The sequence below is a fragment of the Sorex fumeus genome, unplaced genomic scaffold, assembly GCF_029834395.1.
Source record: "Sorex fumeus unplaced genomic scaffold, SorFum_2.1 ptg000083l, whole genome shotgun sequence".
Taxonomy (NCBI): domain Eukaryota; kingdom Metazoa; phylum Chordata; class Mammalia; order Eulipotyphla; family Soricidae; genus Sorex; species Sorex fumeus.
Window position 1 is genome coordinate 7,855,386 of NW_026606140.1, and position 144,179 is coordinate 7,999,564.

Genomic DNA, 144,179 nt, shown 5'->3' on the forward strand with positions numbered 1-144,179 from the left:
CTTCTAACAGCTGGAAAAGGAACGATGGGCAATCCCTGACCTGGCACCACCAACCGCCGGTTCGTGGAGCCAGCAGGAAACAACTCCCATTCAGCTGTTGGGCACATCCTCCCCGATCTCCTCAACCAGGGCTGCAGCAAGCTTTTGTGCCCTCACCACGCACTGCCCCATGGTACTGGGGCAGACCATGACCTCATATCCCGCATTACAAAGCATCCTCTCACCTTGTTTGGCGTCATGTCTCCAGAGATCTTGACACATAAGTGCAGCCCCAAGAACACTTTGTAAGTTAAATTTATTAAGGGCATGGAGTCAGCCAGATAAATTCCTGACTTTAATTAAAAGATAAATTACCTAACCAAGAACTCCTCCAGGAATGTGACAGTTGAGCCATGTTCCTGCAATTGTTGCCAATTACTGTCCACATGTCTGTCTCAAGGGGCAGTGTCAGGTGAAAAACAGCTCTCTACAAATCTGTGGGAGCACATCCACTGGGATCAGAAGACCCTCAATTCTATGTGGTGGGCCTCATCCAGGGTATTTCACTGAGGAATCACACCACAACCAAAGCTCTACAATGGTTTCAAAAAAAAAGGTGCACTATACTATGTTATAGGGTCCACCAAGAATAGTGGTACTATGCACTGCTGGGGGCCAGTGGGGATTCATTTCCTCCTGCGGTTTCTGGTCACCAGTGGCTCTGTGAAGACAGATCTCTATAGCTTCGGTGCTGCTCAGTAGGAATAGTTTCCCTTCCCCAGAGTTCGCCAAGTGATGCTTTAGCTTGTGAGGAACCACTTCATGGAGTTTCAGTTCCACATCCCTCTCTTATTTCCTACTTCAGGGAGCAGACAATTGAGTTTCCACAAGCTGTTGCCACAATTCAAACAGATAGGCATTTGTTTTGGTTTCTCGTCTGTTTGACCCTATCTACTGCTGAGTGCTCTGGGGGCAAGAACAGGACACGAGGGGTTCTCTGCCCATTGCACTTGTCAAGATGGTCCTGTGGCCATTTCTCCTAGAATCATAGATTGTCCCTGCTTCATACCCTGCGCAACCACTGGCTGATTTCTGAATATTAATCTGCTTTTTATCTCCCTTCTCAGAAGAGCCCATGACCAGGGATGTGGAGTGTCCGTCAGCAGTGATCATCTGTGCCTAAATTTAATTAAATTTAGTAATATAGTATAAACAATTATTTCAAACTATTTTTAAATACATAATCAACATAAAATGTTAATGAGTTGTTTTATATTTATTTATTCATGCTAAATTTATCAAAATCTAGGATCTTGAACAATTTTAGCACATCATAACTTACTGTGTTCCGCCATTTCAGTGACTACATGTATGTGGCTTATGGTTAATATCTTGGATGGTGCAAATCAATCCCTGATGTCCCATATGGCCCTGAGTCTGCCAGCAGTGATCCCTGAGTGCAGGGGAAGGAGCATATCCTGAATATGGCGGGATGGTGCCCCTAAACTTGATCATTTGATCGCTTGATATCCCGTTACTCATCGATTTGCTTGAGCGGGCACCAGTAACATCTCCATTCATCCCTGTGGCGTGCTAGTGTAGCCCAAAGGCATCTGCTCGTTCTAGGAACACGTAGAACCTCAAACCAATCAATCGCTCAGGGTCTTGACGAAGAAGTCTGACCATCTCATAGGTGGGTGACCACGCGATCTTTTGACATCCATGGAATCCAGTCAGTAATGACTCTAGTCCAGCAGTTGTCCTTAATCTCATTACGTGTCCAGCCCATCTGATCTTCGATGCCTTGGCAAATGAGGCAGTGTCCCTGATTCTTGAGCTTTGACAGAGGTTGGAACTCTGGATTCTTTCTCTCATTTGAATGAAGCGTGATACTCCAAGCATAACTCTTTCGATTCCTCTTTGAGAGACCCGAATAGCGTTATCCTCTTTGCATAGGGCCCAGGATATGGTCCCCAAAACCAAAATGTCATGTATGCTTTTTATTTACCAACAAGTCTTCATTCTGCTTCTGGTTAGCAAAATCTTCACCTGGAAAACTAACATAAGATTGCTAATGGCTATGATTTTCTGACACTCCCATGTTTTCAGTTATTGAAATATTGAACTTTTCTGAATTCCAAGAAGAGATTTATTTTTAGAGGAATATTTACTTAAACTAAATGAGGTTTTCTTTTACTTGTTTGTTTTTGCAGATCTCTGCTCCATTTATTCTAAGGGCGAACATTGCCTATTTTTTTCACAGTAGCAATTTTTATTTATTTACTTATTGAATCACTGTGGGAAAAGTTACAAAGCTTTCAGGTTTAAGCCTCGGTCATGCAATTATCAAACACATTTCCCTTCACCAATACTTTTTTGTCACCACCAAGAACCCCAATAACCCCCCCTCCCAACCCTCCCAATGCCTGTGGGGCAGATGAATTCTAGTTATCTTCTTTGATTAGATTCATTATTTCGACAAAAGATTCACCATTGTTATTTAGAGTTTACACCCCCAAATCAGACGTGCTGAAAAGGCATTGTGAAATAATTTCTTTCCTACAGCTGGTTATAAGAATCAAATGATGTCGCGGCCACGCAATTTTTGATTTCTGGTATTTTACTTATTAAGCCTGGAAGTATTTCTGCTGAGAGTCAGATAATTATGAGATTGGTTTCTGTGCTCTGGAGCCATGGCCATGCCAGAGAGCCGCTCCTGGGGGGCAACTCCTGACCTCGATAGGGCGTGAAGGACGAGCCGGGAACACCCCCACTTCCCATTAGGTTTAAGTCCCCCCATCATTACCGGCTCATACCTGGCTTTCCACAAAGCTCCAAAGCAGCTGCCATCTCACAGTAGCAATTTTAGAGGGAAGACTTTTTTTGTGTGTGTGTGCTAACTCCTGTCATACAAAACCCATGAACTACTTAAATTATTAAGTAAAATAACTTTTTGGTGGATTTTTTTCAACTTCTAAGTATCAGAAGCATTTCAGTCTGAAAAAGGGGATTGATGGATAGGAGCTAGTAGAGGGGTTAGGGACATGCAAATATTAGTCTCTTGTATGACCCTGGCAAACCCTTGCAATTGAGCATCACAGCGTGTGTCTCTTGAGGTCCCTAGCAATGGGCCTTGATGGTCCATGAATGCTCCTTGGAAGCCCAAATCAAATGAAGTTATATTTAAAAGGGTAAAATGTCCCCATCAATGAAGAGCACTTCTTACCAGAAGAGCACAGCATATTCTTCCAATTTAAACCACACTTCAGTAGATTCTAAAGCAACTGTACTCTGGACACGAGTCTCACAAACTGTATTTAGTTACTGTGGTGAGTCTCACCAAGTCTCTGGATATTTAGTCAGCCCTACGTTGCTTTCACTGTCTTCCATGTCTGATCACCAGGGAAGGCTGGGAAACAGCTCAGTTGGTTTCCTTTCTAGCAAAGAACCTTGGTGGACACAGTTAATGAGAGTTACTCCCAGGACGTTCCTAGCAGAAGAGTATCTTAAAGAAAGATCTAAAAGAAATGATTACTCGGGCATAAATGGTCAAGAGTACTTAGAGAAGCTAATATTTAATCTCATGTCACATAATTTTTAATTGTTTTCTATTTTTGTACTGTGGTGTGCTTGAATTTATTGTTATAAGAAGGTTTGTACTGCATTTGATATACTGCAGCTTCAGTTCATTACTACGTTGGGCTAATGAATACCATGGGCAAAGGGAACCACTGAACTCAAAATAAATATTCATCTGACACAGAAATGCTAAACAAAATGTGTCCCAGAAGCATGAATTTTCCACTTACTCTTTCTCCTTTCTCTCTCTCTCTTTCTCTCTCTCTCTCTCTCTTTCTTCTATACTTCTATCTCTGTCTTTCTCTCTCTCCATTCTGCTCTCACTCTCCTCTCCTATGGGCTAGTAGTGGTCCTGATGAAGTGGTCTTTACTCTGGTTTTTATTTGCACTCCTGATCTAAGAGAGAAAGCTTTCAGCTTTCATCATTGAGTCTGATGTTAGCTGTGAGATTTTCACGAATGTCCTTTACCTGTTGAGAAAGTTCCTTTCTATTCATAGTTGATTGAAGTGATTTTATTTTTGAAATAATAAAACTGCACTGGATTTTGACAACTGTCTTGTTTGTCAATTAAGATAATCACTTGCCTTTTTTTCTTCTATAAAAGTGTCATATTATGTTGATTTCTTTATGTTAAATCATCTCTAGATTGCTGAGATAAATTCCACTTGATCAGGAATCTTAATCTAATTTGGTTTGCTTGCATGCATTTAATGTGTGTAGGGTTGTGGGCGGGGAGAGGCTTGTATTGAAATACATAAAGGTGTTGGCCTCAGCTAACTCTCTAATCATGTCTTCATTTGGCTTTGGTATTGGGGTAATTTTGATTGGCTGGAGCGATAGTATAGCAGTAGGGCGTTTGCCTTACAACATGGCCGACCCGTGACTTGTTATTGTAGTATCTTTTAAAAAAAGAAACATCACATGCCTAATTCTCCACAATTCTAATAAAGAATGCATTTTTCAGGTTATCTATAAGCTTCAAAATAAAAAAAATGTATCTGGCTATCAAAAATAAATAAATAAAATTCTAGTGTTGTGCAGACAGTAATTTCTTCAATTATTTCTGATTTTGTCTTTTTTTCTTACTTGAAAATCTACTTAAAGCTTTTAAAAATTTAAAAACTATTTTTCGGGCATCAACTTTTGATTTTGTCGTCTGTAAACTTAATTTTTCCCTCCATTTAAAAGCATCTACTTTAGTTTTCTTCCTTCAGAATTAGTTACAATACGTATTTTTAAATGAAAACTTTTACTATGAACCTTTATTTTTGTGGTTTTAAAACCCAGTTATACTTACACATCGTTTGAGAATCCTTTTCCTCATAATTCTTTCAGTTTTACTTGACATATAACACTATATATTAGTTTAAGGTATATGATTTAATGTATTTACTTCAAATGATTGCCACTATAAATTTGGTTTCCCTCTATTACCTCACTTAATCACAGTTAGTTTTCGTGTGGTAAGAAATTTTAAGATTTAGTATCTTAGCAACTTACAACTACATAATAAAGTATGAAGCTAATAAGATGACACTGACCAGTATTTCCTCTCAGAGAATTAGTACAAGTTTCTTAAGAGTTGGGTGGATGCTATTAGAGTGATCAAGATTTCCTTGGTTTATAATCTGGATGCTTTTCAGAAATGTGTTCCTGTGCTAGGTCCTTAAGTGAGTCTCTGTGAATCCTTTTAGGGTAGATTATTTTTTTCCCGTAATTCTTAGAATTCCCTGAAAGTTTTTTTCTACCAGTCTTCAAAGCCGGACTAGAGTTCATCGTCACTGTGTACCAGAAAGAATAGGGTATCCAGTATGTGGCACCATTCCTCTGGGTCCCCTCAAAATGTTGCACATCTTCAGAATTCTTCCAAACTATGACTCCTGACTCTCTTGGGGTGTTTCTCAGCTGTTGGTATCATCCTTTGCAAGAATGTTCTCTGACTTTCCTGCCCTATCAGCACAGTAGGACATTATGAGTAATTATGATTACTAATTGTGTTTAGTTGTCCCTTATTTTAATAGAACTTCTATTTCTAAATTATTTCACAGGTAGCTGTAGATTTGTTGTGTCTGAGAGGGTAATTTTGGGTTCCTTTTACCATCCTGAGCAATTTTTAAATTGTTGACTTCTTTCTTTAAGAGATATTTGTGATGCTAGATTTCTGTCTGAGACTGCTTTGATAAATTCTTGTCCTTTTATCATAACTTTGTATCTGAATTTTATTGTACGAAGCATCCTATATTTTTCCTTAAGTTTAATAATGTTTATATATGTTAAATTTGTCATGTAATTCCATGGAGGTTTTTGTTTCATGAAAATCTTAATTTGTGTCCTTATTGTATATCTTTTACCTATATCCCCTCCTTCTTGAACATATGGAACAAAATTATGATTACTAAGCTCATGTGGTGTAGTATTTGGGTTACTATATAGTATGCTATAGATTATACAATATCATTAGCTATAGTATTTGGGTTGTTACAGATCAGTTTTTAATTCTTCTCATTATGCATGTATGTTACCACTTATTCTCATTTCTTAAATTTTTAATTGGATACTGTAAATATTACCTAATTGGGCACTGGTTATTTTTGTGTTTTTATAAAAGTGGTTCAACGTCCTTTTGTGAAGCAGTTTGATTCTTTCTAGTGCTGGTTTTAGGATTTGTTAGACAAGACCATTGCAGTATTAAGTCTGGGTTACTTATTTCCACTATTAGATATAATTTTAAGTAGTCTACCACGTGTCCCATAAATTATTAGACTCTTCAAGCTGTCTGGTAGAAACATGTACTATTTCCATTTTTGTGCAAGTTTGGGGCACAATTCCCACCAGACTATTTAGATATATCCTTCATTCTTGAGATTGTTCAATACTCAGATGAGTACTGCTGTGGTGTAGGGTGTGTGTGTGTGTTTGTGTGTGTATGTATGTGTGTGTAAATGTTTAGTTTCTCTCTGTTTTGCTCCCTCTTTTTTATTACCATGACTGACATTCCTAGCTGCTTGTATTTCAGATAGGCAGCCTTCACCTGGAAACTGTAGCCATTTCTACCTGGATTCTCCTTCTTCTCTTGTAAACTGAACAGTTTTTACAAGTCAGTAAGTTGGCATAACTGTAGAAAGAAATCTTTGTTTCATATTTCTCATGATCAATATCTTTATATTCCTGCTGACCACTCATTGTCTTAAAAACATCATCAGTTTTTATGTTTTATGTAAAGGGATAGTACGAGCCTGTTATTCCCTCTCTGTTTGTATTAAAAGAATTTAACATATAGCAACTTCTCATAGATATTCACAATGCTCTCTTATTCCATGATCTCAGTAACTTGTTTCAGGTGATTAAGGATGTCAAGATGACCTATGACCATATACTATAATCAAACTTTTCTTTTTTATATTTCAGTACTAAGTGAACGAATCTTCAGTGTGAATAACATCTATCACCTGAAAGAAGATTAGTCATACAAAATTTCTTTATATCTAAGCTTATTTTTGGTGTGTGGGGGCACACGATATTGTGTGCTCAGGATTTAGTCCTGGCACTATGCTCAGAGATCACTCATGTCTGGCATTTAAGAGACAATATAGGATACCAGGATCTTATAAGAGTTGAATGCAGGCAAGGTAAGTGCCTTACCTGTTACACTATCTCTTTGATTTGTTTATGCATATTCTTATCTTTCCAACACCATTTTTCTTTCACCTCCATTCAATTTTTACTTAGTGATGACAGAAATGATTGTGAAAAATACTTTTGCAAACGTTATTTAGACTAGATGCACACCCATAAATAAATAGTAAAAAATATTTTAGTACAAAAATACTTTGATACTATATTCCTAACATACAATAGGTGACAACTATTGAATGTTCATAAGCTGGAGTCTTTTCTAAGCCCTCTATGAATTTTAAAAAATTGAATGCTTAATCATTGTTTTTAGTAAAGATATTATACAGAGTGGTTAAGAAGCTTAACTAAAGCCAGAAAGGCTCCATTATCCAACACTGCTTCATGGTATTTTCAGAGAAAATATGTGTGGGGGTTGAGAAGAAAGATAAGTAAAAAAATCCTTAGTATAATAAGATTTATTCTCATATTACTTATTGTACAGAGCAAGGCTAATGTTGAATATAAACTCAAGCCTTTCATTATTTTGCAGATGGACTTATCTGTCAAGAATTACAACAGTTTTCCTTGACTTGTCATTCTAACATCCCTGCCCTGGAGTTCTTCCCTCCAGCTTGACTTCCTTTTATGTCCTTCATTCATTATCCACTAGCATAAACCTGAAACTTACAAGTTTTCTTTGTGTTCTCTACCTCACTCACCTCTCTGAAAAAAAAATTCTTTCCTATTTACAACTTTTGGCCTCTGGAGTTTTTTCCCTACCCTAAAGTGAGTTCTTTAGTTCTATAAAACCCACCTCCCGGAAGAGAACAGTGTGGAGTCTCCTGCCCTCGCGCCTGGTTATCCTCGCCGGGGCCCCTTGGAGGGGGGCAGGTTGACTTTCCTCCCTGCCCCGAACAGAGCTCCAGCAGCTAAAGACCTCCAGAACCAGTCACCACCATACTGAGACCACTCCACATGCATGAAGGTACCAGCAGAGGAACATAGGCATGCCGGTCCCGGGCCTGAGATCTTCAAGCCTGCTCGGATCGGGGCTGAGCATCCTCCACCCAGATCCTCCATCTTCCAGTAGGCAGGGGTCACACCCACCAGCTGACCCCCAGTGTCGTGTAATCCCATCAACGGCCAAGACCCAGAGACTATAAAACCCAGTTCCTGGAAGCAGACATCTTATTATCTCATTCTTACTTTGGACAACCTGGCAGATTACTGAATGTTACCTGCCCACACGGCAGAGTCTGGCAAACTCCTCGTGGCGTACCCAATATGCCAAATACCAGTAACAATGATGGGTCTCATTCTCCTAACCCTGAAAGAGCCTTGAATATGGCACTTTTTAAAATATCAGGGCTAGGATGAAGGAGACATTACTGGGGCCTGCTCGAGGGACTCGACGAACAACAGGGTGATTGTCAACTTGAGTTTTTATAGATTGCTACAATAAACCTCTTTCTCATTATCTTCCATCTCACTTTCCCAACCATGTTTATATTAACTCTGACATGACCACGGTTTTTCTAGATAAAAATATTTACACTATTCATCTTATAAATCTTCCCACTAATAACTTTGAGAAGCTTCGCAACATTTCCATACAAAGCCCAAATATTTTATTATACTCCTGAATTTTGTGCTTCAGTTCCACCGTATTCTTCATGACCCCAAATAAATCCTTCTCGAGGTACAGAGTCTTTGTTCCTCCTATATGCTGGGCTTTCTCATCTCTCACTTCCTTCATACTGCTTGTTCTACTTTGAAATTGCCTTCTCTCCTTGTCTCATCTTTACTCTCTCTATGGCTCTCTCTATGCCCTATGCTTAGCTCTACCTCACTTTCGATTTTTGTCTTCAATACTTTATGGAAAGTGAAAGGAGTTTTTTTTTCTCTTTTTCTTTTCTTCTTTTTTTCTTTGTCCTTTTCAAAGACTTAAGTACTTGCAGAATTGCAGAATTTCATGATGCCTCTTCTAACTCTAGACTGAGTTGGAGACCTCCTCTTCAACTTCCATTGGTCCTACCTATACTTGATTATTTCATTTAGCATGCTACAGTGATGTTATGGAAGAAGGTAAATGACCATCATCAGTCTCTAGAATAATGCCTATTTAATAAATAAATATCTTCCTATGAGTAAATAAGTGAAAGTTGATAAACTTCCCAAATTTTCTCCCTCAGAGAAAAAGAAAGGGTAGAAATGTGAATTTCTACTTAAACGAAAACCGGGTGAGCACTTTCTAGTAGGAAAATCTGGGCCTTATGAAGTAAAATAGTAAAATAAAAATTTAGTGAAAGCCTAAATATATATTTAAATAATAAATATTTAATGATAAATATTTAAAATAACATTTAATGTTACATATGCATATTATAATATTATAGAGTGAAAAGTCAGGAACTTACAAGGGAAAAGTGTTAAATATCATGAAATTCTGAAATGACTCTGACTGAACAGTAATTATAGATGAGAAGTGATCTGGGACCATTTGTATGAACATAAACTAAGTGTTATAACATTTTTCTTAATTTTAGATTTGGTTTTCTTAATTTATTTGGTTTTGGGGTCTTAACTGGTGGTGCTGTTGGGTATGGAGCGCAAGAAGAAGGACTGCATTTTTATAGCCCCTCCTCCATACCCCGACATTTTGGCTTTCTCAGGATTTTCCTCCCTTCCCCCTCCCCGCCATCTGCAAAAAAAGGACATCTGGGCTGAAAATTCTGTCTTGGTTCTCAGAATCCTGCTTCATCCCCCCCATGGCTGATAGCTAGGCCCTGGTTCCTAGAAACCTCCCAGATGGGAGCAAGGGAGGAGGGAACAATTGCCAGAATGGCCGGGAAATTATCAGGATAAGATGATCTGTTTGTAAAGTCTCATTGTGTTGTTTGAAACTAGGCTGAATCTTGTACTTTTGCTTGTATCTCACTCTGAAACTGTAAGTGTGGACTCTGACGCACACACTGACTATAAAATTTTCAGCTTCTCCCTTGCTCAGGGTCTTGCTTTGGTCTGCGTGCCTAAGAGCTTGACCCCAGCTAGCTGGCTTGAATGAACTCCGCCCGTGTTTTGTATTACTGGCTGGACTCTTTGTGTGGTTCGGAGAGGGGAGATTATCAGTCTTGGACCCTAACATAGGGGGCTCGAGGGCTCATCAGGGATCGATTATCCCTCCCTTTCTGGGACCCACGAACCAGTCACCAGAATCATTTGGGAGGACTAGCTCCTTTTCTGGTTTGGGAGGACTAGTTCCTCTTCTGTGACCATGGTGAGAGAGTTTGGCCGCTCCCTTCTGGCCTCATTTGGGAGGACTAGCTCCTCTTCTGGTGCCTAAGGGTGGTTTGGATTCTGGAATTAATCCTCGGGACTCCATTACTGACATTGGTGAGACACGTCCCAGACAGGCCTTGGCAGTCTCAGTGGATGCCCTTTGGCCTGATATCAAGTAAGGAAGAGTAGGAAGTGTTTGTGTGAATGCTGGATAAGTGAAAGAAAAGATTCGTCAGAATGAAAGTGTGTATGCCTCTCCTCCGAAATTGTTTGTGGGCTGCCTTGATCACAGTCTTGATAAACTTTGTCTCTTCACCACTAATAACCTTGACTTTCAGGAACATGGGACAAACACAAATGATTCCAGCCAGTTGAGACCCCTCCTCCACACCCCCACCCCCCAAACAATATAGGAACTTTATCTAAGTTTTGCTGGTTTTGGAAAACCAGAGTTTTGCCGGTTTCGAAAAATCGGACTGTGCCAGATCTTTCTTGCGTAGAAAACTGGCCTGGCAGGACGCTAGTCAGGGGGACTAGTGGAAGGGCCTGATCTGGAAGACTGGCAGAGGAACTAGGCAGATGCGATGGAAGGTCGGTAATGTGGAAGATGTCCACACTACTCCTGAAATATCCCGCAAGAGTGGATGCTGTTTGGTAAGGAAAATTTCCGGGTACCTGAATCTGAGGTGGACATTGTTTAGTCTTTTACGGCCGTTGTATGTTTGATGTCTGAATGTTATGTTCTTGTTCTGTCATTTGTCCTGTCTCTAGTGAGTCTTTATGTCTTTGGCCCCCTAATTCACTATCCGGTCATGGGTCAGAATTAGTTGACCCCACTTTCTCTTGTGACTAACCATTCAGTGATTTCAGGTCCAGGGGCAGCAACCTCTCGGTAGAGGTGAAGAGAGTAAACTGATCTCTCTGTTCTGCAGAATGGCCAGTCCTCAATGTTAGCTGGCTAACAGAAGGTGCTTTTGAGTTTTCTTTCCAGGACCAGGAGGACACCGGGACCAGACCTCTACTTACATCCTGGTCTGGTATGAACTGCTTGAGAGATTTCCGCCTGGTTAAAAACAAGAGTGTATTGAAACAGTAGCACTGCACTGCAGCTCTTTCCTCCCATTGTTCACAGATTTGCTCGAATGGGCCCAATTGAGACTTCTTGTTACTGTTTTTGGCATATCAAATATGTCACCGGTAGCTTATCAGGCTTTGCCGAGAGGGCAAGATACTCTTGGTAACTTGCCAGGCTCTTCGAGAGAGGCGGAGGAATCGAACTCAGGTCAGCCCAGTCGGCCACGTGCAAGGCAAACGCCTTACCCGTTGTGCTATCGCTTCAGATTGAAACAATGCAAAGATAAAATTAGGCTACATCAAAACAAAGTTTTCTCATGCTTTCATAAATGTTGACAGTCCAACTGTTTTCTAATACTGCTACTTGAAAGTTTAGTGACTACCAATAACCTCTTTCTACGTCTGAAAGCATGTTTAAATTGAGAAATTGTTAAAGTATCTGGTGTAAAAATCTTATGATCTAGGATAATTAAGAACTTTAAAATTAATCCAAAAAAGTTTTTCTTATATCTTATGAAATTGATTGAGGATTTTCTTTATGCTGGTAAGTTGATTTATATTTGTATTTGCACCGGATTGTTAGATGTGAGTTGAAATTAATGTGGTACATGAAAACTAATTTAAAGAGAAATGAGTTAAATGTGAGTTTCTAAAGTTTTGAAATTGGTTGCAAAATTCTTACCCTATCAGCGTTTTAATAATAATTATCTGGTTCTTACTCTGGAGAACCTGGTATTCATTCAGGACTGTGCATGTGCATGGGGTGATATATTGAGAGTGTGGTTTCTGGTTGGCGGAAGGAAAGGAACTATGAAAAGCACCGCGACTGCTGACTGCCAAAGGGAAGTCAAAGAGGGCTGGTTCAAGTTGTGGTTCCACCAGTCTCCATGGCTTGCCACATGCTGTCAGCACTCCTGCTCCTCCTCCTGCTCATTATAGGACCCTGTGTCTTGAATAGGCTGGTGGCATTTGTGAGAGACCGGGTTAATACTGTCCAGCTCCTGGTGCTGAGACAACAATATGAGCAGCTTCACAGGTTAAACCTGAGGATGATTCTCAGTTTTAACAAGAAAAGGGAGAAATGGTGGGTACGGAACAGGAGAAGACAGACTCCATTTTTATAGCCCCTGCTCCATACCCCTACATTTTGCCTTTCTCAGGATTTTGCTCCCGCCCCCTTCCTGGCCATATGCAAAAAAAGAATGAAAAACTCAGTCTTGGTTCTCAGAATCCTGCTTCTTCCCCCTGCTTGATAACTCGGCCATGATTCTCAGAATCCTGCTTCAATCATCACCCCCCCTCCACCCCCACCCCGGGCTGATAGTTCAGCCCTGGTTCCCAGAAAGAGCCCAGATGGGAGCAGGGGAAGAGGGAACCACCACCACAATGGCCTGGTTATCGGGATAAGATGACTTGTCTGGAACGGCTCATTGTGCTGTTTGAAATGAGGCTGAATCTTGTGTTTCACTTATATCTCACTTTGAAACTGTAAGCGTGGACTATGACGCACAAACTGACTATAAAAATTGTAGCTTCTCCCTTGCTCAGGGTCTTGCTTTGGCCTGTGTGCCTAAGAGCCTGACCCCAGCTAGCTTGCTTGAATAAACCCCACTTGTGTTTTGCATTACTGGTTGGACTCTTTGTGTGGTTCAGAGAGGGGAGATTATCAATCTCGGACCCTAGCAGTTCTAAGGCCTTACTCCTGGCTCTGTGCTAAGGGTTCACTCCTGGCCAGCTCAGGGGACCACATGTGGTGCCAGGGATCAAAGCTGTGTGAGCTGCATTCAAGGAAAACACACTACCTGTTGGAGTACTTCTCTGCTCATTATTTTCTTGGTGTTAAATCATTTTTTAATATTTGGAATTGTAGTTTGGCTCGGGGATGAAGAGAGCAGCTTGGCACGCCTTCAAGAGTGTCGAAGAAATAGCTAAGAGGACGAAGACCCTCTGGCTCCGGGCACATCTCTTCCATTCCACTCTTCTTCCTGCATCAACATACACCTCAGAGACCTGGGCCATACGAAAACAGGATGAGAACTCTATTCGGGTCTCCCAAAGAGGAATGGAAAGAGCTATGCTTGAAGTATCAAGTTTTATTCAAATGAGAGAAAGAATCTGGAGTTCCGACCTCCTTCGACAGTCAAGAATCAGGGACGCTGTCTCGTTTGCTAAGGCTTCGAAAATTAAATGGGCTGGACACATAATGAGATTTGAAGGCAACTGCTGGACTAGAGCCGTTAGTGACTGGATTCCATGGGACGTCCAAAGACCACGTGGCCGACCACCTACAAGAGGGTCAGACTTCTTCGTCAAGACCCTGAACGATCGGTTTGAGGCTCTTCATGGTCCTAGAAGGAACAGACGCCATTGGGCTACACTAGCACACAACAGGGACGAATGGAGACGTTACTGGCACCCGCTTGAGCAAATCAATGATTAATGGGAAGTCAAGTGATCAAGTAATTTCTGTCAAACATCACATGGATGCAGCGATTTAAATGACATTTTGGATGCACTGTGATCCTCCAAGAAATAATTTGCATAAACATGATAGGAAAATCATTGATAGGGTAACATATTGAAGTAAGTTGTGGGCACTGAGTCTGGAGAGAGAGTATAGTTGTTAAAGTACTTGCTTTGCATATTCTGGCCATGAGATGGTCCCTGAGAACAGAAGCAATAGTAAGGCATGGGCACCTCAAGGTGTGGCCGCAAAACAATAACAATAGCAACAAAAAGTTATATGCTACCTAACCTGTGATCAACTATTTGAAATCTATTTAAAGGAATAAAAATGAAGAAACACAGGAGAATGACTTACAGCGCTTCTTCTTTCAGTCCTACTGATAGAAGTGCCTTCCATCAGAGGCTGTTCCTGCAGGTTCAGAAGGATTACTAGTTCTTTCATCTCTGCTCTGACTGCAAACACAGTATGTAATTGCACCATTCTCAAACCTCTTTCACACTCTTGAAAAATAATGTCCGCTAGAGAGATTGTACAAGGTAAGGCACTTGCCTCACATGCTGCTGACCTGGGTTTGAGCTCCAAAAATGAATAGTTCTTCTGAGCACCACCAGGCATGATCCTTGAGTACAGAGCAGGATTAATATTGAGCACTGCTGAATATGCCTGCCACCCAACAAAAGATAAAGTTTTTGGTGCCCAACCAGCTCACGAAGGTGAGGAAGCAGAAGCAGGACCCCACTTTCAACTAAGTGGGCGAGTCTGAGTGGTCTGGAAAGGGCCAAACCGACACTCTGGGGCCAGCAAGCTCCGGCAGTACAAGAAACAGTCCTCCCCTTCTCACATACCTCAGACCTAGCTAACCTTTAGATGTAAACATCCTCCCCTGTTTATCACAGACCCTGGTCTGGCGAAGTCCCGCCCTACAGGATCCCAGTCCTTGACATCCGCCGGAAATTGTAACTGACCATGTTTTCCTTCCTGTTTCTGGCCATGTTTTCCTTCCTGTTTCTGACCATGTTTTTCTTCCTGGAGATTGTAACTGTTTGCCTGGTAAACAGGGCAAAACAATGTATACTTCGATGCATACTCACCCTGTACCCTCCGATTTCTTGTTTTGATTCTTTCTGCTCCGTGGAATTTCATGGAAGGGTTTACAATAGGAGAAGAAATAGAAAGAGGATGTGAAGGCTGTGAAGGCTTCTGTGGGCCACTGAGCCTGCCAGGACCTTGGCCCTCCCTGCTTCTACGTTCCTCTGTGCCTCTGACTGCCAGACTGTCTCATTGCACGTTGGTACAACGAAAAGTAAGACACCCTTGCAATTGACCAGCATTAACTATTGTTGACGTCACATCTTTTGAATTCTCAGTTTTCAGAAAACATAACAAGAAAAATGAAAAATATCTAAGATTTTTTGGTTACATAACTGATTACACCCACATCATTTGCCACCCCTTTAGGCTGTTCCTTGCATTTTTCTCCAGAGCTTTTCTTTCCTTCCAATTTTCAATGTTTATACTATTAGGATACTTCATTTGACAAGGCATCAAAAATCAGATGGGCTGGACACGTAGAGAGGTTTACAGACAACCACTGGACTAGAGCCATTACTGACTAGATTCCACGGGACGTCAAAATATTGCGTGGACGCCCAACTACAAGATGGTCAGACTTCTTCATCAAGTCCCTGGATGATCGGTTTGAGGCTCTGCATGTTCCTAGAACGAACATATACCACTGGGCTATGCTAGCACGCAACAGGGATGAATGGAGACGTTACTGGCACCCGCTCGAGTAAATCAATGAATAAGGGGGGATCAAGTGATCAAGTGATATTCTTAGGGTAGTCTTTGGGGGCTCTCACTTTCTTCCACACACTTTGCTTTATCTTCTCTGCTCCTATGACCTTAATATGAGGAAGGATTAATTTGAAAATTCAGTATCTTCTGCTTATATATTCTGACTGTATGTATACCCAGTAGCCTCTGACATACCGGGGGCATGCAAAACCCATCAGGGGTGTTATTACAGAAATAGAGCACCATACGTGTCTGATTTTGTTTCTTTCCTTATCTAAAAAATGAGAAAGATACTGCACTTACAAATGTTTACTGTAAGAATCCTCAAAGTGTTCTCAGTTTCTTTCTACTCATGTTTCTGGATCACATAAAATGTTGTCTGTTTGTTTTCAACCATCCAAAATATAAATAACAACGTTCTAAGTTGTTAGGTATATCTTGTAGAGATTTTCATACATAGACACATTCCTTAGCCATTGAACTTCCTGTATCTTTCATCATGAGTTCCAGTAAAATGAGGAAACACAAATCTTAAGTCCAGTGATCCTTTATAATTGATTAAATTGGAAATGATCAAAGATCCATTTGCAAACATCATGGATTTGTAATTATAGGACACAATTTTTTGTTCTTCTAGATGGTGTGGGAAGGGAGGCTTGGGCAACATTTAGCAGTGCTCAGAGCTCACTTCTAGCTCTGTGCTCAGGGGTCACTGCTGGTGGTGCTCTGGGACATGTGTGTTGCTGGAGATCAAACTTGGGTCAGCCACATACAAGACAAGCATCTTAACCCCTAAATCTCCGGCCCCTAAAGAGAAAGTGTTTTTAATTTGAAGATAAAATTTCCAGTATTTGGCTATATAAGAGATATATATTTAAAAAACGAATCATAATTACCACCAAGTTTAAGATATTTTAAAATAGTGAGAAAAGACTTTTTTGAAACAACTCTAGGAAATGAGAACTATGAAAACTGATATTGAGAACTAGTTCCATAATTAATAGTATTTTATGGCCAAATGACCGTGATCATGTAAACATTTCCAGACTTCCATACTTACAAGAACCCTTTCAATTTGAATGTCTCACCACACGAACCAGCAGCAGCATTCCAGCTCTCCTCCTCCTAAAATGGTGCCTCTCCTCACTATCTCCCAGTCTCTGTCTCTTTACTTCAGTCACCACCTTCTGTTTTCACAGTCAGAATTAATTTTGATTCGGCTGTGTTTATGACTTAGGTAACTCTCTCTTCTGGGGCCAGAGTGATAGCACATCAGATAGGGCACTCACCCAACCCGGGTTTAATCCGTGGCATCCCCTGTGGTCCTCCAAGCACTGCCAGGAATGAATCCTGAGCACAGAGCCAGAAGGTGTTATGTCCTGGGAAGGGAATTTCGCTCGCACATTGACCAGACCAGATGCCAATGCAAGGCCCCTTGATTGCTAGCTCGAGCTAGGGTCCAAGTCTCATACAACGCAGTGGAGACTTGATAAGGACCCCAACTCCGAATTCTAAGCCATTGATATAGGATTGGGTTACATAGCAGCAGTTTTTGTAGGAACTGGCGATGTGGTTCCAATTTGGATCCCTGTCCAGTTCCGTGACTCCACTCCCTAGGCCCTCTCCACTTGGCTGGGGCCCACTGCCCATGGCCCCTACTCTGATAGGCTTTTGCCACAGGGCGGTTTATCTGCCCAGGGTGGTATTTTTTGGGGCAGTGGGACTCTGTGATGGGGGAAAAGCGAGACTTAGGCCTGATGAGTTTTGGTCTTAAAGTGGAGTCTGTCATGGCTCCACTTCGGCCTCACAAAGGAAGTCCTTCTGAGCACTCCCTGGTGTGACCCCTACCCAACAACTAAAAGACTCTCCTGAATAATTTGCTAGGAAAACTAATTTTTTTAGAATTATTAAAAATTATAATCTGTGTATACTTTGTAGTTGACACTGAAAATGAGTATATTTAGTTAGTACAGCCAATATATCTTTCCATGAAAAATCATTAGGACATTGAAATAAATGGAACTCTTAGATGCAGATTTTGAATCACCAGATTCCACCATATTCGACCAAGATTTCAAAATTTGCCAGAACATTAACCAATACCATTTCTCACTAAAGATTGATGTTTAATATTTGGAAAAAGTCATACCATTTTGATTTAATATTTCAAAAACTAAAGTATTTTGGTAGTCTAATCTGATTGCCATCTGCTTAAGTGCTCCCATTTTGGGGGAAGCTGGGGAGGCTGTGCCTGGCTATTTCCCTGCAGACCATCTTCACCCTCTAAGACCCATATGGGGACAAGCCCCAGGGACAGCTGGCCACCGTGGGGGACACTCACAGCAGCATGCGTGGGTAAAGCTGGAAGAAGGGGAGCTGTGGGGTGCATGAGGGAGACAAAGGCAGAGGCCAGGTGTCCTCGGGATTCATTTCCAGTGGCTCCCATCTCAACATTCGCTCTCTCCCCTTGCTTTGGGAGCCCCTGGGGTTCAGTGTCCTTGGCTCACCATGACTGATTAGAAACCCTTTGTCTCCTGTGGTTGGTGGGAGCAAGCAGAGAAACTCTGTCCCTGGGTCCGCCGAGCTGGAGTCCAAGGTCTCAGAGAGTTCCGCTTATCTTGTTCTGTGGGTCTTCAGTCGTGCGTGAGTCTCGGCCGGAGCTGCCACGCGGGTCCGGAAAGCGTCCTGGAGTGTGGCGACGGCTGGGTAGTGGAGGTAGTGTCACTAAAATTTTCTCACTAAAATTGTTTAATATGTGGAGGAAGTCCTACCATTTTGATTTAATGTTTCAAAAACTATTTTGGTAGTCTAATCTGATTGCCATCTGCTTAAGTACTTCCATTTTGAGGGAAGCTGGGGAGGCTGTGCCTAGCTACGTCCCTGTAGACCATCTTCACCCTCTAAGACCCATATGGGGACACGCCCCAGGGACAGCTGGCCACTGTGTGGGACACTCACAGCAGCGTGCGTAGGTGAAGCTGGAAGAAGGGGAGCTGTGGGGTGCATGAGGGAGACAAAGGCAGAGGCCAGGTGTCCTCGGGATTCATTTCCAGTGGCTCCCATCCCAACCTTCGCTCTCTCCCCTTGCATTGGGAGCCCCTGGGGTGCAGTGTCCCTGGCTCACCATGACTCCCCAACACTGCTGCTCTAGACTGTGGATCTAAAGACAGTCCTGGGGAAGGGGTCACTTCTCAGGGTGCGTTTCCAGGGCGACACACAGTGTCCCATGGAGAAGGGGCCTTTGTGCTCCCCCTCCAAGCCCAGACGTTGAGGCGCAACCCGTGTCCACCTCTGCCCCCGTCTTCACAGGCTGCTTCCGGGAGCGTCTGCGCCCGATTTTCTCTTCCGCACAGGCTCCAGGACACGGCAGGGGTGGGCTGGGACAGGGGGCTCTATGCTGCCCTGAAGGCTGCGGTGACCCACCCTTTTCAGGGGGAGGGTGGCACCCGATTTGTTTCCCAGGAGCTCCGGGGGACTGCGGGGGGGGGGACAGTTCCCCACCCCCCGCCCACCCCACACACAATGGTTCACCAGGACTGCGCAGTCATGAGTTACTATTTTTTTGAACATTTATTTTTTTTTATTTTATCTTTAATTTTGATAAGTGAGACTCCAGGAGGAGTTTCACGCGCTCTCCTGCGAACCCGAGCAGCAAAAGAGCCGCTGCAGCCTGCTCCGGAAGCTGTCATGCAGGGGTGGCTGTGCTGCACTGGAGAGGGTAGAGGGACACCTTGGGCTCCGTCCCCGCCTGTGTCCAGCCCGAAATGGCCACCACCTTCTCCTCCTGTGTCCACGAGGCCCGTCCCGGCCACCGTGGATTGTTGGAGCACTAGCCTGCCTCTCGGCCCCCTCGAGGCGCTGGTCCTGGGAGAAGGCCCGGCTCACAGCGGGGGAGGCTGGCAGCTGCACCCCCGGGAGTCTCGGGGGGGTGTTCCCAGATGGAAGGAGGGAACGGACGGGCAGTCTTGGCCCTGAGGAGGGCTCCGGCCTGCGGGAGGCTGGGCAGGGCAGACGGAGAGAAAGAACAGGACCGGCATATATAGGGCCGGGGCCGGGGGCCTGGCCGATGGCGTTGCTGGTGAACAGCCAGTGTCCGCACGGACTACAAGTGCAGCCCTGTCGTGTTCTGGGTTTGGCGACTCCTCGCCATGGAGAGAGGGCAGAGCCTCGGGGAGCTGCTGCCACCCCCAAAGGACCCCTATCTGAAGAGTTGCTGGGCGTCTGACCCCCCACATGCCTGCCCCCCAGAGAAGCAGCACCCTGACTCGGGTTGGGGCGTGGAGGCCACGATCTGCACGGCTGTCTGGGCCCCACGGGTACAAGGACACGCCGTGGGGCCTGGCAGGACACAGGGTCCCCTGGGTGCTCTGGGCCGGGCTCTGCCTCACACCGCTGACTCTTAGGCCGACTTGGGTAAACTGAGCCAGCAGCAGAGACCCCTCAGGCGTCAGAGGGTGGCCTAAGCGGCTGTTTCCCAGAAGGAACCTGGAGCCAGGGTGGATCAGTCCGTACAGAGATGCCCTCTGTGTCCGAGGGGCGGGTAGAGAGGTGGATCTACTGAAGTACAGCCGATCGGTGCCTAAGGCAGCGGGGGCCATGAAGAGGCAGGGATGCTCTGCAGCTCATCCCCAGCGTGCAGAAAACGGGGGGACGTGGTACAGAGTCATACGCTGGCGGCGGGGGTCCTGTGACTGGAGCCATTGTCTGCAGAGGACACAGGGCACAAGGTTGGAGCCAGGAGGAGAGAGTAGAGGCCCCTGCTGACATGGGTGGGAGACCCCCAGCACCCCCACAGCCTGAGCCCCTCCCCCTCCTCAGGTCCATGAGGTCACAGTAGCCTCTGCCCTCTCCCAGGGCCTCCTCCCCGCCCATTTCGAGGCTCACTGCACTGTCCCCATGGGAGCACTCGGTCCTGAGGTGTCTGGGGAGGCGGGGGATAGTCACCTGGTCACCTCAGGGCTCACCCGCGGTGAAGAAGGGCTCCTGCCAGGGAGGAGGGGCCGTCAGGGGTCATGCACAGCTTCCCAGCCAGTCCTGTCCGAGCCCCAAGACCTGCCCAGCCCGTGCCCGAGGCTCCCTGAGGCACCTTCTTCCGGGGAAAGGCTGGACACACCAGCTCCGGGAACCCAGAGCCCAGAGTCCCTCAGGGACCTGCCGTCCACTCTCCTGGGAACCTTGGTCTGTCCTGTGTCCCCCGCCCACCTGGAGGGCAGTTCCACTGCTTCCCACCCTGGTGTGGTTCACTGGGACCCCCAAGGCCTCAGGCTCTGCCTGTCTCCCTCCGGACTCTCCTCCAGTGCCCTCAGGGGGCCGCTGTCCACAGGGACATCTTCAGTTTGTGGCCTGGCTCGGATGGCCAAGACAGGGAGTGTCCCCTGGCAGAGCCCGGGCGGGAAAGCCAGCCCCCTCACCTCGGTGCGTGCGGAGCCTCTCCTCCTCCAGGCAGCCTTCCAGTGCTGAGAAGAAAGGGGCAGTGAGGGCCTGGGCCTCTCTGAAGCTTAAGGAGCCTCCTCAGGCTTGGGCTCCTGCAGGAAACTGCAGGCTGGGCTCTCGCCTGAATCAGTTCCAGGGACGCTGACCCCATTCTCAGTCCCTGTCAGGCCAGCACCCTGGTGCCAGCAGCACCCTGACTAGTCTATGAGCTGTACTGCCTCACAGAGGCCCTGGGCCCCCTCTGTGGTTCTCTCAGGTCACCACTGTCCTGTTGGCCCCCATGGAGGCCCCTGTGTGAGTGACCCCTGCCCCGTAGGGTCACTGACCGCAGGTCAGGGTTGAAGCGTGTACTCTCCCGGGAGCTGGGATCCCACAGGGACAGCCATTTCTCCCACAGTGCTGGAGGGGGTCTCCCTCACACACTCTGGCCCTGAGGTAAACTGGGTCCCCCGGAACACCTCGCCCTGTCCCTCACGTCTGTGAGAGAGAGGACTGATGCTCTCTCCTGGCCACACGCCCCGTCTGCTTCTTACAAACACACCTGCCCTCAGTCCCCCAGGACGTCTCCAGACTCTACCTGGTGCTGTTCCTTGACCACAAACGGGAAACAAATGTCTTGAGCAAAAGCCAAAAGAGGATTATTAAAACACTTGAAAAGTAGGGGTCCTCAAGGCAGAGAACCAGCCATTCGCGTGGATGTTGAGGGATTATGGGAGAATAAGACTGAGACTCCATCTTCTTGAGATCAGAGAACTAATTGCTTGCCTGTGGCAACTGAGCCAGAGAGCAGCAGGCCAGTTTATATACACTCTGCTGACATCACGGAAGCCTGAGTAGTCACAGAGGGTCCCGGGCGGGGGAGGGGACCCCAGGCATGGCTGCCACCGGCCCTGCCTCACCCAGGTCTGGGTGGTCTCTCCGCCCGCCTGGGCCTCCAGTTTCTCTGCCCTCACTGTGCGGCCCTTCCCAGCCCCGAGCCCTGCCCCCTGGGCCTGAACTTGTTCTCTCAGGGACCCAGAAACCCCGTGTCTGTGCTTTCCATCTGTTTGCCTCACGAAACTCTGACCTGGCCACTTTCCTATAGGCAGCGTCCTTGTTTCATGTCCTCTTTCCTGCAGACCCTCCCAGCAAAGTTCCTGTGTGATTCTGGACCTTGAGCTCCCGGCGCTCTCCCACAGTGTTGGGTCTCGAAATCTTCCACATCAGGTTGGGCATGGCTCAGCCTTTACCACCTCTCCTCAGTGATGCTGGGTCCATTGCCATCTCTGACACCCACTGCACTCAAGGACCGATAAAATAAATGGAATCCATCCAACCTCAGGCCATGGGGAGGGGCGTTGATGCCTCATTCTCTGTTGATGCTGAAGGTCATTTCCACCATGATTCGGCGTTATTGTGATCCTTTGACAAGCCAGAAAGTCGTTTTCATTGCAGATGTAAACAATCCCCATTTTTATGTTTCTTTGCGGCTGCTTTTTGGTGTCAGCCAGCTATGCTCAGGGCTTCCTCCTGCTCTGCATTCAGAAATCAGCTTTGTTTACAAGAAATTTTGAACCATTTTATTTATTAATGTATTTTTTATTTAACCACTGTGAGATAGTTCCAAAGTTGTTCATGCTTGATTTTCAGCCCTACAATTTTCCCATACCTGTGACCACCAGTGTACATTTACTAACACCAATATTTCCAGTTTCCCTCCACTACCCCCCAAAAAGTCTTCCTTTATGAAAGTAATTTCTCCCCCCTTCTCTCTCTCTGTCTTTCTCTGTTTCTGTGTCTGTCTCTGTATTTCTCTCTGTCTCCTCGCTCTTCTCTCTTTACTTTTTGGACATTATGGTTTGAAATACAGATATCTCTCTCTCCCCATATATATCCACACACACATATAGATAGATCATGTAATTGATGGTCAGTATGAGGATATTCACATCTATTCCATTGGTCTGTGGGTCTCTCTTGATTCCAATACCATGCTCTTTTAATTACTACCTCTTTCTAGTAGTTTAAATGTGGGGAAGGTGATGTCTCCCATCTTGTAATCCCCAAGCATGCTTTAGGTATCTGTGGATGTTTATTTTCCATATAAGTTTCAGGAGTGTTTAATCTATTTATTTGAAAAAATCATGGGTGTCATTACAGGGTGTTGGATAACATTGGATTGTCCTTTCTCCCTGGCCACAGGGAATTTAGGTTTAGTGAGTCATAATCATCACAGTTCTCCTGAGGCACTCCCATCCTCTTTGTTTATCTATATCCTCTTGCTTTCCTACTTTGTAGAAACTGGCAGGCTACCGAATGTAACTTGCCCACATGGCAGAGTCTGGCAAACTCCCTGTGGCGTACCCAATATGCCAAATACCAGTAACAATGATGGGTCTCATTCTTCTAACTCTGAAAGAGCCTTGAATATGGCACTTTTTTAAAAATCTCAGGGATAGGACTAAGGAGACGTTACTCGGGCCTGCTCAAGGCAATCGACGAATAACAGGATGGTTGTGATCGTGATCATGAACGTCTTTCTTTGTGCTCTGCTTCCCCAAATGGTCAATCACCTGTATCCCCTAATCAGACTCTGTTAACTTGTAAGGCCCGATCCTTCTAAGGACACTGGACTTGTGTTGGTAAGTGAAACATTACCTTTCTCTTTTCTTTATGTCCTTTTCATAGTGACTTCAGAGCAATGTCCTTTTTGTACAGACACAGGAAGACAGTTAATGCTATGCTTTTGTAACTTGAGAGTTAACTGACTCCAAATATTTGCTCCTGTTTTCTTTACTTAAGCCTTAGTTGCCCTTCGTTCCTAGCACCCTAAAAGGAAGGTCCCAGTGAGAGTCTGGACAGACCCAGGGCAGAGTGTGAGCTCCCCTGGCATAAAAATGGGCTGGGAAAAGCGCCATTAATACTTAACTGTAAGTTGAGCATGGTCATGGGCAAATTCTGTCATGATTCAAAGAGTAACAACTAGATTAGGAGCCTGCTAGGGTTAGAAAACACTAATCTGGCCTGAGCACTGTAGTCTGAGATCTATAGCAATATGTCCCCAGGAGAGCCACCCTATAAGCTTAATATATCTGTTACTGTGTCCATACAAAATGAGTAACATTATTAAGGAGAAGAATGAAGATGAATGTTTAAATGGTTATTGGACTAAGGGAAGGAGAAACACACGCCTAGATGGTATTTTGCCCTTAGGCGGGTTGTCTTGCTGAATGAGAATTTTTCCTAGAAGAAATTTCCCTTGAGGGAAGGACTTTACATCCCTTGATTGTATGACCACACCTATGTGTAATTGTTACCCCAACCACTCATGATTGGGGATACAATGAAGACTTTAATAGTGGTCATGAATGAAAAAGAATAAGAGAGAATACACAAGAGGAATGAAGGAGAATCAGAAGAAGGAAGATGGAGGAGAACAGAAGGGGGATGAGAGGTAGAATCGGGGAGAATAGGGGGAAAGAGAATCAGGAGAGAATGAAGATGAGATTGGAATAAACTGCAACTGATACCAACCTGCCTGGCCCTCCTTTCCTCCTTCATCCATCCATTACCTTCGGATCTCCTGGGTGCGGGAAGTGGTGCAGGTGGAGAAAGCGAGCCATGGTGTGTTTTTTTTAATTTTTTAGTTTTTTAAATTTTTATTATTGAGACACCATGAGGTACAGTTGTAGACCTACAAATTTTTGTGCTTGGGTTTCAATTATATAATGATCAAATACCCATCCCTCCACCAGTGCCCATTTCCCACCACCACGGATCCCAGTATCCCTCCCACCCCCCATTTCCCCAACCCACCCTGCCTCTGTGGCAGGGCATTCCTTTTGTTCTCTCTATCCTATTGGGTGTTGTGGTTTGCAAAAGAGGCAATGAGTGGCAATCATGTTTGGTCTATAGACTACTTTAAGCATAGGGAGTGCAGTGATTCTGTATAATGCTTTGGGGGGTATTGCATTTTGGCAGTATTAATCTTCCCAGTCCATGAGCAGGGACTGTGTCTCCATTTCCTCATGTGCTTTTATTTTTTCAAGTAGTGTTTTGTAGTTTTTTTGTATAGGTCCTGCAGCTCTTTAGTTAAGCTGATTTAGAGTTACTTGATCTTCTAAGGCAGAGTTGTGTGCAGGATTGTTTTTTTAATATTGCTTTCTTCTCTTCATTGTTTGTCTATATGAAAGTCATGGACTTTTGAGTATTGATTTTGCAAAATGGCACTTTATTATACAAATGCATTGTTTCTAAGAGCTTTTTTGGTAGATAATTAGGATTTTCTAAGTATACTATCATATCATCTGCAAATAGTGATAACTTGACTTCTTCCTTTCCTATATAGATCTCTTGATATCTTTTTCTTGCCTAACTACTATGGCAAGCATTTCCCGTACTGTATTGAATAAGAATGGTGAGAGGAAGGCACCTTGTCTTGTGCCTGATCTTAGAAGGAAGAGATTAGGGTTTTAATTTTTCCCCACGAATCACAAATCACGACCATCTTTTTATTTGTCGATTGCCTCGAGCAGGCCGCAGTAACGTCTCCTTCATCCTAGCCCTGAGATTATATTCAACGCTCTTTAGGAGAATGAGACCCATCATTGTTACTGGTATTTGGCATATTGGGTACACCACGGGGAGTTTGCCAGACTCTGCCGTGTGGGCAGGCTACATTCGGTAGCCTGCCAGTTTGTCCAAAGTAGGAATGAGATAATAAGATGTCATAATAAGATGTCGTGCGGCCGCGGCAGCTGCGCGGTTCTGGGAGCTGGTTTTTATAGTCTCTGAGACTTGGCCGTTGATGGGATTACAAGGTGCCAGGGGGCCAGTTGGTGGGTGTGACCCCTGCCTACTGGAATTCGGAGGATCTGGGTGGAGGATGCTCAGCTCCGATCCGAGTAGGCTTGGAGATCTCAGCCCCGGGTCCCGCTTGCCTTTGTTCCTCTGCCGGTACCTTCAGGTGTGCGGAGAGTGGTCTCAGCATGGTGGTGGCTGGTCCTGGAGGTCTTCCGCAGCTGAAGCCCTGGTCGGGGAGGGGAGGAAAGCTCAACCCGCTCCCCTCCAAGGGGCCCCAGCGAGCACAGTCAGGCGTGGGGGCAGGAGACTGCACTGTTCTCTTCCGAGAGCTGGTTTTTATAGTCTCTGGATCTTTATTCCCCATTGAGATTAATTATTGCTTTGGGTTTTTCTATATTGAGGAATGTTCCTTCTAGTCTCATTTTGTTGAGAGTTTTGGTCATGAATGGATGCTCTATCTTGTCGAATTCTTTCTCTGAATCTATCGATATGGTTTTGGGGGCATTTTTATTTTTGGTTTTTTGCATGTGGCTAACCAGTTTTCCCAGCATCTCTGAATCTATTGATACAGTTTTGGGAGGGGAGGTTTTTGTTTGTTTGTTTTTTTGCATGTGTCTAACCAGATTTCCCAGCAGCTTTTGTTGGAACAGGCTCTCCTTATTCCATTTAATATACCTAGCCTGTGTTATAAATTAACTGCACTTACATTTGAGGGTTTACCTCTGAGCTCTTAATTCTTTTCAGGTGTTCTGGTTGTTCTAGTACCATGTGCTTTTGATCACTACAGTTTTGGGAAAAGAAAAGTTTGAGAGCAATGACTCTCATCATTTTCTCAGCAATGCATTGGCTATTTTTTTTCTTTTTGGGTCACACCCTGCGATACACAGGGGTTACTCCTGGCTTTGCACTCAGGAATCACTCCCGGCGGTGCTCAGGGGACCACATGGGATGCTGGGAATCGAACCCAGGTTGGCCACGTTGCAAGGCAAACACCCTACCCGCTGTGCCTCTAGCCCTACTTTGGCTTCTTTGATAGCTCTTTCCTTCTCCATTTCTGTTTATTTTTTGGGAGAGTGGTGTCTGTTGCACACAGGGCTGTACACATGATTTGTTTCTAGATCTTTGATAAGGGATTCCCCCTGACAGTTCTGGGAGGAGGTAAAAGTTATAAGCAGTGCAGAGGATTGACTAGCTACTGACCCATGTGCCTGCCAGGCCAGTGCCTTAACCCCTACACTGTCTTTCTGACCTCTGGTAGTTTTTTGGTTTTATAAGAAATTTAAAAATATTTTGTGTATGTCCAGAAAGATTGTCATAGGTAGTTAATTTGCTCTTGCATTGCATCTGTAGGATGGTCATCTTAATGATGTTGATCGTTCCAAGGTATGAACAAGGAATATGTTACCATTTCCACGTTGTGCTCAATTTCTTTTAGAACTGAACTTAAAGTTTTATCAAATATTTCTTTGAGTTCCTTTGTTTAACTGGTTCTGAGATACTTGGGTTTTTTTAAGACACAATCATAAAGGTAGTTAAAATTTTTATCTACATCATTACCTATTTACATAGGAAGCAACTGTTTTAAGTTATTGTTGTTGTTGTTTTGTTTACACAGACTGTGTAACCTGGTATTATGCTGTATAGACTTATAGTTTCTTGGGATTTTTTATCCTTAGGCTTTTATATGTACAATATCATGTCATATGTCCACTGCAGCACTGTCCTCGCGTTGTTCATTGTTATGCTCAAGCAGGCACCAGTAGCGTCTCCATTTTGAGACTTGTTGTTACTGATTTTGGCATATTGAATATGCCACAGAGAGCTTTCCAGGCTCTGGCACGCGGGCAGGATACTCTCGGTAGCTTGCTGGGCTCTCTGAGAAGGACACAGGACTCTAACCTGAGTCAGCCGCATGCAAGGCAAATACCCTCCCCACTGTGCTATCACTCCAGCAAGTCATATGTTAATAGTAAATTTTGATTTTTTTTACTAATTTACATTCCTTTAATTTCCCTTTGTACTTTATTTTCTTTTAATTACCAGAATTTTAAAAAATTTATTTTTGTAAAATTGTTCATAATAATTGATCACATTCAATATTTCAACACCAATCCCACCATCATTACACCTTCCCCTCGCCGTATTTCAAATTATTCCACTTAGATCCCCAAAGCCTGCCTCCAAAGCAGCCCTAAATAAATTATTTTGTATTGCTTGTTATGAATGATCTGCTAAAGATGATCCAAAAAATTTCCTTAGAGGAAAGTGTCTCAAGATTTTTCTGTCACCCTGGAGCCATTAAGCAAGGCTTGTTTGGAGTATGAGATGCTGTGTGGCTGCATTTACTCCAGCAATTCTAAAATTTTAAAATAGGGTGCTATAGCTAGAATTAAAGCTTTAACTGGATGGTGACTATGGGGTCTGGTGAGATCTCTGTGACCTGTTGCTCTCTTCCTCTTCCTAGGTTTGTTTGTGAGTCTCTGCATCATGGCCATTAATGAGCTTTTCTGGTGCCAGAGGCAGTTTGCAAGTGGACTGCCAAACTACCTGAAGCTCAGGGAGAGGGGGGAAGGTCACCCATTCCTAACTCCATGTGAGCCTGGAGATTTCAATCACAACTCCAGCATACCTGGGTTTTTCAGCAGATTCACTCATGGGTGAGGCTGTCTGAGCCTGTGGAGATCGTCAGTGCGCATGGCAGCAGATGAGTTCTGACGGTTTTCAGCTGCCAGAGCTTGCTGGAACAGGTGGAGGTACTCATCCGCCCTCCTCCAGGTCTCCCCAGATGAGAGAGTCTGACTCAGGGTCCAATGACATCTTTACTGCTTGTTGCTCTCTTCTGATTCTGAGGTTTATTTTTTAGACTCTGGATCATGGCTGTGAAATACCAGCTGTTTTATATGTGTTAGAGATTACAATGACCTTTTTGGAAAACAGGACAATGGACATGTCACTTATCTAAGAGAATTCCTTTAATCCATTGGTTTTATTTTTTTAAATTTAACAAGTTTTCACCATGAGATAGTTGCAAACTTGCATGACTGCATTTCATTCAAACAATGCTTGAGCACCCATCCCTCCACCAGTGCACATTATCCACCACCATTGTTCCCAGTGTCCCACTTCCCACCCCCACCTTACCCCACTCCATTCCTCTGTGGCAAGTGCAAGTTCTACAAGTTCTTCTTACTCTCTCTCTAATTTTGGGCATTGTGATTTGTGATACAGATATCCCTTTCCACTTTAGTAGCTGTGGTTAGGACTTCCAGCACTTTATAGATACGTACTGGTGAAAGTTTGTCTTGTTTCTCAGCAGTCTTCAACAGAATGACCTCACTGACAAAAAAAAATCAAAAGAAGAAATAGACAAATGGGACTATGTCAAACTTACAAAGCTTCTGAGGTCTAGAAATAAGGTCTACAAAAAGTAAGTCCAATGAATTGGAGAAATGTTTGCACATCATACATTAAAAGCATGGTACATGAGAACTATAAAGCATCCTCAATCAGTGCTCAACAACTACAAGCAAACTTATCAAACAATGGGGAAAGGAGCACCTTCTCACAGAAGACATAAATTGGACAAAATGCATTTAAAATCATGTTCCTTGCTACTGATTATCAAGGAAATGCAAAGCAAAATGAGATATTATTTCCACACCAATGTAAATAAAGTATATATGAAAGATTGGAAACCATATTCACCATTGTGGACGTGGTGAAAAGGGAATTCTCATTCCCTGTGGGTGGGACTGTTGCTTGTATCAACTTCTTTTTAAAATGGTTTAGAGCTTCTCAAAACATTAGGAAGAGAACTTCCATGTAGCCCAAAGGATTTCATTGGATAGCTCTGCTGTAACTCTAAGATATGCTCCTTTGTATGTAATTTCCTTCTTTGATCTTGCTGCTTTTAGTATTGTATCTCTATCTGTGGTTTTCCTCATTCTAATTAGGCTATGTCTTAGAGTCTTTTTATTAGGGTTTCTTTCAGCTGGCATCCTTTGGGCTTGTCGGATCTAGGTGCCTGCATTCTCAGCTTTGGGAACTTTTCTTTTTCTGTCTTTTTTTTAAAAAAAATTTTAATGTATTACTGTGAGGTACAGTTAAACTTACAAACTTTCACACTTATGTTTCAGTCATACATTGATCGAGTACTCATCCCACCACCAGTACCCATTCTCCTCCACCAGTGTTCCAAGCATTCCTCCCAACACCCCCTCCCCATCCCCATCTCCCCTCTGTGACAGGCGCATTCCCTTTTACTCTCTCCTTGAGGGTGTTGTGTTTGCAATGCAGATATTAAGTGGCCATCATGTTGGCTCTATGGTCTACTTTCAGCACACATTTTCCATCCCTAGCGGGCCCTCCAAGCACCCTTTACTTGATGGTCCCTTCTCTATCTGAACTGCCTTTTCCCCCAGCATGTGAGGACTGCTTCCAAGCTGTAGAACAATCCTCCTGGTCCTTATCTCTACTATCCTTGGGTGTTAGTCTGCCATTCTGTAATTTTATATTTCACAAATGAGTGCAGTCTTTCTAGGTCTGTCCCTCTCTTTCTGACTCATTTCACTTAACATGAGACTCTCCATATTGATCCACTTACATGCAAATTTCATGACTTCATCTTTTCTAACAGCTGTGTAGTATTACTTGTGAAGGTGTGCCCCAGTTTCTTTAACCAGTCATCTGTTCTCGGGCACTCGGTTTTTTTCTTGATCTTCTTGATCTTGGCTATTGTAAACAGTGCTGCAAAGTACTTACGATTGCAGATGCCATTTCAACTATACTTTTTCTGCATCTCTGGGATATACTCCCAGAAGTGGGTCAAATGGAAGCTCAGTTTCTAATATTTTGAGAAATGGGTCAAATGGGAGCTCAGTTTCTAATATTTTGAGAAATGTCCATACTGTTTCCCAAAAGGGCTGAACCAGTCAGCATTCCCACCATCAGTGAAGGAAAGTCTATTTCTCCCCATGTCCACGCCAACCCCGGTTGCTTTTGATCTTTTGGATGTGGGCCATTCTCTGCAGTGTGAGCTTATATCTCATTGATGTTTTGATCTGCATTTCCCTTGTGATTAGTGTTGAAGAGCATTTTTTTCATGTGCCTTTTGGCCATTCGGATTTCTTCTTTGAGAAAGTGTCTGTTCATTTCATTGCCCCATTTTCTGATGGGATTGGATGATTTCTTCTTGTAGAATTCAACAAGTGCCTTGTATATTCTTGATATCAAACCCATATCAGATGGATATTTGGTGAATATCCTTTCCCATTCTTTAGATTGACTTTGTATTCTTTTTTTTTCTTTTGTGAGACATCATGAGGTACAGTTGTAGACGTACAAATTTTTGTGCTTGGGTTTCAATTATACAATGATCAAATACCCATCCCTCCACCAATACCCATTTACCAACACCACGGATCCCAGTATGTCTCCAACCCCCCATCACTCATCCCACCCTGACTCTGTGACAGATTCCCTTTTGTTCTCTCTCTCTTATTGGGTGTTGTGGTTTGCAAAAGAGGCAATGGGTGACAATCAGGTTTGGTCTATAGTCTACTTCCAGCATGCTTCTCCCATCCTGGGAGGATCCTCCCAACACCTTTATTTGGTGTTCCCTTCTCTATCTGAGCTCCCTTTTCCCCTAGCATGTGTGGTTGGCCTCCAAGCCATCGGGTAAAATTCCTGGTACTAATCTCGGCCATTCATGGGTGTTAGTCTCCTATTTTGTTACTTATGTTCCCCAGATGAATGCAATCTTTCTATGTCTATCCCTCTCTTTCTGAGTCATTTTGCTTAACATAATACTTTCCATGTAGTACCACTTGTATGTAAATTTCATGACTTTGTCTTTTCTAACAGCTACATAGTACTCCATTGTGTATATGTACCAAAGTTTCTTTAACAAGTCATCTGTTCTCGGGCACTCAGGATTTTTCCAGATTCTGGCTATTGAAAAGAGTGCTGCAATGAACAAACAAGTGCAGATGTGACATCGACTATACTTCTTTATACTCTGGGATATATTCTCAGGAGTGGTATGGCTGGGTCAAACGGGAGCTCAATTTCTAATTTTTTGAGAATCATCCATACTGTTTTCCAAAAGGGCTGAACCAGTAAGCATTCCCACCAACAGCGAAGGAGGGTCCCTTTCTCGCCACATCTGCGCCAGCACCGGTTGCTTTTGTTCTTGTGGATATGGGCCAGTCTCTGTGGTGTGGAATGATATCTCATTGTGGTTTTGATCTGCATCTCCCTGAGGATTAATGATGTGGAGCATTTTCTCATGTGTCTTTTAGCCATTCGAATTTCTTCTTTGAGAACATTTCTATTCATTTCATCTCCCCATTATTTGATGGGGTTGGATGTTTTCTTTTTTGTGGAGTTCAACCAGTACTTTGTATATCCTTGATATCAACCCCTTGTCAGATGGGTATTGGGCGAATATCCTTTCCCATTCTGTAGACTGTCTTTGTATTTTGGTCACTGTTTCTTTTGAGGTGCAGAAGCTTCTTCGTTTAAGATAGTTCCATTTGTTTATCTCTGTTTTCACTTGCTTGGCCAGCGGCGTGACATCTTTGAAGATACCATTAGCTTCTATGTCATGGAGGGTTTTGCCAACTTTGTCTACAATGTACCTTGTGGATTCCAGTCTTATGTTGAGGTCTCTAATACACATTGATCTTATTTTTGTACATGGAGTTAAGCAGAGATCTGAGCCCACTTTTTTGCATGTAGCCATCCAGTTTGGCCAGCACAATTTGTTAAAGAGGCTTTCCCTGCTCCACTTCACTTTTCTTGCCCCCTTATCGAAGATTAGACGCTCGTATGCTTGGAGGGAGATGAGGTTGACTTTGTATTCTTATCACTGTTTTTTTTTTTTGAGGTCCAGAAGCTTCTTAGTTTAAAATCGTTCCATTTGTTTATCGCTGTTTCCTTTTGCTTGGTCAGTGTCATCTTTGAAAATACCTCTAGCTTCAATGTTGTGGGAGGTTTTGCCAAGCTTGTCTTCAGTGTATCTTATGGATTTTGGTCGATGTTGAGGACTTTAATTACTTTTGCTCTGACTTTTGTCACTGGTGTTAAGGAGAGGTCTGAGCCCATTTTTTTCTATGTAGCTGTCCATTTTTTCCAACACCATTTGTGAAACGCTTTTCTTACTCCACTTCACATTTATTGCTCCCTTATTAGTTTCGATGATAATATATTTGAGTGTGTCTTTACGGATATTCAACCTTGTTACCTCGGTCTGTGGCTCTGTCTTTGTTTCAGGACCATGCTGTTTTAATTATTACCACTTTGTAGTAGAGTTTGAGGTTGGTTGGGGAAGGTGATGCCTGCCATCTTACTTTTCCCAAGAATTGCTTTAGCTATTTGTGGGGGTTTGTTGTTCCATATGAATCTCAGGAGTGTTTGATTCATTTCATTGAGAAATTCATGGGTATTCTTATAGGGATCACATTGAATATATATAATGCTTTGGGGAGTATTGCCATTTTGACAATATTAATTCTCTCAGTCCATGAGCAGGGGATATCTTTCCATTTCCTCATGTCCTCTTTTATTTTGTGATGTAACGTTTTGTAGTTTTCTGTGTACAGGTTCTTTACCACCTTACTTAAGCTGATTCCGAGGTACTTGATTTTGTGAGGCATGATTGTGAATGAGATTGATTTTTTCATGTCACTTTCTTCTCTCTCATTATTTGCATATAGGAAATCTGTGGATTTTGCGTATTTATTTTATAGCCTCCACTTTACTATACAAGTCTATTGTTTCTAGGAGTTTCTTGGTAGAGGCTGTAGGGTTCTCTAATTATAGTATCATATCATCTATGAATAGTGAGAGCCTGATTGCTTCCTTTACTATCAGGATGCCCTTAATGTCTTTTTCTTGCCTACGGGCTATTGCAAGTAATTCCAGTACTATATTGAACAGAAATGATGAGAGTGGGCATCCTTGTTTTGTCCCTGATCTTAGAAGGAAGGCGCTTAGTTTTTCCCCATTGAGGATAATGCTTGCCATAGGCTTGTGGTAGATGGCTTTGACTACACAGAGGGTCAACCTGGATCAGCCATGTGCAGGGAAAATGCCCTATCTACTCTACTATCTGTCTGGTCCCTAAAACATATTTTTATAATAAAAAATCGGGCCAGAGCAATAGTATAGAGCGCTGAGTACTTTCGTTGCACACAACCAACCCAGATTGTATCTTTGGCATCCCATATGATCCCCTGAGTACCACGCAGAGTGGTTCCTGAAAGCAGAGCCAGTAGTGAACCCTGAGCATCACCAACCGTGACCATAAAACATAACAAAACAAAAAAATACATTTAAACATACTGCAGGAAAAAATATTTTGAAAACTTTTTAATAAAAGCAAAAACTGCAACATGTAAGGGAAGAAAAGTAGTTTGGAAACATTAATGGATGCAAAAACTACAATATGTGATCATTTATTTAAATCAGCTAAGTAGTATGTACTATTAAAGATTTAAGACCTAATTTCTGTGTCTGAAATAATGTCTACTAGTTTTTTTTCCAACTGTGTAGTGCTACTATCACTCATGATGAAGATTGGGATTGTCCTATGAAATAAATAAAAACAGTTATTATTATTAAATTTTTTAAAATTACATAATAAAAGAATTACAACAAATGAAGCTGCTTGTTCCTGTGTCTCAATGGGAACAAATTGCTGGGCTCTTACAGGACCTGTGAGTCAGATGCCCAGACCATCCTAGCCACTGCCGTCAAGGGCATTCTGGCCTTGGCAGAAGGTCTTGCAGCCTCAGCTCTCGCTGTAGGAGTGCTTATCCTAGCTGAGCCCCTGCAGGAGGTCAGCTTCTTCTGGAACTCAGTCCCTTTCCTTCTCAATGGGCCTTTTTGCAACCTCCATCCTCCCATTTTTCCTGTTTTTCTCAGAGGTGAGTTTCCTGTACACTAATAGCCATCAGCCCACAGCAAGCTGCTATCTGTCCAGCACCACACATGTTCCTTGGTTCAGGGTCTTTGCTGGAAAAGAAACACAGGGCAGGAAAATATGACTCAGTTTGTAATTTCAAGAAACATCATCTTCCTTCTTTGTTCTCTCCTTGGGTCTCTCGATCTGTTCAGAGGCACCTGACTTCCCTCTCTGAATGGCAGAGCCCTTGTAAGGGAGCACTCTCTAGACTGTTGTGGGAAGGGGAGGGGAGGGGAGGGAAGGGGAAAAGAGCAATTGGTGTTGGCATAAGGAGACTGGTTCTGTTAGTAATGCTAATAGGGCAGAACTGGGATCCTTGGAGACTATTGTACAGAGGGCAGGAGGGCTGAGGTGAGTGAAGAAAGGAGAACGCATTCTCACCAGTACCAGTCTTGGCAGTCAATTCCTTCTGCACATTGTGGCACTATGACATCTCCTGTGACTCTTGTTGTCTTCCCAAGATCATAGGATCTGATCTAATGCTCTAAGCAAAGCAGCAGCATTTGGTCAGAGCTTTGGCGGCTCTGCTGAGAACGGGATGAGACTGAGTGTGAAAAGCAAGTGGTACTGGGAATGGGAGGAGCAGTCTGTAGAATTAAGACATGCTGCCTGGGCTGTATCGTCAGGCTTCTAGTGAGTGCTTGTTTCTGTAGAGACCATCTCATGCTGGGAGAGACTGAACTGCAGGAAAATTTGAGATGTTGAGGGTCCCAGAACTTCATGACACCAATGTCAGTTTAGAAATGAGGTGCAGGGTGACAGACAACACAAAAGACTGCTGAATCCCAGAATGTCACACAGAGGTATTATCTCTTTCATTATCCTCCGTTATTGATTCTCCACAAAGGCAAAGGTAGAGGTTTTCAAGGCCTTGAATGCAGCCGTGAATCAAAGGTACTTGTTTGTGCTCACTCAAAGGGTTCTCCATTGCCACCATAGTGGCCCATAGCGCCCCCTGAGGAACCTCTTGAGAATTAGGCTTATCCGCTTCCAATATATCCCATAATAACCAATAGAAGGTTTGAGACATTTTACAAATGTGTGCACACTCAATATAAGAGCTCTGGGAAGAATGTGCTAAAACAAGGACCACGCTTATCTGACACCAAGAGTTTTAACAGCAAGAAGGGAGCAGTGGGTAGTGGTAGGGCCCAGAACTACCCCATCTGTGACCTGGGGCGCCTCTGTTAGAGCATATGGCAGTTGGGTACCTTTCTTAACTGAACACAAGCACTTCTATTAAGTTCCTAATAGGACTACGGAAGCTCGGTTCTCACTCTAGGTCGGATATCTCATGTCTTCTCAAGTTCAGAGGCTATCTTCATGTTCTCTCTCAAAAGGAACCACCAAAGAAAGTAAAGAGATAGAGCACACAGCACACGGCCCAGTAGGTGCTCTTTGAATTCTCAGTTATTAAATCTCAGAACTGTGAAACGTGAGTTAAAACAAGAAAGGTATGAAAATTAAAGTTGGAAAGGTTATATGACCTATTCTAGATTAGAGTAAGGGTAAAGTCAATGCCAGTTTAAACCAAGCTATGTGTTTCAGCATCAGAAAGGGGTCTCTTAGAGTATATTTTCAAGGACTCTGGTAATCTAGTCCAATAGCAAGATATTTATTAAAACCATACATAACTTAGTAAAAAAAATCCAATCTCAGAAAATAAATATTGTCTTAAAATAACTGAAAAAAACCCAGATGAGAGACAAATTAATCTTAAAGTGTATTTGGGAAAGACCCAAGAAAACCTTTCCTTTGTAAAAATAACGAGGGCAGTGTATTATAAAATATTTACTGCTCTTCTCTTTTAAAACAAATATAATTGCATAGAACGTGAGATATAGAAAAAGTATTAAAATAAAGTAAAGACCCCTCCCGTTGATCATCGATTTGCTCGAGCGGGCCCAGTAACATCTCCATTGAGACTTTGTTGTTACTGTGTTTGGCATATAGAATACATCACGGGGAGCTTGCCAGGCTCTTCCGTGCGGGCAAGATACTCTCGGTAGCTTGCCGGGCTCTCCGAGAGGGGCGGAGGAATCAAACTCGGGTAGGCCATGTTGGCTGCGTGCAAGGCAAATGCCCTACCACTGTGCTATCGCTCCAATTAAAATAAAGATCACAAATTTATGATCTAGACCTAAGTAATAGATACCTCTTCAATGCATTTGTTTATCCTTAAATGTTAATATTTGCTATCACTTAAAATTGTCATATAAGTTTCAGCTTTAGGACTCTGAGTAAAGTAGAGGCCCTCCCGTTGATCATCGATTTGCTCGAGCGGGCCCAGGGGTAGGGCGTTCGCCTTACAAGCGGCCAACATGGCCGACCCAAGTTCGATTCCTCCGCCCCTCTCGGAGAGCCTGGCAAGCTACCAAGAGTATTGGATATGCCAGACACAGTAACAACAAAGTCTCCAATGGAGACGTTACTGGGCCCGCTCGAGCAAATCGACGATTTACGGGAGGGCCTTTACCTTATGATAAGTTTAAGTTTTGAGCTTTATATATAATTAAATGAACATATGATTTATATTCATAGCATATTTAATTGTCTGGCACATTTACGTTATTTCATTTTTTAAGAAAATTTTTTTCACTGATATTTTTAATTTTCTTGGGGGCCACACACGATGTTGCTCAGAGCTTACTTCTGGTGGCTGTCCATCAGGAATCACTTGTGTCGGGATCAGGACACAGTATGTGGTGCCAAGGATCACACCCAGGTTAATCCCATGCCAGGAAAATGCCCTACCCACTGTACTTTCACTCCAGTCCTCATCCTTCCTTGAGTTTTCTTAAAGTAGCACAAAGTTATCATAACATATTTTGGTTGTCAATTTCACTGCTTTGCGTTAGAAATAATATCCCTCTTTCAACTGTGATGTTGAAAAATTATATTCAAACTTTTTAATAAGTCTAGCCATGAGTTATCAATTTATTACTCTTTAAAATATATTTAATCACCATAATTTATAATTCTGTTAATAATAAATTTTTAGGCATACAATGTTTTCTCATCATTTTTTCAATTTTCAGCTTTCTATTTAATACAGTTGTTTTTTTTTTCTTTTTGGGTCACACCTGGCGATGCACAGGGGTTACTCCTGGATCTGCACTCAGGAATTACTACTGACGGTGCTCAGGCGATCATATGAGATGCTGGGAATCGAACCTGGGTCGGCCGCGTGCAAGGCAAATGCCCTACCCGCTATGCTATCTCTCTAACCCCTTGTTTGGTATTCTAACATCTGTTGTTTTATTCCCAAAGTTACTTTAATATGTAAGAATAAACAGTGCCAACAAAGATTTTTAGGTACTTTAAGTATTAGCATCATTATTTAAAATCTGTCTTAGAGTCAGAGTGTCAGTACAGTGGTTAAGGTACTTTTCCTGCAGTGCTTGATCTCAGTTTTTATTCCTGATACTACATATCTCCCCCTTTCTCATCAAGAATCAATCAAAATGTTGTTCCCGGAGCATGCCAGGACAGCTCTGAAGGGCTGCGGAACATGACCTGGGTGGACATGAGAACGCAGGCCTGCCGGATCACATCCTTGGACCCTGGCACAGAAGCACTGGCTCAGCTCCTCAGATCACCCATGGATCACCAAGGCCTCCTGAGCACCACTGGGGAGGCATCCCTGGCCCCACAAAAAGAAAGGATGAAAAGTGTCTAGTGACAACAACATTTTGCATTTGGAATACAGAAGTGATCTTAAGAGAGAGGGAAGAATGAAGAAGGTCACTAGAGGGGTCATGGGCAAGTGTGGAAGCCTTGGGCATTCTGGGGGGTGGTACGGGTCAGTGATTTTCTACACTGTTCTAATCCTGTCACCTCAGATGCAATTTTAAAAATCAACAAATTTGTTCATGATCACTATCCTCATGCAGCCCTCTGCTGAGCTGACGCTGGTGCCTGACAAATCATAGTAGGATTCTCCTTTCTCACCCTTTTCATCCTCCACAAACTCCAACCCACACACATGATGATTTATAGTAATAAGTAATGGAAAGCTATAAAACACAAAATACTCTTATTACAAATTCTGTGTAAATACTTGGTTTTCCTATGATATTATTTGAAACAAGTTTACTCATGTTCAACATGTTGTCTTAGTTAATTTATAACAGTAATCTAAATATGAATACATGCCTATTTATTATTTGATTCAGTAAGGAATTTGTTTATCAATCAGTAAATGTAGTTTCAGTAGGAATATTAATAGATACTTTACTTACATTAAGTTCAATGAAGGCAAAGCAATGAAAATGTCAGAACTTTACCATCATTAGTCACAAGAGCCATAACTGCTGAAACAGGCAATTATTTCGAAACACTGAAATAATGTTTTTTTAAGTTGTTCTTTGTCGTGTGTGTCAGTCTCTGTGGTGTGAGGTGATATCTCATTGTACTGATATGATTTGCCTGGTGATAAAACAATACTGACATTCTTCAATAAACTAGAAATTGAGCTTCTGTTTGACCCAGCAATTTCACATCTTGCACTATAGCCCAAAGTCCAAAAGCCCGATGGAGAAAATACATTTGGACACCATTGTTCGTTGAAGCATCATTCACAATAGCCAAAATCTGGAAACAATACAAGTGTCCAAGAACAGATGACTGGAAAAAGAAACTGGTACATACACTCATATTGTCCTTGAGAGAAGATGAAATCATGCAAAGATGGAAGGAGAGAAACTGACACAGAATGATTTCTCTCATATCACTGTCACTGTCCTCCTGTTGTTCATCGATTTTCTCAAGCAGGCCCAGTAATGTCTCCAGTGTGAGGCTTTTGTTGTTATTGTGTTTGGCAAATTGAATACGTCATGGGTAGGTTGCTAGGCTTTGCCGTGCGGGCAAGATACTCTCGGCGGCTGGAGAGATAACACAGCGGGTAGGGTGTTTGCCTTGCACGTGGCCGACCCGGGTTCGATTCCCAGAATCACATATAGTCCCCTGAGCACCGCCAGGAGTAACTCCTGAGTGCAGAGCCAGGAGTAATCCCTGTGCATCACCGGGTGTGAGCCCCCCAAAAAAAGGAAAAAAAAAGAAAGAATCCCAGGTGTTTTTTCTCTCATATGAGGGACATAAACAAAGGTTGTGGGGGAAAAAACATCCAAAGGCAATAGAAAGGAAGAATCTGAGGAACTAGTCTCTGGCAGAAAGCTTGCCAAGGGGCAGGGAGGATGGGTGGGAAACAGTACAGTACAGAGAAGACGGGGAAGGGTAGTGTCATCAAGAGAAAGGGTTTCTGGAAGGTGGTCATGACTTACGCATTAAAACCTACTGGCAGCAGTATTGTAAATAACAGTGTCAACAAAGTAGTAAAAAGGGCCCATCACAGAGGCAGCCTGATGTAGTTTCATTTGTTTACATTTGAATTCATACAAACTTTATTACTGATTTTTCTGTATCCTTGAATAATGCCACCTGAATTTAGATGAAAATTGCATTAAATCTATATAATAACCTAGGTAGCATGATCATCTTAACAATATTGATTCCTTCAATCCATGAGCATGAAGTATTTTCCATTTCCTAAGGTCTTCCTTTATCTCTTTGGCTGGAGTGATAGCACAGCGGTAGGGCGTTCGCCTTACAAGCAGCCAACATGGCCGACCCGCGTTCGATTCCTCCGCCCCTCTTGGAGAGCCCGGCAAGCTACCGAGAGTATTTGATATGCCAGACACAGTAACAACAAAGTCTCCAATGGAGACATTACTGGGCCCACTCGAGCAAATCATGTTAATAAGTTTGTGATAATTTTATATAATACCAAAAGGAGTGAGTTGTTGGCTTTTGCCAGCACACTACGGTCATGAGTCATATGTCACTTGTCCTTACACCCTCCATATTACACCCTCCAGTGCTTTTCTTATTTAAAAATATTGGCCACCAATGAATATAGTAAGGAAATATCATGGCCACCAATGAATATAGTAAAGAAATATCAAGGTAGGAACAAAATGCTCCAACTACCTTGAAAATCAGTGCCTAGATTTCAGATGGTTACTGTTTTGGTTTACTGTATGTCTTTGAATCTCTGAGCCAGGAGGCAGATGTGATAATCATCATCTCCTCTGACTGATTCTAGGCAAGCAGATTCTCTAATTTAGAGATTCATAGAACTCTTTTCCCAGTACAGACCCATCAATCTTGCAATTCTCAATAGATGAGAGTAGAAATAGATTTTTTCAGTCTGAGATTTTAATATTGTGAGTTCCATTATTCTTAGAGCCTTCATTTTGTATTCATTAAAAAATAATAGCTGTTTTTGTATTGTTGTTCAGATGACATTTAAAATTGGATCTTAGAATCTATAATATTTTATCTAAAGAAGAAAAAGGAAATTAACAACAACAACAACAAAAAAGCTGTATTAAGTTCTGGCGTGTTTCTATCATTAAGGTGATGAACTTAAAGTGAATTCTAAACTGCTTATTTTCTTTATCTAACTTCATGAATAAGACTGTTGAATTTAAGATAGATGTTTGTATATTCTCATTAAGAAATTTGTAAATGTTCAAGAAGGTATGCCATTTAAAAATGCACTAATTTGGCAACTAATTTTCAGTGATTATGTATGAGTGATGATACAGATGCTAAAAGAAGCACAAGATGTAAAGAATAAAGTAAAAACGTTCTATAACTGTTTCATTTTTTCTGAATTTCTCATGTATTTAGATGTCTAGAAAGTACAGAAATAAAGCAGATGCTAAAACAACAAAACTGCAATAGAAAAAATATGAACACTATTGACTTTATGGAGAAGGAGGAAGATCATTGTATATATTTAATTTTATTATTTTTACCTTTGGCTACACCAAAGCAGTTCTCAGGGTTTACTCCTGACTTTGTGCTGTGTTTAGAGTGCTTCGACACCATACGCAGTGGTGCAGATGGCACCCAGGTCCGCTGCAGGCAAGGGAAGCTCCCTGCCCACTGTTATTAATTCTTGTTTGTTTTGTGTCACACCCAGCAATGCTCAGGGTCACTTCTGGCTCTGCACTCAGGAATCACTTGTGGTGGTGCACGGTTACCATATGGCATGCCGAGAATCAACCTCAGCTCTGCGCATGCAAGGCAAGTGCTGTCCCTACCTAAGTAGCACTTGGGGCCCACTTGCTGTCCCATCTCCGGGCCCCCTCCCCCTGTCCCATCTCATCGCCCCGCCCCCCCTCCCCCCCATTGCAGATTACTAACCATGAAGAAAGACCAGGGAACCCAGGAGGGAAGACTGAACATGCTCTTGGCCAGATGCGGCTGAACGACCTGCAGGAGGGGTGCAGTGCACTGAGGGAGGGGTACAGTATACTCTGAGAGGAGGGGGTGCAGTGCACTATGGGAGGGGTTGCAGTGCACGGAGGGAGGAATGCAGTACATTGAGGAGGTGCAGTGCAAATCCGGTGGTGCAGGATCCGAGCTCAGCTGCTCTACCAGCAACCATCAGGTATGCGCTGCTGTGTTGAGCCGTTCTCCGGCGCCCAGCAAGGGCTCGGGCTTGCGGCTCGCGACCAGGCTCGAGGGTAGCCCAGGAGAAGGCAGGAGACGTTGGCCCCCTCCCGCCGCCTGGCCCCTTGGCGGGAGACGCCTGTGGGCTGAAGGCACCAGAGCCTGGTCCTCCAGGCCGTTCCTGCCGGGTACCAGATCCTCGTCACTCTCGCTGCAGCCTCGCCGAGAGGAGGGTGTGTTTTCTCCTCGGGTTGGCTCCTTGGCGATCCCCTGGATTAGGCAGTGCCTGTCATCCCGAGGAGCAGTTCCTGAATAGGCCCCGCCTGTTGGGTCCACAGGGACTGGGGGAGGTTCATAGGCAGGCCCTGTGCCGCAGAGCAAGTCCCAGTGAGGTGTGCGGAGAGATGCCCCCTGCCCAGGCCCGCTGGGGTTCCCCCACACCAGGACGGGGGAGGGCGCAGCACCCAGGGCAGCCGCAGTGCGGGAAAGATGGGGCTCCGATGCAGATTTCATTTTTCTCCGATGTTCTATTCTTTTCTTATGTGCTAGTGGATAAATGGTGAGCAGAAAGCGAGAAATTCAGCTACAGGTGGGCATGACTTTATTCTGCATTCGCACTCTTGGGACACTGACACACGGAGACAGATTTCAGGCCCCTCCCCACCCCGCCTTTTTTTTTCTTTTGCAGGCCGTCGTCAATAGCCAAGCCCAGTGGGATGAGATGCTGCAGCAAAACAAGGGGCTGACAGGTATCAGACCTCCCCTATTGGAGCATCTTGGGGCCCCTCACAGCTGAGCCCGCTTTACCCTTGCCCCTCCCTGTCTTAAAAATGAGCTGATATGGTCCATCTGACTCGACCTCTCATTAAATATTGCTGCCTTCTAGTGATCGATGTTTACCAAGCCTGGTGTGGACCGTGCAAAGCAATGCAAACTTTATTCCGAAAACTGAAAAATGAGCTGAATGAAGATGAATTACTGCATTTTGTTGTAGTAAGAATTTCCTTTCCATTAAACTATCACTGTCTTGTGACATTATGTGTTTAAGGTATTCTCTTTAAGGACCGTCTTGATTTTAGACTGTCAGCGATTTAAAATAGATGTTGGCTTGGCAGTTTTACTGTACAGTCTGGCTACTGGATCTGAGACAAAAATAATTTTTATGTCATTTCATTTCAATAACTTACAATAGTAAAAATTTATAGAAAAGGAGAAAATTAGCACCTCTCTTTCTTTATAGCTGACCACTTTTTTGATGCTTATTCCTTAGATCAAGGGTTACAAACACGGCTTTTCTATATTATGTAATACCCTAGGTATTTTGACAGTTTGCAGTTTCCCAGGGTTCCTGATTGATTTTCCCCTGTCCTGCAGATGTGTGGAATCTGTGTGGGACCAACTCCAGGGACCAACTCCAGGCAATGTGTGTGGGTTGGAGTTTGTGGAGGATGAAAAGGGTGAGAAAGGAGAATCCTACTATGATTTGTCAGGCACCAGCGTCAGCTCAGCAGAGGGCTGCATGAGGATAGGGATCATGAACAAATTTGTTGATTTTTAAAATTGCATCTGAGGTGACAGGATTAGAACAGTGTAGAAAATCACTGACCCGTACCACCCCCCAGAATGCCCAAGGCTTCCACACTTGCCCATGACCCCTCTAGTGACCTTCTTCATTCTTCCCTCTCTCATAAGATCACTTCTGTATTCCAAGTGCAAAATGTTGTTGTCACTAGACACTTTTCATCCTTTCTTTTTGTGGGGCCAGGGATGCCTCCCCAGTGGTGCTCAGGAGGCCTTGGTGATCCATGGGTGATCTGAGGAGCTGAGCCAGTGCTTCTGTGCCAGGGTCCAAGGATGCGATCCGGCAGGCCTGCGTTCTCATGTCCACCCAGGTCATGTTCCGCAGCCCTTCAGAGCTGCCCTGGCATGCTCCGGGAAAAATAGCATATTGATACAACCTGTTCCAAATACCAAACATCCTCCTTCAGGTAATGAAGGGGCGCCCTCTACTGGACATTTTACTTTCCACCGTTAACTTCAGAAAAGGATTTTCCTAATCTTAAAAGCAAGTGATAGCAAAGATAAATGTGGCTGCATTAAAGGAAGAAGATCTGAACTTCAAAGAAATTATGACCAGAATATAAATATATCCCACAGAATTGAAAAAATATTTACCCAACATTTATCTGATAGCGGTTAATATCCCGGATATATAAGGCACTGGTAGAAATTTATAAAAAAAAATCCTCCAGCCCCATCCAAATATGGAGAGAAAAGATGAACAAAAATCAACCTCAAAAAATAAAAATGACCAAAAAAGCACATGAAAAAGTGTTCTACATCACCATTATCAGGGAGATGCAAATCAAAACAACAATGAGATATCTTTCTATGCCACAGAGGCTGGCACACATCAAAAAGAACAAGAACAACCAGTGCTGGTGTGGATGAGGGAGAAAGGGACTCTGATTCACTGCTGGTGATAATGCCAATTAATGCCTTTCTGGAAAATAATGTGAATATTATTTGAAAAACTAAAACTTGAGTTTCCATAGGACCCGGTAGTATACATCTTGGAATATACTCTAGTAGTGACCCAAGAACACACAGCAGAAAAGCCATCTAAACTTCTATGTTCATTGCAACACTATTCGTAATAGCCAGAATCTGGGAACAACCCTAATGTTCAAGAACAGATGAGTGAATAAAGAAACTACAGCATACCTACACCGCAGAACTCTACATAGCAGTTAAAAAAAAATGAAGTCATGGAATTTTCTTATACATAGATAAACATGGAGAGCATCACCTTGAGTGTAATGAGTTAGAGGAAGAGGGACAAACATAGAATGATTGCACTTATTTGAAGGATAATTGAAAAATAATATATGAATAATACCCAATGACAGTAGAAGTCAGGGCTAGGAGGACTGGTCCATGGGAAGAAGCTTGCCATAAGGGGAGAGAGGAGTGCAGTTAGGATAGAGAAGTGGCCACTATGAAAATGATAGTTGGAAATGGTCACTGGGAACAAGAACTGAGTGCTGAAAGGAGGTAAAGAGATATGCATGATACCCTTCCAGTAACAGTATTGTGAACCACAGTGCCTAAGAGGAAAATGTGTGTGTGTGAGTGTGTGTGTGTATGTGTGTGTGTGTGTGTGTGTGTGTGTGTGAGAGAGAGAGAGAGAGAGAGAGAGAGAGAGAGAGAACACCATGGAGGGAAACTAGGGACATTGTTGGGAGGAACTGTGTGCTGGCTAAGGGAACATTGTATTGTATTGGAACATTGTGTGACTGAAACTGAATCATAAACAATTTTGCATATTTAACAGTGATTCATTAAAAAGTTAAATAATAAATAATTGTGAGTTCAAAATGTGTGTGTGCAAAGCTTGTATTCAGTGACTGAGAAATACCCCCCCTGGTCTCCCCAGCAGAGGAACAGAGAGACAGGGGACCACAGACTGATGGTCAAAGTAGCCCGTTTAATATAGAGCTGTTAGCGTACTTATAGTACATTTAAGGGGGGTTGAGGTATAGGATGGCATGTGGATGTTATTGGTTATTTACAGAGGTAAAACATTTCAGCAGTGAAGGCAATTCTCAGATAGATACTGTCTCCCAGGAACTTCTATATTGTTTTTTCTCTTTCCCTTTAGTTGTACATAAAAAATTAAGTTTACTTCTTATTAATACTTGCAGTTATTTGGATAAACACAGTAAGAGACATAGATTCCAGAACTAATTCTCTGGATCTGAGGGCAAGCCTGCTGGGTTTTACCATAAATCCCAGACTAGGTTCTCAGGACAGGTCAACTTGTCCTTCCCAATGGGGGTCCTGTCTCTTAAATCATCACAACTTTCATCAAGACCGTGCTTTTATGCTTTCTAGACTGTCCCATATCAATACTGTGGTAGCTTTGCCACTCGCCCTGGGTCCATCTAATCCCATGGTGGGACCTCTCTTTATGGGGTGTTAGGAACTATGGCAACAGATACCTGAGTTAAGTAATTATGACAGGAGTAGATATATCGACTCTCAAATAATAGGAGCATAGAATTAATGCAAAGTATTTAAGCAAAGAACTTTGCTTTAGAGTAAAATATGAAAAGCTGTAAGAGAAAACAAAAAAGCAAGTGATTCACTACAAATACAAAATAAATTCAGTACAAATACAGAGCCACAGGGTTTGACTTAGTAACTAACACAAATAAAGGTTAAAGATAAATTTTGGGGGTTGGGGGTGTTCATAAGAGTTCTGTAAGCTTCTCTGGGAGGAGGAAAGGAGGAAATTAACTGATGAATACTTAAACACTTAGGATTAATATTCAGCATGGGAAAATGTTTCCAACATAACCTTAAATTTAAAAAGAATTGTCAGTCCAACATGAAAACATAAACTGAAATCATGCTAAGCCAAAAAATGGCACACATTTTTTCCTTTATATGTACTTTCAAAGTATTTTAAGATGTGTACTGTCATTTTAACTTTGCATGCAAAAAATTCACTAAGCATTATTTTATTGGACTTAAATTTATTAAAATTATTAAATTTATTGGAATTAAACCGCCCCTCTCGGAGAGCCCGGCAAGCTACCGAGAGTATCTCGCCCGCACGGCAGAGCCTGGCAAGCTCCCCGTGACATATTCAATATGCAAAACACAGTAACAACAAAGTCTCCAATGGAGACATTACTGGGCCCGCTCGAGCAAATCGATGAACAATGGGAGGGCCTTTACTTTTTTTACTTATTGGAATTAAATGGATTATTTAATATTTTATTAATGCTATAAACAAATGCATAATGATACTAAACTAATTTTGAATATAATCATTGAATTTATATTTTTAATATGATAGATTAATGACTCTTAACTTTTGTTGTTTGAAAGTAATAGAATTATTCTATTAAAAAGAAAAAGATGTAGAAGAAAGAGGCCAGAGAAATAGGACAGTGGATAAGTATTTGCCTTGAACACCGCCAGCCAGGTACCATCACCTGGCATCACAAATGATCTCCAGATCCTTGACAAAAGTGCTCCCTGAGTGCAGAGCCAGAAGTAAGCCCAGTCCTCAGCTTGGAGGAACTACTCCCACTACCAAAAAAAGATGAAGAAAGAAAATTATGTAGACTTCGGCATGCTTTAAAAAAGGGGTGGGTAACTATATAGTCCTGAGATAATCTGCTAATCTTCCTTCTGTATCTCCCTACCCCTACCCAGAACATTCTTCACACCTGTTGAAAAGATTTCAGAAATTCCTATTTGAAAACCATTGCTATAGGTGGCAAAACCTAACCATTGTAGAAAACAGGATCTCATTCTGAGAGCTGGGTCAAGGGTGAGAGAACACATGATAACTTATTACATTTGCTATCAATTTAGGGAAATGTGCAATTTGTGAAGAAAACTATAAACAATCACAAGTATATCTGATTTTTAAAAAATCCATCTACGAGTTCATTTAAAAATCCATCTACGAGTTCAAAAGTAATTATACTCCTCTTTTATGGAGAGTCACAGCCGAAGACAAACAGGGGAAGAGATGATGCAAGAAGATGGTTCTGAAATGTGCAGTAGGACACAGAAGCCTCTTTCTAACTCTGGAGATAAATGTAGCCCATGAAACTGGAGGGCAATATGAAAAGGACATAAGCACCCATGCGGGGCCCAGCAAAGTGTTCCATTGAGCAGATGAACATTTGAAGCAAGGCAGAGCTAGACAAACTTCTTGAAAGGATGCTTAAGCGAGATTGGAAAAGTTAAGGCAGAAGCAGGCAAGGAGGATGATGATGGATAGCATCATCTCTACATGACTAATTGATCAATATAGCTGAAGGTTGAGTACCAGAAAGCCAAAACAGAGAGAAGAAAATTTAAAATAAAATTACTCAGGACTGAAAATGCCAGAATATGCAGTTTCACTATTAAAAGAGCTATGACATATTCAGAAAATGTGTATAAAAATTGTGGTTATAAAAATAAATATATTATGTAACCGTGTTTTCTAACACAATACAGCAAATGACTATTGATTATAGTTTATTTTATTCTTATAAGAAGTATTTATGTGTTTTTTTTTTCAGGCTGAGGCTGACAACATTGTGACTTTGCAATCATTTAAAGATAAGTGTGAACCTGTTTTTCTCTTTTGTGTTGTAAGTATGATAATTTTTTTTTCTTTTTTTTTTGTTTTTTTTTTCCTTTATTTTATTTTATTTTTTTTAAAGCTGTAGATTTACAATTTTTTGTGCTTTGGTTTCAATAATACAATGATCAGATACCCATCCCTCCACCAGTGCCCATTTTCCACCACCATGGATAATATCCCTCCCACCCCCATCCCCCCATCCCCCCATCCCCCCTGTCTCTGTGGCAGGGCAATCCCCTGTGTTCTCTCTCTCCTTTTGGGTGTTGTGGTCTGCAAAAGAGGCATTGAGTGGCAAACATGTTCAGTCCATAGTCTACTTTCGACATGCATCTCCCCTCCTGGGAGGATCCTCCAAACATCCTTTATTTGGTGCTCCCTTCTCTATCTGAACAGCCCTTTCCTCTAGGATACCCTGCTGGCCTCTAAGTTATGGAGTAATCGTCCTGGTGCTGATCTCAGCTATTCTTGGGTATTAATCTCATAATTTGTTACTTTATATCCCCCAGATGAATGCAATCTTTCTATGTCTATCCCTCTCTTTCTGACTCATTTCGCTTAGCATGATACTTTCCATATTGTACCACTTGTATGTAAATTTCATGACTTCATCTTTTCTAAGAGCTACATAGTACTCCATTGTGTAGATGTACCAAAGTTTCTTTAACCAGTCATCTGTTCTTGGGCATTCAGGTTTCTTCCAGTTTCTGGCTATTGTAAAGAGTGCTGCAATGAACAAACAAGTGCAGATGTCACTTCGACTATACATTTTTGCCTCTCTGGGATATATTCCCAGGAGTGGTATTGCTGGGTCAAATGGGAGCTCAATTTCTAATTTTTGAGAATCGTCCATACTGTTTTCCAGAAGGGCTGAACCAGTGGACATTCCCACCAACAGTATTTTTTTAACACAAATATTTTCTTATTGTTAGAACAGATTCTAATTTACAGTTAAAGAGCAAGTAACCGATGTTGGAGGGCTGGTGGTAGCGGCTCGGGAGGTGCTCGCCCGCTCGGTCTCGCTCTCTCGCTCGCTTCCCCCGGCTCCCTTCGGTGCCCCCCTCCCCCGTCGCCTACGTGCCGGAGTGTGTGCGAGGGAGGGGATGGGCGTGGGGGGGGGTGGGGGGAGGTGGTCCGGTCCCCGGGCGAGCAGCGGACAAGGCGAGGCTGCGAGCAGCTCCGGGAAGCCATGGACGTCGAGAGGCTGCTGGAGGCGCTGAACGATTTCGAGAAGAGGGGCAAGAAGGAAGTGTGCCCAGTGCTGGACCAGTTTCTCTGTCACGTCGCCAAGACCGGAGAGACGATTATTCCTTTCACTATTCAGCGACTATGTGAATTGCTAACAGATCCAAGGAGAAACTATACAGGAACAGACAAATTTCTCAGAGGAGTAGAAAAGAATGTGATGGTTGTTAGCTGTGTTTATCCTACTTCAGAGAAAAACAGTTCCAATAGTTTAAATCGAATGAATGGTGTTATGTTTCCTGGAAATTCACCAAATTATACTGACAGGTCTAACATAAATGGTCCTGGAACACCCAGACCAAAATCGACCAAAAGTTTCTTTGTCAGTCCCTATGACTACAAATGGCTTGCCTGAGAGCACAGAGAGCAAAGAGCCAAATTTACAGCAAAATGAAGACAAAAGTCGCAGTGACTCTCCGACATTTGACTCAGAAGGTTCTTCAGTGAGTCCTATAAAAAATAAACATCCAGATGAAGATGCTGTGGAATCCGAGGGACATGAGGTAAAAAGACTCAAGTTTGACAAAGAAAGTGAAGTCAGAGAGACAGCCAGTCAAACATCTTCCAGTGAAGTATCTTCAGTAATGATAGAAGAAACAGAAGCAGCATCTTCATCACGGGACAAAAACAAAGAAAGTAGTTGTACCAGGCAGCACTGTACAGAGGAGGATGAGGAAGAGGATGAAGATGAAGAAGAAGAGTCTTTTATGACATCAAGAGAAATGATCCCAGAAAGAAAAAATCAAGAAAAAGATTCTGATGATGCCTTAACTGTGAATGAAGAGACTTCTGAGGAAACTAATCAAATGGAGGAATCTGATCTGACTCAACCTGAGAAAGATTTACATTCTGAAGTTAGTGAAAATACAGGCCCTGTAAGTAGTGATTCTGATTACCATGAATCAGAAGAATTAGTAGAATCCAATTCCAGTAAAACTGGAAAGATTCTCTCAGAATCATCTATGGAAAATGATGACGAAGCCACAGAAGCCACAGATGAACCAATGGAACAAGACTAACTATTTAGAAACATTTAGATGCAGTATTTTACATACAGTTCTGGTTTTACACTGTATAAAACTTTTATGTAATAAAGTGGACCTTTAGTTTTACAAGAGAAGCAGGTTGTAAAATAAAGTACTTTATGGGATAAATCCTGAGAGTTGTATGTGAGAACTGTGAATATCAGCTCCTCTGGGTCCTGCTTACCGCTGACTTTTTTGGGGTCTGGTCAAATCAGTGGTTTGTGTATAGATTTTTTTTTTAAATTTAGAATTAAAGGTTTTAAACTGGAAGGTAATAATTATAATTTTAAAAACCTTTTGGAGATTATCACATTTAGTTTACTACATACGCAAAAAAGCTTTTTGTCTTCTCTCTTTGGGACATCTGTAGCAGTTTTTGTATTTTGGTCATACTTTCAACATTTTAACGTGAATTATAGGGTTTCATGCTGGTTTCCAGATTTTGTTTGGCTATGTACAATGGAACGTTAAGTCATATATACATATATATATGTGTGTGTATATATATATTATTCTAAGGGGGGAAATGTTATATTTTTCTGTTTCTATAAGAGATGAATACAGTGGATACTTTTTCTATTGGTAATGATTGAGTTCACCTCTTTCAGAAGACAATTTCTTTCTCTTCTGAGAATTCAAATAAAATCTGGCCCTTGTGAAACCCTGGAAATGTTAAGTCTGTTGAAATACTAGGTTAAACACATTCCAAGAGATCTGTTCAACTAAAATTCTTTTGTATACTTCTGAGGTGCCTGAGAAAAAGACTTCATTATTTATGAGAAAATGTGCTTTATCTTGGAAATTGTGTTCAAACATTAGCGTACTATTTTGTAGAATGAATGCTTGTAAAGTTGATAGGAGTCCATCTCAGAAGAACCAGGGAGGTTCCTTTTACCTTTTGCTTGCTTTTCTGAACATTGTGAATATTACACATTCTTCCTAAATTATTCTAGAGTATGCAAATGTCAATGGTATGAAACACCACTGTACTGGAAGAATTAATATATTACTTAGCAATGTGTACCAGAGCTAAATGACTAAAGCTTTAGCGGTGCATAAAAACCACCATAATTTGTATGACATTTTGAAGTGAATTAAATATTTTTGAACATGCTTCTTTGACAGCCAGTGTTATATATTTCAGATCAACACAAAGCACAATGATTACTCTAAACTCGATATTTTCAAATTCACATATTTAAAGTCATACAAGCTGCAACTTCCCTGTCAAAATTACTGGCTGCCAAATTTATACCTGTTTCTTCAGCTGTACCTTTTGATATTTAGAATTTTTAAATTTCTGTAGATTTTGTAGAATGTAATGTGTTCACTGCCTTTGTGAAGCGGTATATAATTGTATAATTTCTGTGTGTAAACGAATGCTTGGGCTTTCAATACAGTATTCCTAGAAAGCAATAAATATTAATGTTATGAAAAAAAAGAGCAAGTAACCTTGCAATTTATCATGGCACATTTTTCTGGTAATAGAAAATAAAGAATATTTTTTGCCTTCTCTTTATTTTTCTATTAATATATTTCATAATATGACATTTAGGAGTTCATTATGAATTAATGAACTTTCACATGCAGGATTATAGATTTACGTATACTGAATTGACTAAGAAACATTCTCAAAAATAGTGTTTCACTTTCCTTTGGAAATAATCAAAGATGTGTACACTAAATAATTATTTATAGAAACGGAAAATTGGAAATTGTCTCACTACCCAACAGGAAATAATTGGTTCTAAATGTTCACATATATCTATATATAAAATTTATGTATGATTATTATTTTGCAATATGTATTTCTTTTATTTTTATATATATATACAAATGCACTGAAAGACTATCGGAAGTGTTTTGGTTAAAATGATAGTTTTTTGGAGTGTGTTTATTGTTTAATTTACTATTAAGTACTACTTTTACTGAGACATTGTTATAATACTGGTTATGGTTTAGGAATACAGGCTTACACTTTTTCAAGTATATGAAACCAGCCACACCACCTAAAATACTAGTTCCCCTGCAGCATAGACTGTTGGAAATGCTCTACTCTTTCAGTATGTGTGGGAGAGAATGCATGTTGTGGGGGCTCTTCTATATGCACTTCTATGTGTTACAAGTATTCTGTGCTTAACATCCAGAGTTAATAATAAAAGGATACAAGTATTGTTTTCTAAAACAATAATATAAGAATGTGTTGACATGTGTCAGAAAACAGCTATGACAGAGCTAACGAACTGAAATATTAAGGCATTTCACAGCGAAGGTTTAGACTGTTTCTCTACTTCTGGATACCTCAGTCATTCTTTGAGCTTTGAAATAACTATGTTAAACTCTTACTGAGTACACCTTTATGCTTCTGCCAAACAAAATTCTTGGAACTATATCAAGGAATCAAATTACTGGGTTACTGAATAGTTCACTGCAGATCTTGCTCTCATTTGGATATGTTGGATTTGATGATCAGGTGAGAGAGAAAATGGCTCTTTCTGTTTTGTGAAAATATTTGTAGTTTCAAAGAAATCCAGTCTCTGCAGTCATCACCCTGCCAGGTCAGTTGTATCTGGTCAGTACTCCCATGACTTCTTTCCTTAAATAGCCCAAATGTCCAGCCCAAATGTCCATGCTGGCAGTTAGTACCTGTAGTAGAAGTCCACCTTTCCACCCAGCTATGCCTGGTACATTTTTATAATGCTCAAATTTTTCTTTCATGATATAGTTTTACAAATCTTCCTCTATCAAGTCCTTTTAGTGTGTGACATCTGCATTTGATACTAACATTTGGCAGATACACTAAGATCTTTAACATGGTTCTCAGTTTTTGCTCAATTTTGTGAGTTAAAAATATATAGTAAACCATTATTCTATTGCCCAGTGGAGGCAACAATTTTCTCAGATTATTGTGCTTGAGGCCATGAGTATAACTAATGTTTTCCTTATTTATTTCTTCAGAAATTTTCTTTTCCTAGCTCCTTACAGGGCCACGCAACTTAGCTCTTACTTACTTCTACTTACTTAATTACTCTTACTTACTAATAGTTACATCACTTCTGTAGCTGACTAAGTATTTTGACATGTAACTCAAAGTTTTCATTGTAAATCTAAATTTTGACATACTGGAACTTCATCACTATTCTGGTAGTCCACATAACCACATTCTCAATTAATTCAATGTCTGGATTTTCAATTCCTTACCTTCTAAATGAAAATGAATTTAGTTTTGCTTTAGGGTTTTTGTTGTTGTTGTTGTTTGGTAGCCACGCCTTGGGATGCTCGGGGATTACTCTTAACTCTGCACTCAGAAACTACTTCTGGTGATGCTAAGGAATTGTCTGTGGTGCCTGGGATGGAATTGTTGTATAAAAGGCAAGTGCCTTATCATCTGGACAACATTGTTAACAGCTAAATTTCTTAAAAGAGTTTCATACTCCATTTGCTTATGTTCCATCAACTCCTCAGCACATTTAGACTATCATTTGTTTAATTAATACACCAAATTTGCTGTTGTCAAGATATTCAATTAGTAGTCTGTTGCTAAATATAATGGACATGTTTAGCACTCAGCATTGTGCTCCTTTCAGTTTTGAAAATAATGAATATGTACTCTTTCTTGAGATATTGTGGGATTTGTTTGGGGGAGGTGATTTTCTTACTTGGATTTATTTTTGCGTTCATAGATATTACTCCTCTCTCCATCATTTTTGCAGGGTTACCCTTCTTCATTCAGTTATTAACTTCAGTTTTTATCATGATATAAAACTATTTTATATCATGAAATGATATAAAATTGAAATGAGACTATTTCAATTCACTTAATCACTTAATCACTTAATTTCCCGTTAGTCGTCGATTTGCTCGAGCGGGCGCCAGTAATGTCTCCATTTGTCCCTGTCGCGTGCTAGTGTAGCCCAATGGCATCTGTTCGCTCCGGGAACATGAAGGGCCTCAAACCGATCGTTCATGATCTTGACGAAGAAGTCTGACCATCTGGTAGGCGGGCGGCCACACTGTCTTTTGACATCCCATGGAATCCAGTCGGTAACAGCTCTAGTCCAGCGGTCGTCTTTAAATCTCATTACGTGACCAGCCCATCTGATTTTCGACACCTTGGCAAATGAGACAGCGTCCCTGATTCTTGATCGTCGATGGATGTCAGAACTCCGGATTCTTTCTCTCATTTGAGTGAAACGTGATATTCCAAGCATAGCTCTTTCTATTCTTCTTTGGGAGACCTGAATAGTGTTCTCATCCTGTGCGTAGGGCCCAGGTCTCTGAGGCATATGTTAATGCAGGAAGACCAGTGGAATCAAAGAGATGTGCCTGGAGCCGGAGGTTCTTCGTCCTCTTAGCTATTTCTTCGACGTTCTTGAAGGCGTTCCAAGCCGCTCTCTTCCTCCTGCGCAGCTCGGGTGCCAGGTCATTTGTCATGTTGACCTCTCGACCTAGGTACACATAGCTGTTGCATTCGGAGATGATCGTTCCTTTGAGAGCGAATGGGGCGTCAGTAACGAGGCTGTTTCTCATAAACATTGTCTTCGTAAGATTCAGCTGTAGTCCTACCTTTCCACACTCACGGTCAAAGTCGGCCAGCATTTGTGCCGCTTGGCTGATGTTTGGTGTTATTAAAACAATGTCATCGGCAAAGCGGAGGTGGTGTAGTTGCCGACCATCTAACTTCACTCCCATTCCTTCCCATTCCAGTCGTCGCATGATGTTCTCGAGGGTGGCACTGAAGAGTTTCGGTGAAATGGTATCACCCTGCCGCACCCCTCTCTTGACATCAACGATCACTTCTTTGTAGAATGGTGAGATCCTAGTAGTGAATCCGCAATACAGCTCACAGAGGATCCTGATGTATTGGGCTTGAATGCCTTGATTGGCTAGGGCTTCAATGACCGCTTCCGTCTCAACAGAATCAAAGGCCTTCTTTAAATCAATGAACGTTAAACAGAGCAGCATCTTGAACTCCCGAGAAACCTCAATGAGCTTGGTTATCGTGTGGATATGGTCGATGGTGCTGAATCCTTTGTGGAACCCGGCTTGCTCGCATGGTTGTCCTTCATCTAGTGTTCTGCCAATCCTATTTAGGATGACTCAAGTGAACAACTTGTAGATGACAGACAATAGGCAGATCTGGCGATAGTTGCCAATGTCATGGATGTCTCCCTTCTTGAACAGTAGTACGGTCCTGCTGGTTTTCCATTGGGACGGAACCTTGCATTCAGACAGGTAGCAAGTGAAGAGCCGAGCCAGTGTATTGATGAGTACTGACAGCAGGTTTTTCAGGTGTTCAGGTCTGACCTTGTCTGGGCCGGGTAGTGTTTGTTTCTTTACCGACAAAATGGCATGTCGGATTTCGGGAGGGAGAACGTTGGGAATGACATATCCATCCTGTGGAATTTGGTATGTCGGCAAGTGGACAGGGCTGTCGAAGAGATTTGAGTAGAAGTCATGGATAATCTTCTCCATTGCCGTTCTGGAGGATGTGATGGATCCATCAGGACGTCGGAGGGCAGTCATCTTGGTCTTGTAGTTGACGAAGGACAGGCAGGCGTTACGAATACTTTTCCCAGCTTCTGCCGCATCTACCAGTACTTCTGCTCTTCTCTCTTTGAGGTCTTCCTTGATCGCATCTCTGCACTGCTTTGCGAGCTCGACGTTAGCTTGCGGTTGCCTGAGGCATGTGCCAAACCATGCTGGCGAATTAGCTCAAGAGTTTTCGAAGATAGGCGATTTTTTGTGGCTATCTCTCTCTTGGCGTTCCTCGCACATTCATGGAGGTGCTGAACCAGTCGATCGTATTCCTCGTCAATGTTGTCAACAATGGCATCTTCCCATGTTGCCGCAATAGTACCAAAGGGTTCCCAGTTGGTGGTCATTCTGGGAGTTCTCTTTTTGAACTTTGCAGCCCTTTCTCCCCGCTCTGTGAAGTAGAATTTTGCATGAAGGAGATGGTGGTACGATCCTGTTCGAAATTTTGGGACAACAGCGACATCGGTCAGGCAAAACCGTCGATTGAATATGATGTGGTCTATTTCGTTGTGGAATCGTCCACCAGGAGACTCCCATGTCCAACGTTTAGACTCTGCCTTCTGGAACTGTGAGTTACCATGCATGGTCTTGGTCGACATGATGAACTCAGACAGTCTCTCACCCTGTTCGTTCCATTCTAGGCCATGGGTCCCGATGTGAAGTTCTTCAGCTGATCTTCTCGGTCCTATCTTGGCATTAAAATCACCCACAATGATCTTGTAGAAGGTGTGGTCTTCTTTATAGAACTCCTCTAGCTCCATGTAGAACTTCTCAATTTCTCTTTCATCATAATGAGATGTTGGTGCGTAGACAATGAAGATAGAAACTGCAGTCAGTGAGCCACATCTATTCAAATGTAAACGTCCGATTTGGGTTGTTAGGCATTCGAATGAATCAATGCTCTTGGCCAAGTTTGTGTTGACAAGGACACCGACGCCTCCAACACCTCTTTTCTCGCATGTTCCGAGGAACAATTCTTCTCTGGTGTCAAAAACGGCATGGTGAAATTCGTGCCTTCTTGTCTCGGTCAGACCAATGATGTCGTACTTGATCATTCGCGCTTGTACCATCAGGTCCTCGATGGATGCATCTGATGCTCGCGTACGTGCATTGAAAGTACAGACAATCATTTTTGTCTTCCTTCGTTGTGGCATCCTAGGTCGGCCTTGAGATTTTGTCGGCCTCTCCTTTCTCATTCTTCTCAGTGCTGCCATGTCGGTGAAGCCTTCAGGGTCAGGTGAATGAGACCAGTTGTAGTTACTGGTTTTGGCATATCGAATACACAACGGATAGCTTGCCAGGCTCTTCCGTGCGGGTAGAATACTCTCAGTAGCTTGCCAGTCTTTCTGAGAGGGATAGAGGCTTTTGGGGCGGCCTCTAGTCACCCTTGTAGGTGTTACCATATTTGAACCCTATCAAATACGGTACGACAATTCCGGAAGATGGGTATTTAGTGTCTTATGATGTGTCGCGTTCGTGGCCGCACGGGTCCGGAAAGCGTCCTGAAGTGTGGTGATGGCTGGGTAGTGGAAGTAGTGTTGACTATTTCAATTACATACACAATTTTGTCACCACTTTTATGTTAATAACAAGTTTTCATCGTCAGCTAGCTTTGAATTTAGGTTCCTGATACATATAACTCTATGTTTCATGCATTCTCACAACAAAGTAATCCAACACCAGCTCCTCAGGAAATGTGATCTTTTAGTATTACCTCATTCAATGAATAACATCTTCATTTGTATTGTTTTTTTTTCAAGGCTATAGAGGCAAAAAAAAAAACTGTAATCTTAGTGATTTTTTTCCCACGTCATACCCACTCCACAACATTCTTTGGATGTTTCTAGTTTCCCCACTCACATCTTTCTCACACTTATCTCTCTCTCTCTCTTTCTTTTTGCATTTCTGTCATCACTGCCATAGACTGAACTTCTCTTATATCCTGTCCCAAATGCTTCAAATTTTATACAAATATTTTCTCTTGCTTCATAGTGCCAGCCCCCTTTCTCCATATGGTAGATGAAATGATCTTTACAAACAACAGTTTTAATCGTGCTCACGACTGCATTTAATCATGACAAAGATCTACTGCACTATCGTAAGGACTGCATCTTTGACTACAAAGACCCTGTACTATCTACAAAGCCAGCCTCTCTGGGAAAAGTTCATCTACTACAATGCATTCCATCATTTGCAGCTTGCATTTTCAATGGCTATATCTCTTTTCTAAGAATTGTTACACTTCAGTTCCCTTTGCCCAAAATATTTATTCTGTTTTCCTTTATTCTCCTTGTCTGTATTCTCCTCACCTTCCATCTCCTTTTGTGGTCTCATTATTTTCTAGTTAGACTTCATATTTTAAACCAAGAATAATTCCCTCACATTGGTATCTTCGCTGGTCTCTTTGTCTTGGGTAAATCCTTGTAGATGATCCTAGGAACATGTTGCTCTCTTGGTGTCACTTGATGTGGTTGTTGTTTCACATATGTTTGTGATTGTTGTGGTAGATATTTTGGGGGGGGAAAGGGCTACCTGTTGATACTTATGGCTTACTCTGCTTCTTAGCACAAGGATCACTCTGACGATGCTTGGGGCACTTTAATGTGGTGCCAAGGACTAAAACCTGGGATAGTCACATGCAAAGCACATAGATTCACTAACCCCTGTACTATCCTTCCAGTATCATTGGTAGGTTCTTTGAAAAAGTTTAACTAGACCAGATCTATTATTCTATACCATTTTGCATTATGTTGGTATGGTACAAATAAACTGATGTTTAGTAAATATGTTGAAAGATGAACAAAAATGTCAGTGTCAAAGGTAATTAGTAGAGGTAGGGATAAAAGGTCTATACAGAACTTTTGAAATGTTATGTTGGGTGTTTTGTCTTTGGTTGAAGAAAAATAGACAAATTAGAAATATAACTATAAGATGTGTTCATAAAACAGATACATTTTCACATCAGTTAAGTTATATTTAAAAATGGCTAATAATGGTAGTTAAAAATGATTCAAGGAGGTTCAGCATAGGAAGGGGTTATTGTTCAGTTGAAGATTTAGTTCCTAATTTTTCCTAAAGTTGAAAATTTAATAAATAATTTCTTTTTCCTTGTAGAATGGGAAAATAGTGGGAAAGGTCAAGGGAGCTAATGCACCTCTTGTTAGTAAAAAAATTCTTACCTTGGTCGAAGAGGAGAGGAAAATTGTGCAAGGTGAAATGGAACGCCCTCAGGTACTTGGATTACTATTTTATTTCTTTTAATTTATTATGTTTTGTGTTGTTTTTCTAAAGCATTTTTCTTATTTTTATAACTTGACAATTTGCTAAGTTATTAAATAATTGAAATTTATAAGGAATATTTTTACATTAATCATAAAAGTTATGTAAGCTTTGTCTGAGCAAGTAACACTGTAGCACTGTCCTCCCATTGTTTATTGATTTGCTCAAGCGGTCACCAGTAATGTCTCTATTGTGAGACTTTTTTTTTAACTATTTTTTGCATATCAAATACACCACAGGGAGTTTGCCAGGCTCTGCCATGCGGGCAGGATACTTTTGGTAGCTTGCTGGGCTCTCCAAGAAGGATGGAGGAATAGAACCTGGGTCATCCATGTGCAAGGCAAACACCCTACCCGCTGTGCCATTGCTCCAGCCCAACATTAAAAATATTTTATTCATGGGCCAACAAAATAGTATATCAGACAGGGCACTTGCCTTGATGGGGCCGACCCGAGTTCCATCCTGAGAACCACAGATACTCCCCTGAGCCCTCCCAGGGGTGAGCTCTGAGCATGGCTGAGTGTGGTCCCCAAACAAAACTAAACAAAATATTGAGAATTATTGAAGATTGATACTAAATACTACTGGAGTTGATATGAATGGCTATGAAGCAATATCACTGATTTCAAGAAATTGGCACTGTCATGAATACTGAGAATACAGCCTGGCATGAGACTGATGCAGGTTCAATTCCCAGCACCTTATATGGTCCCCCCAGTCAGCTAGGAGTGATCCCTGAGAACAGAGCCAGGAGTAAGCACTTAGCAATGCCGATTGTGGCCAAAAGACAAAAACACACACACAAATAAAAAATCCTTCAAGCCTGAGAGATAGATAATATAGGTGGTAATGCACTTGCCTACATGTGGAGGTGGGGCCACCACTCTGGATCAAATCTCTAGGACCACTTACTGTCTGCCAGCACCACCAGGAGTCACTCCTGAGTCAGAAATAGCAACTGAGTACCACATAGCATGGCCCAAATCTTGGATGCTGCTGACAATAGCTCAATCCTCAGAAGCACAAGTGCTCCCTGTGCACCACCACGGGTAATCCCTAAGCACGGAGCCAGGAATATGTTTAGCACTGCTGAGTGACCAAAAAACAAATAAGTCTTTTAAAAAGACTACCATCTTTCTTTGGGCTGGAATGATAGCACAGCGGGTAGGGTGTTTGCCTTGCATGCAGCCGATGCGGCCGACCCAAGTTCCATTCCTCTGCCCCTCTTGGAGAGCCGGGCAAGCTACCGAGAGTATCTCGCCTGCACGCCAAAGCCTGGCAAGCTACCTGTGACATATTTGATATGCCAAGCACAGTAACAAGTCTCACAATGTTACTGGGCCTGCTCGAGCAAATCAATGAACAACGGGACAGGATGTGTCAGTGAAAGTGAAAGTGACAGTGACAGTGACCATCTTTCTTTCAGTAGTCTATTTTTGGAGCAGTTTTAGGTTCCCATTAAACAGAGAATCTTTTATGCTGACTGGCCCCACATGTGTGGCTCCTCCAGGCCACCAATATAAGGAGGTAAAACGAGAAAGAAAACAAAGTACAGCAATGGGTTTTGTACTTTACTTTCTCTCTCTTTTTTCTCTCTTTCTCTCTCTTTCTCTTTTTATGCTACCTGTGCTTATGTATCTTTTATACTACCTGTGGGCACAGGAAGATGAACTCTGTAGAGCTCTGGGCTAGAGGGTCCTTCTGATCTGCTTACATTACATTACATTACTTACATTACTCATAAAAGTTATGTAAGCTTTGTCTGAGCAAATAAACTAATAATTTTCCTCTGAGCAAAAATGTTTATTACCCACGGTCTGTATTAAGAATTTGGAATCAAACTTAATGCTAAGCAACAATGAAGTATTATCTGTAATTTAAACCACAAATTACAAAATGCTATACAGTGGAATGTCCTTAGTGCATTCTAGTTCACTATTTATTATAGCAAGACATATTGACAAATGGAGAAAGTACAATTTAGTGGACTGTTTAGAGTATGAAGTCTGTGTGAATGTGTGTGAAGTGGATCATTTCTGTAGTATCATATTACCACCACATCCTTTGTAACACCACCTACTAGCAGCACTTTAACAAAATAGACTTTTACAAAACAGAGAATAGATATAATTGCATAAGGAAGTAAGTCATTTATAAAAGTGATCAGCAAACAATAGCAAAAAAGCAAGAGCATGACTTTTAACTAAAGTAGAAATTTGTCAGGAAATAATGAAAAATAGATCACTTGATCACTTGACATCCCGTTACCAATCGATTTGCTCAAGCGGGTGCCAGTAACATCTCCATTCATTCCTGTCATGTGCTACTGTAGCCCAATGGCGTCTGCTCACTCCAGGAACATGAAGAGCCTCAAACCGTTTATTCAGGGTCTTGACGAAGAACTCTGACCATCTCGTAGGTGGGCGGCCATTCTCTCTAGTGTTTTGTAGTGGAACATCGTCTATTGAGAAAGACATTTTCTAGATTCTTTTTTCTCACAGGAGTAGCTTTACTATTTAGGGGTGGGGAGCGGGGGGATAGGGAGGAGGGTGACAGGGATCCCAAGTGGGCTTCCCGCCATACAGAGCTAACTAGACCAGACAGTTGCTTCAGTGCAAGAGTTTGAGGATGGCTTTCTCTTGTCTTTAGGACTGGCGACCTCAGGTTCATACTGGTGGTACTTGGGGCCCTGGTGTGCTGGGAGCTAACTACAGTCAGGGCACTGGCACCCTTGGTTGCTCTGCTATCTCCCTGCCCCCAAGGAACTTTACTTTTTTAATAAGAGGAAATAAAATCATATTTGTTCAGAAATCTCATAGTTAGAGATAAAATTTCCACAGGGGTATTATAATAATCATCACAAGTAGTATACTTGTTTATTTTTAAAATTTTCTTAATTTATATCCATTAAATTAATACTATAATTAAGAAGCACTAAAATTCTACAGTTTTTGTGTATGCATCATTATAATTTAAGGTGTATCTATATTTCACTAAGTTTAACCCTAAATGTTCAAAATAGAAATCTAAACCATATGATTGACCCCCTTTAGCCTGTTTGACAAACCTTTCTTCCCTTTTTGCTTATGACAACCACAACTTTGATCTTATATTCTTAAAGACAAAGACCTATTTTCTGGGAATACTCCTAAGCTATGGTCAGGATTGTTCACAGATCACTTCTGGAGATAGTTGCTCAAGTGGGTTAGACAGTTCAATGTTGGAGCCCTGAGAAATGCTCAGGGTATCATGGGATGACAGTGATCAAACTAATGACTCTGTAAATGCAAGACATGACCTAGTCTTTGAGCTCTCTCCCTAGCGCCAAAGACACTTTTCTATGTCAAGGAGGTATCTTTCTATTAATAATTATCTAAAAGTGCAGTAGTAAGAAATGAATTTTTGTTTGTTTGGGGTCCACACCCAGTAATGCTCAGGCAATGCTTACACCCACATCCTGACTCTGCACTCAGGAATCACTTCTGATGATGCACAGGGGACCGTACAGGATTCCAGAGATCGAAACCGGGTAGGCCAGTGCAAGACAAGTGTCCTACCTGCTGTACTTTCACTCCGGTCCCAAGAAATAAATTTTAAAGTCATAAAATTTTATGGATTTACATGCTGTTTGTGTGTTTGTTGATTTATTGCTAATGTCAGGCTTGTCTTTAATTTTTTACTTTTGGGTGGACATGCCTTCTAGTTCTCAGGGCTCTCTCCTGGCTCTTCACTCAGAAATCACTCCTAATAAGGTTTGGGCAGTTATATGGGGTGCCAGGGATCCAATCCTGTTTGTTCATGTACAAGATAAGCGCCCTACCTGCTGTGTTATCTCTCTAGCCCCTTTGCTTCTTTACTTAAGTTTCAAGGTTTTAAAAATGATCTGCTTCATAGTTATATGTAATATTACTGATAGTTCCCCCACCCAATCATTAAAAAATCCTCATTTTATTTCAGTGTAAATTTGGGTAAAATAGTGTTAGATAAAGGCGATGATGGTACAGCAAGTAGGGCGTTGGCCTTGCACTCACCAAACCGAGTTCAATCCCCTGTATCCCAAGCACCACCAGGAGGAATTCCTGAGTGCAGAGCCAGGAGTAACCCCTGTACATCGCTGGTTGTGACCCAAAAAGAAATAAATAAATGAAAAGCCAGACACTGTATACTTTGTTTTCTGTTCATTGGATTATATTTACCCAAAACATCTATAAAAACTCAGAACTATTTTAAATTTATTCCTCTTGTACAGTATAATGAAATTATCTTTGTAGACAGTGATGAGGAATATAATGAGGAAGGACAACCTGAAGAATCTGGTAAGTAAATTTACTTTAAAGTAATACAAGAGTTTTCTATACATGGATGTTCATTTAAGTATTACTTAGAGCAACAAAAAGTGACAACATCACTAACAGTTAATAAGAAACTGAGATAAATGGTTGCAATATTCAGATGTCAGAGACCCAATTCTTCTTTTATATCCTTTTGTCTCTATTCCTGTAAACTTTTCAGGCTTTCCGCCCACCAGAAGTTCCTGATACCTCTAATTAAAATGGACTATTTCTTCACCCTGATTTTGTCTATCACTGTCTTCCCAAAACTTGTGAAAATAATCCACTTTTTGACTATCAATACTTGTCGTTTATTTTACAGTTTATATTTTACCCTTCATTATATTATAAGTAGATTAGTGTACATTCCTACTCCAGAGAGTGGAAACAAATGGCAAATCAGTGTAATAACTTATGAAAGAATCATTGAAACAATTTATGGGTGAATTTAGAAAATATATAGATAAAATTCACTCAATTTGTAATTTTTTTTTCATTCACCTCATTCACTGATGTGAGTCCGCTATTCATTTTATGGTCAAGATTTTAATCTAAGGTGTGAATTCCATTAAAATACATAATGCTCACCAATTTGTGTTACTTTTTACTTGCTTTATTTTACTTATTTCTCAATTTTTAAGAGGCATGATTTACAAAGTTAGTGATAGATAAATATTAGGCATACAATATTCCAATACCAGTCCCACCACCAGTGTCAGCTTCCGTCCACTAGTGTTTCACTCTCCACCCCCATGTACCACTTCACTTCCCCACCTGCCACCTTAACAGACATAATTTCAAAGTTCTGTGATTGTAGTTTAGAGCTCATGCTTATAGTGTTGTTGAGTCTGTGCTTTGGATATATAGGAATACCATACCCCCACATCACCAGGTATACCACATCCCACACATCCAAGATTCCTGACAACTTTCCTTTCTTATCTTCTTCCCTCCGCCCACCCCTAGATTTTTTCCCTCTCTATCCTCCTTCTTATACACTGGGACCAAGGGTGATCTAGGCACCTCTCTTTGCTACATTACATTTCCTCATCTGGATATTCTGAATACCTCAGATAAGTGATATCATCCTATGTTTGTCATTCTTCTTCTGGCTTACTTCACTCGACACGGTGTCTTCCAGCTCTAACCAGGTTGCAGCAAATTGCATGATTTCATTGTTTCTTGCAGTTGCATAGTTTTCCATTGTGTATTTATACCATCTTCTTAATCTTTTCATCTGTTGTTGAATACCTAGATTGATTGCATATCTTAGCTATTATAGCAATGAATAATGGTGTGCATACATCTTTTTGAATGAGTGATATTAAATCCTGGGGATCGATGCCTCAAAGTAGAATTGCTGATTGTCATGGCAGTTCCATTCTAAGTTTACTGAGAACTCTCCACACTGTTTCCATAAGGGTTTTATAGGGGTTTTACCAGACAGCATTCCCACCAGCAGTAGATGAGAGTTCCTTTTTCACCAGATTCCTGCTGGCATCTATTGTTCTTACACTCTGTGCTTACTATCTTACTATCCCTAAAGATAAGAGCATTATTTGAGCATTCTTGAGCTTTCTTTCATGTGCCTTCTGGCCATCCATCTATCATACTCTGAGAAGGTTCTGTCTGAGTAGGTTCTGATTATTTTCTTTCTCTCCTCTTTTTTTTTTTTTTGTGCTACACATGACTGTGCTAAGGGCTTACACTTAGCTCTATGATTAGGGATCAATACTAGCACGCTCAAAAGACCACATGGGTGTCAGTGATTGAACCTGGGTCTGCTGCATGCAAAATAAATGCCCTGTCCACTATAGTGTTGCTCGAACTCCCATCCTTTCCCCATTATTTGATAGGGTATTTGAATTTTTTGTTGCTGTTTGTTATATATCCTGGGTTTTAAGACTTTATCTGTTGGGTTCAACATAAATATATCTTTTCCATTCAGCTAGCTTTGTTTTAGTATTAGCCCATATTTTTTTCACCATGCAAAAACTCTTTAAATTGATGTAGTTTCATTTGTTTACATTTGAATTCATACAAACTTTATTAATGATTTTTCTGTATCCTTGAATAATGCCACCTGAATTTAGATGAAAATTGCATTAAATCTATATAATAACCTAGGTAGCATGATCATCTTAATAATATTGATTCCTTCAATCCATGAGCATGAAGTATTTTCCATTTCCTAAGGTCTTCCTTTATCTCTTTGGCTGGAGCGATAGCACAGCAGTAGGGCGTTCGCCTTACAAGCGGCCAACATGGCCGACCCGAGTTCGATTCCTCTGCCCCTCTCGGAGAGCCCGGCAAGCTACCGAGAGTATTTGATATGCCAGACACAGTAACAACAAAGTCTCCAGTGGAGACGTTACTGGGCCCGCTCGAGCAGATCGACGATCAACGGGAGGGCCTTTACCTTTACCTTTACCTTTAAGAAATTTAAATTTTTCACGGTATAGATCTAACTTTCTGATCTTTGTGACTGTTCTCCCTGCCCACAAATATAGAAACTATATTTTGAATCTAAATAGGAACTCTTTGATACTTGAAATATTGTAGGGCTTGGGATCTAGAGCAATAAAACATCAGGTAGGGCCTTGCACATTTGCCTTGCTCATTGCCAACCTGGGTTCAATCCATGGTGCCCCATCTGATCCTCTGAGACTGCCAGGAGAGATGCCTGAGTGCAGAGCTCTGAATCAGCAGAAGTAAGCCTTGAGCACCCCTGAGTATGACCCAAAACAAAACAAAGCATAAAGAAATGTTGTAGGATCAAAGCTAACTGGAAATCAGCAGTTTGAGCATATGATTGCCAAATCCTTCATGATCTAGGCCTTGAACCAATAAGTGCAATTATTCTATTTTTCCCTAGAGGAACTATATAATATTGTCATCATCAGACCCGATGCTGTAATGAATGGAAAAACTTTTGAAATTAAAGATAAAGTAAGTGATATTTCCTAGGAGTGGATTAAATTAACTTAATAATAGCTATCATTGTTAATTTGGTGATACATTATTATTTATAGTAAAATAGAACATACTGAACTTTTAATGTTAGGTACCTCTAAAGACAGTAGATGTTTTATTTTATAAAGGGTAGATTTATCTACTCAAACAAATTTTAAATAACTTTGAACTACTATGGGACCTGATAGTATAGTGGGTGGGGCATATGCATTGTATGCAGACAACCCAGATTCAATCCTTGGCTTCCTGTAGCCTACTATGTTTGATCTCTGAGAAGCACCTGGTGTGGCCCAAGCATCAAAACCAAAAATGTTGAGCTACTAGCATCCAATATCAACGGAAAAATTATTTGTAAATAGTATTATAGCACACATTTTTCATATATTTTATTAGCAATAGAATCTTGCTATAAAATCATATTAGCATGCAATATTTTCTGTAATTGTCTCAGATTTATGACTCTTCTTAGATACAGGATAGCTTTTTAAAAAGCATTTATTTTTTGTTCATGTACTTGTTTCTGGGCCACACCCAGCAATTCTCAGAATTTATCCTGGCTCTCTGCTCAGGAATCACTCCTGGGAGGCCTCAGGGAATCATGTGGTGCCAGGAATAGACCCTGAGTCCGCCACTTACAACGCAAATACATTACCATCTGGACTATGCTCTGGCCCCTAAGGAAGTACTTAATATTTTGCTTTATAGTCAAAATAGGTTTTTAGAAGAAAATTGCATTAAAACCTAGAGGCTGATAGACTTCAAAGGGCTGTATGTAGAGACAATTTTCAAGTTTTCAGGAAATACAACCTTTCACAATGACTATTTAACACCACAGGAAACATTAGCCATTTATAGGACTAACACAAAAAGGAGTGGGTATGTTCCAATAAAGGTCATTCTTCAAAACAGTTGGCAGGCTGAATTTTGACTCACCCTTGGCTATTATTAATTGACTTCTGATCAATAATTTGTGTTTGTGATAGTGCCGGGAGACATGAGGAGATAATAAAATTTTGCTAAAGTACAACAATGAAGATGAACCATGGCTCACTGTACATGATATATTCTGTCTTTCAATTTTGAGACGATTGAATTAATATCACAATAAATATATCCCCCTTCTTCCAGATTTTGATGTGTTTATGAGGGCAAGGAGGTAACAGAACTTTACCTTGGTCCTCCACATATTGTTTACACTTTATAACATTTTTAAAATCACATACCAATATTTTATTTTTGCACATATGAATAAGTTTTAATAGGATAATTAAGGCTTTCAAAGTTATATATTTTTAAAGATGATTTTACATATATATGTATTGCTTTTTGGTCACACTCAGAGATACTCAGGGGTTACTCCTGGCTCTGCACTCAGGAATTACTTCTGGTGTTGACCATATGGCATGCTGAGATTGAATTCGGGTTGGCCATGTGCAAGGCAAACACCCTACCCACTGTGCTGTTGCTCAGGCCATGAAAGATAAAGTTATATATTTTTTAAAGATCACTGTATCACTGTATCACTGTTATCCCATTAATAGTCAAATTACTGGAGCGGGTGCCAGTAACATCTCTATTCCTCCCAGCTCTGAGATTTTAGCAGCCTCTTCTTACTCATCTTTTTCCAATTACTGGAGGCTCTTTCAGGGTCAGGGGAATGAGACCTATTGTCATTACTGTATTTGCCATATCAATATGCCACGGGGAGCTTGCCAGCTCTGCCCATGTGGCGGAATACTCTCGGAAGCTTGCTGGGCTCTCTATGAGGCATAAATGGGTAGGAAGTGTCTTATAATGTGACAGGGCTGCAGGGTCCCGAAAGCGGCCTGGAGCATGGCAGTGGTTGGGCAGTGGAGATTGGCTGCCAGGGCTGGGTCCCTTGGGGTGGGGAGAGCTCTCACTGGCCCCACAGCCTGGTGCAAAGTCCCTATTATCTTATTTTTTTTTAAATTTTTATTAGTGAAACACCATGAGGTACAGTTGTAGACTTACAAATTTTTGTGCTTGGGTTTCAGTTATACAATGATCCAGTACCCATCCCTCCACCAGTGCCCATTCTCCATCATTTACATTTTTTTAAATTTTTGTTAGTGAAACACCATGAGGTACAGTTGAAGAGATACAAATTTTTGTGCTTGGGTTTCAGTTATACAATGATCAAACATCCATTTCTCCACCAGTGCCCATTTTCCACCACCATAGGTCCCAGTATCCCTCCCACCCCCCATCCCCCCATCCCACCCTGCCTCTGTGGCAGGGTATTCCCTTTTGTTCTCTCTCTCCTTTTGGATGTTGTGGTTTGCAAAAGAGGCATTGAGTGGCAATCATGTTTGGTCTATAGTCTACTTTCAGCATGCTTCTCCCATCCTGGGAGGATCTTCCCAACACCCTTTATTTGGTGCTCCTTTCTCTATCTGAGCTCCCTTTTCCCCTAATATCTTTTTAAAGATAGTAAGGTTTATCATCAGTTCATCTAATTGCTTTTGTTTTGATATAGTAAATAACTTCAGAAATTTAAATGATAAATATCTACTTCTATCCAGATTCAAAGCAATACAATAAATACAATAGAAAAGAAATACTATCTTGAAAGAAAGAGAAAATGACTCCCTGTATGTGTTTATTTGTTTCCACCCCATCAAGTGCTCAGGTCACTTCTGATGTGTCAGGCATGGGCTGTGGTTTCAGACCATGGAAATGCCAGGCCAGGGCTATCACAGGCAGTGCCTGGGATGTCATGAGGAGAATAAACTTAGCTCAAACACTTATTCATGCTAAGCATGTACCTCTTTTTTATTAGTGAAACACAGTGAGGTACAGTTGTAGAGTTACAAACTTTTGGGCTTGGGTTTCAGTTATACAGTGATCAAGTACCCATCCCTCCACCAGCGCCCATTCTCCACCACCAATGATCCTAGTAGTCTTCTCACCCCCACACCCAATCCCCCCCCCCACCCCACATCTGTGGCAGTACATTCCCTTTTGCTCACTCCTTCAGTGTATTGTAGTTTGCAATAGAGGTATTGAGTGGCCATCATTTCCGGTCTATAGTCTACTTTCAGTGCCTTTTGAGTTATCTTTCCAGCTCCCCAACATGCAAATTTTGTTTAATATTTTCCTTGACTTTGGTGTTTATTTAAAATTTGTTTTGCTTTTTTGCACTTTGGAGCTTACCAGGCAGTGCTCAGAGCTTACACCTGGCTCTGCACTCCTAGGTCACTCCTGACAGGGCTTGTGGTACCATACAAGGTTCTGGGGATAGAACTAAAATTATTAGCTCAAACCTAGAATTGTAGTGAGATCTTTATATGAGTTGATTGACGTCTGGGGTGACTTGTTCAAGCTGGGAAGCAAATGTCCTCAACTTGTTTGACAAGTTTTCCACAACATACCTAAACTTGACTTACTCTCTTCTTGAAGATTTCCAGGGCAGGATTTATTATAGAAGCAGATGCTAAGAAATTGCTTACTGAAGAACAAGTAAGGGATTTCTACAGCAAAATGGATGACCAGGTAAAAACAAAACAAAATATTTTTAACTCCCATTGCTTTCAAATATTGAGCTCCTATGTTTTGAATTTTATTTGATAAAATAAAATTAATAAGTTTAACCAAATAAGCTCCAGGACTTCTCTTGAGGTCATTTTTATCTTAGAGTTGAAGATAGTTTCCTTAAATACCTCCAATACCAATAGTGGCAGCTGGGTAGGGTTCAATAGTGTTTTGTGGCAGTAAAGACCTCTCTGTGTTATATCTTCTAATATTTCTTCTATCAGTCGTTTAGAATTGAATACTTAATCCTTTCCAATAGATTTCTTTCCTGGGTTGAAGAAACTAATTTCTCAGGCAAGTTTCAATCCTTTTATTACCTAATGAACTTTCTCTCAAGCCATGCGAAGGTATCTTGCCTGCACGGCAGAGCCTGACAAGTTCCCCGTGGCGTATTCAGTGTGCCAAAAACAGTAACAAGTCTCACAATGGAAACTTTACTGGTATCCGCTCGAGCAAATCGATGAACAATGGGAGGACAGTGCTACAGTGCTACTTTTCAAATTCTTATTTTCCTGAAGTATATAATTAAGGCAGAGATATCTACTGAGAACTTGTATTGACTTGGGAGTCACCAGATGCAGTTTTGGTAACTATTGGATGTGCTAATTTGAGTGTAAATCCATCCTAATTTAAGTGTTTAAAATTTTTAAAAATCAGAATCTCATGAAATGAACAGAAGTTGAGAAGTTCAATAACTGCATGTGGCTACATGGGTTGAAAAATACTGAACAAGTTTGTTATCAGAGAAAGTTCTAATGGTATGTGAGTTTTTAAAATGAATCTCACCACCAAAACCACCATCGTTGGTCAGTTTTCCACAAGTAAAATGAAAACTGTTTGATCAACTTTGTCAGAATCACCTGAAAACTTTTTAGAAAATCCAACTCTGGGACCCCTCTTAGAGATACTGAATCATAAATTCTGGATGCATATTTCAGAGATCTCTGGAAACCCTTTTGGAAGATATTCTCAAATATATATTTGAGTATCATTTTTAGACTATTTGGGTCAATATTTGAGGGTAACAAAATTCTGTCAAAGATGCATTTTGGCAAAAGGCATATGAACACCATTTTTATTCCTGGTGATGGTAAATGGTGACTTAGTAAAAACAACCATCTTAAAATTAAGTCCATTCACTGAGGGGGGTCTTTATAAAGTCAACTTTTTAAATTTTATTTTGTAGCCCGAATTTGAAGATTTTATCTCTTTTATGACAAGTACCATCAGTTATATTTTAATTATATCTCAAGGAGAAGTATTTCCTGAGAAAGAACCAGAACCTAGTCCTGATATGGAATCTGAAGACTATTATGCTCCAGACGCTCTAAATTACTCAGAGATGAGACAAGGGAAGCGGAACAGGTAGTTCTAAACCCTAAAACATTGACTGTGTGCTAGAATATCCAAATATTACAAAATATAAAGAGATTTTATTTTGGAGCCACAAGTATTTTTTCCATCAATCAATAATACTGTATTCATCAAAACTGTGCCCGCTTTTAATATTAATGTTAAGAGATTTACAAGCAGAAGAATTTTTTGTCTTTCTGAAGCTGATTAACTCAGTCTGACCCCATGTCCCGAGCCCTAGAAATAGATAGGGACCTGCCGCATCCCTTCCAACCTAAGTGTTCTCTTCCAGTTCCCTACATTTCTCTGTAAATTGTCAGGGTTTAAAGACATTCAGTCTACTGTATACTTTTACCTACCTTGGTTAGGTAAAATATAAAAGTTAGTAGTTTAAATTGCATACAATGAAATAGTTGAATATTTTAAAAAATTTGAAAATGTACATAACTATTTCCCAAAATGTTATTTATACATTATAATTATTGTAGTCATTATTATCCAGAATGATAAATGTACATTATTCCTCATGCCTTTTATGACTTTGAGCACAAAAAAAAAGTTCAGTTTGATTTAAGAATTGTCAAAACTATGTCTTAAAGAGAAGTTGGGGGTTGGAGATATTGCAGAGTGGGTATGGAATTTGTCTTGCATGTGATCAACCCTGTTTCTATCCCTGTCACTCCATATGGCCTTCCAAGTCCTGTCAGGAACAATCCTTAAGCATAGAGCCAGGACTCAGCCCTGAGCACAGAAGGGTGTGGTTCAAAGTCCAAAATCTAAAAAATTAAAACTCCATAAGAAGAAAGAAAGAAAGAAAGAAAGAAAGAAAGAAAGAAAGAAAGGAAAGAAAGAAAGAGAAAAGCTGATGCTCTGGCCCAGATAACAGATTTTATTCAAAATCTTTTGAGCCTTTTAATAAGTATAGGTAAAGGTAAAGGCCCTCCCGTTGATCGTCGATTTGCTCGAGCGGGTCCAGTAACGTCTCCATTGGAGACTTTGTTGTTACTGTGTCTGGCATATCGAATACTCTCGGTAGCTTGCCGGGCTCTCCGAGAGGGGCGGAGGAATCGAACTCGGGTCGGCCATGTTGGCCACTTGTAAGTATGTTTCGTGAAATTCTCATTAATAAAACTGGCATAAAATAACATACTGTTGAATATATTGGTAGTATTATTCAGGAAAATATGCATTACATACAGTGTTGAGATTGATTATTCAGTGTACCAAAGTCCAATAAAAGAAAAAACTTCTGGAGTTGGAGATAGCGCAGTGGGGAAGGGGTTGGCATACGGCAACCTGGGTTTATCCCCAGCTCCACATATGGAGCCCCAATCCCTGCTAGGAGTGATCCCTGAGTACAAAATCAGTGGTAAAGCCTTAAGTATCAAGGGGCATTGTCCAAAACAAAACATAAAAGGACTTCTAGAGACAAAAACATTCTTTAATAATAATAATAGTAATAAACCCGGAACTTATTATTATTATTATGGTAATGCTAGAGATTGTGTGCCACCTATATATAAAAGAGAAATGTGAATTATGAGCATATGATTTGAGTATGAATTCAATGAAAACTTAGAGTAAAATAATATTTAGATAAAGTAATGATATGAAAAATCAAATCAAGAAATAGCTCAAAGTACAGAAACAATTGAGAAAGAAATCATAAAACCAGTCATTGACTATCTGAGCAAGATACTTGGGAGCACAATAATAATAAAAGAAATTCCCTACAAAAAAGAATGAGCAGGCAGGCAAGTTGCATAGAAATCAATACATAATATTTGTAAAGTCCTGGACTGAAGAAACATATGCATCTTCCATTGCAAGGTCTTACAATCAGTACAGAAATACAAAACAAAACTAGATAATTTTAGTTTTAGCCACAGATCCAGAAATATACTAGGGGAGAAAATCACTGTATGTACATTTCCAGATAGAAAAGACAATATTTGAAATATATTTAAATATTGGAGATGAAAAATTTTAGCACCACTCTCAGCTCTATGAAAATATGATTTTAATTACTAATATAGAATGTACAGAGACAATAATAGCCAAGAAAACAATGAAATAATGATACTGGAGTGATAGCACAGCGGGTAGGGCATTTGCCTTGCATGCGGCTCAACCAGGGTTCAATTTTCAGCATCCCATATGGTCCCCCAAGCACGGCCAGGAGTAATTCCAGAATGCAGAGCCAAGAGTAACTCCTGTGCATCACTGGATGTGACCCAAAAAGCAAAAAAAAAAAAAAGACAATGAAATCATGTCTTCTGTAGAATCTTATGAATATATGAACATAGAAACAAAGACGGATCTTCATCCCCCAAACTGCGCTGGTCTTCTTCCCCACCCAGGTCAGTTTATCTTCTGGTATTCGAACCCAGGACTTGGCTTTCTCCTTGCAAGTGCCCCAGGCGTCCTCTCGGAGCCTGGGACAAAAGCAGCCCTGAGCCCCTGCCTCTTCCTCTTCATCCCCAAAGCTGCCGCTTGTCTTCTTCCCCACCCAGCCTTTACCCACCCCCCACCCCCCACACACACACCAGGTTCCTGTGGGGGCGTGGCCTTTTCAGAAGCAGGTGTGGCTTTGGTAGAAGTGGGCATGGTCTAATTTTAGGCGGACAGACGTTCACGTAGCTGCAGGTAGTTTAGTCATACCAAGAAATCTAGTCCCCATATCTACACAACAACATGAAGAAAAAATGCAAATCCCCACCACGTGGAGAGGACAATGAAAAGAGTCCAGAAGCTTCTGTAGGTGCTACTCACCTAAGGGACCTCTCTGACAAAGAATTCAGATATGAAGTCATAAAGATGTTCAATGAATTCAATGAAACAGTCAGACAGATATCCAGTAACATAACAGAAAAAAATCAACAAATTACGGGAAGAAATGAGAGCAGAAATGTCACGATTAAAAGATTCCATAGATGAAATGAAAAACTCAGTCTTTTCTCTCAACAATAGAATGACCGCAGCTGAAGAGAGAATCAGTGAGCTGGAAGATGACCTGCACCAAGCCAACAGGCAACAACAAACAGTGGTAAGGGACCTCAAAATAGCTCTACACAAAATCAGAGTCCTAGCAGACGATTCCAAGGGGAACAACATTAGAATCATTGGACTGCCAGAAGCTCAGGGAAACAATCCCAATGAAAAAAACATGGTTAAGCAAATCATTGCTGAAAAATTCTCAGATTTCCACAATGCAGTCATTCAGGTTCAAGGAGCCTGAAGAGACCAACTAAAAGATACCAGCTAAAAGAGACCCTAACAAAAACACTCCAAGACATATCATAGTTAGAATGATGTATGCTGCCGATAGAGATACAATACTGCAAGCAGCAAGGTCAGCGAAGGAAATCACATACAAAAAAGAAACCCTTAGACTCATAGTAGATCTATCAGAGGAAACCTTCCAAGCCAGAAGGCAGTGGAGAGATATAGTGAAAAAACTCACTGAAATGAATGCTTCACCAAGAATAGTCTATCTGGCTAAACTCTCACTCAAAATTGAAGGAACGGTACACTATTTTCTAGACGAACAGCAGCTCAGGAACTTCATAGACTCAAAACCAAACCTAAAACAAGGGGTAAAGGGGCTACTAAAGACAAAACAAACCCTACAAGCACAACACACCCTTATAGAAAGATGAAACAAAATCACATAACAATAATCACTCTCGAAGTCAATGGTCTAAATTCACCAATTAAGAGACATAGAGTGGCAAAATGGATACAGAGACAGAACCCAACATTCTGCTGCCTACAAGAAACTCATCTCAACAGCCAGAGCAAACACAGACTCAAAGTCAAAGGATGGAAAACAATCCTACAAGCAAACAGCTCCCTCAGAAAAGCTGGGGTGGCCATACTAGCATACGACAATGTTAATTTCGCATTGAAAAAGTTTAGAAGGGAAAGTGAAGGCTATTTTCTCTTCATCAAGGGATACATACAACAGGAAGAAATCACACTCTAAACTGTATATGCACCTAATGAGGGAACAGCCAAATATTTAAAAGAACTGCTAACAGATTTTAAGGAGGACATTGCTAGCAACACAATAGTAGCTGGAGATTTCTACATCGCCTTATCACCTCTGGATATATCAACAAGAACAAAACTCAGCAAGGAAACATTGGCTTTGAAAGAGGAAATAGAAGAGAAATGGCTTATAGACCTATACAGGGATTTACACCCCAAAAAGAAAGAATACACAATCTTCTCCAGTGTCACGGAACATTTTCCAAAATAGACCATGTCCCAGGCCACAAAACATACCTCAATAGAATCAGGAAGATAGAAATATCAACAATCTTTTCAGATTATGATGTACTGAGAATAGAAGTGAATCACACACAGACACGAAAAACCAAATCAAACACCGGAAATTAAACAACTACATACTTAACAACGAGTGGATCAGGAAGGAAGTCAAGGACAAAATCAAAAAATACTTGGAAACAAATGAGAATGAAGACACAAGCTACCAGAACTTATGGGATGCAGTGAAAGCCATTTTAAGGGGAAAATTTATAGCTCTCAAGCATATCTCAGGACAGAAGAAAGGATCCACAGAAACATCTTGACTTCACAACTCAAGATCTTAGAAAAGGATCAACAGAAAGAGCCCAAATTAGAGCAGAAATCAACAACATGGAAACCAAAGAAGCAATCTGAAAGACAAATGAAATCAAGAGCTGGTTCTTCATCCACAAGATTAAAAGCAACCGGTGCTGGCACGGATGTGGCGAGAAAGGGACCCTCCTTCACTGCTGGTGGTAATGCCGACTGGTTCAGCCCTTTTGGAAAACAGTATGCACGATTCTCAAAAAATTAGAAATTGAGCTCCCATTTGACCCAGCAATATCACTCTTGGGAATATATCCCAGAGAGGCAAAAAAGTACAGTCAAAGTGACATCTGCACTTCTTTTTTCATTGCAGCACTCTTTACAATAGCCAGAATCTGGAAAAAGAAACCTGAGTGCCCGAGATCAGATGACTGATTAAAGAAACTTTGGTACATTTACACAATGGAGTACTATGTAGCTGTAGAAAAGATGAAATCATGAAATTCACGTACAAATGGTACTACACGGAAAGTATCATGTTAAGCGAAATGAGTCAGAAGGAGCGGATTATACACAGAAAGATTGCATTCATCTGGGGAACATAAGGCTACAAATGGGATACTAACACCCAGGAGTGGCCTAGATTAGTACCAGAAATTTTGCTTCATGACTTGGAGGCCAGCCCCACGTGCTGGGGGCAAAGGAAGCTCAGATAGAGAAGAGAGCACCAAATAAAGGGTGTTGGGAGGATCCTCCCAGGGTGGGAGAAGCATGCTGAAAGTAGACTGTAGACAAACATGATTGCCTCTTAATGCATCTCTTGCAAACCACAGGACCCAAAAGGAGAGAGAGAGATATATAAAATCAATACCCAAAAATCCATGGCTTTCCTATACGCAAATAGTGAAAGAGAAAAAAGTGACATGAAGAAAACAATCCCATTCACAATTGTGCTCCAGAAAATCAAGTACCTGGGAGTCAGCTTAACTAAAGAATAAAGGACCTATACAAAGAAAACTACAAAACACTACTTCAGGAAATAAAAGAGGACAGGAGGAAAAGGAAAAATATCCCCTGTTCATGGATCAGGAGAATTAACATTGTCAAAATGGCAATACTTCCCAAAGATCTGTATAAATTTTATGTGATCCCTATTACTGTACCCATGACATTCTTCAAAGAAATGGAGCAAACACTCCTGAAATTTTTATGGAACAATGAGCCCCCATGAATAGCTAAAGTAATTCTTGGAGTAAAAATGGAGGAATCAACCTCCCTAACTTCAAACTCTACTATAAAGCAATAATAATCAAAACAGCATGGTACGGGAACAAAGACAGACCTGTAGAGCAATGGAACAGGGTTGAATATACTGACATCTCCCCCCAAGCACATGATCGTCTAATCTTTGAAAAGGGGCAAGAAAAGTGAAGTAGAGCAAGGAAAGCCTCTTTAACAAATTGTGCTGGTAAAGCTGGATGGCTACATGCAAAAATGTGGGCTCAGATCTCTGCTTAACACCATGTACAAAAGTAAGATCAAAATGGATTGAAGATCTCAACATCAAACCGGAATCCATAAAGTACATTGAAGACAAAGTTGGCAAAACCCTCCATGACATTGAAGTTAATGTTTTATTCAAAGATGTCACGCCACTGGCCAAGCAATCGGAAACAAAGTTAGACAAACGGGACTATCTTATAAACTAAGAAGCTTCTGCACCTCAAAAGAAACAGTGACCGAAATACAAAGACAGTCTATAGATTGGGAAAGGATATTCACTGAATACACGTCTGACAAGGGGTTAATATAAAGGATATACAAAGTACTGGTTGAACTCCACAAGAAAAAAACATCCAACCCCACCAAAAAATCGGGTGATGAAATGAACAGAAACTTTCTCAAAGAAGAAATCCGAATGGCAAAAAGGCACATGAGAAAATGGTCTACATCATTAATCATCAGGGAGATGCAGATCAAAACCACAATGAGATATCATTTCACACAACAGAGACTGGCCCACATCCAAAAGAACAAAAGCAACCAGTGTTGGCGTGGAGGTGGCGAGTAAGGGACCCTCCTTCACTACTGGTGGGATTGCCGACTGGTTCAGCCCTTTTGGAAAACAGTATGGACGATTCTCAAAAAATTAGAAATTGAGTTCCCATTTGACCCAGCAATACCACTCCTGGAAATATAACCCGGAGAGGCAAAAAAGTACAGTCAAAGTGACATCTGCACTTGTTTGTTCATTGTAGCACTGTTTACAGTAGCTAGAATCTGGAAAAAGCTGAGTGCCTGAGAACAGATGACTGGTTAAAGAAACTTTGGTACATATACACAATGGAGTACTATATTGCTGTTAGAAATAATGAAGTTGCGAAATTTACATACAAGTGGTACTACATGGAAAGTATCATGCTAAGTGAAATGAGTCAGAAAGAGAGGGACAGACATAGAAAGATTACATTCATCTGGGGAACATAAAGTAATAAAATAGGAGACTAACACCCACAAATAGCCAAGATAAATACCAGGAGGTTTACTCCACGGCTTGGAGGCCAGCCACACACTCTAGGGGTAAAGGCAGATAGTGAATGGAGCACCAAATAACGGGTGTTCACAACATCTCCCAGGATGGGATATGCGTGCTGAAAGTAGACTATAGGCAGAACATGATTGCCATTCAATTCCTCTTTTGTAAACCACAACACCCAAACAGAAAGAGAGAACAAAAGGGAGTATCTTGCTACAGAGGCAGTGTGGGATGAGAGGATGGGGGGTGGGAGGTATACTGGAATTAGTGGTAGTAGAGAATGGGCACTGGTGGAGTGATGGGTACTCGATCATTGTATAACTGAAACCCAAGCACAAAAATTTGTAAGTCTACAACTGTACCTCATGGTGTTTCACTAATAAACATTTTTTAAAAATAAATAAAAATAAAAGAATGAGAAGAAAAAAAGAAAGATGAAAAAGAAATCTTACAAAACAAAAAAGGTTAATAGTGTTTGCTTATGTTTTTAAAGCAGTGAAAATTTGCATACTGAAATAATATGTATAATAATTAAAATAAGTCAAAATTAAAATAAAACAGACTATATATCAACAAATCTTTATATTCATCTTGTTTCATCTTTTCATGAAATTAGTCATGAATGATATCATGCAATTTATCTTTTGAATGATTCAATAAAAATTGCAAGTAAACACATATTTAATATTATAGATACAATTTTACATGATATTAATTTTGTCTTGCTCAGTTCCAAGTTATTTGTGAATATATATCACATGTAATTTTCTAACTGTTTATTAAGCTTTTGACCTATAGTAATTTCAAGTTATATTTTGGATTTAATCAGTTTGCAAGAACATCTGGAAAGGCATCAGCTGTCCTCATTTTGTGATGTTGAAAAAAATCCTACAAAAGTGGATAAGCTTATTGATATTTTCTTCCCTGACTTTAAAGCCAAGAAGACTGTAAAGTTAGAAAAGATACTGGTGTTGCTTCGACCAGACCTCTTTCGAGAAAGAAAAGGTATAAAATAAAGCATAAATGAAAGACTTGGTGCCTGAAATTTGACAAAGCCCTAGAATGGTGGGATTCTGAAAGATAAGCAATAAAATGCATGTAAATAATCAAAAAATGCTGTTAAAAATAATGTCAAACACTGGTGAAAAGGAAATTTTCTGCCTTACTTCCAATTACAGAGACCAAAGATTTCGTTCCTTCCACTAAGTAGTGATGTTAGCTGACATTTCTGTACATTTTCTTTAGCGAGTTGAAGAACTCTATATTTCTAAGTTTTTGAGAACTTTTTAAAAAACTCATGGTGTTTTATTTATTGTGTCTTGTTTTCCCACATCTACTGATTAAGTCATTTTTTTCTTTTATTGCTTGTTCATTTTCAGTTTATGTTCATCAATTTTGAATGTGAACCATCCTTGCATATCTTGAATAAACTTTGGCTTTTTTGTAGTACATAGATTTCGTATTGCACACTGGTAGATTTGATTAATCTATTTTTGAGAATTTTCCATCAATATTATGATTAGTTTTTGAGTCATACTCAGTGATGCTCAGAGCTCACTCCTTGCTCCATGCTCAGGGATTAGTCCTCGCAGTCTTGGATCAGCTAGAGTCAGCCATATTCAAGGCAAGCACCCTACCGCTGTACTGTCCAGTCCTTTCCACATATATTCTTAGCAACTTTTTGCCAGTGGTTTTCCTTTCTTACAATAGTTTTACTTGGTTTGGCACTAGAGTAATACTGAAATTAATAACTAAGAAAATATTTCCTGTGCTCTGATTTCTTGAAGATTTTAGGTATTTTTAATCATCATATTCTTTACATGTCTTGTAGAATTCATTTTTGAAGCCATCAGATTCTTGATTTTATTTATTTAATTTTATTTTTGATTCTAGGTCATACCAGGAAATGATTAAAATTTACTCCTCAGCTCAGAAATTACTCCTGGAAGGGCTATTTTTAATAAGGGTATTAAATAATAATTTAACTACTTTAGTCTATTCTAACACTGCTTCCTATGTGAGCTTTGATGCTTAGTGTCATTCAAAGAATTAGCATTTTCATCTAAGTTATCAAATTTGTTGTAAACATAACTATTAAGATTTGCTAATTTTCTCAACCTCTGTTCCCTCCCTCTCCTCTCACTAAGGACTTCACACTTGTCCTCTCACTAAGGACTTCACACTTGTGAACTTCATGACTTGTCACATCAATTCCTACCTCACCACTCAGCTTATTCCCCTTTAAAAAATTCATTTTTAAATGTAGGATATTGAAATTTATTCAGCCAGTGATTAGGCTGATTGAATTGGGCATGAACTTCTCCATACCTTTTTCCCCCCTTTTTTATAAATTTATCTATTGAATCACCGTGAGAGCAGTTACAAAGCTTTTGGGTCTAATTCTTGGTCAAACAATGATAAAACACCCATCCCTTCATCAGTGCCCATTTTCCACCACCAAAAACCCCAATATACCCCCCCATCCCAAACCTTCTCCCTACCTGTGGGGCATTGATTTCCACATCACTCTCTCTCTACTTTGATTTCATAAAATATTTCGACACCAGACCCACTATTATTTTTTAGGATTTTACCCCAACACTCAGATCTGCCAAAAAGGCAACAATAGTCAATTTGTTTTCTATTGCTGATTATGAATAGCATATGATGTCACGCAGCCACACTAGTGGCCACATGATTTTGAAATTCCAAAATTTTAACGATTAAATCTGTAGGGATTTCTGCAAAAACCTGCTGGGTTCCAAGATTTGTTCCTGAGTCTCTGGGATTACGGCCATTAAGCAGCTTGATCAGGAGCCAGAGAGGCCGTTTGTGGGCGACCCAGGGTTCTGTTGGGGTGGAGAGGAAAGGTCTGGCTCCACCCCCCATCCTGTGAGACCCAGCATGTCTCGTCACTGTGGGCCCAAACCTGACTGTCCAATGGCCTCTGGTAGATGGCGGTCACCGAGCCACCAAGGGGGAGCAGGTGGAGGGACAGCATCCTTTCCCCACTGGAGTGGGTCAGCGCCGGTAACCTACTGTGGAGACCGGACTTATTTCTGCCAAAAGTCACTGGGTTCCAAGATTTGTTCTGAGTGTCTGGGATCATGGCCATTAGGCAGCTTAGTCAGGAGCCAAAGAGGCCATTCGTGTATGGTAAAAAATCTTTATAGATTTTATTTCAAAAAATTTTTATTGAAGAACCATGATTTTAAAAGATACTGACAGTTGAGTTTTAGGCATGCAATAATCCAACTCCAATCCCTTCACCTTAATCAACTTCCCTGCACCAGTGTTCCAAGATCCTTCCCCGTCTCAACCACCCACTCACCCCCTACTATCAACTTGACAGGTACATTACAGAATTTCAGTGGCTGCCTATTATATCTCATGGTTTTAGTTCTCTTGTACCTATGCTTTTAGCATATGGTTACCCCTCTCATTCATATCACTGGTATAACTGAAGCACTTATACCTATACACCCATTACTTCTTAATTCTCTTCTCCCACCCTCTTGATTTTTTTCCTTTTCTGTCCATCTCTCTAAACACTGGATCAAAGGCTGATCTAGGCATTTCCTTACTCAGTATTCTATATTCTACAGATACATCATCCTGTATTTGTCTTTATTCTTCTGGCTTACTCAACTCAACATGACATCTTTCAGTTCCAACCGGGTTGCAACAAATTGCATTTGATCATTCATTGTAACTGCATAGTATTCCATTGTGTATACATACCACATCCTCATAATCCATTCATCTGTCCTTGGACACCTTATCTTAGCTATTGTACATAGTGCAGCAATGAATAATGGTGTGCATATGTCTTTTTGAGAGAGTGTTTTTATGTCCTGGGGATGGATGCCCAAAAGTGAAATTGCTCTGTCAAATGCCAGTTCAATTCTAAATTTACTGAGAACTTTTCATACTGCTTTCCACAAGTGTTGTACCAGACAGCATTCCCACCAGCAGTGGATGAGAGTTCCTTTGTTACCACATCCCCGCCAAAAGTGTTCCTAGTATTTTTGACAAGCACTATTCTCTCTGGTGTGAGATGGTACCTCATTGTCATTTTGATTTGGATTTCTCTGATGCATTTTCTTATGTGCCTACCAGCCATCTGCTATTTTCCTCTGACAATGGAAATTTTATTTTTCCTTTGTCATTTTACTATTCAGTTTTTCCACAAAGACTTTCTTGAGCATAAGAAAAAAACATAACTGAATGACATAAAAACAAAAGCAGAGAAATCTTATTGGATCCCAAGCCATTTCAAATTAACCTTTTCTTTTCTCTGCTTTTCTGAAACAGGCCATTTTAAAGGAAGTTATTTCTGTTAATGAACTGACTTATGAACTTTTCATTTATTCTTGAATCCCCTCTAATAGTTTTTTGGCCAGCACTGTTCTTACCACAAATTCCGAATTGTGAAACCCAAGTTTCAAATGGCTAGTCCTATAGTCACAGTTCTCAAAAGCATCTAAAGAATTTTCTGCTTCCTCTGATCACCTTAGACTGCAACTAAAAATCCTACTTCCTGTTCTGTGAAACAGACATTATTTCTTTTTTTTTTTCTAAGTAAAGCACATCTTTCCTCAACTAAGATACAAAGATTTCACCCTTTGATCTCTTGAAATGATAATTAAAATATTTAGTTTTCCCCTATGAAGAATTTTGGATATAGCCATTACTATAACATATTCCACAATGGGTATGCAAACCTTAGTGGTACCTGAGTATAATAAAAAGTTATTAGCTAAAAAGAAAAAAAATTCAGAAATGTTTATCAGATATTACTGAGTAATGAATTCACTTGTTGAATTCTAGTTCTAGTTTTTGAGCACTATTTGATTTAGTGTTTGCATTTGGAAATAAGCAGCAATTCATCATTATTATTTTCTCTATATATTGCTATTAAGGTAAAGGTAAAGGCCCTCCCGTTGATCGTCGATTTGCTCGAGCGGGCCCAGTAACGTCTCCATTGGAGACTTTGTTGTTACTGTGTCTGGCATATCGAATACTCTCGGTAGCTTGCCGGGCTCTCCGAGAGGGGCGGAGGAATCGAACTCGGGTCGGCCATGTTGGCCGCTTGTAAGGCGAACGCCCTACCCGCTGTGCTATCGTGCTATTATTATTTAATAATAGCAGTGATTCACTTTAAGAAATTGAAGAATTGAAAAATTAAATGTGAATATTTAATTTAGGTTTAATTTAGGTAAAATTCACATCATGTTAAATACCCAGGGCCTACCGGAACCACACCTGCTGGTATGTGAAAACTGGAGGGCTACAGTCAGAGACACGAAGGGCCATGCTCTCCAGCAGTAGCCTCAGGGCCATGTTCTGTTACTTGTTCTGACACTTGTGCTCTATCCCTAGCTGCAACTCCCCACTTTCAAATAACTTCACAATATTCTATTTATCAGTAATATAGCACATATATACTCAGCAAAATTAAAAAGATGTGCGTGTTTTATCTTATGGGTCTACATATCTGAAAACATCCCCACTGTATTTATAATATATAAAAAGATACCTGATAATATGTATATATGTATATGAATAACCTGATAATTTGCATATAGAGAGTATTTTTATTCTCCTAGTATTATTCTATACATATTACAAGATTATGAGACTGACACTCTGCCTACTGCTCTAAGAGGGCCTGGAGTAATAGCACAGAGGGTAGGGCATTTGCCTTGCACACGACTGACCTGGGTTCTATTCCTCCACCCCTCTCAAAGAGCCCAGCAAGCTACCGAGAGTATCCTGCCCGCACAGCAGAGCTTCCTGGCAAGCTTCGTGGCATATCCAATATGCCAAAAACAGTAATAAGTCTCAGAATGGAGACTTTACTGGCGCCCACTCGAACAAAATTGATGAACAACGGGAGGACAGTGCTATATTACAAGATACTCTATATGTAATATACATACTTAACTTTTGGTTTTGGTCCATAGTCTACTAACTTTTGATATATTCTCAAGGAAAGGTTTATTGTAAGCCTCATTTTTGTTCCTTTGTAGATAAATGCAATAACTTGGGGATTATTTTGGATGCACATAGGATCACTGTCACTGTCTTCCCATTGTTCATCGATTTTCTCAGCGGGCCCAGTAACCTCTCCAGTGTGAGACTTTGTTGTTACTGTGTTTGGCATGTCAAATACATCACAGGAAGCTTGCCAGGCTTTGCCGAGCAGGTGAGATACTCTCGGTAATTTGCCAGGCTCTCCGAGAGGGACGGAGGAATCAAACTCAGGTCGGCCAAGTTGGCCGCTTGCAAGGCAAATGCCCTACCCGCTGTGCTATCACTCCAGCCCACACATAGGATGTTTGAAGAATATGTCTATGAATGGGATAATTTGGCTGTGTGTGCATGTCTCCTATATTATTAAATGTGAAGAGCAACAGCATAACTTGATATGTAAAGATAAAGAGTATTGACTGTCTTTATGTTTAATAAGAAAACTTTTAAATTTTATATGAGAATGAAATACATTATATTGTCATGATAACACATTTTGAAGTATGTGTAACAAATGCCTAGCAGTTTACAACATGTTATTTTCATATAGATGATGTTTTAAATATCCTGCAAGAAGAAGGTTTTAAAATATTGATGCAAAGACAAGTAGTTTTATCAGAAGATGAAGCACAGATACTGTGCAAGGAATATGAACATGAAGCTTATTTTGAAGACCTTATAGAAAACATGATCAGGTGGAGTGATTTCAGGTTTAGAAAGTATGATATATTTCTGAATCATTTAAATATTTTCCTAACCCTGCATTCTGTTCACATGTCAAACATATCTAGTCTATAAACGTGTGCAGGAGACATTTTTTTTTTTGCTACTATCCTACCCATCTCAATTCACAGCCTAAATTTCTATCTAAGCTAGTCCCTTGTGGTCCCTTGGGGGTGTCATAGAGTAAAGTCACAGGTAAAGTTGCTGGAGCTCAGTTGAATCAAATCTAGAAATTCAAGGTGTGCCACTTCAAACAGAGAATTTTCTGATTTTCAAGAAATTTGATAATCATAAAGATTATTGGTCCTAAAAGCAAAATGGAATAATAGAAGTAAGATATTGGGAAACTAAGTGAAATAAAAGGTGGACTATACACCCATCAGGACACATGCATATCCCAGCAAGAGTAGAACAGTAATCTAGGAACCACACCTGCAGACCTATGGTCCTTCCATTGCTTTACCTGCTTCCATTCTCTTGTAAACATGATTTAGTATTCCAAGTGAAGGTTAATTTCTGAATCTTGATAAAGGATTATTCTGACACTTTTGATCCAAGTAACACTGAATCATTGGGCCAGACTCTGATCTGGCTGAGAACCACCAGAAATGGTCCCCGAGGTCTCCTGAGCACTGAGTATGAGGGCTGTAAAAATAAGTAAACACATAAATACTCGTGTATCTTCTGTAACTAGTTATCTAAGGGGGTCATAATTTCAATAATGTTTTTTATTTTCTAACAGTGCTCCATCTTTAGCCCTTGCTTTGTCAAGAAACAGTGGTTTACAGTACTGGGAAGAGATAATAGGTCCAAGTTCCGTTGATGAAGCCAAACAATATTTTCCAGGGAGGTAAGTTTCATGTTAGAGGTATGAAAACATTTTAAATGGGAGGCATTTTAGTATTTTGGTATGAAATAATGCATGTTTATTTATCAAATAAACTAAACGTATTCCAAGCTTACATTTCTGTCAAGACTGAAATTAATTTTTATGGATTCCTTTCATATGGTATCAGCATCAAATTTATTTATGAAGGGTCTACAAATATTTTGTTGATGTTACATTTAAAAATGCTAATAAAGCTGTATGTTTCAAATATGCCATCTGACATACCCCCAACTTATCTTCCAAAATAGGTTTTATTGTCATATTTATACTTGAGATAACTAAAGTTCAGGAAACTTAACTGTTCATTGTGTGATTAGCAAATAATGTCAACAAAATTATAGTTTGTGCTTGAGCACTGCTTGGGAACATCCTTCTCTCTTATTTACCTGTAAGTGGCAATTATCATGTGGTTGTCTTTTAAATTTTAAATTAATCACATCTTCCATGCCTCATACAAATCTGTCTAAATCAGGGGTGAACTAATGTTGCTTGGTAAACTGTAGGTAATCTATAATTAATGTTACATTGCCTTATGTTGTATTTTGTGACATTGTGCTTTAACAGTTTTAACTTCTTTATTTCAAAGTTTATGTGATCAATTTGCAATGGAAAGTTTGCCTATCAACCAATTGTATGGGAGTAGTTCATTAGAAGCTGCTGAAAGGGAGATACAGTATTTCTTCCCTGCTGAATATACTCTAGCAATGATTAAACCTCATGTATCAATTGAAGAAAGAGGAAAGCAGTTTTAAATGTGTATATTGTTCTCCAAATTTTGTTAATTTTAATCTATAAAAGAGTTGAGAAAATACTTTGATGAGCATTCATATACTTTTATGTAGATTCAACAGCTAATTTTTGTCTATAATAAATTATAATTTGCTTTCTTCTTCCTTTTCTATGCTTCAGTTATAATTCAAATGTTACTGAATTATGTTAAATTCCCTTACAAAGTTGATAGAGATGGTTTTTTTACTTCCATAGATATATTAACATGGGAAATTGTCAAAATTTGTTAATGGTCTTTCTAACAAAGTTGATAGAGATGGTTTTTTTACTTCCATAGATATATTAACATGGGAAATTGTCAAAATTTGTTAATGGTCTTTCTATTACTGGGACATCCTTCCATTACTGCATAAATTCCATATAGCCAGCCATAACATATTTGATGCTTTTTAATTCAATGTTTATAATTCATTGGGGATCTTTTACATTAATACATTTAAAATAAGATGGGTATGTGCTTCTCTTTTTTTGAACAAAGTTTTGTACAGTAGAATAACATTTTATTTAAAAATACATGTGTGGGGTGGGGGTGAAGAGTCAGTCTAATAGTACCAGCTAGATGGAGGGTGCTTGACTTGAACTCGGGCAACTTGGGTTCAATCCACCATATCCCATATGGTCTCCAGAGCCCCAGTTGGTATGATTCCTAAGCACAGAGTCAGGAGTAAGCCCTGAGCACAACTGGGAGGGAGGGTGGGAGGGAGAGAGGGAGGGAAAGAAATAAGAAAAGACATGGGGATGGACAGGAAGCTCAGTTGCCTGAGTGCATGGAGACCTAGGTTTCATCCTAGGCTCTGTGTGGTCTTCTGAGTCCCTCCAGGAGCAGGCCCTGAGCAGTGCGCTGGGAGTAACCCTGAGCACACTGCCAGAATAGCTCCAAACCAAAATCATACAAAGTGAAGTCTTCAGTACTCTGGAAGCATTTAAACAGCCTTGAGATTGTAGTTGAAGTTCTGGTAGATTATATTTCTGCATATCTGCCTTTTTCATTTATTCTGTGGGATGGTACACTCATCACTTTTCCCCCTATTTTTTCTTTACAACTGGTCTGTTCAAACTTTCTATCCCCACTAGAGTTTATTAAGTTCATTAGATTGCAATTTTCTATGAAATTATGTGTTTTATCCATATAAAATTTGAAATCTGTTGTTATTACATTTGATTTCCTGTTTCAAATGTTAGTCCCACCTTAGTATTTCTAATTTTGATGTATTTCAAAGTCAGAAGTTGATATTCTTCTTTTCTAATGCATTATTTTCAATTTTGGCTATATTTCTATTTGTAGTGTTCGCTTTAATATTCCTATAGCTCTTAAACTGAATATTTATTTTCAATCTTTAGTTTTGCCAAAAATTCTTTTTGTTTTTTTTTATAGGGGGCACACTTGGAAGTGCTCAGGGCTTACTCCTGGTTCTATACTCAGGGATCACTACTGGCGGGAGTTGGGGAACCATGGGGTGCGGGGGATGGAACATAGGCTAGCTGCCTGCAAGGCAAGCACCTACCCTCTGTACAATTGCTCCATACCCTTGTCAATACATTTTTTTATAGGGGCCACACCTAGCAATTGTAAGGATAAGAGACCACTTCTAGTAATACTTATAAACTGCGGGACTGAAGTTTGATGCTTGGGTCCATCAGTATTTGGGGACAAACTGGGCTACATCCAGTGGGGAGATTATGTGGTAACTGAATAGAGCTGGGGGCCTCACAAATAACGGACATTGGCCTCTCTTGTTAGATATTCCTACCTCTTGAAATATCTCCCTCATGAGCTTCTATTTTTCCCTGTTTTAAACTATTCTTTAATGCTGAGAATTTTGTTTCTCCTAAGTAGACTTCTAACTAGTACTTTTTAAGCACCATTGTTTACAAAACTACTAATGGTGGGGTTTCATGAGTACAACACTCTACCATGCCTTCTACATGAGGGTCCAGTTCCTTCACCATTATCATAGTAACTTTCCCCCATTCTCTCCCTGTTGAAAGATTCTTAATTATTATTATTTCTTTAAGATGGCTTTCTCTCTTCATTTTGCCTTTGGGTATTTGTTATTCCTGTACTATGATTCTTTTATAGGAGAGAGATCATTCTTTGTATGTCGTCCTTCCCACTAACTTGACTTAGACTGATACTCTCCAGACCTAACCACAAAGCAGCAAGTTGCATGATTTCATCTTCCTTTTTTTTTAAATACCTGAACAATATTTAATAATATATAGGTACCATGGTTTCTTAATCCAGTCATCTGTTCTTGGATACCTAGGTTGTTCCCAGATTTTGACATTTAAATAGTGCTAGAATAAACATAGAAGTGCAAATGTCTTTATGAATAGAGTTTTGGATCCTTGGAATAGATGCCAAAAAAAGTGAAATTGCTGGGTCAATTTAAGCTAAATTCCTAGTTTTTTTTTAAATGCCATATTGTTTTCAAAAAAGGCCAATATACATTCCCACCAGCAGTCAATGGGGGTCTCTTTTCATTACATCCTCAACACTGGTTGTTTTTATTCTTTGTGATATGTGCCAGTCACACTGGTATGAGATGATGTCTCATTTTAAAAATTTTGTATTTCTTTGATGATAACTAATGCAAAGGAGTTTTCATATCTTCTGATGATCTATGTATCTTCTTTGAAGAAGTCTCTGTTCTTCTTTTCATGCCATTGTTTGATGGGGCTGGTTATTTTATTTTTGTTAGGTAATCCTTAAAGGATTTCGGATAGGTCTTCTTTAAAAGTTTGAAAGATCTCACAAATTAAATCTTACACTCCATAGATTTAAGTCTCTGCCTGCCTGTCTGTCTCTCTCTCTCTGTTTATACACACACCTATATATTGTTTTTTATGATCTCTGAACTTCATATTTTTCATCTCTTGCTCAATGTACCTACAGAGTTCATCCTCAGCTTACCAGCTTCGTGATCAAATCTCATTTTCTCCATCCTTGGTACTAAGCTCAGCTCTCTAAAAAGCACCTCTTAACTTCCCAGAAAAAAAGTTAAAATTTACACTCAAATTTGTGATTCCACAAAACCACACATTACTCTTAATGACTAACTTTTCAAAATGCATTTCAAAAGTAGAGGATTCTGGCAATCTCGGGCCCCTCCTGGCAATTATTGGTTCAATGCAAGGACCAAAGTAAACAACCTGCTTGGATGCTGCAGTCACGGGACACCAGGACTCCCTGGGTCATGATCCAGATGCTCAAAAACACACTTCACCCTTCTCTGGTCTCCACGGCTGCACCTGGTGATGCTACTGAGGGCCAAACCTTTCCCTTCCCTGTATGCAAGGATTGCACCTTAACCTTTGTACTAGCTCTTAAATCTCTCAAAAAGGATTTCTGGTTTCTGACCAGAAAATATCTGGACAAAGAGGTTTTGTATCCCTAGTCCCTGCCCCTTAGGAAAAAATCTGCTTTTATTTTTTACCTCCCTTTTAATCTGGAACAAAGAGAAGTATGATGTACGAGAAAGTTCCTAGTCTTTTAGCTGAATAAGCCCTCAAAGTTTAGAGTAATAATGATTTTTGATAAAACTTGTTTGATTTAATTCAGAAAAACTCTCTTAATTCTCGAGAGAGGATCTCAGATCGAGTATCCCTGTCAACTCAGATATAACAAGAAATTCCTTAGCAATAATAAAACTATGACATAATGTGGAAATGAAAATATGTCTTTACTTTTAGACGTTTTGGGGGGGGGTTGGGGGGCACACCTGGAGTTGCTCAGGGGTTACTCCTGGTTCTGTGCTCAGGAATCACTTCTGGTGGGCCTCAGGGGACCATACAGGGTGCCAGGGATCAAACCTGGGTCAGCCACATGCTAAGCAAGAAAATGCGATTTAATTGTTTTATTTACTATTTGGGTCTGGAGCGATAGCACAGTGGTAGGGCGTTTGCCTTGCACACAGCCAACATGGCCGACCCGAGTTCGATTTCTCGCCCCTCTTGGAGAGCCCGGCAAGCTACCGAGAGTATCTCGCCCACACGGCAGAGCCTGGCAAGCTCCCCGTGATGTATTCGATATGCCAAACACAGTAACAACAAAGTCTCCAATGGAGACATTACTGGGCCTGCTCGAGCAAATTGACGAACAATGAGAGGGCCTTTACCTTTACTTATTTACTATTTATTTATTTACTATTTACAAGAAAATGCTATTAAATTATATAAAATTTACTATCTCTCTGGCCCCCCAGGAGATTCTGTCTTGTCTTCTCTTTTTTAACTAGTTCAGTAGATATTTCAGGTGGTTTCTGAGAAGGTGAATCTCAGAAAAGAGACTGCACATAAAAATTAATTGAGTCTTCACTTGATGCTTTTTAACTTTAATTTACTTCACCTAGTTTGACAAAGGGCTGGAGCGATAGCACAGTGGTTTGGGCATTTGCCTTGCACGCATCAGACCTGGGTTTGTTTCCTCCACCCCTCTCAGAGAGCCCAGCAAGCTAATGAGAGTATCTCACCCGCACACCAAAGCCTAGCAAGCTACTTGAGATGTTTTCGATATGCCAAAAACAGTAACAACAAGTCTCACATTGGAGACGTTACTGGTGCCCGCTCGAACAAATCGATGAACAACGGGAGGACAGTGCTACAGTGCTACAGTTTGACAAAAGAAAATTTTGTTGTTGTTTTGGGGACACACTCAGTGCTGCCCAGGTGTTACTCCTGACTCTGCACTCAGGAATTTCTCTTGGTGATGCTTGGGAAACCATATGAAAGCCAAGGATTGAACTGATGTTGGCTGGCTGCAAGTCAAGCATCCCATCCTTGTGTCTTTTAAAACTACATTATGCAAGTAAAATGAATTCTTGCAAGCACTAATGCAAGAATTATTTTTTCTTTATTTCAAACTACTTGAATGTGAAGCAAAATGGAGGAGATCTATAATATTATCTACTCTTTCTTTCCCTTAGAGGAGATCATAAATCTAATCAAAGAAAATGGATTTGAGATAATAAAAACAAAGGAAATAATTGTAACTGAAGAGTATGTAGAAAAAATGTATTATTCTATAAAATCAAAGCCCTTTTATAAAGATGTTGTGGAAATGTTATCTGAGTAAGTGTATGATATTTATATGTATATACAATTATTTGCGTTATGAATGTTTAGTGTTTAATATAGGAACTTTGAAAAGTATAAATCTTCAAAAGTCATCTAATTTTATTTGTTAAAAGATAACTTGTTAATATTTCAGATTGTGTTCTCTCCTCTTCACCCCTTTCTCCTCTCCCTTCTTCCCTCCCTCCCTCCCTCCCTCCCTCCCTCCCTTCCTTCCTTCCTTCCTTCCTTCCTTCCCTCCTCTTTTCTCTCATTCTTTCTTTCCTTCCTCTGTTTTAAATATTCATATTATATATAGATGCTATCTATGTTTAAATTTGTTCTTGGTGTTTGGACACACCTTCTGGAACAGTGCTTAGGGATTGTCCTGGTGTTGCCTGGATCATGCAGCAGCAGGAATAGAAAAAAGTCCTCCAGAAAACAACACACACACACACACACACACACACACACACACAATGCCCTTTGAACTATGTACCAACTCAAAATCTCTGCCTCTAAATCCCTTATTTGCCAAGTCATAGTATCACAATTTCCTTAACTATACAATGTTGAGATTAATAATATCTACCTGACAGCCTTGTTGTGAAGGCAAAACAATTGATATATTTTGAGTACTTGAAGCAATGCCTGGCATATATCCCTATTCTTATACCTCAGAGCTCTTCGTGCATGAAACCTTATTTGAAGGAGGTAATAAAAATGTCAACTGCAAAGTCATACTGATAAAAGCAAAGAGTCCAAGGCAAATTCTAGATAATGGCAACATTTTGTCATGTATACCAGGATTTGTAAAATTTCTCCCTTGAGCCCCTTCTTACACGAGAAGTTGTTTGTGATGCTAGGTATATAAATTATATGTATATATGTATATATAATTAAAAATTTTCTGATAATCATAAAATAACTTGAAAACAACATTATGTGACCCCATATATTTGATAGTACAACCCTCTTTGGGGTCATGCGTGACTCACAATTTAAGAAACTAGGATGTATACAGTCTTTGTATTGTAATTAATCAACTTGCTGAATGCTTTATTTTCAGGAACACATCTCTTATTATGATTCTGAGCAAGTGGAGTGCTGTTACTGAATGGAGACGATTAATGGGGCCCATAGACCCAGAAGAAGCAAAACTACTATCCCCAAATTCCATTCGTGCCCGGTATGGAAAAAGTATTTTGAAAAATGCTGTCCATGGAGCATCTAGCAACTTTGATGCAATGGAAACTATAAGTAAAATATTTGAAGACTTTGTTATTGAGACTCCTAAGTAAACTGAAGTTCAACATCGCTGTGTTATTTTCTCTGTTATACTGACTCGGCCTAGGACTTGGGTTTCCTAGAAACATATAAACTTTTAATATCTGCCTGAATAAAATGCATTTTCTGCCAGATAAACCATGTTGTTCCATTGCTGCCTTGTGACCTCACAGCCAAACCTTGTGAATGCTAGGGGCCTGAGAGACAGTGTCAGAGGTGATGTGCCCTTGATTCTGTAAGCCTTTATTGAAAGCTCTCTGTGCCACCTCTTATAACCAGTCTCATGAACCTTCCCGAACTCCCTATCACTTCTTTATCTTAAAGGACCTAAGTCACATTCAGTATCTTTTACTATACTCTAAAAGTATTTGGAAACTTGGGGCCTACTACCTGTGGGTCCTACAGTATAAAGTGAAGTACTAGAATATTAGAAATCGCTGAGCACAATATAATTATTTGTATTGCTTGGTAAAGAGATGCTTAGTGGAGAGAGGTTACCACATTTGCGTGAATTGAGTCTTCTTAGATTATGAAAATTTAAAACTTTTCAATTCTGTGTAATATAGTAGATAGCATGTAAGATAGTTTAATTTTTCCATTAGTTCTACTTTCCTTTTTAGAAAATAAAAGCAGTTTCAAAACTATACAACTCTCTAGCTCTAGCTGTGGACTTCACTAGGGCAGTACAGTCTATTCATGGGGTATATATGGGGTATATACCCCACGAGTATATATATATTCATGGGGTATATCCTGCCCCTGCGGCTGGCTATTCCTCGCTGGGGCCCCTTGGAGGGGAGTGGGTTGAGCTTTCCTCCCCGCCCCGACCAGGGCCTCGGCAGCCGAAGACCTCCAGGACCAGTCACCACTATGCTGAGACCACTCTCCGCACACCTGAAAGTACCGGCAGAGGGACAAAGTCACGTGGGTTCTGGGGCCAGGATCTCCAAGCCTACTCGGATTGGAGTCGAGCATCTTCCACCCAGATCCTCCAAATTCCAGTAGGCGGGGGTCACACCCACCACCTGGCCCCCTGGCGCCGTGTAATCCCATCAGCAGCCAAGACTCAGAGACTATAAAATCCAGATCCCGGAACCACGCGGCCGCGAATGCATCTTATCAGGACATCTTTTTATGACATCTTATTATCTCATTCCTACTTTGGACAAACTTGCAGGCTATCGAATGTAGCCTGCCCACAGGGCAGAGTCTGGCAAACTCCCCGTGGCGTACCAAATATGCCAAATACCAGTAACAATGATGGGTCTCATTCTCCTAAATAGCCTTGAATATAATCTCAGGGCTAGGATGAAAGAGACGTTACTGGGGCCTGCTCGAGGCAATCGACGAGTAACAGGATGATGAAATGAAATGAAAAATAATAAACGTAGGTGTTCCTAGAATTAAAAGGCAGGAGATGGAAAATTAGCATGTGTTCTAGGGTAACATTCTTCAAACTTTTTAAACCTGCAGACCAGCACCTGTCTGGTGTACTGTTCCACAACTACTGATTATATCCAAGGTGCTAGACCAATGGGTTTTAAACTCTACACTTGTGAGCTAGCCTTGCTGACCAGGGTTTGATGACCTGCAGTGCATCTGGTTCCCTCCAAGAGTGATCCATAATTGCATAACCAGAGGTAAGCCATGAGGACACCCGGTATGTCACTAAGAAAAATTGAGATACCATGAAGGATATTCGATATGTCAAAACTAGTAATAATAATGGGCCTCATTCCCCTGACCCTGAAAGAGCCCCCAATATGGCATCGTTAAGAAGAATGAGCAAGGAGAGACTGATAAACTCTCAGGGCCAAACTAGGCTGCCAAAACAAAAAAGGACTAAAATAACTGTCTGTACCTTCAATGCACATACACTGGCTTCAGTAGCATCCATCAAGGACCTGACGGTACAAGTACAGAAGATCAAGAAAATTATTATTGGTCTGACTGAGATGAGAAGGCATCAATCACATCACACCACTTTAAACACTGGAGAACTGTTCCTCGGAACATGTGACAACAGAGGCGTCAGTGGTCTCGGTGGCCTGGTCAACACGAACTTGTCCTTGAGCATTGATTCATTCGAATGCCTAACAACCCAAATCGGATGCCTGCACTTGAATAGATGTGGCTCATTTCCAGCAGTTTCTATCTTTGTTGTCTATACACCAACATCCAACTACAATTAAGAAGAAATTGAAAAGTTCTACATGGAACTGGAGTTCTACAAAGAAGGCCACACCTTCTATAAGGTCATTGTTGGATATTTTAATGCCAAGATAGGACCGAGAAGGTCACTGAAGAACTCCACATCAGGACCCATGGCCTATAATGGAACGAACAGGGTGAGAGATTGAGTTCATCATCTCAACCAAGACCATCTATAGTAACTCACAGTTCCAGAAGGCTGAATCTAAATGTTGGACATGGGAGTCTCCCAGTGGATAGTTCTGAAATGAAATTGACCATATTCAATCAATGGTTTTGCCTGACTGATGTTGCTGTTGTCCCAAAATTCCAAACGGTAGCGAACCACTGTCTCCTTGCAAAATTCAACTTCACAGGGTGGGGGGAAGGGGCTGCAAAGTTTAAGAAGAGAACTCCCAGAATGACCCCTAACTGGGAGCTCTTTGGCACTATTGCGGCAATATGGGAAAATGCATCCATTAACAACATTGACTGGTTTAGCACCTCTATGACTGTGTGAGGAATTCCAAGAGTGGGAAAGCCACAAACAGGCACCTGTCTTTGGAAAATCTTGAGCTCATTCACCAATATGGTTTAGCACGAGCCTCTAGCAATCACAAGCTAACGTCCAAACTCGCAAAGCTGTGCAGAGAAGTGATAAAGGAAGACCTTAAAGAGAGAAGAGCACCAGTGTTGGCTGGTGTGGCAGAAGCTTGGAAAAGTATTCGCAACTCCTGCCTGTCCTTCGCCAACTATAAAACCAAGATGACTGCCCTCTGACGTCCTGATGGATCTATCACATCTTCCAGAAGGGCAATGGAGAGGATTATCCATGAATTCTACTCAGATCTCCTTGATAGTCACATCCACCTGCCCACATACCAAATTTAAAAGCATAGATATGTCGTTCTCAATGTTCTCCCTTCCAAAATCCGACATGCCATTTCATCGGTAAAGAAATGTACAGCTCCCGGTTCAGACAAAGTCAGACCCAAACACCTGAAGAATCTGTCGCCAGTACTTGTCAATACACTGGCTCGGCTCTTCACACGCTACCTGCCTGAATGCAAGGTTCAGTCCCAGTGGAAAACCAGCAGGACCGTTCTGTTGTACAAGAACAGAGACATCCACAACATTGGCAATTGGCGCCCAATCTGCCTGTTGTCTATCATCTATAAGTTGTTCACTCGAGTCATCTTGAATAGAATAGGTAGAACACTAGATGAAGGACAACCTTGCGAGCAAGCCGGGTTCCAAAAAGGATTCAGCACGATCAACCATATCCACATAGTGACCAAGCTCATTGACGTTTCACGAGAGTTCAAGATGCTGCTCTGTCTAACATTCATCAATTTAAAGAAGGCCTTTGATTCTGTTGATTCTGAAGCGATCATAGAGCCCTATCCAAATAGGGTGTTCAAACTCAGTACATCAGGATCCTCCACGAGCTGTATTACATATTCACCACCAGGATCTCACCATTCTACAAAGAAGTGATCATCAATGTCAAGAGAGGGGTTTGGCAGGGTGATACCATTTCACCATAACTCTTGTTCTGGTGAAATACCACCCTCGAGAACATCATGTAACGACTGGAATGGAAAGAAATGAGAATGAAGATAAATGGTCAGCAATTACTCCACCTCTGCTTTGCTGATGACATTGTTCTAATAACACCAAACATCCGCCATGTGCCACAAATGCTGGCTGACTTTGACCGTGAGTGTGGAAAGGTTGGTTTGCAGCTGAATCTTATGAAGACAGTGTTCATGAAAAATGGACTAGTCCCTGATGTTCCATTTGCTCTCAATGGAATGAACATCTCAAATGCAGCAGTTATGTGTACTTAGGTCGAGAACTCAACATGACAAACAAACTGGCACCTGAGCTACGCAGGAGGAAGAGAGTTGCATGGAACGCCTTCAAGAGCGTCGAAGTTGTTAAGAGGACGAAGAACTTCTGGCTCCTGGCACATCTTTATAACTCCACCTTACTTCCTGCACTAACATACACCTGAAAAGAACTGGTCCCTATGAAAACAGGATGAGAATGCTATTCAGGTCACCCAAAGAGGAATTGGAAGAGCTATGCTTGTAGTATCATCCTTCACCAAGTGAGAGAAGGAATCTGGAGTTCCAACCCCCATCGATGATCAAGAATCAGGGACACTGTCTCATTTGCCAAGGTGAAGAAAATCAAATAGGCTGGACACATAATGCAATTTGGAGAGGACCGCTGGACTAGAGCTGTTACCAACTGGATTCCATAGGACATCAAAAGAGTGTGTAGCCATCCACCTACGAGATGGTCAGACTTCTTTGTCAAAACCCTGAACAAATAGTTTGAGTCTCTTCGTGTTCATGGAAGGAGCAGACATCACTGGGATACACTAGCATGCCACAGGGACAAATGGAGATGTTACTGGCGCCCACTTGAGCAAATCTATGAACAACAGAATGATAAATGACAAGTGACAACTGACCATGAAGAATCAATTTTTCAAGTAAGTATGTTACCTCAACAGAAAAAAATTAGTAGCAAAATAAAAATGGTTTGAAAACAGTCCTTTCTAGTCTAATAATTCTAAAATCAATACTAGAATCTGATTGTAATTTAAAAATATTTTCCACTTGTCTCAAGAGTAAATTACAACTACTTTTACATATATCATTTTTAATTACACAAAAATGCCCATGGTATTAAGCTACTAAATAAATACATGGGATAAAACAAAATACTTCAAAATTGGGCACTGATACTTTCTAAACTACTTATGATTACCAGAGAAAAAAAGATATTATATAAAAATGAAATTAGATGAACAATTTTAAGCATGAAAACACTACACATCTAGAGATTTTTACTCACTTCTATCTCACTTATATTAATTTCTGTTTATAGGATGTTTTTATACCCAAAACCTCAATTTCTAACCTCAAGATTATAAAAACATAAATATCCCTTTGGTTAGATTTAAAATAAATATTCAAAATTTCTAGAACTTCTGTTTTGACAGTTTAGTTTGCTAAGTGTCATAGACACATTATATTCATATATCTGATTTCTGTTTCATAAGATCTATCAATCATTAGCATTTCATTAAAACCATACAAGCATTCAGTGATTCCCCCATTCAAATTTAATCCAAAGTCAATTCTTTTTTTGATGACTAATCAAAGCATATACATACAAGTGTTTTACACCCAATATTTCCACTTAAGAATGTGTTTAAGGTTAAACCTTTGTATCTCAATCATTTTTTCTTACCAATAATTATACCAGATATTATAAAGGTAAAGGTAAAGGCCCTCCAGTTGATCATTGATTTGCTCGAGTGGGCCCAGTAACGTCTCCATTGGAGACTTTTGTTGTTACTGTGTTTGGCATATCGAATATGTCACGGGGAGCTTGCCAGGCTCTGCCGTGCGGGCGAGATACTCTCGGTAGCTTGCCGGGCTCTCCGAGAGGGGCGGAGGAATCGAATTCAGGTCGGACATGTTGACTGCATGCAAGGCAAACGCCCTATCGCTGTGCTATCGCTCTAGCCCCAGTGGCGCAATCGGTTAGCGCGTGGTACTTATACCAGATATTATAATATTTTAAAAAATATTTTTAAAATATTTTAATATTTAAAAATATTTATAATATTTTAAAAAATATTTTGAATACTTTAAATATTTACTTTAAAAATACTTTAAATATTTAAAATATTTTTAATATTTTAATATTTTTTAAATATTTTATAATATTTTAAAAAATATTTTGATTAAGTTGTTTCAATAATGACCTTTGGAGACAAAATTAAACACACGTGTGCTCTGTGTGTGAGAGAAAAAGAACTAAACAGCACATTCATGTACAAGAGAGTAAGAGAGGGAAAGAGAGAGAGCTGTGAAGAATAGAAACTTTAACGAAGCTTATTTAGCAGTCAGAGACAAAGTAAAGTGGATAGGGTGTTTGCTTGCAGGCTTCTAGCCAGGGTTCAATCACTGGCACCACATATGGTCTTGACAGGAGTGACTTCTAAGCATAGAACTAGGAGTTAGTTTTGAGCACTGCCTGGCATGACGAAACATGGGATGGGGGATGGGGTGGAATTTACAGGTTACAAGAAGAAAACCTCAACTATAAGGGGTTTTGTTACAATCATAAAAATTCAGTCTCCAAATTGTCAATTCAGTTAATCAAGTTAAAAACATAAAGTACTACAAGTAAATGTACTAGCATACAGTAAGAAAAAATAACATCAAAACCAAGTACGCAATTGTCATGATAAATCAAACAACAAATAATAATTCAGAGCTCTTTTAAGCAGACGAGACCCGCTCTAAAACACCGAGACCATGCTGGCCTTGAGTCCCCCTACCACTTTTCTTTTACTGTCTTATTTTTAGGATTCTAATACAATATTTTGGAAGACTGATTCCTTGGTTATGTGGCTTAATAGCTGGTGGAGGTACTTGCGTCTGTAACTCAAGCCTTGTAGAATTCCTTGTGTCTCTATCCCTAAACATGGGTAGCCCTGGCCATTACTTTAATACATTGATTTGTCCACTGGGTGGAAATTGAACTCATAATAATATAAGACTGACCGAAAATAAGGTATATTTATATGTACTGTTTCACTAGAACCAAAGATGAATCCTCTAAAATAGAAAGAGACGTAGTATATATGTCTAGGGGGTTATCATCCATTTGGACAAATTTTTATTTTCTCAGTTTCCTTCCTTGCAAAAAAAATGAAAATACACCGAGAACCAATAACAAGTTTATTGGTTGAGGAGCCTCTAAAGAAAGGTATCCAAGTGACCAAAAGGCTCTAGCCTGATTCTTTTTTAATTTTATTCTTAAATTTTATTTCATCACCATTGTTTGCAAAGCTGTCATTGGTAGTGTTTCGTGCATAAATCATTCCAGCAGCACACTCTTCACCAGGATGTCTGCTCCTCCACCACTGGCCCCCTTGGCCCCCTTCCCCACAACTCACTATCTCCTGCCTAAACCAGTGCTGAGTTTCTGTTTCCTTTGTACATTTGTTATTTTGTTATTCCCCGGCTAAGTTTCTTTATACCCCACATGATAGAGATAATTCTATGTCTGTCCCTCTCCTTCTGACTAACTTTATTCAGCATGCTATGCTCCAGATGCATCTATGATCCAGATCCAGCCATATAGCAATAAATTGCATGATTTTGTCTTTTCTTAAAGCATTCCTAGATTTTTTGTTGTCCATCAGTACACATTTTCCACCACCGAAGTTCCCACTATCCCTCCCCGTCCAACCTCCATCTGCTTCTGTGGCAAGCACTTTCCCTTTTACTCTCTTTCTCTCCTTTTGGGTGTTATGGTTTGCAATGCAGGTAGCAAGTAGTCAACATGTTCGGTCTATAGTCTACTTTCAGCACACATCAGGGAGGACAGTTTTTAAATTTTCTTACAAGTATAATTTTCTTTTGAGTTGTTAGGGAACAATAGTCTATGGTGTCTTACTCTGTTGTCGTGATGGTGTTTCCTCTTGATCAATATATTATTCACCTCACAATTATTCTTCAAGGGTGCTATATCCAGCTATATTATCATTCTGATTTGAAGGAACAATCAGTTTTATGGACAGGAAACAACTTAGAGAACCCATAGCTTTAAAATCAGTTTTGCAAAGAAACTTTAAAGGAGTTTCTTAAAAAGAAAAGACAAAGTTCTCAGCACTTTGCCACTGATTATGAAAGAATCCATATTAGGGCATCAAATTTTTGTGTACTTTAGCTAACTTGCAACATTGCTTTCTGTAAAACTGCTTGGCTGCTTTGCACCTGGGGGAGAGGGGACTTGCAAAGTGAACAGGGCATAACTTCTTTCTACAAGATTCAGGTGTATTTACTGTCCCTGAAATGTATTGTCTCAGTAAAGCACCCTGCAGACTTGGGTAGCACAAAACGAGGATGGTCAAGGGAGATTACCTAAGGCTTAATGATTCCAGCTATAACCTTGCTTGTGCTGACAATCGATGTACGTAAATGCTGATCTTTGAATCTATAGGCTAAGGAGTGAGGTACTTTTAAATGGATTGGTTAAGAAAGTATATGTTGTTACAAATCTATTGGCTATGAAATGCGCGGGCTTTGCTGTAACGGCCAGTGAAGGCCTATATAAGATCCCCTTTGAAGAAGTTCGGGGCTCTCAGCCACTGCCCATTTTTGGGGTATGCTGCGGAGCCCCAGCATGCTGGTCTAAATAAACCCCGTTTTTACTCCTGCAGGAATTGTGTCTATCTGGTCTCTCCGCGCCTCCCAGGGCCAGGGAACTCCCGATCCCAACATTTGGAGGTTCCACCGAGATCACCGAGGACCCTGCCCCAGGGACGCAGGATTGAGCCGTGGGGTAAGTTAAGGCGCCTCTTTCTCTCTCTTTGTTTCTCCGGTACCGTTTTACTGTAGTTACCGATCGGTGACACAAGCACAGTGGTGTGCAAGCACAGTGACAGTGGTGTGCAGCACACTGTTGTGTGTGCGAGCCTTGTGTCTGACAGACGTGTCGGGAATAGACACGGGCCGCAGCCCTGGGGGACGCCCCGGAGGTGGATGAGGGCCAGGGACGCCTGGAGGCCTCTTTTGTGGTAGCCTCAGAGAGGCTACATCTGGTGTGTCAGGAATCATCGGCCGCTCTATTACTTCTCTATTCTTCTTTCCTCTCCAAAAGGCCTTGCGCTTGCGTCATTCTTTTTTTGTAGGTTGGATCACGCTCGTCCTTTTTCTCTACCGAGACACCGTCTTTGGAACCATGGGACAATCTCCGTCCACTCCTCTCACTCACTCTCTCCCACTGGTCAGAGGTCTGCTCTCGTGCTCAGAATCCTTTTCTGATTGTTAAAAAGCCTAAATGGCAGACCTTTTGCTCTGCAGGATGGCTGACGTTCCAGATTGGTTGTTCCACTCGCCGCTTATCTTCCAGGTCAAGGGAGTCATCTACCAGCCTGCTCCCCGGGGGTACCCGGACCAGGAGCCTTAGGCAGGAGTGCCAGGCCAGGGGGAAAAGGGGGCCCCACTTACTCTGCTCCTCCTCTGCCCCTGAACCCCGAACTCTCTATTGCCACTCCCGGGCCAGCACTGGCCTTTCCCTACTTCTGATCTCTTCACTTGGAAGAACTAAACCCTCTGGAGGTGAAAAATCATGTGCATGCCCTTTGGGCATATTTGGGAGTCCCCGGGTGACTGGTGAGTGTGGTGCACACCCGTGTGAAAGAGTGGACCGGTCCGAGCGAGTGCCTAAGTGTGATCTGTGCGTGTATCCATAGTGTGTGTATTTATTATCTTTCTCCTAATTCTGTTTATTAAGATTGTTTAATACGGGTCAGAATTGATCACTTCTCTGAGATCCACAGGAAAGCTCAGGATCTGGGCTTGATGATCAAGAAAGGTAAATTTGACACTTATTGTTCATCAGAATGACCTTCCTTCGGTGTGGATTGGCCCCCACGAGGTTCCTTCTCTCCAAACCTTGTGGCTCAGATAAAGGAGGTAATCTGTGGAAGATCTGCTGTGAAGTTCTCCTCCAGGCAAGCATCTGAATAGTCTCTGCAAAGAGGCACCCCTCCTTTGTCTGTCTTGCATCACCATCCACTATTGGGGGGATGGGAGGAAAGCCCACTAGTGAGAAGATTCTGGGAAACTAAGGCAGATCAATTTACAGGCAGAAAATCCTTTTCCCCACCCAGTCTCAGCTAGAGGTCAATTCAAATGCTAATGAAGGCAGTCCAGATGTAAGGCAGAAAGAAAAAAAAAAGGGGTAAAAGGCAGGTAAGAAGCCTAAGAAAAGCAGCAAGCCAGCAAAAGCAGGGAAGATGTAGCAAGCTGAGAGAAGGCAGAACTGTTTTTTTTTTTTTTTAAGGAGCAGAGTTTTTAAGACCACAGCACTAAGTTTGGCTCAGGCACACAGCTGTGGGTCTGCCCAAAGCCAGGCCCACCCAGGTGGAGATGAGCCTCTGAATAAAGGCCAATTTAAGGGAGGTTAGAGTCCCCTTAGGAGAGGCAAAAGTGATAGACCTGGAGAAAAGTTTTGCCAAGGAACCATCCCTTTTCATAGATTCTTGCTTGCAATTAGGAAATCATCTGAGGAGCTTCTAACTAGGTAGTTTTAGATAAGGAGATCTTATTGACCTCTGTAACACCATGTGGCCTGAGTATATTGGGGAAAGATAGCCAGTGAATGGCAGTTTGCATTACCAGATCATTTTGCAGTCAGATCTTTGCAGGTAACAAAAGAAATAGGAGAGTATCAAAGCAGAGGAGGCAGGAAAATGCGAGATCTTATGATTAACTGTTTGACATCAGAAACAAAGAAGCCTATCCCCATGTCTGATAGGAAGGTACTAGTTCCCTGCCTCAGAATTAGCCTTGGCGAAAATATGGTAACATCTTTGTCATAGTTTATTTTGCCGGCTTATATCAACAAAAGCGCTTTCTTGACCCATTTTTAACAAGTGGGAGACTGACTAGTTAGGCTGGGAAATGAGGAGCAGAGTTCCCAATCAGCCGCCCTGGGAGCTGTCCCTTCCTTTCTCAGTCCATCAGTTTCTCCCTGCCATTTTTTTTGAAGGGTCAGATTGATCGATCAACTACAGATATGTGCACATGTACGTGTGGTGTTTTCGTCAGTTCACTGTCTGTCTGTCTGTGTCCGTCTGTCTGTGTCTGACTGTCTGTCTGTCTGTGTGTCTGTGTGGAACACTTGAGTGTTGGAACCAGGCTGAAATCAGAAGTAGAAATTTTAGAGAAGTTAGTGACATGCAACCCAGTGATTTAAGAAATGCAGTTGTTTTAGGAACCTGTTAGACAAGGGTTAATCCTTATCAGAAGGTTGAGCCTACAGAGAAAGCAGAATTCTCAATCTAAATTTCTTGTTAGAAGAACATTGATTATATTATTAACAGTTGAAATCCTTTTTGAACTTAAGAATCTTGTACTGTCTAGAAGAGCTATGGAACTAGAGCCTGAAACTAAAGTGAAATAAGAGTTCAGAGAAAGCAAGAACTTGTCTTACAAGCCTCAGCTAACTTTTATGAAAAATTTGTAAGAGGCAGTTTCCCTTTTTCTCACAGAACCTAGCAGGTCTTAGATACGGAGATCTCAGGTGCTAGCCAGGCCTGATCTTTGGGTTGCAGATTCCCAGCTCTAGGCAGGCTAGTCTTTGGTACGAGAGTGGAGAGAGGATTGGAATAAACTGCAACTAAGATCAAGCAGCCTGGCCATAAGGTTTCCTTCCTTTTCCTGCCCATCTCCATCTACCTCCCTGGAGTGGGGGAAACTACAGAACGCTGGCGGTGGGAAAGATAGATTGTTGCCATCCTTTTTGTGCTCACACAACAATTCAAATATTTTCTTATGCTGATATCAAAGTTTGGTTAAAAAAATCCAAAGGGCTTTTTCTGTGTCTGAAAGCATGTTTGTATTTCTGTGGAATTGTTAAAAAGTATCTGGTGTAGAAAGCTCATGATTTTAAATAATTAAGGTACAAGAACTATTGAAAATTAAGCCAAAGAAGGTTTTATCATGTTTTATAAAAATTGATTGTTTATAGGTCTTATGCTGTTATGTTAATGTACATATTTGTATCTGCATTGGATTAGAATATTTGACCTAGAAAGAGTTAAAATAACTATGACACATTAAAACTGGTTTAAAAGTAATGGTTTAGTTTAATCATGAGTTTCTAGAGTTATAAAATTGGTTACAAAGTTTGTCCTACCAGTGCTCTATCTGATCTCTGAGACTCTTGGTAACTAAAATTTCTAGGGCTACTTAGTAATAAGTTGTATTGAATTAGTCTCAGATGTCAGCCTGACAATTTGAAGCCATAGCATTGCTTGTCTAGTGCTTGAAAGAGCATGCTATTATTTTGATAATTTTATTTTATGCCAAGGTTTGTCTCCAGGTATCAACCTAGCCCTGACCTGAGATGCTTTCTGTTTCATGCAAGCTACCGAGAGTATTGGATATGCCAGACACAGTAACAACAAAGTTTCCAATGGAGACGTTACTGGGCCCGCTCGAGCAAATCGACGATCAACGGGAGGGTCTTTACCTTTACCTTAATCTTTTTGTATTTGTGTTTTCCTCTAATCAGAATTTTAAGATGTCTCCTGGTTAGTTTCTAATGTAAAGTGATCTTTTGCCCAGTGGATATACCTTGTAAAAGCTTTAATTGTGAGCATTTTTAAGCATTTTGAATATCTATGGAACTGATCTAATGCTTTTGAAATAGTACTGCAGAGTACAGTTTTGTCATGTTAAGTGAGATGGTTGGTAACTTGTGTCTAAATTTGGGAGATCACATTGTACATTGTACTACTATAGATGTATGCCATAAGTCAGAAAGATAATGGATGGAGATATCGTCAGTGGGAAGAAAGGAAAGGAATTCTGTTAAAGTGAAATTGATTTTTAAATGAATGAAAGTTACAGAATGTATGTAAAGGAATGTGTAGAAGGTTTGAGGTTGTTCTAAAGAAAAGGAACTGGTCAAACTGTTATAAGAAACGCTTTAAATCACATGCAGAATTCTTCTAGCACTTTGTGGTAAGATCTATGGTAAAGATGATTGATGGATTATCTGGACTCCTGTTACAGTGCTCTTAAGATCATTGAATTTTTCAAAAGTTGCAGAAATCAAGGGTTTTGACATGGGATTAAAAACATGTTAAACGGTATGCTTTATCTCTACAGATTTTAGCTTCTCTGACTAGGACCCACAGCAAACAGGTGTATTACATCTCTGTGAGTAAAGTGAAATACTTGCTTTTCTCTTCTTTTGTACCTTCAGTATGTTTTTTGATGTTTCATGGCACTATGTTGGTTTGCATAAATCCAGATAAGTCTTTCCTCTCTGTAATAGGGTCTACCCCTCATGCAGACAGGAAAAACCAGCCATGGGACCCCAAAGCCCTCTTCCAGGGAAACAGTCAGGGGATCTGTCTAAATGACAGGAGCAGGGATTTAACAGGTACTGTTTCAAGAACCCTACAAACGTCAGAGCGACCCTAGAGGCAGGCTGGCTCGAGAAAAGACTGGAAACCATCACTGCTATGGAGAATGAGGAATCTAGGACTCTGCAATGACTAACTCAGTCTGGGCCTACTCTCAGCGTCAAGGAAAAACCTGGAAACCAGGATTTCTCCCAGCCCTGAAGAAGGGATGGGATGGATTCCTTTCTGCCAGGACATCTCTGTGGAAAACGAGGACCAAAGCCACAACCCAAGGGCTCGAGACATCGCGGGACATCTTCTGGCCAGGCCTGGGTAGCTCTGACGTGCCAGATAAGATTAATGAAGATTAATGCCACTATTGTTGTGTCTCCTGTCTTTAGCTGATCCCCAGGACTTCTCAGTAAATAATTGGGTATCCCAAATGGAGAGTTCTCTAATCTTACTGTGTTTATGCAAAAGAACAAGCCAGGTTTGTTAAACTATCTTGCAACGTTTTAAATTGAAGGTGGAGAGTAAACCATGTTTCTGTAACTTGCTTTTTGTAAGAATCAGATTCTAATTCTACAGAGGTGATTGAATAAATGTATTCTAATCTTGATCTAAAAGGTACCCCCTTTGGGGAAATTTAGATAAAACTTAGTTTACTGTCTGTAGGTAAAACAGCCTAATCTGTAAAGGGAACTCAATATTATACATGCTGTCACTAGTCTGATACGAGCATTGAAAGCCAGAGCTTTACTAGGGTGAAGCTCATCTCAAAGTGCAGAATTGCTTTCCCCCGGTCTGAATTGGCCAAAGTGTCGAGAAAGGCATCTAAACTGGTCAAATTAGAGTAGATTAATATCTAGTTCTAAAATACTGTGAATTTTCTTTCTATACTTTATTGCATCTCATTTTCTGTGAACAGTCATTTGGAGAGAACAAGAATATTATCAGCTCTTAATTTCTGTTGCATCATGGGATTAACAACTCCTGAACCAATGCAATGGAATATTATTAAAGGGTTATGTTTTAACACTAGTGAGAACCATCTTCCATGGGGAGGAACTGAACAGCAAGTAAGATAGAAGTAATTCAGAACTGTGCTTTCTGTGCCATTAATGAACCTAGTGGAAATCCTGAGCCTCCTTTCCTAACACCTGTTCAGCATCAAGGAACTTAGAGGTGAATCGGCAGCTTGACCTTATACAAATGATCAAATGTTCATATGTTCAAGGTATAAATATATGTTGGTTCTCATTGATAGCTTCAGTATATGGGCAGAAGCTTTTCCAGTCTGTACTGAGAAAGCCAGAGAATGGCTTGGTGTTTCTGTGACCATTAGAAAAATCTGAACACAGGAAGTTATATTATCAACCAAACCTGTTTGTAGAGTTAATCCTTTTCATTGTTTTAATGATAGAGATGGGTATGGCCTTATGTTGCTTTGGTTTCTGTTGCTTTAACTCTTTTTAAGACCTCATCGAGAAATCTCTCACATCTCTGTTCGAGATAGTCTCCCAAAACCTGAGAGGACTTGACCTTCGACCTGTTGTTCCTCAAGAACAGAGGGCTTTGCTCTGATCTGGTGGAGGGATGCTGTTTCTACGCAGACCACACTGAGGTTGTCAGAGACTCTATAGCCAAGCTACGGGAAGGCCTTGAACGACGTCGGAGAAGCCTGGGAGAATTGGTTTGAGTCTTGAAGATCCTCCTAATTCGGGCAACAATACCGGACTCTACCCACTGAGGGAAGCTACTCTTAACCACGGGTCCTTGAATTAGGCCCCGACCCCCCCACGATCTCTAGGATTAGAGATGCTCATGAAAAGAAGTGGGGAATGAAAGAATCCATATTAGGGCATCAAATTTTTGTGTACTTTAGCTAACTTGCAACATTGCTTTCTGTAAAACTGCTTGGCTGCTTTGCACCTGGGGGAGAGGGGACTTGCAAAGTGAACAGGGCATAACTTCTTTCTACAAGATTCAGGTGTATTTACTGTCCCTGAAATGTATTGTCTCAGTAAAGCACCCTGCAGACTTGGGTAACACAAAACGAGGATGGTCAAGGGAGATTACCTAAGGCTTAATGATTCCAGCTATAACCTTGCTTGTGCTGACAATCGATGTACGTAAATGCTGATCTCTGAATCTATAGGCTAAGGAGTGAGGTACTTTTAAATGGATTGGTTAAGAAAGTATATGTTGTTACAAATCTATTGGCTATGAAATGCGCGGGCTTTGCTGTAACGGCCAGTGAAGGCCTATATAAGATCCCCTTTGAAGAAGTTCGGGGCTCTCAGCCACTGCCCATTTTTGGGGTATGCTGCGGAGCCCCAGCATGCTGGTCTAAATAAACCCCGTTTTTACTCCTGCAGGAATTGTGTCTATCTGGTCTCTCCGCGCCTCCCAGGGCCAGGGAACTCCCGATCCCAACAATTATTACATTCATTCATGGTGCTATGGTTGCCCTCACAAAGGTTAAAAAGCAGTTTTTTACTAGGTTAAGTGTAGGATAACACTGTTCTGTCCTTCCTGCATAGCCTCAGGTATTTTAGATTTATTGGGTTGCTCCCATCTCAGTGTTCCCATTCCTCTGTGTTTATTTGTAACTTCTTTCTTTGTGCTCTGTTGACTTGTAAATATTGTTTTTTCTCTTCTCTCTAAGTTCTTTCCATAGTTTATTCAGAGCAATGTCCTTTTTGTATGGACACAAGAAGACATGCTTTCGTAATGTGACTCTCAGGGATATTTTCCTCCAGAGCATCTGTTCTCTCACCTAAGCCTCAGCGGCCTTGGACTGGATGGAACCAGGGCAAGTGGTAAGCTATGTACTACCCTGGCATGGAGATGGGCCTGGCCAAAGCACCATAATGCTTAACTATAAGTTAATAGCTTGGTCATGGACAAATGCTGTCATGATCCAAAAAGTAATAACTAGATTTGGACCCTGCTAGGGTTAGGAATGATTAATCTGGCCTGAGCACTGTAGTCTGAGTCCTTGGCAAGATGTTCCCAGGAGAGCTGCCCTACAATCCTCAATAGTATCTCTTACTGTGTCCATACAAAAATAGCTAGTATTTATATGTTGATAGTTATTTTTCTGAGGAGAAGAGGAAAACACTTTAGAAAGTATTTTGCCCTTGGGCGTCAGGAAGGGCTTTGGTGTGCCTTTTAGGTGGTGTTCCTTTTGAATTTGATGGGCTCTCAGGGAAGGCTTTCTTATGTTGATTTGGCTACCTGACTGGCAGCAGTGTTAGCCTGGAGAAATAGGGGTGTGTGTGGGGGGGGGTGGGGGAACACATGAATGAAGGAAGAGAGGATTGGAATAAACTGCAACTAAGACCCACCAGCCTGGCTCTCATCTCTTCCTTGGCCAACAGCTGTCCTGTGTCTGCCCTTGGCCAACAGCTGTCCTGATCCAGGCCACACACAGCGGTTCTAGGGCACCGAACGCGGGCGGTGAAATAGAGCCGTCCTGAGAGCCCGCAAACACACAACTTTCCACGTGCATAGTTTTTTACAGTTAAGAAGTTTGTTAAGAGATTTTATAATTTTTTAATAATGAATTAATGTTTCATTTATATTTAATCTCTCCATTGAGGTAATTGTTTACATCTATACAGATTTTTATTACAATTGTGAGGGACAGGTCCCAAATGGACCACCACCAGAATTAATCTAGCTTAGCTTAACAGGAACCCACATTGCAAAATAACTGGTTGTTCTGCCCCTGAGCAAGGAATACAGATACAGGTACTCGAAGGGTGGGGGTCAGACCAGATAACAGGATGTCTCTCATAATGAAAGAATCCATATTAGGGCATCAAATTTTTGTGTACTTCAGCTAACTTGCAACATTGCTTTCTGTAAAACTGCTTGGCTGCTTTGCACCTCGGGGAGAGGGGACTTGGAAAGTAAACAGGGCATAACTTCTTTCTAAACCAAGTGTGACAGGATTCAGGTGTATTTACTGTCCCTGAAATGTATTGTCTCAGTAAAGCACCCTGCAGATTTGGGTAAAGGATAACTCAGGATGCGGGTGGTTGGGGGAAATTGCCCTTTCCTGGAATGTATTGTCTCACTAAAGCACCCTGCAGACTTGGGTAACTCAAAAGGAGGATGGTCAAGGGAGATTACCTAAGGCTTAATGATTCCAGCTATAACCTTGCTTGTGCTGACAATCGATGTAAGTAAATGCTGATCTTTGAATCTATAGGCTAAGGAGTGAGGTACTTTTAAATGGATTGGTTAAGAAAGTATATGTTGTTACAAATCTATTGGCTATGAAATGCGCGGGCTTTGCTGTAACGGCCAGTGAAGGCCTATATAAGATCCCCTTTGAAGAAGTTCGGGGCTCTCAGTCACTGCCCATTTTGGGGGTATGCTGTGGAGCCCCAGCATGCTGGTCTAAATAAACCCCGTTTTTACTCCTGCAGGAATTGTGTCTATCTGGTCTCTCCGCGCCTCCCAGGGCTAGGGAACTCCTGATCCCAACAATAAGACCCATGTTGCAAGACCCAGAACTGCCCTAAAAACCAGGACATTCCTAAGCGCTAATGCAAATGATGATCTTTAAACTATAGGCTAAGAAGTGATGTACCCTAAATTGGATTGGTCAGGAAAGTATGGGTTATTACAAATCTATAAAATGCACGGGTTCTGCTGTAATGGTCGGTGAAGGCCTATGTAAGACCTCCTTTGGAGAAGTTCGGGATCTTTACCCAAACTGCTGGACCTGCAGGTGTCTGTGTAGGCGGTTGGGGTTGGACCCTGGCTAGCTGTTAGGTCCCTAGGGACCCTGAGGGAGATTCCAGAGATAAAACTCTATAAATTAGTAACTCTCCCTTTCCTGCCCCCTACCTATCAGAGCTTTAGAGTGAAACTCTTCCCTGTTGGAATGTAAATTTGGGAACCATTTGTTGGGCCCTCCTTATCTGTTACCTCCCTTAGAAACTCTTCCCTTATCCACCTCCACCGGAATACAGGGCTGAGAATCAAAGGAAGCCAGGTGATAACTAAATGTCCCAGTTACCAGATGCCCACTAGCCACAATGCCTATGTACGTAAATGCTGATCTTTGAATCCATAGGCTAAGGAGTGATGTACTTTTAAATGGATTGGTTAAGAAAGTATATGTTGTTACAAATCTATTGGCTATGAAATGTGCGGGCTTTGCTGTAACGGCCAGTGAAGGCCTATATAAGATCCCCTTTGAAGAAGTTCGGGGTCTTGCCTCACCTATCTGACCTGCGTGTCTGTGTAGGCAGCTTGACCCTGGCTAGTCAGTCTTACAATAAACCTTGCTTGCTGTTTGCAGTCTCTGGAGTCTCTTTGTCGTTAAAGGGAGATCACGACCCACGCCCTAACATAGCCAGTCTTATAATAAACCCTGCTTGCTGTTTGCAGTCTCTGGAATCTCTTTGTCGTTAGAGAGAGATCTTGATCTGTGCCCTACCATTTGGAGGCCCAGCGTGCCCTAACTATTACTTCAGATACTTAAGTATTATCTACAATATAATATTTTGTAACATAAAGCCAGTATTCTCTTTTTAAGACAAAATACACTTTCATACCTTTATAGGTCTATTAAGATTTCCCCTGAAGATTATATTAATTTTCCTCTACTCACTCTTACTAAATTGTATATTGTAAGAGCAATTGTAAATTATATATTAGTATACCTATTAAAAAAAGAAGGATATCTCCATAAAAAATAATCAACTTACCATTGATTTGCAATTCTGTGGAATTGGAGGAGTTTAACTTTATTCACCTATATGTGGGTGGGTTTCACCACCTCAACAATTAAAATAAAAATGTCTCATGTTGGGATATAGCAAAATATAGTAAGGGAATAATAAATGGCCAAAGTTATCTGAGTGTAGTACTGGAATGAGTTATGTATGGAAAATGTAACAGACTGTATTGTAAATCCTGGTATTTTGATAAAAATGGAAACATATTTTTAAGAATTCTTATGTTCCAATATTGTGTTTGAGAGATATGCCAGTGAACATTCATTTGTATTGTTGAATTACACAAAATCTAGATATATATGAACAATTTATAAGAATAAATTTCAAAATGCAAAAATAATTTTCTTAATAATGCATTTTTAATAACCATAGAAAAGCAATTACTGACTTTCTTTACACCGTGCAAAGAAGAAATATAGTAAAAATCTTCACCTTTATCATTACCTTCACAATGAATATGACTATCTTCTGTTTTGTATAACCAACAGCATTTGGGTTTTTTAAGTGGCTTCAAGAATTGCTCAGAATTTCAGAAACATTGAGACAGAACTCTCTTAAACTTAAAAATGTATTTTACCAGCAGATGGCATGGCTCTCTCAGTTTTCTCTTTATACACACATAGCTACACAAAGAAGCAAGGCAGAAAAAGGGAATTTCTTTCAGGTAACAGATTTAACTTTGAAGAAAGTAATCAGGAAAAAATGAGCATCCAAAAAATTTAATTGAACTGTAGTTGGTATTGGTGTTGGTCCTGAGGGTAGTATTTAGAATGCAGCAGCATAAGGTGCTCAATAAGGACCTTATCTTGTTCCCGTGGTATAAAGGCTTGACAACTCAAGGACCCTATGAGGATGAAGCTTAGTAGGCTGGACTTCAGGTAGAGAATACATGTTCTGAATCGCTGTAGCTGGTTTGCTGAACACTACAAACTGCCGAGTCAAAGTGGAGCTCAGGATTTAGATTTGCAATCATAATGAAAAGCATGGCATGAAGGCTCAAAGACAAATAGAGGAACTAACTCAGAAGATCACAAAGATATATGCCAGTGAGGAAAGCACATCTCTCCCAAACCAGGAGTTGCTGGAATGAAGCCTTTGATATCATCATTTCCCTCATATAGAAGGATCGATCCATCTTCGGAACTGACTCAGTCATGCAACGTGCTTGGAAGTGACAAATTTTCAAAGGGTCTGGGGGGTACCCTGTGTGATTCCTCTAGCCTCCTTTAAGATTTGAGACTTGAAGTATTCTTTGCTATTGACTAATACATTCTAACACCCTTCCTACCTTGCCTTGGATTCTTCTTCTGAAGATGACCTACAAGAAGAAACAGATTTCCTTAAGTATGCTGAACTCTTGTTTCATGGAACCTCTTGATGGCCTTTGTGCTCACCACAATAACTCCCCCGATAAAAATACTTACTTAAACTGTGTCTGAACTTGCTACTTTGGATGACCTCCAAAGCCAGAGTGGCTTATGCTTTTAATAAAAGGAGAAAGTTGAGTGAGTTTGTGCACATATTTTTAGCAACTAAAATGTTCAATGACATAATCAGTTTTTGAAATTACTAGAACAAAAATAGTGCATTAAAAATTACTAGTTAGATTTAATATTAATTTAAATTCCCTAAGTCCCAGAGTGCAATTTTATTCATAATAATACATTTTTCTTAACTTTAGTTCTTTATGCCTCAGATTTTTTGGGTGACTATAATTTTTGAGATTCAAGATCATCCCTCTGATTATGAGTCTTTTCTGATTTTAAATTTAACTGATGATCTAGCATGCAATTTCCCTTTACAAAGTATGTAGCTTATGTAATCCAAACTTGCCACCCTGAATGATTTTCATCAACATATTACAGGTACATGTTTTCGGTTTCTTTATTTATATAAGCCCCCTATCTCTGATTTTGAGGCCATACCTACCTCTGCTCTGGGCTTTGTCCTGGTTCTGTGACCAGGGATCATTCCTGATAGTGTTTCTGGGGATGGAATCTACAAAGGCCTCATGCAAGGCTAACACCTTACCTGCTGTACTATCTGTACTATCTCTCCAGTCCCTATATAACTGTTTCATACAAGTACCACAGCTAAATATATACATCATAAACACTGTTATTACAATTAATTATCTCTTAAGGTGAATCTCTCATAGAAAGAAAAAACATACGATGTAAAAGTAAAGTAAAGTAAAGGCCCTCCCGTTGATCGTCGATTTGCTCGAGCGGGCCCAGTAACGTCTCCATTGGAGACTTTGTTGTTACTGTGTCTGGCATATCGAATACTCTCGGTAGCTTGCCGGGCTCTCCGAGAGGGGCGGAGGAATCGAACTCGGGTCGGCCATGTTGGCCGCTTGTAAGGCGAACGCCCTACCCGCTGTGCTATCGCTCCAGCCCGTTATCATTTTCTTTTAAAAAATTTTGAAATAAGGGGCCGGAGCGATAGCACAGTAGGTAGGGTGTTTGCCTTGCATGTGGCTGACCCGGGTTCGATCCCCGGCATCCCATATGGTCCCCCAAGCACCGCCAGGAGTAATTCCTGAGTGCAGAGGCAGGAGTGACCCCTGAGCATCGCTGGGTGTGACCCAAAAAGTAAAAAAAAAATCTGAAATAAAAAGATATATAAATAATAGACAAATGTTTGGAAAAATTAGGCACTCAAATATAGCATTAACAGTTGAAGAAATTAACATTTGTTGCTTGACACTACACCTTATAGATAGGACCTAATGATGTCGGTGGGTGACTTATATGAAGTGGGGAGGAGAAAGACGGTCACATTCTTCCCACCCGCCTCTGCCACCTGGGACCCAGGGTTACTAGGTTCTTGTCTCTCCTCACAGAAAGGAATTTCAGGAGTAGACAAGCAGTGAAATAAATAGATTTTATTTGGAGGATTTTTAGGTGCAGGGGGAGGGAAGAGAAAGAGAGAGAGAGAGAGAGAGAGAGAGAGAGAGAGAGAGAGAGAGAGAGAGAAACGTACTCAAGAGAGAACACAAGCTTCTCCAAGGGTGGAAAGAGAGAGCACCTACACACGTCCTAGCATTAGACACGAAAGCATGAAAGTGATGTCGGTGGACCCCACGGGTGGCTCACACGAATCGGGAGGAGAGAAAGACGATCACTCTCTCTCACTCCGCTTCTGCCACCCAAGAGTCCCTGGGTAGGCTAGGACCGGTAAAGTCTGCAGTGAGCCCCTGCTCGGCATGGGCCTAAGCCCCGCCAGCCCCACAAGGTGGCCGTCAAGCCACACCGGAAGTCTGCTTGGTCTTCTCGGCACGGGAGTTAATCCCCACCACCCGATTGCTCGGGGAGCCACGGACTCAAGTTAGGGCGAGAATTTGCTCTTTGCAGGAAAGGAGAGACCAGTCCCAAGCCTTACCCGGGGTTTCTAGGGTTCTTGTCACGCTCGCAGAAAGGAATTTCAGGAGTAGACAAGCAGTGAAGTAACAGATTTTATTTGGAGGTTTTTGGTGAGAGGAAGAGAGAGAGGAAAGCGAGTAAGTGGGGAAATGAAAAGTAAGAGAGTGACGCGCTCAGAGGGAACGTGGGCTTCTCCAGAAATGGAGAGAGCCTTGAATGGGCTTTTGGGTGGGGTTTTATAGGCTCTTGGGGGTCGTCTTGGTCCGAAAGCTCTGGAATCTTCTCTGGGCAGATCCACCAAAAGTGGATTGAAAGGTGCAGATGTGTCTGGCGGCTCCCCGGTGAGGGATCAAGTTTCTTCAGGATCTGCTGAAGGGCTTGTCAGGTCTTGTTTCCTTCCTAAAATTTTGTTATCTAAATTTCATTCGGAGAGCCCGGCAAGCTACCGAGAGTATTCGATACGCCAGACACAGTAACAACAAAGTCTCCAATGGAGACGTTACTGGGCCGCTCGAGCAAATTTCATTACCAAGGGCCCTTCCCTGTCTACCTGCCTACATCAAAAGTACACATCTCAAGAGGGGAGATGCGGGCGACACATGTGCTTGGGAACCACATGTGCTCAGCCACGTGGGCGTAAGCACACATGGGCTCAGGCAGCATATGCGCGCCCTTCCTTTGTTCAAGGTGGCCTTTATAGGGTTTCTCCAACCTGCCCCCACATGGGGCTTCTTCCCAGGTAAAAGTCCGTTGCTAAGGAGGTTACCAGGAAGGATGGGAGTGGTGATGGTCTTCTTTTAGATTCCTTTCCTGGCCTTTTGTTCCTGCAGGAGCTTCTTTGGGTCTGTTGCTAGAGCCAGGTGAGGGTCTTATTAAGCCTTAGTTCCTGTTTTCCTATTTTCTGCAGGGCTGGCTTTTGTCATTGCTTCCAGAGGGGGCCTTCCCTGTCTACCTACCTACATCACTAACATATGGTAGCAAATTTTCAATAGTTCTGTGATTGTTTTACCGTGATTCCATAAAGATGTGAGACACAGACTCCAACTATAAGGTCTGTGATTTACCAGGAAACTTGTTACTGTGACTTGAAATTCATTTCTCCCTTTACACAAAGATCAGGCTGCCAATGACTCCAGAGCAATGACTGAGTGTGATAGGAAACTAAGACAGATGACTCAGGAATTGGAGGGGTTCCAGCTGACCAGCTCTGCCCAGGGATTTTCACTAGTTCTGTCTGTCCTTAAACATGGAGACAGTTTGTAGCGTTTCCAACCTTCTCTTTCTCCTCCTTCTCTTATGGATCTCCCAGCCTTATCTGCTCCCTTCCCATTCTCTTTCACAGTCATTTCCTCCAATAGAAGTCTTTCACACTCGGGGCTGGAGCGATAGCACAGCAGGTAGGATGTTTGCCTTGCATGCAGCTGACCCAGATTCGAGTCCCAGCATCCCTTATGGTCCCCTGAGCACCACCAGGAGTATTTCCAGAGTGCAGAGACAGGAGTAACCCCTGAACATTGCCGGGTATGACTCAAAAAGGGAAAAAAAAGTTTTCCACGTTTAATTTAATGCCATACCTGCTTCTCTGAAGACCCAGAATAACAGATACATACAATCATTGAAATAATTTTCATGTTCACATGTCTCTTTGGCTTAAAATTGTACTATGACATATTCTCATTTTCTGATCCTGTCTCTATCTCTGTCTTTGTCTCTGTCTCTGTCTGTCTGTCTCTCTCACACACAACAACACACACAACATATACCACAAACAATTTTTAGCATTTTCTAATTATAAAAGTAATGTATGTTCATTCTTTTCATGAAGTACAGATGGAACTTATGCCCCGTGCTATTTTGTGCTCCTTCCTCCACCCCCCAACTCAGTCCTGAAAACTCAGTGCTGGCAGAGAATTGTCACATTTAAAATTTGTCATACATTTTAAAACACATTTAAAATTCTATTCAAGTTATGGGCATGATTAATTCTAGCATACATAGTATGCAGCTGTGAAAAATAACAATGATAATGCATTTCTTTATGTAGAGACTTGTTCATTATAAAATTTGTCAACCCCAAAAAAAGGAAGAATAAAATGACACCAAAAGGATAATTTTGACATTTGAACAATTATGTTGATACTCAGTCCTTTACTCATTTCCATTTTTTAAAAAATCCCTATTGTTTGAATAATAAATGGAAGGATATCTTAGCCATTCTAGAATCGAACATTTTTGGAGTACTAATGTTTAAGTAGATGCCCTATTCTAGGTAGACTACTGATCTGAAAATTGTTTTGGATATTGTTTACTTATTAGTTGCATCACAAAATTTACAATTAATTGCAAATTCTGTTGGTCATGACCAACTGTTACTGTGATATAATAAATTTCTCAAAACAAAATGTGTTTTAAATTTATTTTTTAATGTCGGTTATTTTTTGGTTCACACCTGCCTGTATTCAGGGCTTATTCCTGACTCTACACTCAGATTACTCTTGAAAGGAGTTGGGGTATTACTTTGTTGCCAGGATTTGAATCTGGGTCAGCTATGCAGAAGGCAAGCATCTTGCCTTCTAACTATCTCTTTGACTCAATGTAAAATATTTTTAAGTAGGCTTCATTAGAAAATATGGTCAGAATTAGATATATCAGACTATATATAACTAGAAGCAGAGGATTTTACCATATTTACTTTTATAAATGAATGACAAATTAATAATCCTCATTAGTAGGGCGTTCGCCTTACAAGTGGCCAACATGGCCGACCCGAGTTCGATTCCTCCGCCCCTCTCGGAGAGCCCGGCAAGCTACCGAGAGTATTCGATATGCCAGACACAGTAACAACAAAGTCTCCAATGGAGACGTTACTGGGCCCGCTCGAGCAAATCGACGATCAACGGGAGGGCCTTTACCTTTTTTACCTAACATGGTCTTATGTCACTGAAAAACCAGTACACATTTAGTCTGATATGTTGTTAAAATAGAGCAAATCTAGGGATGTGAAGTCTTTCTCTAAATATATGTGAGACATTAGGAAAGTTCTTGTAGTCTTTCTCTAGTCTCTTGTACTCTACTAGTCCTCTCTACTCTCAAGTGCTATTCAACTCTTTTACTCTATGATTTCAAATGCAGCATTTTTCCCTTTTCCCCCATTTGAATTGGTAATAACAAGCAGCTTGAGTCTTAACCCCCTTTTAAAATATCCAGGCATTGAGCTCATCAATAAGAAATACTCTTGAACTAACCTAGGTAAAGAAGTTTTATTGTAAGCTTACAATAATTAATCATAAAAGCTTCCAAAAGCAGGCAACATATAATCAGTGGTCAGATAACACTGATTTCAAACTGGGAAGAAACTAATGTTAGTAAACTGAGTACTCTTGTACTTTTAAGAACATACAGGAGAAAATCTGTTGAAGTTTCTGCTACATCCTAATTTTTTGGTTTCTCTGGCTGGTTAATTACATTAAAATCAATTCATTAGGAATAAACATTGAGGTGGTGTCAGAGGCTTTCCTAGAAATCACTGTCACTGTCACTGTCCCTGTCCTCCCATTGTTCATCGATTTGCTGGAGCGGGCCCAGTAACGTCTCCATTGTGACACTTGCTACTGTGTTTGGCATATCAAATACATCATGGGTAGCTTGCCAGGTTTTGCCGTGCAGGTGAGATACTCTCGGTAGCTTGCCGGACTGTCCGAGAGGGGTGGAGGAATCAAACCTGAGTCGACCAGGTCAGCTGCATGCAAGGCAAATGCCTTACCCACTGTGCTATCACTCTAGCCCCACTCGAAGTCAACCTATTTGTCTATTCATCTGTATTCTATGTATGAACCTGTCAACTCTAATTACTGTGTCCCTTTTCAGGTGTTCCATCACTTATTGCCCAGATCCCTGGATATTGGAGTGTTGATTTTGTCTATAACAATAGCTTACATATGAAGAAAGAGCTTCACCCAGAGTGACATCTTGCCTCTACCCAAAACTTATAAAAATATATGAGAAGAGAAAAAATATTTAGAGAGGAATTAAAACATTGGCACTTTCATACATTTATGTTCCCTGCATTCTGGAAAATAATTGACAATCTCATTAAGAACTTTCTTTACTGCGCATATACCTTAGCCCAGAAGTGCTATCAAAATACATGTTTTGGAGCACATAAAATATGCCGGAATATTAGCTTCCAAAATGTTTGCTCATCGTTTAAGTATGTTCAGTAGTAAAACAATCTAAATCTCTATTAACAAAAGTCCTGTTGAGTAACATCTAACATGAAATACAGGATGAGGTGTCATCAGCTTTTGACATAAAAACTGATCTCAACAGAGAGCTACATGAAGGCCAGTTATAAAATCATTTGTATACTAGGACCTGCTTATTTTGTTTGTTTGGGGGCCACACCTGGCAATGCTCCTTGCTACTCCTGGTTTTTCACTCAGGAATTACTCCTGGAGATGCTCAGGGGATCATACAGGATGCAGAGGAATGAACCAGGGTCCTGCATGCAAGGCAAGCACCCTACGTTCTCTATTTATTGTTTCAGCCCTGCCATGCTAATTTTTTGCAGCTGAATTCAGTAAAGATGACTTCAGAGAAAAGCAAAGAAGGCAGAGGGGTAGAATTTCAGAGAAAAGCAGAACTATTTCTCCTTTTATATCTTTCAACAGAACGTGGGGGTTAGGTGAGCACTTTCCACTGAGTTTAAAGCATGCAGGGTGGTCAAACAGTTCAGGATATTGACATTATCTTCTAGTAGTGGGTCCATTAGTTACCTGAGTTCTTAGGCACATCCCTGGACCACCTTGTGATCTTCTGTATCAGTAATTCCTCTTTGGGGCATATTCCTTATCTGGCCCTATCTGCTCCCCTTTGTCCCTATCATCCCCCTTTTTCTTTAGCAGGGGCTCCAACTACCACAGAGATTGAAAGGGGTCAGAGACCCTTAGGTTGCTTCCTGCTATAAGCGGTGGAAAGTTCAGGCTGAAGATGGAGCTTCCTTTCAAAAGAATAAGACTAATGTTTTTAATTTTTTAAAATATATTTATTTATTGAATCACTGTAGGAAGAGTTACAAAGCTTTCATGTTTAAGTCTTGGTCATACAATGATCAAACACCTTTTCCTTCACCAGTACTTATTTTTCGCCACCAAGAACCCCAAAATACCCCCCTACCACCCCTCCCAAATCAGATAATTTCTACTTAACTCTCTATCTACTTTGATTACATTCATCACTTCGACAAAAGATGCACCATTATTATTTAGAGTTTCCACCCAACAATCAGAACTGCTGAAAAGGCATAGTGAAATAATTTGTTTGCTATAGCTGGTTATGAGGACTGTATGATGTTGTGTGGCCACTATCGTGGCCGCGTGATTTTGGATTTCTGATTTTTTACTTATTAAGTCTGGAGGGATTTCTGCCAAAAGCCAGATAATTACAAGATTGGTTTCTGTGGCTCTGGAGCCATGGCCGTGCTGGAGAGCCGCTCATGGGAGGCAACTCATGACCTTGGCAGGGCGTGAAGGATGAGCCGGAAACACCCCCCCTTCACATAAGACTGCAGTTGCCCCATCACCGCGGGCTCATACCTGGCTTTCCAATAAGCTCTGAGGCGGTGGCCTGTTGCTGCCTGGGGCGGGGGGGGGGGGGGTGGGGGGGAGAGGGAAGGTGGAAGGGAGCGACACCCTTTCCCTCCCGGGGAGGCATGGTACCATGGATTAACGCATGGTCCATTCACTTTTCTGCTGCAAGCTGCCGGGCTCTGCGTTAAGTTCTTGTGCCTCTGGAGCCATGGCCATGCTGGAGAGCTGCTGGTGGGGGTCAACTCGTGACCTTGGTAGAGCGTGAAGGACGAATGTTTTTAATTCTTGAAGTTAATGAAATTTGTTGACAAATAAAAGAAAAGGTTTTGTTTGTTTGTTCACTTGTTTGTTTTTGGTCTGACAAAAGTGTGTGTGGGAAGTATCTGGCCTGTGGCCCATATAAGGTCAGTGAAATCCGGAAGCCTGGCTCTTGACATGACACACATGCTTCTCTTTAGTGGGCCCAGAGCTAAGGTTTACCTGCACTTCAAGGCCTGAAAATAGTCAAGGTGGTAGAAAAACTTCCCCAAACCTGAATTAAAGTAATCCAATTCTCAAATATTTTCCATTTCAGATAGAAAATTCAGTTTGTTTGTTTTTACTTCTGCTCAGGAAACAGATAAGACAAAGAAATGTTTGACTTTTCAGTGTGAGCTGCTGTTGATTTTTTTTTATCTAAAAAAAGGGTTTTTTTCCTTCTAAACACCAGTAGACAACTTCATCTTTCAACAGTTTATTGATATAATAAATGTGCCTAATTAAGTTTGATGTAATATTTAATAGATGGATTCAGTTAAGTAAGTATTCAAAGTAAGCAATGTTAAATTTGACAACATTATCACAAAACTCTTATTACAGTCAGTTTTGCACTCAATAAATCTTTTGAATTAAATCTCCATTTCTTTGAAGAGTCCGGTTTGTAACTCTGCTTCTCCCAAAGATTTCCTTCTATGCCTGTCTGTACCTGTTAAAGTGAGGGGTTGGCAAGGCTCTAGGGCAATGCCTGACTTCATTCTGAGGGGACATCTCCACTACCACTGTCTTAAGTACTTTTCCTAGATTTCTTTACTTTGGCTGTCACAGTAAACCTTCATCTGACTTTCCTTAAGGATCCAAGGGCTTTTTGCCTTTATACAGCAGAACCTTGCCCTGTGTGAGAGAATACTTAGATTACTTTACTACAATGCTATTGAAGTACGGAGCAGATAAAAAATTAACTTTCTTTCTTAGCTCTCCCTTCTTTCTTTCTTTCTTTCTTTCTTTCTTTCTTTCTTTCTTTCTTTCTTTCGAAAACATCATGAATTTCCATGTCAAGCTGGCAAAGAGGCATGCTAATCTACTCTGTAACATTCTCATTTTAGTATAAGTGCTGCAGAAGTGAACAACAAAGTTAAAATTCCCGGAGGAAATGAGTGTTCCAGACCATCTTCTCAGTCTCATTTTGTCACTCTTCCTTGGCTTACCCACACACCTCACTTCTGTGTCCCCATAACGCAGCAAAAAACTGACATTTTCAGTTATCTTCTGTAAATGCAACATGCCATCTAGCCTTCTCTGAGAAACAGGAGTTAAATGAAATCTATTAGTTTGTTAGTTTGGGGCACACACTCAGCAATACTCAGTGTTTACTCCTAGATCTGCACTCAGGAATCACTTCTGGAAGTCCTGCGGAACCATAGAGATGCTGGCCGGGGGAGAACAATAGTATAGTGGGTAGAGTGTGTACCTTGCATGCAGCTGACATGGGTTCAATCCCTGGCATCCCATGTGGTCCCCCAAGTAGCTCCAGGAGCACAGAGTCAGAAGTAACCCCTGAGCTTTACTGCGTGTGACCCAAAAAGCAAGAGAGAGAGAGAGAGAGAGAGAGATGCTAGGGATTGGACTCAGGTCAGCTATTTGCAAGGCAAGCACCCTACTGTGTCCAGTCCCAAGCTATGTGTCCAGTCCCGAAAAGTGAAATGTAAAAGAGAAAATCAGTCAAGGCTTTTCAGCTGTCCTTTTGCATCCTTGAATCATGGCCGGACAACTGATCACAAGGGTTTTTTCCAGGCACACAGTTGGTATATGACAACGACAGCAGAGACACAGTGGGATGAGAACTGATGCAGGAGTGGTTACGGCTAGTCTCTGTGTTCGTCTGTGTTCCTCAATATTTTGAAGAGTGAAAATATTGAGGCAAGCAGGTACATAGGAACAGGACCCCCATGGCAATGGAATTCCTGAGACATAATAAAACCAACTAGCCTTACGGCTGTCAGGACTTACCTTGCAAACACAGGCACAGAAGAAGGATAAGACTTTTAGTGGTGCCAGCAACCCTCCTTCAAGAGAAGCTCCATGAAGAGCAATGATCAAAGGGATTCAACTCCTCCCAATTCTATCCTCTTGGTAACTCTACCTACAACAGACTCTTACCTAGGTAGAAAGCCCCACATGAGGCTTGGGAGGAACTCTATTAAAACCAACCTGAACAAAGGAAGCGTGTGCAGATGCTGCTCAAGCCTTGCGCTGTTTGTGTCCATATGTTGTGGCCAAGCAGTGCTGCTGAGCACATGTGTTGCCCACCTCTCCCTCCTTTGAGATATGTATTTTCATGCTTTCATACCTAATGCTGGGGTGTGTGATGGGGCTCTCTCCACCTCCAGAGAGGCTCATGTTCTCTTGAGAACATTAATCTCTCTCTCTCTCTCCCCCATTCCTCTTCCTCAAAAACCTCCACATAAAATCATTATTTACTTCACTGCTCATCTACTCCTGATTTTCTTTGCTTTTTTAAAACAGGAACCACTCAGATTTGAAATTCTTTTCTGTGAGAAGACAAGGATCCAAAAACCTAGGTAAGACCTAGGGCTGACTTTCCTCTCCTGCAAAGAGCAATTCCTCGCTCCAGCTGGAGTCCGCAGCTCCCCAAGAAATCTGCTGGTGGCTATAAACTCCCATGCAACAAGTGGATATGGCTGGATGGCCAACTAGTGGGAGCTGGTGGAACTTGAGGTCTGTGCCATGCAGGGACTCATCACAGTTCTCACCTTCCCAGACACTGCGTGGTGGCAGAGGTAGACAGGGTAAAAGAGGCTATCTCTCTCTTCTCCACTTCACATAAGCCATCCGGGGGGGCAAATGGCATCAATACTGAAACAATAATTATACTAAAATTTAGTGAACTCTAAAATTTTCTGTTCAGAGTTAGTAGGAGAGAAACTCCCAGCAGGGGAGAAACTTAGTGTAGGACTAAGTTAAGTATGGCTCATTGTATGTGTGTGTGTTCGATTTTTTTGTAACTTATCAACAATGAAAGAATTCCTATTTGTTTCCCAGAGATGTCTTGTTGACTCAGGACCCACTCGTGTGAAGACTTACACCCTGTATTTCTTTAGAGCCTTTTCGGACACTTACTTGGCCATCTCTGTGTATCCTGGCCTCCTGTGAGCCGAAGAGCTGAGACAGAATTTATTGTCTTGAAAAAGAGTAAACTCCCCATTCTCAGAGAGTTCAGGAATTGGTAGGGATGTCTAAGTGTAGGTTCAAGTCAGCTGAAATGGAACCACAAGCAACAGTGGGCGAGGGGGAAACTTAGATTTCCTCTTTCAAAATCAGGAGACTCAGGGACCACCAGATCCTCTCCTCAGCTAACTGCATCAGAAAGCAATCTGTAGAGAGACTTTTCTCCAGGCTCATACCAAATGTTCCCTAAGGTACCCTGGGAAATGAGATATGTGCATACCTGCAGGTATAAATATTTGGAATTGACTATCTAGTACCTAAATCATAATCACGAAATTTGTTTCTACTACTTCTTATAGGCAGTGACATCCTGGATATAAAATCAGAACATCCTACCAGGCAGGGGAACCAGAAACAAGGACCTTACCGCTGCCGACCTGTCCCTTTTTGATTGACAATTATTTTCATTTTAATTAGTTTTAGAGCATAAAGTTATCTTTGTAAAAAATGTATAACATCCCACCTCCTGTTTTTCCAGAACACTTAGAAATCTCTTTGTAGCAACTTCACCTGCAAATAGTAACATGTTAAACTGTTAAAACATTCATTTCTTTCCCCCACTTTATAAGCACTGTATTTTTGCTCACTTCTGAAAGATCACGAGGATTCTAACAATAGAAGTCTAACTAAAATAAAACAGATCTTAGAAATATTAGGTGTTGTGTTTGTAACAAGGCATTTATTTACAACAAATATCTGTCAAACTGTAAGAACAAAAGGGTCATTTCCCCACATGGAGACCTTAGAGTCCACTCACATGCTTTTCTGAACCATGGTTTTTCCCATGAGTTTTCACATCACCCTCTGTGTTGACGGGCATAAATGCCACTGTGGCTTGTGATGGCTTAAAAAGAAAAACTGAAGTGTATCAATAAGAAAAGTTCTGCAAGACATGCCTATGCAGAGTCTTCAGTTGTTAATGTGAGTGGTTGCACAGGCTCCGGGGTGCCTGGTTTCATCCCGAGGGGAGTCTTCACTGCGGCAAACGTTTCCTTCACACTCTTTTCAGGTTTGTTCCCTTCTGGGCACTCCTCACCTTAATGTTCTTCTTGGGGGTGTCTGGTCTCGGAGCAGATGGCTTTCCCTTTGGTTTAGGGGGATTACTACGACTGGTGCGCCCTGATGTTCGTTTCTTGTCCTGAATTGTCCTTTGCTGTTCCTGAAGCCTCTCCTCCCACTGCTGCAAAGCAATTTGCAAGCAAGTCAAATGTAAGATTTCACCCCTTTATGCTATTAAGTGACTATCAGAATGAATGCAAATTTTTAACTCTAGTGTATTACTCATGACAACAATTATAACAGCTGCCCTGCGTTTTTGGGCAAATCCATGATGATTTAGAAAGTGCTCAAAACTTTATTGAAATTCGCGAGTCCTTCAAGCTGAACACCACTGCCATAACCAGTTATTTGTAGGATGCAAACATGCAATCTGTAGACGGTTGCATGTTTTCTGCATGTGATGCACACCTTCTGTATATAAATGTTAAGGTGGAATTCAACTCAACAGACTGATTCCAACACTCAAATCTCCAATACATGCTAATTTCCCAGAAGTCCTAAAATGCAGTATTTCCACACAAACAAATGCTTTTTAAAAAGTTTTGACATAGCTTAAAGCAGAAATTTTCCAGTATAAATAGTAACAGGGTTCACTTGCTTTCCATTAAAAGAGAGACAGAAAGTCCACCAATATTTTCCAAGCAACTCAAATATTAGCTACCTAGAATTACTGAGAGAGAGGCATTTTATCACACAGTTTAAATAACTGTGTGATCACTGTTGGGGCAGTGGTTACTTGATATAAAATTAATTACTATTTATAAACATAAATAACTACTATTTTGAAAAGAATTGCATGTAAGGAACAAAAGTAAGTCCACTTGAATAGACAGTGCATTTTATTATAACACACATGTCCCTACTTTGTTAAGAGTATATTACACTCAGCAGAAATTTTTAGCAAAACCAAAGGCCAAGAAATGATTAATTATAAATAGAAAAAAAATATTGTTCCCACAATCTTAGCACACAATTCTAGTCTGCACTAAGATAATAAACATATATTTTTATCACACTGTGCTCTTTCAAATTATGAAAGTATACCAGAATATTTTCTGAAAACAACTATGCCTCTTGCAGGACTTTTTAATCTCATTGATATTCTTAGTTTCAGATCCTTATAAAGAGTTGCCTTCTATATTGATATTTCTAATCTATTGTAATCTTAAAAATTAGAGCCAAGTCTGCTATAATTTTCTATCTAGTAAGACAAAAATAATACTGAGGGCCATATACTGCACGGTTAAGAAGCTTGGCTTTTATGTGACCAGCCCCAGCTCAATCCCCAACACTGAACATAGTCCACTGGGCCCTTCCAAGAGTCATAACTGAGCAGAGAGGCAGAAGAAAGCCCTGAGCATGATTAGGTGGTGCCCCAAACCACCTCCCAACATCCCCCACCCTCAACCCCCATCAAATAATACATTAAAAATACAGTGTTTTTTTTTTTAATTTGTTTTGTTTTGTTTTTTGCTTCTTGGGTCACTTGCTCTGCACTCAGGAATTACTCCTGGCAGTACTCAGGGGGCCATATGGGATACTAGGAATCAAACTTGGGTTGGCCTCGTGGGAGGCATGCACCCTACCCACTGTGCTATCGCTCCATTCCCCAAAATACAGTGTTCTTGAGCAACCCGTGAATGTTTAGCTCAGGTGTAATCATAGTGTTTGGTTCTGTCATTAAAAGGCATTGATTGACGAGAAGCAACTGTGTTCAAACCAACTTCTTCAAGACTTAATAGTGGTACATGCTCTTCACTTGGCCAAGAGTGTTTAAATAACTGTGTGATCACAGGCGGGCATTGAGGGTGGGGGGTGGTGCGAGGTGGTTTGGGGCAACACTCGATCATGCTCAGGGCTTACTGGTAATTATACTTACTATGGATCTTTTACTAAGCTGATCTCTCCATTTTTCAACTAAACAATTTTCAAGCAGCATCATTCTGGAAAAAAATGTATCTTTTATTAAGAAAGTTAAAAATACAAAAAATTGTAAAGAACAAATTCCTCAGTAACATTTAACTCCCAACCCGCATACATATCCACCATTCATATTTTATGGATATTTCTTTTTATTATTCCTTTTACCTATGTACATATTTTAATCACAAGTGTATCTTTTACTATTATATTTACTTTTATTATTAAATTGTATGCATTTTATGACTATCTTAAATAAAATATGACTTTAAAAACTATATATTAAATATATTGGAGAAACTGGCAGGCTACCGAATGTAACCTGCCCACACGGCAGAATCTGGCAAACTCCCCGTGGCATACCAGTATGCCAAATACCAGTAACAATGATGGGTCTCATTCTCCTAACCCTGAAAGAGCCTTGAATACGACACTTTAAAAAAAAAACTCAGTGCTAGGACGAAGGAGACGTTACTGGGGCCTGCTCGAGGCAATCGACGAACAACAGGATGGTCGTGATCGTGATATTAAATACATGAATATCCAAAATATGTTGAACATTTTCTCTACTTCCCTACCATCCTCTTTATACTTAGCGACTAATACAAATGCTATGTTGCTATATTCTTGGTGCTTTTTATTTTGTTAGAACCACATTTCTGAATGAATTGCTGAGACAAATAGTAGATATTTTTAGAAGATTTTGACATTTTCTTTGTATTTATGTCATATTTTAGTTGCAAAGTATTTTGATATTCAGATAGCACATATATGTTCATTTTATGCCCTTAGGTTTTTAAAAAAAACCCTTTAATTCATTTGAAATTATATTGATAAAATTTTAATGAAATATTTTCAGGCTTTTCTAAATAATATATTCATTTCCAATTGATTTGTGGTACGCCACACATAGCTATTTTATGCAATAGTATATGCATAAAGTTTTTTCTATTTTATTTCTCTGTGTGATATAATATTGCAACATAAGGTTTGGTTGGAACCGGACCAGTGTAGCTTTATATCAGTTTTGCATATCTCATAAGGCAAAAGTTCTCATTATCCCTTTATATCCCTCCTCAAATTTCATCTACAATAGCATAATTTTTCTGCTGAGATTTTCATTAAGAGAATCTGTCACTGTCACTGTCCTCCCGTTGTTCATGGATTTGCTCAAGTGGGCCCAGTAACATTGTAAGACTTGTTGTTACTGTGTTTGGCATATTGAATACATTACAGGTAGCTTGCTAGGCTTTGCCCCATGGATGAGATACTCTCAGTAGCTTGCCAGGCTCTCTGAGAGGGGCAGAGGAATCAAACTCAGGTTGACAGGGTTGGCCGTGTGAAAGGCAAACACCCTACCTGCTGTGCTATCGCTCCGGGGTGGAGGGGGGGGGGGGCTGAAAACCATAAGTTCACTCATTTGTAATCAATTCATCGGTCCAAATAGAATTTAATGAAAAGCAACTCTAGAACTGAATCTAATACTGGCAGCAGAAAAATTCCCATGCCAGAAAGTAGCCTCAAAATCATTCATTCAATAGTCACTCATTTAACGTATTCAACTATTTTAGAGAGATGAGACATTACTAGAACAGCTTGAACACATTTTATAGGGGCAACAGAAGGATGAAGTAAACCTATAATTTTTTCAAGATGCTAAAATTTTTTAGCTCTATAATTTCAGATTTAAGTCTGAAGTGGTATTTAAAAAATTGCAATTTTTTGGTTTTAGTTCCAAAAATCACTTCGGAGAAATAGTGGTAAACTGAACGAATTTAATGGGACTCCAGCACAGCAAGCACCCTACCTGCTGTATTATTGCTCCAGCCTCAAACTTGCTAGTTTTTCTAACTCAGGTTCCTCCTACACAGACAACCTGGTTTTTGATAGCTGACATCCCATGTGGTCTTACAAGAACCTCTAGAAGTGATCCCTGAGCACAGAGCCAGAAGTAAGTCCTGAGCATCACTGGGTGTGACACACACACACATACACACACACACACACACAAAAGAAATAATCTTTCTGGGGAACATGACTACAGTCAGTTTGGGGGTCTATCCTGGGGCTTGTATAGGGTTTGTTCTTTATTGTCTAAGGAATGTACTAATGTATGTAAAAAGACACCAACAAAAGGCTGGAGAGGCCACAGAATCCCTGCTAAAGATAGGTGACGGGATGTGTGTGTGTGTGTGTGTGTGTGTGTGTGTGTGTGTGATAGTGGATAGGTGTAGATTAGGCTTTAATAAATGCTGTAAACAAGTATGGAACTGTGATCTTTAATGATCACCTTTACCTATCTAAGAGCTATTAAAGAGCTTTTATTAACAACTAAAAAAAGTTTTAATAATAAAAGCTTTCAAATGAATAAAAATATTAGTTTGTGCCATACCAAATAAGAAAGCGTTTCCACGTAAAGCAATATAACATGTTTACAAGTTCTTGAAACTCTTTTTTTCCATTTATTTTGGGTTTGGGGCCACACCCAGCAGTGCTCAGGGCTCCCTTCTGGCAGAGCTGGAGGACCACATGTGTTGCTGCGAATGCTCCAGAACAGTCATGTGCAAGGCAAACTCATTACGCCCTGTATAGACTTGAAGTTTTGTGGAGGACATAGCTGGCAGTGCTCAGGGGTCAGTCTTGTTGGGGCTTAGGGAACCGTACACAGCACTGGGCAGCGGTAACGGGCACAGTGAAATACAGAGCAAGTGCCCTATCAGTCATACTATCACTCCACTCCCCAAATTCACTTTTAAAGACTCAGTTTAAGAGTCCGGAGAGACCATACAAGGTAAGGTGCTTTACCTGTACACGGCCACCCTGGTTTCATTCCCAGCACCTCAGATAGACCCTTGAGCACTGCCAGGGGTGATGATCCCAGAATAAAAATACAGAAGCACTCCTTGAGCACTGCTAGTGGTGGCTCCAAAACCAAAAATAAACTGAATAAATATTCCATTATGTGTTCATAGTTGTAGATTTTTAAAAGATGTTCTAATGTTTAAGACATATGCCATTTCACTGAGAAAACTAGCAAAACTGCTTTTTACAAAAGCCCTCCTGAGCTGGTGTTCAAGACCACGCCTGTGTGTCCACACGTGGCTGGCAATTCCTTCTGCACTTGCCTGCATACCTTGAGCGCCACTCATAGCACATGATGAGCACATCCTGATGGGGCAAGATATGGGGACACTGGCAAGAAGAGTTCGTAATGAGCGGGACTTGAGTGCGCGGGATGGGTGACGAGGATTTGAAGATCTCCTTCACGTCTACCACAGTAGTTACTTCGTTACAGCCACTCCGCTGCACTGCTTTAATTTTGGCATGAATGGCTGCAATTGAAACATGGGAAGAAGCATTGCTGAAGCCTCTGGAGAATAATAGGGTTAGAGTATCCTGGCCAGCTGCTGAGAGTCCCTGAAAGAATCATTCCTGTAATTATGGTCATGTCCAAGCTGACCAAATGCAGACAAAAAGACCACACGATCTCATGCTAAATGCTAAAGACCTCCTGTATTGTCAACATGCTTTGAAAAAGTTCTCAATCGTGCTGTGAGTCATGAGAGAAAAATCGCGAAGTAGTCTCCCTCTGGGATCTGTTCGGGTCAGTAACTGCTCCTTATTGCTGGTCAATAGGTTTACAACAGAGAATCCTTTGGATTCTTCCCAGTCCTAAAATCCTCAATGAGTTTTAAGCTTCTGCTCTCCTCAAACCGTATCAGGAAATTTAGTTTCACACATGATTATTAACTGTTTTATCGAACAACGGGGAGCTAGCTCAAGTGGCAGAGCATGTGCACAGATGTTCTGTCCCTCAAGTCTCTTTAGGTACCACATGCGTGTCCCTGATCCCACCAAGTATGGCTGAGAGCAGCCTTGGTGGCTCTTGAGTAAGCACCAGACTCACTGCCTACGCGACCAGGGAGCCACCAGCTGGCATGGATGGTGTCAGGCCCTCCTGCTGCCCTGGAGGTGGCCCCTGTTTTAAAATTATAGAAAAAAACACTGTTTTTGATATTCTGCCTTTTATGTGAGTTAAGTATCATGTATTTTCTGATTCAGGTGCTTTCTTACGGTCTGCATGGGACAATTACCCATCATACCATCATATCATTTCCTCTGTCTGACAGGAATATTCCCTATTCTTAGCCCTCCACTTCACACACTGTCAAAGTGAAATCCCTGGTGAGCAGAGATAGTGACTGTTACAGATAGTGGTTAGTGACACTTGTTTAATAGTTCTTTAAATTCTATTTTGTTTTTTAATTCCCCAGATTCTTGCTGTCTTATGATTACCACCTCCCTATAAATCATCATCAGTCTACTATGGCTCTATCTTGAATCCCATCTTAAGAAGCTGGTTCTTGGGGCTGGAGAGATGGTACAGCAGGTTACCCAGCAAGTGTTACCCAGGTTCAATCCCCGACATCCCATATGGTCCCCCAAGCACTGCTGGGAGTAATTCCTGAGTGCAGAGCCAGGAGTAACATTATCAGGTGTGACCCAAAAAGCAAAAAATAAAATAAAAAGGCAGCTGGTTCAGGAAGGAGCCAGAAGACTTCAATAGAAAATGGCTTCATCACCAAAGAAATTATGAAACAGGACTCACTGGAGAATAGCGGGACAGAGGCACTCAAGTAAGAAACTAAAGTTGGGTAGTATCAGATGAGCAAATAAATTGGCCTGATTAAATAACAACTAAGAAAAATATGTTTAAAGCAAGCAATAAAAAGCTACCATAAAATATGGTCTATATTTTTTGCTTGAATCATCCACATTGGTTCTATATGTTTCTCAAAACCAACAACTTTAAAACAAAGTTTGGAGTTTTATTTTCTTTCCAAATTTTATGTTGATATTATTTTCTTGATTTCACACTTGAGATTACAAAATTACAAAATTTTATTACATAAAATTTGAGTTTGAAATAATGAAAACTTAGTTATTTTCAGAAAACTCTTTCAGAAGAAATATTTTAAGAAATAAAATTAACAACCTAAGAGATACGTTAAATTTATGTTGATGGTAGTCCAACTAAATTTACTTAAAACTTTGAGAACAAAAAATAAAGCAGGGGTTGGGAGTTAGGGATGTACTCCAGTGATCAAATATTAGTCTTGTATGTGTGAGGTTCTGGATTCAAATAGGGCCCTTGTGAAGGATCTTTGTGCCTCGCTGGGGGTAACACCATTAGCCCAGCACCATGAAAACTTGCGAAATGTCAAAACTGATCTATTCAATGAAGAAAGTGCTAACTGGCTCTTTCAAATAAGAGGAAAGTGGACTTTACACATTATGCTCAGACTTTACTTGTGGCCAGAGTATAATAATTGACACGGTCTCACAATACTTTTAAAATGCCTGTAGCAACTGACCACTGAAAGTAGGTAAAGGGATATACATGATAACCCTTCAGTACCTGTATTGCAAACCATAATGCTCAAAGGGAAAGAGACAGAGACAGAGACAGAGACAGAGACAGAGAGAAGGAAAGTGCCTGCAATAAAGGCAGACTGGGGGTGAGGATGTGGAAGGAGGGAAATGGGGGACATTGGTGGTGGGAAATGTACTGGGGAAGACTGATGAAGAGATGTGTGTTAGAACACTATATGATGGTAACTCAGTCATGAACAACTTTGTAACTATGTGTCTCATGGTTGTTTAATGTCACGGTCATGGTCCTCCCGTCGTTCTTCGATTTTCTCGAGTGGACCCAGTAATGTCTCCATTGTGAGACTTGTTACTGTGTTTGGCATATCAAATACATCATGGGTAGCTTGCCAGGCTTTGCCGTGCGGGCGAGATACTCTCAGTAGCTTGCCGGGCTCTCCGAGAGGGGCGGAGGAATCGAACTAGGGTCGGCCATGTTGGCTGCATGCAAGGCAAATGCCCTACCCGCTATGCTATCGCTCCAGTTTAATGTAATAATAATAATAATAATAATAATAATAACAATAATATACTTGTAGTTTTTTGTAAATACAAAGAAACTTGGGAATTCCTGGACCTAGGAGCATCACATCTCCAGCCCATGTGTCTCTCTTCCACCCATCCCCAGCAAGTAGCAAAGGAACCTCATGGGAGTCCTAATGGGTGACCCTCACCTGCCATCAGCACTGCTCCCAGTGAGAAGTATTGAACATTGTATCTGATCTAAATTCCTATGTCATCTGGATAACTTACTTTCCCTCTTCTAGATTTAATTCAGAAACCATAAAGCTTTATCGTTGTTAAGGTTCTTGGGAGAATCAAAAAGATCACATAGAAAAATTAGGAGCCTTGCCTTTACTTTGTGACTAGCATGCTTTGCCTTTGTAACAGGTCCTAAGTAGCTACATCGGATGACTTACCGTAGCTGTAATTTTTGCTCAGATAAGTTGCTAGAGTTGGCTTTACTTTTTTGCACTTGCACCGATCTAAAGAAAGCAAAAGAGAGATTTAAAAATTAGGTATTTAATGCCCCAAAGTAGAGAGAGAGAGTAAGAGGGAAATTGTCTGCTATAGAGGCAAGGGGAAGGGTGGGATGGGGTGGGGAGGTATTGGGGACATTGGTGGTGGAAAATGTGCACTGGTGGAGGGATGGGTGCTCAATCATTGTATGACTGAAAATCCAAAATGAAAGTTTTGTAGCTGTATCTCACGGTATTTCAATAAAAAATAAATAAATAAAATTATGTACTGACAAAAGGCCCAGAAATTGCTCTCTGTGGTGGTGGTGTGTGTGTGAGGGGAAGGGTGGGAGGGGACCATGTTGAGGAAAGAGGAAAAGTAACTCACCTGGGCTTAGACGTTTACAGTCAAGATCAAGAGGCTGTTCCTGTACCATCATGTCAGGCGTGATATCTATCCACTTCACATCTGAAACACGCACGAAACCATGTGGGCGAGCGCAGTGATCCTGTCTGCTCACCCAACTAGAAGAAGGCGCTGCCTAGAGACATAACCGTCAGTCTCGCAATTGAACAGTCCCGCACACAGACATGCCTATAAGGGTTGCTATGTCTCTCAGGCAAAGTGGGCACGAGGAGAGAAGACTGGGAGTTATACTGCTTCTCAAACTGATGTCAAAATATGTCCATTCCATTATGCAGCTTCACAGAAAGAGGAAATCATGCAATGTGCTGTCACCTGGTTGGAACTGGAAGATAGCATGTTCAGTGGGGTAAGCCAGAAGAAGGACAAACACAGGATGCTATCACTTATCTGTGGTATGAGAACATGTATTGTAGTAAAAGGCGGGATGCCTAGATCTGTCTCGACCTAGGGAATAGGGAAGAGAAGGACAGAGAAGGAAAGAAAGCAAGGAGAGAAGAAAGAAGATGAGAAAGGAAAATAATGGGGGGGGGGGTGAAGGGATCAGAAGCCTCAGTTAGACCAATGATGTGAGAGAGTGGTTTAACTATATATCTAAAGCACAGCAACATTGAAATCATGAGTTACAAACTACAACCGCTGAACCCTGAAGCGTGCCTGTCAAGGTGGCAAGTGGGAGCCTGGGAACACTGGTGGAGGGAAGTTGACACTAGTGGTGATTTTGGTGCTGATATACCGTATGCCTAAAATCCACCTACCAGAAATTTCGTAAATCACAGGCCTGGCCGATCCGAGTTCAATTCCCTCTCGGAGAGCCCAGCAAGCTACCGAGGGTATCTCGCCCGCACAGCAAAGCCTGGCAAGCTACCCGTGACGTATGCGATATGCCAAACACAGTAACAACAAAGTATCACAATGGAGACGTTACTGGGCCCGTTGGAGCAAATGGATGAACAATGGGAAGACAGTACTACAGTGCAGTGCTACAGTTCTTTAAATAAAAATTTTAAAATTAAAAAAGAAAATATGTGCACGCTGAAAGGCATATTCCAACCTGGATACATTCTATTTTTCCCGCCTGAGTCCACCTAAAATGTTGATTTCCAATGCAGGTGAGTATTTTACACTAATCATTAGTATACAGCCCTTCCAAATTCCCATGTCATACTTTGCAGAAATAGTTCTCAGCTGCCAATGGCAAATGAGCAGGACCTTCTTTATGTGCTTTAAGCGGTCATATTTTATTTCTTTCTTAAACTGAAGCAGAGGTGAGTTTTGTTTTGTTTTACTTCTCCTTGGTGTCTGGGGCTCTGATCTAATGCTAGAACTCAGAAATCACACAGAAGTCATGCCCTTCTAAAGAGTAGAGATACTGGGATCACTGGTGGTGGAGAACGGGCACTGGTGGAGGTATGGAAAGTTCCATACCTCCACCATGTATGACTAAAACGCAAGCACGAAAGTTTGTAGTTCTGTATGCAACTGTGCCTCATGTACCTCATGGTGATTCACGAATAAAATTTTTTTTAAAGTAAATATAAAGAGCAGAGACAGCCCAGAGACAGAACAGTGAGAGGGTAAGACACTTGCCTTACACACTCCCAGCCGGGTTGGATCCCCACCGCCCTATACGGTTCCCTGAACCTGCCAGGAGTGGCTCCTACATGCAGAGCCTGAATTAAGCCCTGAGTGTGCCCCCTAATCCCAATAGTAGGAGTAAAGAAAAAAAAAGGCTAAAGTGCAGAAACGTTGATCAAGCCAAAAGAACACAAGTTTTACAACATTTCATTGCACTGCAGCCTGCTTTGCTTTCTAGAAAAACAGGTAACATAAACAGACAACACAGCTTTCCAGGGTGACCAGATTTGCAAAGAGAGTCGGCTGGGATGGTGACTCCCGCCTTCTGGGCAAGAACTTTTACGATCTCACAGACGAAAGAACCTGGATGAAGGGCGGGTTTTCAGTGTGAAATGAAACCTGCCTGGTGCTCAATGCTGTCTCCAACAGATGGTGCGTCCTCATATAACTACTGCTCTGGTTGCTGCTTCGATTGTTCCTTTACTCCTGGGAATTGGTGTGGCAGGGGGCGGGGAGAGGCTCTCTTCCCGCTGTGCACTCAGGGATCACTTCTAGGGGATGGGGGGGGGCGGTACTGAGGGACCCTAGTGGTGCTGGGGATCATCCCAGGGTCAGCTGCAAGCAAAGTAATTGCCTCTCCCCTTGTCTCTCAAACCCCGTCAAAGGTAAAGATCCCCAGGTTGCCTTTGCAAGCCATCTCCCCGCCGCACCTCCACTCTTTAAAAAGGGAAACGCTGTGTCTTTCCTGAGCTCCTCAAGTTTCTGGAGGGAACCCAGACTTTGCGCAAGTCACGCCTGCCCCCTGCCCCCTTGCCCGCTGCCGCGGCCGCGACCCCCAAGGGCGCTTCCTCCTCCTCCTTCTCCTCCTCACCCTCCGGCAGCTCGGTGACGATGGCCTCGGGCGAGATGCACACACCGCGGTCATAGACGGGCAGCTCGTCGCAGGCCAGGCTCGGGGGCCAGCTGTGGTTGTAGGCCCGCATGAGCGGCTCGCAGCCGTCGCGCGCGCGCTGGCACACCGACTTGCAGGGCTTGATGGGGTCGTGCAGGAACTCCAGCGCGCTGATGGGCACGTACATGGCGCAGAGGAAGAAGCGCAGGACGGCGCTGCAGTTGGCGTCCACCAGCTCCTCGTACTGCTCGATGGCCAGCACGGCGTTCTCCTGCGTGCTATGGTGCAGGTGGTTGGGCATCCGCGTGATGTTCCAGGGCATCTGGCGGCACATGGGGATGCGCACGGCCTCGCAGGGCGCCCCGCGCACCCCCAGCGCCAGGCGCAGCCCCGCGCACAGCGCTGCCAGCACCAACGGCACGAGCATGGCAGGGGGAGGCCAGGTCCTGCTGGGCTGCGGGCTCCGCGGCGCGGCCAGCCACGGCCATGCCCAACCCTATTTATCCCGGCCCAGGCGCCCCACCCCGCGCCCAGCGCTGACATCACCCTGGGCCGGCCCGCGGCCCGCCACCCCGGCCCTGGCCCTGCGCTTCCTGCGGGCACGGGAGAGGCGCCCGGCCGCCGCTCCGGTGCCAGACACGGATTCAGTGGAGAGAAGGATGCCGATGCCGGGGACTCCAAGGCCAGCTTTCCTCCTCCTGCCCTCCAGGTCCTCGGGAGAGCGCGGATGCCTGGGGCCGCGGTGGCCGCTGAGTCCCAAGCCTGTTGGTTTGTCCACAAGGGGGCAGAACACGCGCCCAGGACGGAGGCTGGTGTGCCACAGGGGATGAGCAGAAAGGGTGAGGGCTCCACGCTGGGGTGGCATGGCACTTATTATTATTATTATTATTATTATTATTATTATTATTATTCCGGTTATTGTTGTGGCGAGTAGGTAAAAACTTGGACCCAAAGATTTCTGGAATGGCCTTTGTTCCTTTTCCAGGAGTAGAACTACTGGAAGCTTCTCTAGCCTCGTGTCGGTTAAGGCTTGTATTTCATCCGGCAAACCCGCTCCCCCTCCTTTCCCCTAAGTCTTTATCCCTCTCTCCAACATGAATCAAAGCAACCCAGAAGAAACCAAAACTTTGGACACCACAGTCTGAAAGTTTTGTTCTGTCGCGCCAAGCTGTTTCCAGCCTCAGCCTGACTTTACTGATATGCTTGGAAATTGTTATTTATGAATAAAAAGGGATAGACTATGAAAAGACGGTATCTGTGTTGTTTTATTGTATCTTATTTTGTAAGAGGTTTGTTTTATTAAAACGAGCTGCTTACTCAGGAACTCACAGAAAACAGAGAATTTATTGTTATAAGCATAAACCAATCTTCAAGCACTATGTATTTTTTAAGACATTTGAACACGAGGGGCTGGAGCGATAGCACAGCGGATAGGGCATTTGCCTTGCGCGCAGCCAACATGGCCAACACAGGTTCGATTCCCAGCATCCCATGTGGTCCCCTGAGCACCGCCAGGAGCAATTCCTGAGTGCATGAGCCAGGAGTAACCCCTGAGCATCGCTGGGTGTGACCCAATAAGAAAATAAAAAGACATTTGAACACGAAAACGTGTTTTTAGTTGGAAATCTGAACGTAAGGCAGATAAAGTTTGTCTTTCCTGAGTTCAAATCAACAAAGTTTAGTTTTGACCTTGGCCAAGAATGAACATAAAAATAACGTGAGGAACAAAAAGCATAACTGACATTTATCCAGCATTTGCCTTAAGCTAGGCATGGTACTGACGACTTTAAACACTTCATTTAGTTTTTATTCTTTTTAGGGAATGTGAATTAAACATGTTATGGAAAACTGGGCTGGAGCGATAGCACAGAGGTAGGGCATTTGCCTTGCATGCAGCCAGCCCGGCCAAACGGGGTTCAATTCCTCCGCCCCTCTCTGAGAGCCCAGCAAGCTACCGAGAGTATCTAACCCGCACGGCAAAGCCTGGTAAGCTACCCGTGATGTATTCGATATATCAAACACAGTAACAACAAGTCTCATGATGAACCTGCTCGAACAAATCAATGAACAACGGGAGGACAGTGACAGTGATGGAAAACTGATAAATAAAACCAACATTTTAGGATTCACTCAAGGAACCCAGTTCTATTTAGGGTAAGCCCAGTGCATCGATATCCAGCAAGGGCCATTTACAGAGGAAGTATAGTCTTTCATAAATCAGGTCTCGAGGAGCTGGAGAGTTAGCACAGCAGGCAAGACCCTGTGTGGTATGGCTCCCAACCAACCAACCAACCAACAAACCAACAACAAAAACCAGATCTCAAGCACCAAAGATGCTGCACCGGGCTAGTGAACAAAGGCCATAGCCAAATGGTGTCTCAAACAGTATACATTCAATGGCGGGGGCTTATTAGCTGTGATTTCTAAGTGGAGCTCCTATGAAGCTCCAAGAGACAGATTTCCTGGCCTTCTCTTGTGTCCTATGAGGAAGGCAGGTGTGACAAGGGCTCACCCTCCATATCCAGTTAGAACCTGCTGCATTTGTTTAACTAAAGAAGGTAAAAATCACATTAATTTGGATCTTGCTCAATTAACCTATACTTGACACCGATTTGTCCAAAGTTCATGAAACTAAGTCCCCCTGGTCCGTGGTCTCTCTGCTGGCTTCCATTTGGTTTCAAGTGATGGCTGCTTCTCTGTTCATCTTTGACACATCTAGGGTTCCCTCAGACTCTATCACCAATTCCTTCTCTTTCTTTCAACATCTCTCTGGGACTTCATGTCTTCCCTGCTAAGGCACTGGGACATTGGCACAAGGTTCTCTAGCATGGTGGCTTTCTTTCATTAGATGACAGTGTCAACTGACCTTTTTCTACGGTGGATAACATTGGGTTGTCCTTGTTCCTCCTGAAGGGAACTTAGTTTTATTGAGCTACTCCCACAACAGTGTCCCTGAGGCACACCAATTCCATAAAGCACTAATAATTCTATATTGCTTTTCTCTTTCCTTTATGTCACTTGCATGGTTTAGTAATGTCCCTTTTTTGTATAGACATAAGAAGACAGTTCATGTTATGCTTTTATAACATGGAAGTTAATTGACTTCAAATATTTACTCCTGGACATCCATCCATATTTACTTGATTTAGGCCTCAGTTGCCGTTTCCAAAAGCAGGGTCCCAACGAAGGGACTGGATGGACCCAGGGCAAACTGTAAGCTACCCTGGCATCAAAAGGGGACAAGCTAAGCACCAAAAGTATAAGTTCCATGCTTAAAAGCATGGTCATGGACAAATTCTGTCATAACCCAAAAAGCAGTAACTGAATAAGGACCCTGCGGGGCTTAGGAAAGACGAACCTAGCCTAAGGACTGTAATCTGGGAGATATAGCGAGATGTGCCCAGGAAAAGCCAACTTTTAAGCTTAATATATCTCTTACTGTGTTCTTAAATGACTAAAAATATAAGAAGTATGTCACTTGTCACTTGTCATCCCATTCTTCATTGATTTGCATTGATTTGCTCCAGTAACGTCTCTGTCCCTGTCGCATGATAGTGTTGCCCAATGGCGTATTGGGGGCTCTTTCAAAGTAAGAGGAATAAGACCCATTATTGTTATTGTTTTTTTGGCATATTGAATACATCACAGGTAGCTTGCCAGGCTCTGCTGTATGAGCAGAATACTCTCAGTAGCTTGCCGGGCTCTCCGAGAGGGATGGAGATGAGATTGGCTGTTGATGAGATTACATGGTGTGTGTGTGGGGGAGGAGGAGGTTGGTGGGTCTGACTGCCAAGCTACTGGAAAACTGGGGATCTGGGTGCAGTAGGCTCAGTCCAGATCCCAGCAGGCTTGGAGATCTCAATCATGGGTCCCACAAACCTGGGTTCCTCGGTCAATTGCTTCATGCCTGAGGCTCGTCTGAGTGTGTGGAGAGTGGCCTTGAGCATGGCTGTGGCTGGGTTCTGGAGGTTTTCGGCTGCTGGGGCTCTGTTTGGGACAGGGAAACTCAATCCGCTCCCCTCCGAAGTGCCCTGATGAAGACAGCCTGGCGCAGGGGTAGGGGATTTTGTAATATAATAAGTATATTTACTATAATTGTTTAAATGATTCCTAGCTGAGGAAAGGATAAAGCAATATGCCCTAGATGGAATCCCGCCCTTGAGTGGATCTCCTGGTAATTTAGTAATTTGAAGTGCAGAGCCCTCAAATGAGATTTTGTCTTTGAGTTAATTCCCTAGAACTTTCCCTGAAGGAGCGACTTTACCTCTGTTTGTTGTTATGACAATGTTCAACTCCACCTATGTGTACCTCCACCCTTCATGATTTCTATATAACTATGCTGTAAGGGGTAAGAAAGGTAGAGGACTTTGAGGTCTACAAGGAGACTAGGATGAGGGAACTGTGATAACTGGAACTCTAACCAAACCTACCACTATAATTGTGCTGTAAAGGGAGAGATTGGACTATCTTGGGGAGGAGAGAGAAATATACTGACCTCAGACCAGCCTGGGGCCCAAGCCTATTTCTTCATTCTCCTGGTCCTTCGTCCATTCATCACCATGGGCTGGCCAGAGGAATGATTCTCAGCCACCGAATGCTTCAGTCCCACATGCCTATGCTTTTTCTCTTTGAAATTCACATTCTACCCCATGGTGGCAAACAAAAGTTCCTCTCTATTTTAACAGCTGTGCTCTGGAGTACAAGATCACTATAGGGAGAGAACAGCTGTACTTCTCTGGTTTGAACAGCCATCCAGATGCCACTGGGTTCCAAATCTGATTACAGTCCTGCTAACTCTGGGAATGTGTATCCAGCTTAACCCTGGGGTGTCTCCAGTTCCACATTGCAGTCGTTTCAAATGCAATCAATCATGAACTGAATCAACGTTCCTTCACTTAGAACTGGACTCCCAGGCCCATTCTGTCCCTCTGAAATCCCTTTCTACTAGTTTCCAAGTCTGCTTTTCCCTTCTCATTTCCCACCCTCCATCCCCCATCCAATCAGCATGTCAGCATTTCCTGTCAGAACTAGACCAGCATCCTCCCGTTCCTCTCCTGGCTATTGACTGTCCTCACCGTTCTCCATCAGGACTCAGGAGTGAGTGTCCTAAGGTAGAGAGCTGATTATGCTCTGCCCTCATTATAAATCTATCCCTGGCTCCACGAGCCTTCATAAAATCAGAAGTCCCTTAAATGGCTTTCAAGACCTTGAGTGATTTGATACATAATTATGCTAATCCTCATACTCAAACTCCATACAGTAGACACATTTTCTTTTAAAAATTTAAATGTATTTAAAATTAGTTCATTGTTTTTATCGAGGTTTCTATCCTAGTTGTACAATCATATCAAACTCCTTATGTTATCGTTGCAGAATACTACACAACAGTTTTGAGTGTATTAGGGGTCACAAGGTATGAAACACCAAAGCATTGGTTAATAAACTACTTTTAAATGTATGTATAGGCTACATACATTTAAAAATGTATGTCTAAACTAGTGGCTGGAGCGATAGCAAGGTAGGTAGGGCATTTGCCTTGCACGTGGCTGACCTGGGTTCAATTCCTCCATTCCTCTTGGAGAGTCCAACAAGCTACCAAGAGTATCCCGTCTGCATGGCAGAGCCTGGCAAGATACCCATGGCATATTCAATATGCCAAAAACAGTAACAACAAGTCTCAGGACTGTGGAGAGTTGACAGCAAATGCTCACTTGGCAGATTTCTAAATTGACTCGATTTCGTGGAGAACGAGAAGAAACGCAGGACTAATACATTGGATATTGAGGTCAATTCACTACTCAGCAGGGTGGATCGCTGTCAATCTACCATTCCTCCTGGACTTCATTGATTTGCTGGCGCGGTTCAGTAGCGTCTTCGTTTGGAGACTTATGGTGACTGTAATTTTTGCATATGGAATATTTCAGGGGTGTCTTGCCAGGCTTTGCCACGAGGGCCAGATACTCTCGGTAGCTTCCCGGGCTCTCTGAGAGGGCGAGGAATTGAACCCAGCTAAGCCTGGCTGCCTGTGTGACGAACACGCCCTACTGCTGTGCTTTCGCGCCCAAAAGGCAGTGTGGATAAGAAGATGAAAAGCAGCCCATGGATAATTTTAGAGTGTAGATTCAGAAGTTTTCACGTTTCTGGATAGACTTTCCAGAAGTGTAACCAATGCCTGCGTAGAGTGTAGATTCAGATGTATTCCATACTCGCAGTGAGTGACCCAAACATTCTGTAGTGAAGATTCCAATAATATCTGATGTCTGGGATCTGTGGACAGGATAATGAATAGCTGAACAGTATGGAGTGTATAGCCAGTGTAAACAGGACGCTGAACACCAGCATTGGGTTAATTGGACATTCACCATTTGCATAACGAAAACCTGCCTGGAGTGAAGATTCGATGAATTCCAGATTCGCAGTGAATGAATGGAACATTGTGTAGTGGAGATTCCAATGATTTCTGAAGTCTGGGTTGTGTGGACAGGAAAAGAAAGAGCCAAACACTGTGGAGTGGATAGCCAGTTGAAAAGAACACCTGCGAGTGTGAACAGGACGCTGAAAACAAGCATTGGGTTCCTTGGACATTCACCAGTGGTGTAATGAAAGCCTGACTGGAGTGGAGATTCTATGTACTCCAAATGGGCAATGCATGAATGGAACATTCTGCAGTGGATATTCCAATGATTTCTGAAGTCTGGGTTGTGAGGACAGGAAAATGAAGAGCTGACCAGGTTGAGAGTGGATAGCCATTTGAACAGCACGCCTGCGAGTGTGAACAGGACGCAGAA

At 41.3% G+C, this 144,179-nt stretch overlaps 3 protein-coding genes across 3 annotated transcripts; 2 read left to right on the forward strand and 1 right to left on the reverse strand.

Moving 5' to 3' along the window:
• Positions 1–42,988: 42,988 nt before the first annotated feature.
• Positions 42,989–93,780, forward strand: LOC130039151 (thioredoxin domain-containing protein 3-like). Its single transcript, XM_056131019.1, has 15 exons — positions 42,989–43,021; positions 43,121–43,181; positions 43,319–43,425; positions 48,522–48,593; positions 59,506–59,622; positions 63,920–63,986; positions 66,877–66,950; positions 70,395–70,487; positions 71,713–71,891; positions 79,823–79,998; positions 85,577–85,721; positions 86,492–86,599; positions 87,225–87,374; positions 92,351–92,497; positions 93,549–93,780. The coding sequence occupies exons 1-15, from the start codon at positions 42,989–42,991 to the stop codon at positions 93,778–93,780; spliced, it is 1,761 nt and encodes a 586-aa protein (XP_055986994.1).
• Positions 49,750–52,294, forward strand: LOC130039152 (serine/threonine-protein phosphatase 4 regulatory subunit 2-like). Its single transcript, XM_056131020.1, is given in 2 exon segments — positions 49,750–50,128; positions 50,130–52,294. Coding segments are annotated over 2 exon segments (1,074 nt in total). The 5' UTR covers positions 49,750–49,772; the 3' UTR covers positions 50,848–52,294.
• Positions 93,781–125,914: 32,134 nt separating the features above from the next.
• LOC130039190 (secreted frizzled-related protein 4-like) lies at positions 125,915–137,864 on the reverse strand. Its single transcript, XM_056131051.1, has 6 exons — positions 137,371–137,864; positions 134,886–134,966; positions 134,459–134,524; positions 131,242–131,440; positions 128,068–128,131; positions 125,915–126,309 (listed from the first exon to the last, which is right to left on the reverse strand). The coding sequence occupies exons 1-6, from the start codon at positions 137,816–137,818 to the stop codon at positions 126,124–126,126; spliced, it is 1,044 nt and encodes a 347-aa protein (XP_055987026.1). The 5' UTR covers positions 137,819–137,864; the 3' UTR covers positions 125,915–126,123.
• Positions 137,865–144,179: the final 6,315 nt, after the last annotated feature.

Excerpts from the sequence above, each read along its gene's own strand:
- LOC130039190 (XM_056131051.1), bottom strand. The coding sequence starts at position 137,818 with ATGCTCGTGCCGTTGGTGCTGGCAGCGCTGTGCGCGGGGCTGCGCCTG. Across the intron at positions 134,967-137,370 it reads CGTCACCGAGCTGCCGGAGG|ATGTGAAGTGGATAGATATC; the intron begins GTGAGGAGGAGA and ends TGCGTGTTTCAG. Across the intron at positions 134,525-134,885 it reads CTGTAAACGTCTAAGCCCAG|ATCGGTGCAAGTGCAAAAAA; the intron begins GTGAGTTACTTT and ends TGCTTTCTTTAG.
- LOC130039151 (XM_056131019.1), top strand. The coding sequence starts at position 42,989 with ATGGTGAGCAGAAAGCGAGAAATTCAGCTACAG. Across the intron at positions 59,623-63,919 it reads GTGAAATGGAACGCCCTCAG|TATAATGAAATTATCTTTGT; the intron begins GTACTTGGATTA and ends CCTCTTGTACAG. Across the intron at positions 85,722-86,491 it reads CTTATAGAAAACATGATCAG|TGCTCCATCTTTAGCCCTTG; the intron begins GTGGAGTGATTT and ends ATTTTCTAACAG.